The following is a 114,148-nucleotide window of genomic DNA, read 5'->3' on the forward strand; positions in this document are numbered from 1 at the left end:
AACACAGATGTATAATTATTGCTTTATGCAATTGTCTTTTAAATCAAATAGGAGAAAAGAGAATTATAAACAAAAAAATACATGTATACTGTCTTTTATAATTACTTATATAGTTATCTTTTATAAGTCCTTTATTCCTTCATGTAGATTTGAGATGTCTAGTCTCTTCATTTCAGTGGGAAGGACTCTCTTTAGTTTTTCTTCTATGGCCAGTTTCCTAGAGACAAATTCTCTTTATTTTTGTTAATACACATATTTTTGGGAACATATTAAATTCTCCTTCATTTTTGAAGGACACTTTTCCAAATACAGAATTCTTGGTTGACGGTTTCTTCCAGCATTTTGAGTATGTCATCCTGCTGTTTTCTGCTTCCATAGCTTTGGTTGTGAATCTTATTGAGGATTATGTAATGAGTGGCTTCTCTCTTGACACTTTCAAGATTCTCCCCTTGACTTTGGATTTCAAAAGGTTGATTATAATGTGTCCAGGTGTGAACTCCTTTGATTTTACTGCATTTGGAGTTTGTTAAGCTTCTTGGATGTGTAGATTAATGTTTCTCATCAAATTTGAGGATTTTATTACCATTATTTCTTCAAATATTATTTCTTCTCTTTTTTACTTCTTTTCTCTTTCTAGGATTCCCATTACATATAGTATGCTTGATTGTGCTGACAGTCCTCTGAGGCTCTGTTCATATATCTTTAGCCTCTTTTCTATTTGTTACCCAGACTGGATAAACTCAACTGACCTATATTCAAATTTGTTCTTTCTTTCTTCCACTAACTCAAATCTTTTGTTGAGTCCCTCTAATGAATTTTTCACCTCAGTTATTATACTTTTCAACTCCAGAATTTTTTTTAAACAATTTCTTATTAATATTATCTATTTGGTGAAACATTCTTCTCATACTTTCCTCTAGTTCTTTAGACATGATTCCTTTCAGCTCTGTGAACATATTTAAAATATCTTAAAATCTTTACATAGGAAGCCTAACATATAGGCTTCCTCAGAAATAGTTTCTATTGATTGTTTTGTTTTGTTTTCTGTGTGTGAGCCATACGTTCTTATTTCTCACATGTATCATCCTTTTTAAATTTTTTATTTTGAAAACTGGACATCTTGAATCAGTTAATGTGGCCACTCCAGAAATCAAGATTCTACCATCCCCCCCCCCTAGAGTTTTTGCTGTTTTTGTGTAGTAGTTGTTGGTTTAGTGACTTTTCTGAATTTATTCTTTAAAGTCTGTATTCTTTGTTGTGAATGACCACTGGTGTCTTTGCTCAGCTTAGCGGTCATCTGATGACTGGTATAGCTTTGACAATCAGTCAGGGAATTTACAACTTTATCTTTACACTTCTTTCTTGTGTAGCGCCTCAAGGTTAGCCAGGGGTGAGAGCTTAGAGTCTTCTCAGGTCTTTCCTGAGCATCCACACAGCCCTAGGCATTCACACAATCCTAAACATGCAGCTACCTTTCAGATTCCTAGAAATATGTCAGAGTTTTTTAAGTCCCTATGGACATCTCATATCCCAGTTAAATACTTTAGTATGGCTAGAGCAAGTGTGCTACAAACAAACTTGAGGGATTTTTTACCTTTGTAATGGATATTAGGGAAAGCCATGTGTGAAATTTTAAGTAAAGAAGAGGCATGACTGTATTTGTACAGCAGAAAAAAGCCCTTTACCAATGAAGTGGAGAATGGATTAAGGGCGACAGACTGGAGGTAGGGAGATCAAGGAGGTAATTGCAGTATTCTAGGAAAAGAGCAAGGAAGGCTTGAATTAAGGTTGGTGTAGAGTGAGTGGAGAAAGGGGAGTGCAAAAGCTATTTTACAGATTAGACCTTTCATGATCTCCAGGGTGTTTAACTGGGAGGCCAGTGGGAACAGGTGAATCAGAGGGAAGGGTCTACTTTCAGGTCTGATTAGAGAAACTAGTTGGAGGAGGATGCGAATATCTACAAAAAAAGAGGCACAAGTCTGAGGGGAAACAAAGACATGGATCCAAATACAATTAATATTACCTATTATTAAAATAACATATATATATGTATGTATGTATGTATTTAGAGTGGTATCTTTCAATAGGAAATTCTATGTAATTGTGTCACTCAAATAGCTTTGGATTCAGATACTGCAATCCGTCCTTTCCCTCCATCCAGTAAATTCCTCACCATTCTTGATTTAGGAATGCTTTAAAGATGCTAGTTATTTGAAACATACTGACAAAGTGAGATGAACTCAGTAAACGTGCTGCCCTAAACAGAGCCTTATGAAGATGTGATATAAACTTGACAACAGTAAGTTATTTCTTGGGCGATTTTGCTCCCTTGAAAACCTAGCACAAAGCAGATAATGGGTAAAATGTTATTTTTGATGGCAATTACGTGGGGAAACGTGAGTAAATGATTTCTTAAGCCATGTAAATTAAACTGGACATAAAATAGACGGTTTTACCGTTTGGCAAACGTTGTTTTCCTTGAAATCCAGACTTTGCAAAGCGGTAAAGACGAGAAGGTGGGTAGACTGCACTGTGGAAAAGAGCATCCGACAGATTTCCCCTCTTTTCACATCCCTCCCTTTTCTCTTCTGCTTCTCAGATGATGAAGTTAAGTTTAGTTCAACTGAACTTTTTAGTTTTTAAGTAGGGCCGCGGTGAATACCAAAACGAAAAGGGGTTCCAGTCTTCTCACTCCTGGCATTCCACTGAACAGTCAGGCCCCTCCCGGGCTGCGCAGGCCGGCGCCCCAGACCTCCGCGCCCAGAAGAGGGAGGAAAAGGCGGGGGCAGAAAGGGAGGACGTCGGAAGGGCGGGAGCGGTCCTGGCGCTAATTTCCGCCCCACCCTCCAAGCCGAGACTGGAGGAGTCGGCGGCCCGCGACGTCCGCCCGGGGCGCTCCTCCTGGGACGCCCGCCTGTCTCCCAGGTCGTCTCCAATTGGCCGTCAGGGGAACGGAAGCCGAAGCAGAGCAGTGAACCCGGAAGTGCTTCCCGGCGGAGGCCTGGGCGACTCTTTTGAATGGAATCGGGCTGATTCATCGCCGGTTCGCGGAGCCAGAGCCTGGCCGAGTCTGAGCTGCTGCTGCCGCTGTCACCGCCGCCGCTGCCGCTGCCGCTGCCTCTGCGTCACCGCTGCCGGCGGACAAGAGTCCAGACCGCAGCCTCCCGCCCCTCCTGCCTTCAGGTAAGACGGGGAAGGCAGGCCCCGGAGGTCCGCGGAGGCTGCCGCGCTAGGCCGCTGCCAGCCCCGTGCTTTCCTGAGTCACGTTGCCCAGCCGAGTTGCCACTCGGGGCCCGAGCGGCGAGGGTGGAGTCCAGGTTCCTTCGTCTTCCTCGCCGGCTACCCGGGTCTCTAAGTTAGGTCGGTATTTGGTCACTTGGCTTCCAGGCGTTTCTGCTCTGCTGAATTCAGAACATCTTGAGAACCTCTCCTCCCCATACTGGGAGAACCCTTGTTTTTGCCTCTGTTTGTCTGTGCTCTGTTGATAGTTGCCCCGTGTGTTGAAAAACTTCCCACCAGACAGTAAACAAGCACTAGAGAATACAATCAACTTTCCCGTTGAGTGCATGTTTGCTTTATCCCTTGTCCTAACCATAGGCCTTGACCCCTTTTCTCTTAGTGTTAGCTTTTCATCTCCCTTCGAAAACAAACAAAAACCTCAGAGATGCGGTGGTTTTTAACCTTGAAACTCTTCAAAACAAAGTGTAGTTCATTCCTGCTATGTCTTTTAACTTTCAGGTTGTTCCAATTGAATAGTTGTTGCTGAATTGATTACATTTTCTGTTTTTAATAAAGTAGAAATCTGCTGCTGTGTGTTACTTCTCGGAACTTAATTTTCCTGGTAGCGTTACTTTGTGTCAGGTAAAAGAAGAAAGATGTAAACTTCTCGAAAAATTTTGTATATAAATCCAGTGACCAAAGAAAGATTCCTGAAATTAAAATGATAATCAAAAGTTGGTAAAAGATTTAATGGGAAAGGCAGGGAAAAGGCTTTAAAAATTAGCACAGAAATGTAGTTCTTGAGTGAAAAAATTTTTTTCACTGCTCACAAAAGTGTGTTTTTAGTGCTACTGACTTAATGTTTATGAGTAAGCAAGAAGACAGCTGCTGTTAATGTTGAAATAACAAAAACTGAGTACAGTTTTAGTGGCAATGATTAGCATAATAGTGGCCTTGTCTTGTCGTATAAAGATAGCAACTGGCTCATTTAAAGTTTAAATTATGTATGTTATAAACATATAAACTTAGTGGGTTATTGTGCATTTGAAGAGATTAAGATATGTAGCGGCTCAGAATTAACTACAAGATGCATTTAGTGAAGTTGTATTTAGTGAAAAGCCTGAACAGTGTCTTGAATTTGTCCCAGAACAAAATTACATCTGGCCAGCAGAAGAAAATTTGAAGTCGTGATCATTCAATGAAGCCGCACCTTTTGAGTTTGGGAGATTTTTTTCCCCTAGAGCCTGTTAAGCAATATTGCTGTACTAAGTGAAAAGCTGGATTTTAACCTGTCCGATATGGATTTATTCTATTTTTATACTTGTCTGTAAACCTTGTGTTTAGTATCTAGTTTCAGAACCCCTGTTTGAAAATCAGTAACAAGAAATAATTGTGCTTTTATTTAATTGCTTTCAATTTGATAGCAATGTTTGTTTCATCGGTCAGTGTCTATCTGTGAAAGCCTTACCTAAATACTCATGATTTGTTACTCATGAACTTGTCATGTACCCTGTTTGTTGCACTCATTTGACATTCATGTTCTGTTTTATGGTATTTTAGTAGCCCCATCTGTAAAATGAGCACTGGGTTAAAAATCTCTTCTGGCTCTAAGATAATAATGGTAATAACAACAATGACAACATTGTTGAGTACCTGTGAATGTTTCAGGCACTGTATTAGGTGCTTTGTATTTTTTCTTACAACAGATTTACAAGGAAGATATTACCCTCATTTTATAGATAAGGTCTAAAGTCCAGAAGAGGGTAACTTGTTCCACATCATAGAGAGGGGAGGTGATGAAGCCAGGATTCAAATCTAGGTCTGATTGCCTCCAGAGCCTTTTTAGTTCCACACTGCTATCCCTTCACTTTATGTATTTTCCATGGGTTTATACCATGCCTCCCTAGGTAGATTGTAAGTTCTTTTCAGTGAAAGCCACAGAATTTCTTAGTGGCTCTATTTCTGTATCATCTTATATACAAGATAATATTTAATAAATGTTTTACTTGAATACTGTAATTAGGAGATGGCACAAGAAGATATTTATGACAATTCTATCCTCACTGTTCTAAAGGGTTGGGGGGAGATGATGCTTCAAAATCCTACTTATATGATTAAGTTTAATGTTGACTCTATTTCTTCCATTGAAAAAAGCCCTTAAGAAAGTGAGAGAAAGAAATTTCTAATTACTTTCCATAAATCAGAGAGTAGAGGAATTAAAAACACAGTGAGATCTCAAATATGGAGTAGTTAAAAAAGGAGTTAGCATCAATCTGAGAAGTAATAGAATTTAACTGCAGCATGGTTTGAGGAGTAAAAAATGAAAAATGAACTAGGTAACAGAATGATAAACCCAAACAGCTAAGGGCTTCATGATTTTGTTTGAATTTTGTGAATTATCGGACACCAGCATTCCTTGTGAAAAGGTTGAGAAGTTTAAGAAAAATTGTCACATTCCAAATCCAGATTAAGATAATTTTGAAGGATCTGTTTTTTAGGGTTATTCATGATTCCATATATTTTCTGTAAATATTTGAGAATTGATTTATTGTAATTCCAGCATGAACACCATGTCAGGTTCTGACTAGCTATTAACTCATTTGGGAGATGAAGAAGTTGAAAATCATTATCCTTTTGAAAGTACTGATACTTATTTTATACTGTTTTTACCAATTAGGATTCTAAACATGTATGACATAGTAGGCATAGTTATCTAATAATGTTTTAGTTAATCATACCATAAATGAGCTTTTGAGTCTTGTGCTTTTTGATAGGTGTAAAAATGGTTTAGATCCACAGACCTTTTGTATTGCTTTTATTTCTAAACATTGGAAGTATTCTCTTTTATGTTATATGAACCCCTTTGCTAAATTCTGCAAAGTGCAAGTCCCTCCTCTCCAGTGTGATTCATGTACTACTGTGAAATATGCCCAGTGATTTGAAATTCACTAAGTGGCAAACTATATGGGAAGAAGGATCTGTGTTGGATGATCCATAGCTATGTTCATAGGATGGTAGTGTTGATAAGAGCAGCTAGCAGTCATTGTTTACTCACTATATGCCAAGTAGTGTGTTAAATGTTGTTTGTGTTCATTGTCTTTAATTTTCTAAACAACTCTATGATGTGGACACTATCATTATCCCCATTTTGCAGATGAGGAAACTGAGGCTGAGAGAGGTAACTGACCCAGTGACACAGAGCTAATAATAAGTGTTAGACTCAGGATTTGAATCCTGGCACTTAGACTGCAGACTCATAGGTTTTAACCTCATGTATGAAGGAAAAAAGTCATCAGCATTTACCATCTGGATCCAGTAGACCTTTTAAAATTTTTACACCTTTAAGTCATTTTATGAGTAATTTACAGAAATAAAATTAAAGGCATAGTAAAGAAAAAAAAAACTATATCAGAAATGTTAATAAAGTTTAAACATAGTGCATACCCATTTTTATTCCATATATTCCTGGTTTTAAAGGTATATATACCTGAAATGGACAACATTGTTTGAATGTAATTAAGTGCTCATCATTCATTATGCATGAACCTGGAACATACTCATCATGTAAAGATCAGTTTCACTTTTTAAATACATCTCTAATAGACCCTAGCTTATTTTTTCCTATGGTTCTGCTTGCACTGGCAATATTTTGTATGTGTGTATGTGTGTTACAGTATGCATATCATAAATTATACCATTTTAACTACTTTTAGGCATATGGTTCAGTGGCATTAAGTACCTTCACTTTGTTGTGCAGTCATCACCACCATCCATCGCCAGAACTTTTTCATCTTCTCTGATGCAGTCCTTTTGAAAACATAGCTTATAATTTTGTTGAAGAGGGGATGGCCATCATCTTTGTTCACAGAACAGTTTTATTTTTTGATTTATAAACACCAATTTATATAGTTATTCCAATGATTTTTAAAATTTCTACATTATTTCCTTTTATTCACCTTTGTGTACACTTCAGCATTTATCCACATATGAACGTATTATAAAAGAGAAAAGAATATGTTGCACACCTTTTTAGCAAAACGGGTTCTTATAAAATAGTGTGAGATAGAGTCCTTTTGAATACTAACTGGATGAGAATGTCATAGTTCCTTTTTGATCTTGGAACTATATTGTTCAGCTCATCAGTCTCTTAAAAAATAATTTATTGAGGCAAAGTTCACATAACATAAAATTAACCATTTTAAAGTGAACAGTTCAGTGTCATTTAGTATATTCACACTGTTATGCAACTATCACCTTTGTCTAGTTCCAAAACATTTCCATTTTTCTAAAGTAAAAGCCCTGACCCATTAAGCAATTTTTACATTTTATTCCACTCTCCCCAGCCTCTGGCAGTCACCAGTCTGCACTTTGTCTCTATAGATTTATATATTTTGGGTATTTCATATAAATGGAATCATACAATATGTGACCTTTTGTGCATGGCTTCTTTCACATAGCGTAATGTTTTGAGGTTCATCCACGTTGTAAATTGTATTAATATTTCATTTCTTTTTATGCCTGAATGATATTCCATATGTTCCATCGTATATATACATAGAATTTATTTACCTTTTCATCCTTTAATGGACATTTGGGCTGTTTCCACCTTTGGCTGTTCGCTGTTGTGAATAGTGATGCTATAAATATGCCTGTACATGTACTTGTTTTGAATACCTGTTTTTAGTTCTTTTGGATATATACCTAGGAATAGAATTTCTGGATAACATTGAACTTTTTGAAGAGTTCTCAAGCTGTTTCCAACACTCATTGGTTTTTAAGTTTGAGGAAATTGATCTACGATATTGTCAGTGGTCTGAGATTTTGTTTATATGAGTGGATTTAAACTGGGATGATTTTGCCCTCCCAGGGGACAATTGGCTGTCTGCAGACTTTTTTTAATTGAAATATTTGATTTAGTTGATTTATAATATTGTGTTAGTTTCAGGTGTACAGCATAGTGATTCAGATATATATGTATTCCAGATTAGTTTCCATTATAGTTTATTATAATATAATTGAATTATGGGTTCCTGTGTTGTACAGCAAATCCTTATTGCTTATCTATTTTATGTACAGTCGTTCGTATCTGTTAACCCCATACTCCTAATTTATCCCCCCGCCCTGGTAACCATAAGTTTATTTTCAATGTTTGTGTCTGTTTTTGTTTTGTGTATAGATTCATTTGTATTTTTTAGATTCTACATATAAGTGATACCGTGTAATATTTGTCTTTGTCTGTCTGACTTACTTCACTTAGTATGACATACTCTAGGTCCATCTACGCTCCTGCAAATGGCAATACTTCATTCTTTTTATGGCTGAATATATTCCATTGTGTGTGTATAAACCATACCTTCTTTTCTGGAGGGAGGAGGTAATTAGGTTTATTTAATTAATTTGTTTATTTTAACAGAGGTGTTGGGGATTGAACCCAGGACTTGTGCATGCTAAGCATGCATTCTACCACTGACCTAAACCTGCCCCCCTATATATACCACAACTTCTTAAACTAGTCATCTGTTGACGGGCATTTGGTTTATATCAATGTCTTGGCTATTGTAAGTAGTGCTGCTGTGACCATTGGGGTGCATGTATCTTTTTGAATTAGAGTTCTTATCTTTTTGGATATGTATATTTGGTTCTGAATATCAGCTGGGGGGAAGAAACCTTGGCTTATATCATTTGTGTTGTTATCATTAGAAACTAGAGTTCTGTTAACTTATTTCTTTATATTCACTTTGTGATTCCCTAATAATTGTGAAACGTTTTTTCTCCTTTTTTCTCTGTCATTTCTCTCTTTTCCATTATGGAAGGAATATGAAAAATCTGAATTCTCAACTGTGTTCAATGAAAGCTAAAAAAAGACTGCAAAGATGATGTCTCTCGTCTTTTATATCTTTAAAAGATGAAGCAGTGCTTGGGGCAGCACAATAAAAACTGAAGGATGATGCAATAGCTATAATGTATTTCACTACTGCATCATTTGGGATTATCCTTGTTGTTTTTCCATTTTCTTATTTTAGTCTTTTTTGGCATAGTTGGGAATAATTGATTAAGACATGACAAAGTGATTCCTAGGGTAATGAAATAACAAACTTTCAAGATACAGGAAAAGTAACCACTAAGATTCGATAATGTATTTTAGATTTGTAATAATGTGCAATTGAATGAATTTTGTTCTATTTGAAAAAATATTTTGTTCTATTTAAAAATAAATGAATTTTCTTTGTTCTTTGAAACACCTTTGAAAGACTAGAAGTCATGAAATGTCAGTCCTTACATAGAATTAGAACTGCTCAAAAAAGAAACTTCAGAAATAAAATTTGGGTACAGGGTTAATCACTATGCTCCATAAAGTCCCAGGGATGGTATTTCACTCCATGCTTGGTATTTCATTCCACAGTGGTGATTAAAAGTCAATTTTGATTTCTATTTTGTTTTTAAGAATTTTACTTCTTTTAAAGCTCTTGGCATATTACCCTGCTTAGTTCTCAGAGTAATTATATCTTATTAATTTTTTTTAGGAGAGAGAAAACAAACTTGGGAAAAGTTATACCTGCCAGTATTAGCAAGAGCTTGAGTTAAGAAGAAATTTGTCAAACTCAAGAAATTGAAGCTTAACACCACAAGAGTTGTAGTTCCTGACCAGGTGAGAATTAAGAATGTATTTTACTTTTACCTGTTCTTTCAGGATATGTTATAAAGATGCTATGAAAATGTTTTTTTTTTTTAACACACATCAGATTATAAATATGTGGTAGATAACCAGATTTAAGGGCCCAATAAAGTCAGATAACTAGCATTTTTGTTCTTGTTTGCTTTCTATAATTTTTTTAAGTAGTGTGATTTAGAACATTTATCAGTGTTTCATTTTCAAATGTTAGCATTTTTATTAAACCTGATTATCTTACCTTAAATGTTTTAGTTTGTTAAATATTTTTTCCTGTTTGCTGAGACATCTAATTTTGCTAAAAACACAGATTTGACCTGCCAGATTTTCTTTCCCTCTGCTCCCCACATTGCTCATGTATATTCACAGCATCTGGAGTCTGTGTAAAGTCATCAGAAACAACACAGGGGGAACAGATAAACTGAACACAGCTGGGAATTGACTTTGGCCTGGAATATATAATGTCTAAAGTTTTTTTTTCCATGGTTCTTTATGTTTATAAGCTTGAACCTGGTCCAGAAGAATTTGGGGGGAGAGGTAATATATTGTAGAGAAATAAATGTCTTATATTTTAAAATACACAGGGTTTTATGTTTGTTTTCTTCAGTCTATAGCCTTTAAAAAAGTGCTATGTATTGAATGCCATGTTTGAATTGAGGGATTTTAATGAGCATTTGATGGAGATTTTATTTGCAAATGTTGCTATTGGGAGGATGAGTTGAGGTTGTAGAGTGGAAATTTTGTCTGGACTATCAAGTTTTCTTATGTGCCTTTTTATTTTTTAAAATGAGTTTATCCATTGTCAGTCTCACAAACTTGCGAAGTGAAACAAACCAAACAAAAAGTATATTATTTATGTAAAATCCAAAAACAGTAGAAGTAATCTATGCCGTTAGAAGTTGTAATTCTACTTTTGCAGGGTGGTGGGAACCAGGTGTGAGAGGTTCTTAGGTGCTGGTAAGTTTTTCTCTCTTCACCTAGGTGGTTATGGTGGTGTGTTCACCTTGTGCAGATTCTATGACTGTATCATTTGTGTACTTTTCTAAATGTGGACTTGAATAAAGTTTACAACATTAACAGTGTTACATAGTCCCAAGATTAAATTGTTAGCAGGATTCACCGAACATGATTAGTCAGTAATGTAATGATGTAATGTATTGAGTTTATTGAGTTTTGGTTTGCATAGCAGTGCTAACTAGTAAAACATCATGGACAAATGACTAAACTAATCTGTTAGCACTTAAGTTAGAATATGATTTGTAGTAATACCATTTTCCAAAGTATTCACTTAGGAAGAAGAGGAATTTTAAGGCATAGTAGCAATTTTCAAGTAGAAAAAAATGCATCGTTTTCATGTTTAAAGTATTTAGTTGTACTGGAATTAATTTTTATAATCTGATTAATCTTTCTGTGTATTTGAGGCCATATTAGTACCTTTGCTACTTCTTTCCTTTGATTTCTTCTGTAAATTTTTCAAGCTTATGAGAATGTCTTTTGTAGTTCCTGTCATAAAAAACAAATCAGATTGATATTTCAAAGTTAATCTGCTTTGTGTTGATTAATTCTAAAATTATGATTGAGAACAGCAGCTGAACTTCCTTAGTGAAAAAGGTGTATATCTTCACAGTATCTGAAATAATACAAAATATCTGTGTGGGTTCTAGAGCCCTATCTTAATGCATTTAATGTTTATAATATTTCTTTTAGTATAATGAGTTCATTTTTTAAGTCTTTGATGCTAATTCAGAGATCCATAATCTGCTCACAATGTCTTTCACATGTAGTTTTGATGATAACTGACAAGCTGTAAGTTAATTAGCACAGAACTTACTAATGAGGATGTTAAAATTTAATTTAAAAGTGAGGATTTTTATTTGTACACTCTGGACAAATTGAAGGAAATTCAATCATATGTATGATAAGCATTTCAGGCACTTTTTCTTCATTCAGGTACTTTATTAGATAACAATAAGAAAATATAATTAACTTAATGATAGCAAAGTTTTGAAAGTATGCTAAGATTGCTTGTCTTTAAAACTGGGGATAACCCAAAACCAAAGCAGTAAAATAAGGTCTGTTAATTAGCATGGAAGACAGCTTCTTGAATTAATATGTGGTGTTAATTAACAGGAAGTCTGATGTTGTGTTGTAATTACCACCAATATTTTTGACATACTGAGTGACTGAAGGTGAATTATATAGATAGCAATTGAGTAAACACTTTTGTGCTTAGGAACGTTTTCCTTTGTTTCTGTCTTCTAGAAATATGGACAGACTTCTTCGACTTGGAGGAGGTATGCCTGGACTGGGCCAGGTTAGTATATAGAATCTAAGTAGTTCTTTGTGTGTAAACTACAAGCCTTTTACTAGTTATCCAAAGAGAAGGAAATCAGTCCCAAGAAAATCACCTCACAGATAACCTTATGGTAAGAAGGTTCCCTTGCTGCTTGTTGCTGTGTTGCAACACTAAATAACATGTGGAGAATATTTTCTACTATCTTAATTTAATTTTCTCCTAGGAATAAGAATTTTCTCTGTTTGCTTTGATTTAAACGTTTGGGATTATCAAACTTGCCTTTTGGTTTAAAGAAGACTCAAAATATCTTATTTCTGGGTTTACAATGTAGACTTTAAAAGTAACACATGAAAAAGTAAAAATGGCAAGATCCAGAAAACCGACCTGTAGAATGTTTGTATGAACAGTCTTAATGCTGATAAATTCCTTCGAGTAACTATATACATAGATAAATTAAAAACTAGTACGTCTTTTTTCTTTGAATTTGGTGAATATGGTTTCTTTTACATTCTTATTAAAATAAAATGAATTTTCAGTTGTTTTAATGTTACCATTTATCTTATTCCATGCTGTTGGGCAAAGGGCCTCCAGATAGATTTCTGTCTCAGGAGATTCTGCCTGCTTTCAGGTAAAGAAGAAATTTCTGCCTCTTTTGAGTTCTACACTGATTATCTTTCTAGTCCTCCATTCACAGAACAGATGACTATGTGTTGTTCCTTTCCTGAGACTTTTATGTAATATATTGTTTTATGTGCAAATTTTGGTATAGTATTTTTATAACCACCTTTAGGACCCTTTTAGTTGCCAGGTTCCTTCTATTTCCATGATACTATCAATGACTTTGCTTTCCTTTATTCAAAGTAGTTCAATATTTTGTGTAAGAAATAGTTTTGTTTGATATTTCATGAAAATTTCAATGTTTTGTAGGCACTTTTACAAGAATTCTTTGATTAGGTCTATCTGGTTTGTGACTAATAAACCTTTTCCTATTAGAAAGTCGAACTGATTTTGTGATTCTGTATCACATCCTTGCATAGACTTCAGTTATTTTTCATTTACTCTTGTTAGTTTTGGATATTTCTCGCATTCCTTTACTGTAACCATGTTTCTTCATGATTTTTCATTTTGTAAGATCGGTATAATACATTCTCTTAAGAGGCCTAAGCCATTCTGGCCTTGACCTAGTAACGCTGCTTCCATACTTTTGTAAGTATTCTGAATAGCTTCTAGAATTTCTCTAATTCATTCTGAAATTAGCAATAACAATGTTAAGACATATAAGAATATGAGAAGTGAACTGAGGTGGTATATAGATGCTGCACATTGAATTGCAAATTATAGGTACAGGTGTTGTCTTAGTGGAATTCTAAGGGAAGTTGCATCAAAATTAAATTCCAAAGTAACTTTTAAGTATTAGATGCAATAAATTATATATCCATGCTGGGAAATTGCTAGACATGAAGTAATGGTTTTACTGACCACAGACTGAGTTACATCAAATCTAAATGACCACTACAAACCTTTGCATTAAGTGGAAAACTAAGTGTTGGTTCAGTAAGCTGTCCTTGTTTTCTGATAATTTAATCAACCGTGTGTGCTCAGTTTGTGTTCTTACTTGAACTTAAAAAATGTTGCTTGAGAATCTGTTATTTCATGTATGTGTTTCATCTTCCCAATTAAATGACAAATGCTCAACAGAATATTTTATGGGATTCTTATTTCTGTGATACCTCCTTTATCAAATACTAGGAGTTCAATGAGTAAATTTTTTTCTTAAAATTTTATTTTACTCTTGTTCTAAACCAATTTGATGAACAGATAAAGATGTTACTTCTACAACATGAAATGTAAAGTTTTTCTAATAAACAGGCAGGAAATATTAAGTGTACTGTTTATTTTTAATAAGTCTAAGATGTTTGGATTGATAATAGCTTCTCTTTCCATTTCATAATGCATAGGAGCCAATAAAAATAGGAGAGGAGATATAGTTGTTTTACCCCTCCAAAAATCAGTGGAAAATACTATGTTACCTTATAATGGAAAAGACAGAATTTCCTCATAAATAGGGGCAGGTTACTTGCTGTTAAGTTTGCATATGGCCCTTTTAAAACATGGGAATGGTAGTAAAACAGGGTTTTCCATCCATTCTAATGACTCTTAACTTTCTTTGAATAGCAATGACCTTTCTCTTTTCTGTGGTTAATCCTTCCACTTATTCTCTTGAAACCGTGCTCATCTCTACTGACCCCTCTCTCTGCCTACAAAGATGTTTAAGTGTCCTGTATCCAAAAACCAATAAAACTTCACTGTATGCTGCTATTAAATCTTTTCTTCCATTTATGTCCAGAACTTCTGAAATAATAGCATATACTCACATGTTCTACCTCCTTAATATCCATTGACCCTCATGAGATTGTATTCTGACTCCTCCTCCATTACTGTACTGGAATTGCTCAAAATTGCCAAGTTTATTGGCCTACTTTTTGTTCTCTTTTCACTAGACTTTAATATATACATTGTTTATAATGTCTTTCTTAAAACTTTCTCTTCTGTTAGCTTTATCATGGTACTTTTTCCTAGTTCTTCATTATGATGTGCATGCCTATACAACAACTTGAAGTATTATTTTTTTTAATACTGCATTTTAAAATGTTAATACTTGAACAGTGGCAAGCCAAAATCATTGAGTCTGTCCACAAGCCCCTACTTTAACTTATCAGTAGTTTGAAGCAGAAGCAGATGTTATAATAGAACAATTAAGATTGTATGCTTAGCATGCACGAGGTCCTGGGTTCAATCCCCAGTGCCTTCATTAAAATAAATAAATAAACAAACAGACAAACAAACAAACAAACCTAATGACCTGGGGGGTAGGGTATAGCTCGGTGGTAGAGCACATGCTTAGCACACACAAGGTCCTGGGTTCAATCCCAGTGCCTCCATTAAAATAAATAAATAAATGAAGGAAGGGAGAAAGACAGATAGATTTGTGAACTAATAGCTTTATATTTCATTGTGTTTTTTAATTTACTTTGCTAAAGTGCTTACAAACTTGAAATTACTGAAAGATGTGAGATGATTGTATTAAAAGCATTTACTGCTGTAGGTTGACTGCTTGATTGTCTTTGTAACTATCTCACCTTAGGTCTTGGCAACTAAACTATTTCCAAAAACAGTCAAGACTAAACCCAAGAGATGGGCATAGCCAAAGCATAGTCTCTAGTCTCTTTTAAAAATTTAAGTCTCTGGGTCTATTTTAGCTTGAGAAAGAGTCAAGGTAAGCTTAAAAGTAAATGAACCTTAAATAAAATGTCAGTGTCATTTATTATCTTGTCTTGTATTTGAATTCTGTAGGCGAATATTTTGAGTTTTGTGTGTTGGGTGTTAGGCTGTAGGGAATACCAGGGTAAACAAGAACATTGCTACTTAATCTTATATTCTAGTAGACACACTGCAGTTATGTTTTAAGTGCCTGGCACGTATTGACTACTTTGAGGGAATACTAGTGCTCATTATAAATAATGTGAATTATAAGTATAGTGGATGTGGAGTTTAATTTTTTCCACAAAAAGGGAAAGTGAGACTGAATTGAGGAAATGAAGCTTGAGCTAAATTTTGGAGTATGGCCAAGATGTATTCAGAAAGGAGAGAGAATAGGCAGGAATAGGCGATGTGAGGGGGAATAACGGGAAAAGAAGCTGGTAAAGGAGTTTGGAGTAGACTATAAACGGTGTTGAATGTCATTGTTAGTGATTTTTACTTTTTTTTTCCCATAGATGTTATACTTTCATGATGTTTTTTAAGCAGTGTTGTGAGATAAATCTGTCTGTGTTTTTGAAAAATAATTCTAGTGGTAGTTTGGAGATAGGTAGAATGAAAGAGTTTGAAGGCAGGGTCTTCAGTTATTTCAAATATTTCTGACTTCTAACCTTCTAGGAACATAATAGGATTATACTCTTTTCATCATTCTTGAAATTAGCCTGCTCATGATTTTGTTTTGGCCAATGGAATGTGAGTTGGAAATTAACCAGTCACTTTTGTGTAGAAACTTTAAGAATCAGTGTGTGCTTTGCCGACCCTGATAATTAAGGAAACATGGAAATGGACTCTCTCTTAACTGCGTCCCTGCAAGAGAGTGACATACAATCTGCAAGTCAGAAATCCTATGATTTTTGTGTGAAGTTCCCTATTTTTCTAGTGTCTGGTTTTTAAGAAACATGGTATAGGCCAAACTAAGCACAAACTGAAAACACATGTGTTCTCCGTAAGTTATCAGTTTGTATCTTTCTAACACAGACCCAGTAATTTCCAGATGGAAAAATAAGGGAAAATACTGTAGGTTAGTGTTCAGAGAAGACTTTCTGAAAGTGGTGAGATGTAAGCTACATTTTGAAGGATTATTTCAGGTGGCTAGCCTTAAGAAAATAACTTTATTAATTGGATATGCTCTATTTTATTTGTTGTAACTCTCAAGTCCACACAGTATATGGATTTTGTATATATAATATAACCAGCAACTATTTTTCTGAATTCTGTTACGAGTCTTGGAGTAGAAGTGTTTTTTTCCAATTATTTGTCCTTTAAGTTTTGGTCTAATGTTTTATAGAAAGGGTTAATTTTATATAGTAATGTGGGAAAATGATTGGGATAAATGAAGAAACAGTACCATTTTCATGGATGATGAGTCTCAATACCACGTGCCAATTCTCTCCAATTAATCATAAATTTAATGCAGTTCTAATAGAAATACCAACCAGAATTTTCAGGAATTAGAAAGCTGATTCTTAAATTCACATAGGAGAAAACAATCTAAGAATAGCAAAGAAAGTCTTAGGAAGGAAAAAGAAACTGCCAAATATCAAAATATATTTTCATGTTTTGTTGACTCAAGTAATGCTATACTGGTATACAGGTAGTCAGGTAGATCAGTATAGTCAAATAGAAAGCCCAGAAATAAACTCATGCATATATGAGAACTTGATTATGGTATTAAAAGTTAGTGGGAAAGGGGAGGCCTGTTCATTAAATGATACTGAAGCAATTGGCTTTCTTTATGGGGGGGGAATGAGTATTAGATTCCTACCTTATTCTGTATTCAAAAAATGTATACCATACAGACTGAAGACCTGACTGTGAAAATTAATCTTTGTAGTATTGGAAGACACACACATTAGGATGGCTGTTATCCAAAAAAAAAGTAGGAAATAACAACTGTTGGTGAGGATGTAGAGAAACCCTTGTGCATTGCTAGTAGGAATGTAAAATTGTGTGGCCTCTGTGGAAAATGGTATGGTGGTTCTTCAAAAAATTAAACAAAATTACCGTATGAGCCACCAATTCCATGTCTGGGTACATACCCCAAAGAACTGAAAGTAGGGAACTGAGACAGGTATTTGTACATCAATGTTCATAGCAACATTATTTGCAAAAGCCAAAAAGTAAAAACAATCTGTATTTATTGATGACTGAATGGATAAGCAAAATGTGGTGTATTAATACTATGGGTTATTTATTATTCAGTCTTAAAAAGTAAGGAAATTCTGGCATATGCTACAGCATCAGTGAACCTTGAAGACATGCTAGTGAAAGAAGCCAATCTCAAAGGGACAAATATTTTATGATTCCACTTAAGTGAGGTACTAGATTAGTCAGATTCTTAGAGACAAAAAGTAGAATGGTGGTTGTCAAGAATTGGGGGATGTAGTAGAATGAGAAGTTAGTGTTCAGTGGTACAGAGTTTCAGTTTGGGAAAATGAAACCTCTAGACATAGATGGTGGTGATGGTTGCATGACATTGTGAATGTCCTTAATGCCACAGAACTGTCCAGTTAAATATGGATAAAATGGTCAATTTTATGTTATATATATTTTACCACAATAAAACTTCAATTACCATATCTTTAAAATGAGAGTAATAATACTTTATTCGGATGATTCTTAAAAGGATTAAATAAACTAACATGTGGCCATATCAGATACACAGTAGATAGCCCCCAAAAATATTTTTTGGAAGAAAATTTAATCTTTATGACCTCAAAATAGGATAGCATAACTCAAAAGAAAAGATTGGTAATTGGATTACCTCAATACATTACTAATTCTTGTCCCAAGAAAGACAATAGAAACAAACTTAAAAGACAAGTGATGGAGAGGAGATATTTGCAGTAGGTTCATCCATGACACATTTAAATCAAGACACACACAGCACATATAAATCAGAAAGACAAAAAAGGTCTCAGAAAAAAAAGATCATGAAATGATAATCAGTAGAACAGGAATTGCCAACAAGCATATGAAAAGATACTCAATCTCACTGTTATATCAGAGAAATGAAAATTAAAACAGGTATTAGATTTTTTTAAACAAATTCTCTCGTTTTAAGTGTTAATGAAGATTTGAGGAAGCCAAAATTCTCATGTAAGCTTTTTTCCCTTAGGGTGGGTGTGAGTGTGGCACTTTGGTTTTTTGAAAAATTGCAAAGTATTTAAATGTCTATCTGTGCCAAAATGCCTTATAATGGAATATTATGCAGCAGTTAAAATGATCTCAATTCTGTATCTCAATATGCATAATAGACTTTACAAACATATTAAGATAAAAATTTAGGTTGTAGATATATGCATATAATATGAAATCATGCTGATTTTAAAAACATAAAATATCATTTTTAAGGGCATGTAACCCTTGAGTAAAAGTATTAACACGTTCTGTAGCAGCACTTTTTAGTAGAACTTTCTGTAAGGAAAGAAATGTTCCATATCTGTTCTGTCTAATACAGTAGCTACTATCCACATGTGGCTGTTAAGCCCTTGAAATGTGACTGGAGCAACTGAAGAACTGAATTTTAAATTTTATTTAATTTTAATTTTAATTGATTTAAGTGTTACAGCCACATATAACTGTTCCACGAGATGTGCCTAGTGTGATGGAAGAACTGAATTTTTAATTATATTTAAATTTAAGTAGTCACATGTAATTAATGGCTCCCATATTGTAAATCACAAGCCTGGATAACCCACACCAAATTCATTAGAAGGGAGGGAGGCAAAAATAACTTCCACTTCATGTATGATGTTCTCTCTTTTTAAAAAACAAAAAGACTGAAGCAAACAAAACAAAGCAAAACAGGTCAATGCATAACATTAAATAACGTTTTCCTTTAGTAAAACTTTTTTTAAAAGCTGCCAAGTAAAACAAAGCCAGAAATTCATTTAAATTTATTTTTCGGAACTTTTTTTCTTGCCTTACTTAGGCATTCCATATTCTCCCCTAGTCTTAGAGTTGAAGAGAATGATAGTATATAGGTTGCCAGAGACTATCCTGCAGGGCCTTGTAGAAAATTCTCTTCTGAGTGAGTTGAGAAGTTGTTAGAAATTTTTGAGCAAAGGAGTGATGCTCATCAGACTTCCATTTTTAAAGAACCTCGATATTCTGGAAATGAGACTTAAGGCAAGAATGGAAGTGGAGATAAGAAACTATTACCATACTGTTTTAAAATAAATTACAGATTATGATGTTTTATTTTTATTGTGTATTTATCTGCTAGAGAGATTCTGATGTGGCTTCAGCCAACATAGATTAATGTGTACAATTAATCTTTACACCTGTCACATTTGAAATAAAACCTTTATTTACTGCTGGTGCAGTAGCATGAAAACGGGCAAAGCGTTTAGTTTTACAAAAGGATTTTTATGAGTTCTCTTTGTATTCCTTGAGCTCTTTAACTTGTCTGTGTCACAGTTTTTACATACTGATGGATGCTTCTGTTTACCTTTTTCCCTATTTGATTCTTTAAGTATTTATCCTGAGGTGATCCTCTGAGCATTTACAAAGAGCCATTCTTAACATTGGTAGAATGATTTGGCCATTTTTCTTCCTCTTAAGAAGTAGGGAAGGGTCAAGAAATTTTAATTGTTTTATTTCTTTGCTTAACTACAAATGAACAGTGATTTTGCTTTAGAAACAAAGCAGAAATACAAAATGCTCTTTTTTTTTATTTGCTGTTGTCATGTAATTTATTATTTTAAAAAGTATACTTCCTAATTATTGATGTACTTGAGCTGATGTTTCTACTATAGAAAATTTAAGAAAGAGGTCAGGTCAAAAGCAGGCTAATTAGAGCTTATTCTTTCTAGGTGTCATTGTAGTATAATTCTTCTGAAGAGATATTAAACCCTATGAAATATGTGGTGCTCCTGAGAAGTCTCAGATCTATTCTTGAGAGTTCTCAAGTGAAAGGGAAACAGATTTCTGGTGGGTGCATTGCAGTTAATCGGTGTTACTTTGAACATTCTAGTTGTGACTGGTCTTTCAAGGGGAAGGGTCTTTGACACTTTGGAATGTAAAATTTCTGTTTTGATATGAAATTACTATACATGACTTTGCTTGCATTCTTTAGAACATAAGGGGAGCAGTGATGTGTTTTCAGTTACAGCGAAATTGTCTTCCAAAATTAATCGCATTCTGATGAAATAGAAAATCGAAATTATGAGAAAAAATGAAATGTTAAGATTTTAAATTGAAGTCAAGGATGGATCTATGACATCTGGTACTGCTTTTGGTAGAAAGGGTATATGGGATGAGAAATAAGTTAGAAGATAACCTTTGTCTAATATAGGAAGCTAAGGTATTGCAGTATAACCTCAATATTCCAAATGTATGGGATATTATAATCATGAAAATCCAAACTATGTCTTTTCCTTCCCTACCCTCAACATTGTTTTACATGTTTGTTTTACTGGTAACATTGCTCATTTGGCACACTGATGTTTGGGTTTCCTATCTTAAACTTGTGTAACATAATTTCTAATTTTTTCAGTTCATATTATCATTTGGACACTTCTTTAAATATGATACTCATTCAAAGTCTGGGCAAACATGGCAAACATCTCTCCCACAACACACATTCAGGGTGGTTCTTTGTGGGTTGTTATTTGAGTTGAGTGCCCTGGAAGCATGCCGCCAGAGCAGGGCAGTGGTCTCTACCGGGCAGCCTCCCGTGCTGCTTTTCAGACTCTTGCCAGCGATTTCACAGGCTCTCCCCTCTAGGAGACTGTATGCCTGTGTTGGGCACAATGGGAGGACTTGGGGACAATTAAGAGTAATGACTATGATAGTTATACTTTTCTTTATTTCTTTTATTTTTAAATGTATGTGCATTTCCTCTCTTTACTTGATTACATTCTTTTCTGCCTGTATCTATCTGTTCATTATTAGTTCTTTATTCCTTTGTGTTGTAAACACCAGAGCCTGAGTAATTGGAAGAAAATGCTTATCAGAAGTGGTTAGTAGAATAATAAAATCTAGTTTTGGAAAAGCACCCCTTTCTGTTTTATAGAAAAGATACTCGTACTTCATGGGAAACTATTTTATTACCTAGTAAAATACACTTTTGTTACTGTCATATGGCTATATATCATTGTAGGGCGATAATTTTGATTTCACTTTACACCTAGCTCCACAGTTTCTTGCTACTGTTTCCTTCCCACTTGCAGGCTCTTGTTACTATGTACATTTCCTTATTTCTATCTTATAGACTACTTGAGGTCTTCAGATATTTTATAGCTCAGTCTTTCTACAAGGCTCTTCCCTGGGGACTTTTCTGGGGGCTTTGAAAATTGTGGCAATATAGGAAGATAGCCAGGTACTCTGAATAGGGAATGTAAGTTTTAGTGGGATCTGGAGCAAATGTATGCATCTGTAAAGAGAACTTACGTATTTTGACAGTTGTATCAGATTCCTCTCTAGAATTTATAGAAGTGGGATGAGGAAAGGGATGAGAGGCAAATGGACGAATGCTGAGGGCTCCCATGTTTTAATGTGAGATGTTCTGTGTATTTAATCTCCTCATTTAATCCTCACAACAATCCTATATGGGTAGGGATAATTATTTCCATGTTATAGGGTCAAGTCACGGAACTAACAAGAAGTGGAGCTAGAGTTGGAACACAAGTCTTTCTGATGCCAAAGCCTATTCTACATCAACAACATGTTCTCAGGTAGATAATATCTATAATGTTGTCACTGGCTACTTGCTTCATAAACTGAAAAATCTTAAACAGTCTGGAAATTTTTATTGCAAAATATAGGTGAAGAGTAAGACATTTGCTTTAAAAATTTTTAGGAAACCGAAGTATTTGAGGGTTTTTTCCCCCTTTATTCTGACATGTAGTACTTGATCTATGTTTTGAAAATATTTAAGGAATGAATAAAAATTTCATTCATTTCATTCCCTATGATAATGCATATCTTGATGTATTTATGAAACAGAGGAAACAAAAGTACAACTTTTTAAAGAAGGTTTATATATCTTACTCTTTTTAGTTTATAAAACATTTTCCTTACTATTCAGAAACTGATTAGTGCTCTAAATTAATTGTCAAAATATGTAATTTCATTAAAAAAATTATTTCGGGAGAGAAGCTTCTATTATTAAACTAATTTGAATGACCAGTCTTGTACCTTGACTTGTAGTAATGAAAGAAGAGGTACAGAGAGCTGTTTTATTTGAATAATAGACTTGCCAATTAGCCATCAAGTGCTTCCATCTGTGAAATTGTTGATCAGATGGGTTAGCTGGGATGTTTCCAGACTAGGGCATCATAAATGGCACTTGAAAACTGTCACTTTGATGATGAGGTTTCAAGTATTACACTGCTTGATGCTGTGGAACCTTTTTTTCCTTTTGCAGTACCATGTTTTTTTAGAACATACTGATCCCACTTACGAATTCTGTGGCATCAAGAGAACTTGGGAGACCTGCCACTGATGCAAAGTTCTGCTTAATCTGCTGCTCTGGCCTGTGCTGAGATTAAACCAGGGTTTTAACAGCTTCTTTCATGGCCTTCAACAGTAATGTTGGTTGGTGATCTGACTGGCAGACAGGTGATGCTCATTGCCCATGGGTCATGGAGCTGGCACACATTGGCAAGTTTCTTTGTACTTTCCCATTAATATAAACTTATCTTCAAATGTCTCACTCCCTTAAATAAACATATAGTAGTCTAAGGCTGCTTGAGTATTGAGATTTTATACATGTATCTGTTGTATGAAATGAATTTAACATCCGTCTTATAAATTTTTAAGGATTTAAATTACATATTGATAATTATTACACTTAAAATTTTGTTTAATAATAACTTGGAAATACAGATTTCTAGAAATAATTGTCATACGTCCTTTCTCACTATGCCATATCTTCCTTGCTTGGTCTTATATTTTGTAGGATGTTTTCTTCAGTAAGTTGACTTCCTTGAATGTTTGTGGATATGATTAGCCATTAGAGTCCCTGAATGACATTCCTATCTGATAGGACTGTTATACTTTTCTTTTCCCATAAACCCAGATTCCTGAAATTTGGGCAGGCTTCCTGGCTGCCAGTCTGTGTGGGGACAAATTCATGTCCTTGACACTTTGTGGACACCAGCTTGGCCTTCTGTCTGCCCTGGCACAGATCTTTGTCCTGCCTAAACTCGCTGTGAAAGATAGTATGTTTTGAGCAACAATGAAAGGCCATGCTCCAGAGCTAGACTAGATCTAAACAATGACAGAGCTCCATGGAAGAGGAAGAGAGTGAGAATCCCAAGTCGGTGTGCGGAAAAGTGGGTGGTTTGGGAACTTGTTCCTATGCATTTTTCTTACAGGGCAGATTTTCATCTATTAGAATCATCCCTAGGCCCTTCAAGCCTCCTCAGCCTGACCATCTCCCAATGAGAGAAAAGAATCAGTTCAGATTCTTTTGTTGTTGTTGTTACATTGGAGTATCTGACTACTGTGCCTCTTTTCTCAAAGGTTTGGCTGTTTCCTGTCTTAGGCAGAAATGTCCAGTAGTTAGTGAAACATTGGTTAAACAACAGGTTGTTGTTTTACAGGTGAGGAAATTGAGGCATATAGCAATTAACTTGTTCAGTGTATTTTGTCATTTAAAGAACTAATGACATTTTGGGGGAAAAAATGCCACTTCAAAGCAGAACTGAAAGACTGTCACTTTCAAGTGCTCCTCTGTAGAGAATTAAATGGAAGTATAAGAAAAGGAGAATAGATGTGACAGTGTGACCTGTGCCTTCCTTCCCAAAAGAATATAACTTACCCCTCTGCCTTTTGACCAGTTATGCTTTCATACTTTGTAAGCATTTTTCTTGTAATGTTTTTTTCTGTCTCTCCTTAATTCCATAGAAATGGCAATTGTGTAATCTTTTGCTTGTTATCCCAGATAGTATTGTGAATAGGTGAATGTTTACTGAAGTTAGGGTAGTAGTCAGCCGTATTTCTAGGGAGCCTTGAGAGGTGATTTTTGTCCCTTCACCTCTATCTGTTATGCTTCAGAACTTCTGAGCCCTTTATGCTTCTAAGTAGCGTAAATCAAGAAGTTGGTTTGTTTTTTTTTTTTTTGAGAACTACACAAGATACTTTAAAATAGGTAAACAGTTACTTAAAAATAGGTAGTATGTGACATGTTACAGAGTTCAGAAGTTAACTGTGCATATACTGAATAAGTACCCTAGCTATTTCTGCCCCCTTCCCTAGAAACAACCACTGTTACCAGTTTCTGTTCTTCCAAAGATACTCTGTATCAGTGCTGTCCAATAGAACATTCTGTGAGGGTAGAAACTGTATTATACCTAGCTGCTTAATATGGTAGCCACTAGCCATGTGGCTGTCAAACCCTTGAAATGTGGGTAATATGACTGAAAAACTAGAAGTTTAAATTTCATTTTAAATAATTTAAGTTTAAATAGCTGCATGTGGCCAGTGGCTACTATATTAGACAGTGCAGTATGTAGGTACTTAATACTATGTTCTAGAGATTGTCCCATTGCATATCTATACATATAAAGCTGCCTCACTTTCTTTAGATGATTATTTTCTGCTCCATTTTATGGATGAACCATGATTTATATGACCAGTCCTCTGTCAATATGCACTCAGGTTGTTTCCTTAATGTTTTCAAAAGGATATCTACTACAACATTGGCAGCTTTGAATTTAGGTTTCACCACTTACCTTTGTCACCTTGGACACATTGGTTAACTTTGAGCCTCAGTTTCCTCATTTATACAGTAGGTGCAGTAGTTTCCATTTTGCAGGCTTATGTGATTTTTAGAAGTAATTTATATAATGGACTCAAGAATGGTGTTCGGAGCTCAAATTACAAGTCGTATTTAATAGTCTTATTATTACTTATTATTTTAATAATGAGACCATAACTACCCCAGAGGCCAATGTTTAATGTTGAATTGTGACACAACATTCAGAAGGCTTTGCTTATTAGCCCATTTTAGGTTTGTAAGTATAGGCATTCTCTACCTCTTATTCAGTTGACTTCTCTGAATTGTACATAGCCTCTGTGGATTACTTTTCATATGCTAATTTAGAATTTTTGTATATCAGCTGGCAAAATTGTACATTTCAGGTTGTTAACATGGTACCTTGCCTTTCAGCCAATGGTTAAATTTAAGCAAGATCACTGTACTGATACAGCATTGCTTGTGTTTGAATATTCTATGGTATATTGGAATATTGGTGGAAAACAGGGAAATAAAAATAGCAATAACTGTTTAGAAGCAGCCATAGGTCCTTAAATTATATGGATTATAGAAACATATTAGAGTTAGGATACAATTTTTTCTTTAGTGTTTTCCGTGGTATTGCTTGTTTAAAATAAAGCCCTTAGAATTATTTTGAAAAAGTACACTTTTTTGCAACTTGATTCCTTGACCACAGGCAATTTTTACATTCTTAATACACTGGCAACTATTAATAAGCTCATTTTTAGGTTTCCTTGACTTTACTTTTTATAAACATTAAGATCTGTTATCAACACTTTGTACTGTCAGATGAGTAGTTTTCTTATTCAAAGTTATTTAAATAAAAATTTATTTTTTAAAACCAGTAGCCAAAATTTTCATAAGTATACAGATTAAGAACCAATTTCAGGTATGTTCTATGTCTGTATTATACTATGAAGGAAATGTGCTGGGGGGGCGGTTTGTTGTTTTTAATCTTAGTACTGAAAAGGGATGTTTGTGAGTGAAACTCAGTCAAGGAAAAACAAAATATTAATCTTTTTATATCTAAATTTAGCATTTATTTCTAAAGTGTATATTATATTAAAATTAGAATTGCTGGTTTTTTGATAGACATCAGTAATTTAAGTATCAAAAGTTTATCATTTGAAGTAGTAGGTGGTGTAGTAGCAGCTATGTGCCAGGCACTATAAAATGGAGTGCATATGTTCATACCATTTAATCCTCATAGTAACCAGTACCATGGGTATGATTAGCTCCATTTCATAAGGGAAAGTGAGCCTTAGATTTATGCAGTGAAATGATTCAGCCTTATATTTAGTTCTTCTGATTCTAAAATACCTATGCCCCTTACCAATATTTTAGTTTGGGAGGGAGTTTTATCAGATTGTTCATAGGCATTGTCATCTTCCTCGTATACTGACTTTACAGGAATTACCCAGTGCAGATGATTAGTCTTTGTTTATGGTGGTGGTCTCAGGGCTGCCTCTGCAGATGACTTTGAGCAATAATATTTTTCAGTGTTAAAACAGTAAGGTACATATGTGATAATTGAAATGATGCACTGTAGCAGAAAAGGGATTGGACTGTGGGTCAGGAGATTTGATTCTGAATGTACCTCTTGACCTGTAGATTGCACAATTATTTAAATTACCTATGTTTATTTTCCTGTCTATTTCTATCTGTATGCTCAATAAAAGTGTGATTAAACCTCTCTGACTACTTTATTGCTGTAAGGATCAATAAAAAATGATGAGAGGATCTAAAAATGTTTTGTAGTATCATACAGCACTCAACAAGTACTTTAATCTAAAATATTGGTTGTCTCCAAGCAGATAATATTGTGATGAGTTGTCGAGCCTTGATGAAGCACCCCTAAACTAGATTTGTTTCCCTAGGCCACAATTTCTCTTAAAGAACTTTTGGAACTATCTTTGGAACTACAAATTATGAGATACGAAGTTTGGAAACTGTAGATTGTGTGTGTGTGTTTGTGTTTAAACACAGGTGCTGTAATCCAATCACATTGTAGATAGAGTCAGGAGATTTTATTTTTGAAAGATGGGAAAACTGCTCTTAAAATTTTTAATTGGTCATGTCTGAATGAACGCTGCTTTATTTATTTATTTTTTTACCATGATTTCTGAATTTGCTGAGCTGGTTTAACGAATCATATTATTTACCCTATTTGTAAACCTTTTTTCAAGTTTAGCTTACAAAAGAGTTTTATTTTGTAGTCATTATATTTGAAAATTATCAGAAGAGGAGGCACTAAAAAAGGCATTAAATAACTTTACAGTATTCTTTCAATTAGAATAAGTCATTTTGGAATATTTGTAAACCTTTTATTTTTGTTTTGTTTTTTAATAGCTTTATTGAGATAAAAATTATATACTTAAAGTATATAATCTGATGAGTTTTGACCAGTGTACATAAACTTGCGAAGCCATCACTATAATCATGATGGTGAACATCCATCACTCCCCACATTTACTTATGCCACTTCGTAATCCCTTTCCTTTCAAACTTCCCCATTCCCCAGGCAACCACTGACCTGCTATTATACATTAGTTTTCATTTTCTAGAATGTTAAATAAGTGGAATCATACAATAGATAATCTTTTTTTGTCTGACTTTCATCATCATAAGTGTTTTGAGATTCTTTTAAGTGTTTGTCAACAGCACATTCTCTTTTATTACTGAGTAGTATTTCATTGCATGAATATACCATACTTTGTTTATCCATTCACCTATTCATGAATATTTTAGTGTTTTCTGGTTTGGGGCTATTACAAATAAAGCTGCTGTGAACATTGTTTCATTTCTCTTGGATAAATAGCTGAGTGGAATGGCTGGGTCATATGGCAGATGTGTGTTTAACTTATTGAAAAACTGCTAAACTTCTCCAAAGTGGTTTGCCATTTTACATTCCCACCAGCAGTGTGAGAGTTCTAGTTCCTTCACATCGTTACTAACACTTGGTACTTGATATAGTTAATCTTTTTAATTTTAGCCATTCTAATAGGTAGTAGTGTCTGATGGTGGTTTTAGTTTGCGTTTTCTTAATGACTGGTGATGTTGAGCATCTTTTCATGTGCTAATTTGTTACTTAATATATCTTTTCTAGTGAGGTCTTTATTCAGGTCTGTTGTCCAGTTTTTACTGGGCTGTTTTATTAATGAGTTTTGTGAATTCTTTATATAGACTAGGTATAAATCCTTTAAAAAATATGTGATTTGCAGATATCTTCTACTAGTCTTTGGTTTATATATTTTTTACTCTGTTAGTGTTTTTTAAAGAGCAGAGTTCTTAATTTTGAAGTCTAATTTACAAAAATTTTCTCTTATGAAATAAACTTTGGTGTAATATCTAGGAAACTTGTGCTAACCAAAGGTCACAAAGATGCTCTCTTATGTTTTCTTCTAGAAGTTTTATAGCTTACAGTTTTACATTTAGCTCTGTGATCCATTTTGAATTATATATATATGGTCAAGATATGGCTCATGTTCATTTTTAAAACAGTTTTTACATGTGAATATCCAATTGGATTATTCTTCTCTACCTTTGCATTTATACCTTTGTTGGAAATTAGTTGTTCCTATATGTAAGGCTCTTTTTCTGGAATCTCTTTTCTGTTCCATTATCTGTTTTTCTTTTTAAGCCAGTACTGCACTGCCTTGAATACTATAGCTGTATAACGTGTTGAAATCAGGTTGTGTCAGTCCTCCAGTTTTTTTTTTTTTTAAACAGCATTTTGGCTGTACTAGGTCCTTTGCATCTTCATATATAGCTAAAATTAAATATGTCAATTTCTATAAATAAAAATTACTGAGGTTTTGATTTGCCGTTCCGTCACTAGCTTATTTCACTTAGCATAATGTCTTCAGGGTTCATCCATGTTGTAGCATGTGTCAGAACTTACTTCCTTTTTAAAGGCTGAATAATACTCCATTGTATTGATATACTACATTTGTTTATTCATCTGATGATGGACATTAGGGTTGTTTCTACCTTTTGGCTATTATGAATAATGCTTCTGTGACCACTGATGTGCAAATATCCATTCTGATCACTGTGTTCAATTTTGGGGGGTATAATTCCAGAAGTGGAATTGTTGGATCATGTATTAATCCTATTTTTAAGTTTTGGGGAACTGCTATGCTATTTTTTATAGCAATGTATTATCTTCTAAAGAGATTTAAATAATAAGAAAAATCATAAGTCTACCTATGCAGTTATCATTTCCTGTGTTCTTTCTTTTGTAGATCTATATTTTTATCTGGTATTATTTGCTTTCTGCCTGATGGGCATAACATTTTTGTAATGCAGGTCAGCTACCCATTAAAAAAATGGGGCTATTTTTCATTTTAATATTGAGTTGTAAAAGTTCCTTATACATTGTGGGCACAAGCTCCTTTTTATGATTTGCAAATATTTTCTTCCAGTCTGTGGACTCTCTCTTCACTTTCTTGATGGAGACCTTGGAAGCACAAATGTTTTTACTTTTAAGTCCAGTGTGTCATTCTCCTCTTTTATGACTTGTGCTTTTGATATTATACTATGAAATTATTGTTTAACAAAAGTTCATGAAGATTTACTGTTTTCTTCTAAGAGTTTAGTGATTTTTATCTCTTACATTTAGTTCTGTGGTCCACTTCATGCATAGTGTGAGATGGGGATCATATCATGGTTTTGCATGTAGATATCCAGTTGTTCCAGCACCACTTGTTGAGAAGACTCTTCTTTCCCCATTGAATTGTCTTGGCCCCTTTGTCAAAGATCTATTGATCATAAGTGTTAAGACTGAATTTTCAATTCTGTTCCGTTGATCTCTGTATTTATCCTTATTGTAACACTTTAAAGATTTTTTTCTCTTTATCACTGGTTTTTAGTTATAATGTGCATCAATGTAGTTTTCTTCATATTTCTTGTGTTTATGGTTTGTTGAGCTTCCCTATCTGTAGGTTTATTATTTTCATCAAGTTTCAACAAATTTTGACATTTTTTCTGTTCTCCTACCACCTTTCCCACCATTTCAAGGATCCCATTAAACGTGTATTTTTCTTATTGTAGTTGTCCCATAATTAACTGATGGCTCTGTTATTTGTTTATTCATTCATTCATTCATTCATTCATTCTTTCTTTCCCCAGTGTTTTTGGTCTCTGTGTTTCATTTCCTATTATTTTGTCTTCAAGTTCACTTTTTTTTTTTCTTATGCAGTTTCAGTCTTCTATTAATCCTATCCAATGTATTTTTCATCTTACAGCATTTTTTTCACCTTTTGGCCACCCATGGACACCCTAAAGATGAACTCTACCAAGCCTCTAAGTCCATCCCCGACTTCATCCTGTTGCCACTGATATATTGTGGTTTTCATCACAAAAAGTTTGATTTGGGTTGTTTTTATGTTTTTCATGTCTCTACTTAACTTTTTGACAGTACAAGAGTTTGATATTCTTGTCTACTAATTTTAACATCTGTGTTGTTTCTGGTTTCAGTTAATTGATTTATGTCCTGATTGTGGGGGCCCATATTTTCTTTTCTTTTCTTTTCTTTTTTTCATATTTTTTTATTTGCATTTTCTCAATGCCTGACATTGTGAATTTTACCTTGTATACTGGCTGTGTTTTATTCTTATAAAGTATTCCTGATATTTGTTATGGAATGTAGTTAAATTACTTGGAACCTGTTTGATTCTTTCTATCTTTGCTTTTAAAATTTGTTAGGTGAGACTGGAGCAGTGTCTAGGACTTAGTCTAGGGGTCTTTATTTTTCACTATTTAGGCAATACTCTCCTGTCTAATCAATGCCTTGTGCATTTTGAAGTTTTTCAGCTTGGCTGATGGGAATAAGCAGTATTTCCAGTGCTATGTAGGTATTCTTTCCTCTGATCCTTTTGGGTGGTTCTTTCCCCAGCCTCCGTTTCCTCATACACATTCACTGATTAGTACTCAGCTGAATATTCAAGGAGGACCCTCAGAAGATCTCAAGGGTTTTCTCTCTTTGTAGCTATTTTCTCTCTGGTACTCTGTGCTGGTAACTGTAGCTGCTTTGGTCTCCCAGTAATTTCAGCTCCATCACCTTAACTCAGGGAGTCCGGGAGGCTCAGCCTGGTTTCCTTCTCATTGCACTCAGCCTGGAATCTGTCTCAAGGCAATAAGCTAGTGTAGTAGTAGGGCTCACTTCCTTTGTTTCCCAGTTCTCAGAAATCACTGTCTTTTGTTGCTTTATCAACAGTGCCTTACAATCTATTGTTTTATATAGCTTTATCTGTTTTTTATTTATTTCAGGTGGAAATGTAAATTTAGTCTCTGTTACTCTGTCTTGAACCTAAGAAGATGTCTCTTTTATTTAATTTTTAATAGGAAAAAATTTGTGTTAGTCTGGATATTCTAGATGGGGTTTCCTTTTCTATCAGCACTTTATAGAGAGATCAGGATTGAAATTATACTTAGATTTTAAGAAAATATGCTGAAATTGAATAGTTAATTGAAACCAAAATAACAGAAAGTACTGTTCTTTCTTAGCATTCAGAGGTAGTAAATAAACAAGATAGGCTGAGACCTATATTGTTTTATGGACACATAAATTGAGTATGTAGGACAGGATTTCTTAAACAAGATAGATAGCACAGGTACTAAAGGGACAGATTGATAAATTTACATTGAAATTTAAAATTTGTTTTCCTTTAAAAACACCATTATAAAATAAATAGTTAACATTTGTGAAACACATGTATCAGGCACTGTTCTAAGTACTTTAAATATATTAATGCGTGTAACCTTTTCAACAACTATATGAAGTTCAGTTATTCAGACAAAACTGAGGCATGAAGAAATGTAAAAAGCAAAACGGTAAGCCGCAGATTGGGAGAGATATCTAACATATAATGGACAAAGTTTTAGTCATCAATATATATATATTTAGCTTCTACAAATCAGTAAGAAAAAGACATCCATTATTAAATGGGCAAAAGATAATGAACATTAGAAGAAGAAACACAGTTTGTAAACATGTATGAACTAATGGTAGTGTACAGCCACCTGGTATATTTTGGTAAAAATCTGATAACAGTAAAGATTTGCTACCCTGCATTGTAGGCGATCTCTTCCTAATTATGTTCCCTAGGGAAAGTCTCCTACATGGATACAAGGACATTCATAACAGCATTGTTTATATCGGGTCTGTACTCCTTTCTTAAAGGGCCAGATAGTAAATATTTTAGACTTGGACCAAATGGTCTCTGTTGCAACCACTCATTTTCATTCTGCCATTGAAGTGTTAGAGCAGCCATACATAATATAAAATGAATGGGCCTGGCTGTGTTCCAATAAAACTTCATTTTTAAAAACAATCAGCTGGTTCTTCCAGAGACCCTAGTTTGCTGATTTCCAGTTTATAATATCAAAAAATTGAAAACAACCTAATTGTCCATCGGTAGGAGAATGAATACATTACTTGGCTGTTAACAGTGGACTTTTGTAAAGTAGGTGATCTTCACATATTAGCACGATTAATCTGTATTAACATACTGGAGGGAAAAAAGCAAGTGGAGGAATAATAATACATTCCATGTGAAGTTTTTATATACAATTAAAAATATGCAAATGCTATAATGCTATGTGTTACCTATATATTACTTATGTGGTGAAAGTATAAGGAAGTGCATGATAGTCACCAAAATTAGAAGAGTGGCTACAACTGGGTTATGGAGAGGATGCAGTCAATCAGGCAGGATGGTACAGGAGCTTCAGCCCAACTGTGTAGTGAGTGATGCTTTATTTCATAAGCTGTTTAGTGATTGTAGTGTATTATTTATTAGGTCTTTTAAAAAAATCTCTGAAGTATTTTATAATAAATTTTAAAATAAACAAAATTTAAAAGAAAGAAACTAACAGTGGTTAGTTAGAAAAAAACATCAGTTGTTCACTCTGGATAGTTATCACTTTGCTCTTGTTTCCTCTCAGCTGCTCACGTACCTGCATCATTGGATTCTCTCACACCCAGGAAGGCAGCTTTGTACTCTTAGGCCTAAGACAAATCAGATTCCTAAGTAATAACTGTTGTGTCCAGTCTGCTGCCTAATTGGTTGATTATCTTAGTCTCTTGATCTCTTTATAAGTATGCTTCAAGCATATTAGTTTCCTTTTCTCTAGCCTCTTATTCTGCCTTTTGGATACACTTAACCCTCTGGGAGAGAAGATGTAAGTTCTTAACGGAGACCACACAAGCATAGGATTGCCGTTGGCATTTTCATGTATTCTTGGCTCAAAGAGGCCTCAGAATGCCTTCCTTGGCATGTTTGTGGGTGAGACAGTGATCAAAAAATAAAAGTTGAAACTGTATTTATTTATAAAGTGTTTGAAGAGTTATTTATTGAGCATCTTTTTTGTGTGTGTTGGATAATCTTTCTCTAGTGTGGAATTCTTTCAGATATGTTAGTAGCCTTTTCTATTAAGATATTCTACCAGGAAGCAGTAGTAGTATGCAGAACACTGACCCAGGCGCCATGTGAAGTTACAAACAAGTGATTGCCAAGTCCTTACATAGTGTTTTGCTTAATGAGGACTTAACGTCATGAAGAGAACGGTGAGAAGCAGAGAAAATCTAGTGCATCTGAAGAGCGCTGCTCAGGGTATGCGAGGAGAGTAAGTCCATTGTCAGCTAGACTAGCAGCAGAGACAACAGGGCCATATGCACAGTGTGCTCTGAACTGTGAATGTCTTCTTGTCTACAGTAAAAGATACATTTGGCAGTTAATGAATGATTATTTTAGCATTTGAAGAGAGAAAATATTTCAAAGTAGATGCTGATTTCCAACAAGAATAAAAATGGGATTTATATATCATTGTGATATAAATTTCATTTGTGCTCTTTTTATTAGAGGGAACTGAGTGACCATTTGGCAAGGACACTTTAGTCTTAAAAGTATTACTTTATTAAAGACAAAGAAGTAGCAGTAGGTTTTGAAAAGCTGTTGGTATGTGTAGTAATATAAAGTTGCCTCTGGCCAATGCTAGGCAGAACAAATGAAATGGGAAAGAGACTTAGAATATAGACTTAGAATGGAAAATACTTGTTACTTGGGAATAGAGTTGCCATATTTAGCAAATAAAAATACTGGATGCCCAGTTAAAGTGATTTCAGATAAACAATGAACATCTTTAAAATATATAAATATGTCCCAAGTATTGCCTGGGATGTACATATTAAAAATATTCATTTATCTGAAATTCAGATTTAACTGAGTATCATTTATTTTTATCTGGCAACCCTCCTTGGGGATGAAGAACTTCTGTGGTTCAGACCAAGAAGAAAGAAAACTAATCCCACTAAGACTAGATGTTAGTGTGTTTAATTTTGAGTGACTAACTGATTGCTGTAATTGTTTTTGGTAGTCTTAAATTGTTCTTTTTGAGCAGGGTGTAACTTGCTATTTAGATAGGCTAGGTGTAATGTTATAGCTGCGTTGGCTTACATTTGAACTTTGTAATGTCAGGTCGTGGTTAAACATGGTAATAGGAAGGAAAGGAGATCATTTCTATTAAGCATAAAAATAAAATAAGTTAAAATGAGATATAAATGGATTTCATGTCCATGTAATGTTTACAGTTATCACCAGAATGCTATAATGTATAATGCAGGTGGTAAGAAGCAGTCAGATTCTGGAGATTTGGGATATGGCCTGAAGATATTTCCTATCTTGATTGATGGTATTGGAATTTATCCAGCTGCCCCAGGCAAAACATGCAACCACTGTGTACTCCATTTCCTCCACATAATTAGCCCCCAAGTATTGTACTATGGAGTCTGTTTCTAAAAATCTCTTCAATGTGTTTCTTCTCTTCTGTTATTGCCTCTGCTTGATTCCAGCCTTTACATAATCTTTATCCATACCTTCCTAGTCACTAGTTTGCCTTGGTAAATCTTCCTATGGCTAGAAATGCCAGAGTCCTTTTTAAAATGTAGAACTGATTATTTTATTCATTTGTGTAAAAATCCTTCATAAGGCTCAGTCATCTTCACTGTAGGATAAAAATTACAGTCCTCAGGCCAAAGGGTAGTGGATTCTTGAGGAGATAGTGAAGAGAATGCCATCTCTTCTAAAACTACACGATCAGAATCAACTGAGAGCTTTCTAAAATGATATGTGTAGTAGTATACCATTGTTACTGGTGAGAGTGGGTCTTATTACTTAGGTACAGTAGGACAGAAAGAAGATTGAGGACTAGTATGTGAACCACTTTGTGGAATGGCCCCTTTGACCCTTTGATGAGTTGATCTCCTGTCTAGATTTGGTCCTTCATGATACGTCTCTTTCCAGCTTCATCTCGTGATCCAACTTTCTCATATCCTAAACTAGCCATATTATACTATTTTGTAATTCCTCAGGTATCCCATGTCATTCTGCTCATTCATTCATGACTCTAAAGGAATGCCTTTTGCCTCCATTGTTTGCTTAATTAATTACTACTTACTTTCCTTCCAGACTGCTTAAGTAATCCCCTTCTTCCCGAAGTCTTCTGTGTATGTCATTGCTCTGATTTCTGTGTCCCTTATACATGCTTTTGCGTTACATGTATGGGTTTTCTTGCCTGTCTTCTAGTTTCTAAACCTTTTAAGGGTGAGGAGGGCCTGTTCACGTTTATAAGCCAGTACATGGCAAGTAGGCTCTCCAGTCTGTGGTTGTTGAAAGAATAAATGAAAACATGCATTCTATGTGTATGTGTGTAATATTCCATGTATGGCTTTGCATACTATAATTTAGAAGATGAGCTAATTAATGAATTATGAATGCTTCCCCAAATAACCAGTTCATTTGTGGGTGACTATATTTTACATGTTTTATAATTTAAATACATAAGTAAAATAGCACTGCTGTTGAACAGTATAAAAGGAGAAAGGGCCACTGGGCCCCTTTAAAGTCAATTTTAGTTGTAAGGTCTATCGTGGAATAGTTCTGATACTTTAATGTACTGTTGTAGGACATATGAGGTTCTTCATGATTCTGGGACCCTATTTCCAATTATGAAGGACAGCATGTTTTAGCCACTCCTAAACATTTGTAGTTAAGGTTTTGGAAGTTTGACTAATCAGTCCTCTGTGAATGATGCTTCTCCATAACAGAAGTAGTCAGATGCTGTGCTTGCTCCCTCCTCATTGCTATGGGCCATAGTGAAAGTCACCCAGAATGGAAGATGGTCCCTATTCTGGTAAGGCAGATTTCATAAATGTCTAAAGTGGTTGCTGCTTATGGCATATTTCACACACACATATGCACACATTTTTAAGTAGGTGAATATTGTTTTAAGGGTGGTCTTAAAGAAATGTCACGGTTGCTCATTGTTCACTAGATCACCAGCCCCCGTGTTACTTTGATCAGATGTCTTTATAACCAAGTAATGGTGTCATCTCCCCTTCTCCCCCACTATTACCTTGCCTCACCCCACTGCCTGTTGCCCACTGAAATTTTTATATTTTCAAAGTATTGGCTCTAGGCTGGCCATTTGGTTTGCTGTATTGGAGGACCTCAGGAGGCTTAGGGAAAAAAGTCAGTTTTCGGAGAGACGGGAACTGAGTTTGTCAGATAATTGAAAGACTTGAAAGAAGGAGATGAGTGAAAGGAGGGGGGAGGAATATTGAATAGGGGATAAGAATAAAGTATGTATAGCTCCCATTTTTTTTGACATCCTCAAACCATTATTTTTTTCATTTATTATCTAAGCCCTTGCTGATCAAGTTCTGATGAGTGTATTGTTGGTTGTAATTACTTGAGAGCCCAGCTATATTATAACAGTGGATGAAATTATGTCTCCATTGTCATGCTGGGAATTTTTTATTGATTTATCACATGGCATAGTTTTAGGCATTATAGGTTTTCTAATGTTTACTTCTTACTCTGATAATATTTTTATTAAAGAAAATACTTCCAAGGTTACTCAAAGATAAAAGATGCAGCATATGTGTATTAATTTTCTTTATTGTAATATTTAGAATATTTATATAATTGAGTTCTATTTTAAATGCCTATAATGCTTAAATATATGGGAATATTAGTATTTGCAAGTATGGCACTTCAAAAGCAATGCACCATTATTTTGACATTTCTATTCTTATTTTTCTTTCCTTCTTTTTGTCTTTTTTTTTTTTTTTTTTTTTTAAAGAATTAATGTGCCATCTGGAAACCTCTGAGATCATGCCATAAAAGGAATTTTGGCTTTTTGGCAACCAGTCATCAGGATTTGCTGTGACTGTGCACCTTATCAGAATAATGAAACTTAATTAGAAAGGTGTTTAACTCATATGTGTTTCAAAACATTTTTATATTGGGGATTCTTTACTCTCTCCCAAGGTTAAGGTGATTAAGTTACTATCAAGAGATAGTCCTTGGATGCTTAAACAGAAATATAAATCAGAACCCTATGTGACTAAATGGTTCTGAGCTATTTTTAAACACTATGTTCTATATCTTTTTTTCAGTGTTAAAATAAGCAAATACAATTAGTTTATATATTTTACAGAGGGGAGAGTTGCAATATTACAATGCAATTAACTTAACTCTGCTCTTCTCTTCTGAATAATGTAGTCATTGGAACTGTCACCCAAAGGACCTTTTTTTTTTCTTTTGGAACTTTTTTTTAACTCTAAAAAGTAACAAGTTTTTAAAATTAATTGAGAGAAAACAGCTGATAGCACGCATTGAAAGAGTTAAGTCGACATGAAAGAATTCATTTCCACTTTAATGACCTAGCCTTGCTGGGTTTGGACGATGGGGAACATGCTTCTGACTTGTACTCCTATTGCCAATTAACACCTCCTATAACAGGTTGCCTCAGCTAGTCATTGAAGCTCAGGCAGTAGAAATAGTTTACATGCAGCTTGTTTTTCACACTAGTTGTTTAATACTCACAAAATTAAAGTATTAAAAGATTGTTTCTTACCTTGCTGGGTAAGAGATAAACAATACAGTGGTAGTTATTTGTATATGTTTGAATTTGCTTATTTTCTGTTCCTTTTTTGAGGGGGAGGTTATTAATTGAGGAAACTGAAGGTCATGGTTTCATCAAATTTTTAAATTTTTTGATAGAATTTGTCAAGGATTATATTGCATACCATAAATTAAGAACTATCTTCTGTCAGTTATTCAGTGTATTTTATGTTCAGGTTTATTTTGTTTTTGAAAATATAATCACTTTCATTTGTTAATTCAGTTCTTCTCTTTGTTGAAAAATATTTTAGCAGACTTACGAAAGTCATTCTATAATGCAGGACCAAACATACACCTGAAAACAGCCATTATAAAAATAAAGAAGCCCATGTAATATTTTAATCCTAGAACAACTTTTAAATAAATTTTGACATGTTTTATGTCATTTCCCAAGGTAACTTTACATTTTTAGATTTTTTTGGAGTGTGCAGCTCAGTGATACTACGTATTTTACGTCTCTTTTAAGTGACACTTTGTTTCATGTTTAATCAGCAGGTATTTTAATAACATAATAAAATTGGCTAAATAATTGATACCAGTTCACACTAAGAGAAAGGTGGAGTAATATAACTAATAGTGTTAACAAATTTGTTAAAAGGCCTGAATAGGTAACACTTTGAGGCGTTAGTTTTTATCCTGTTATAATGGCAAATGCCTTTTTTTTTTTTAACACTTAGTCAACAAGGGCTGCCCAAGTAAAAGTCACAGCTTTTTATGTTGGATCAGATTTTAACCTTCCAAATGGGGAGAAAAAAAGCAAAAACAAAAACAAAAAACCCCATGTCTCATTTAATTTAACCATAGTTAACATTTGTGCACCTGGATGATAATTTCTCTTTTGCTAAATGTGGCAGATCACAACTCTTTGTGCAGAGGTAAGTTTGATGCCCTTGTGGAGTCCGTGATAGGCATTATGTCGTTGCCAGATTGTCTTGTCTTATAAAGGTTAATCACACTGCTTGTGCCTATGGCTTACCTCTTTTCCCCTGCAGTTCTGTTACATAGCTGACTTACATATACTCTTAGTTTAAAGGTATAGATTCCTCCCTACTCCATTTTAAACAAAGTTATTTCAAAGTTGCATGTAGAATTTGAGTATTGAGGATTTATATAGCAAAAGTATTTCAATTTCTTGTTTGTATGAGGGGTATGTGCATTTTAGTTACATTTTTTTTAACAGCAATATATAACTAAATCATATTCCAGTTTTCAAATTGTAACCTTCACCTAAGTTTTACAGTGGACTATAAAGTTGTCGAACACTCAAATATTTATTTTACTTATCTGTTGTCAGTGATGTGTGTACACGGAACACTTCTTTAGTTTTTTGGGGTTTTTTTTTGCTTTTGCTTAATTACCACGTTAGTTATATCACTGCCTTCAGTTATTCTAATAGTTATTTTTAAAGGACATGGGAGTTGAGGTTGCATCATGTTCAATTTTTTTAAAAAATGACTTTCTGTACTTGTTCATTGTGATGGTAAGATAGTTGTTATGAGGTCAACAGATTTAACCTGAATAGTTCACACACCATATAAGTTGATAATTTTAGAGCTTTGCTGTTGGTTAAGCACAAGAAAGAAACTTTGGTTTATTTTTTATAATAGTAATAACCTAGGCCAATTTTTAAAATTCAAAAAAAATTTGTGCCCAGGTTTTCAATTTATATCATTGTGTAGTTTTAGTTTTGTCTACCCAGCATTTAACTTAGTTTCTTAAACATTAATAAATTCTCAATACATGAAAGATAATTGAAGTAGTCCAAATTCTGTACATTTATTCAAATTTTTTCATCCTATGAATGGAAAATACATAATTTGTCATTATATGTGATCACCATATGTCCATTTTAGTTGAGTGTAAACATAGTTTAGCAATAGATGACTTGAATCTGACATAAAATTTTGTATCAGTTTCTACTTGTGAAATCTTCTGTTTCTTGCTAAAGTCATGGGATTGTAAATATGAGACATGAGGGCAGGAGCAGTTAAAAGGGCCTTGGGAACTTCCTGTGGGTGAGGAGTAAAAACCATCCTGTGTCTCTTTTGCTGGGTGACACCTCCCAATTCTGAGAGTTTGTCTCTGTGCCCATTACCACATTATTACCCTGACTGCTCCTGATTACTCTGTCCATTTCTCCTCCTTGAATCCCTGGTTCATATGTTTTTTTTTTTTTCCTTAAGTTATTTAACATTGAAATAGAGTTATGCCTTGGTATCTTCATTTGCCTAAGGTATAGCCATCTGGCACCTGAACTATCTTGAAAATTTTTACTTGATACTTCTGCTTCTGTAGTGAATGTGTCCTATTTTTGTTGTTCTGTATATTATTTACTCAGTTCTTTAAAATACAGTAAACTAATGCTCAGGTAATTTTGTATGCTTACATACATACAAACATGATTTAATTGTTTGAATAAGGTGGTATGTTTGAGAACTGTACTTGCCTTTTTATTTTTCTATCATTTGTATGCTGAGATTTTTTGGGGGAAAAAAGCACCAAATGTTTTATGTGACTTAAATTTCCTATAATATATTTTAATTAAAAGGCATATTTTTGTTTTCATAGTAGTGTACATATTGTGTTAGTAAATCCAGCAGTGCAGTTTGCTCTGCAAAGCCCCCTATGCCCATCTGGATTTCAGAAAATAAAGGGAGGCCCGGAAGTGTTCCGTTTCTCAGTGGGCATACTGACTGCTTTTGGGTAGGAAGAAGATCTCAGGTCTTATTTCTATTTTCTTTAATAGGAAATGGCTCCAGGTGGCAGAGGATTCTAAAATTGTAAACAATGTAAAGGAACTAAGCTTTTAGGGTAAAAGTACATTTGGACATCTGAAAATGGTATGGTGTTCTATAGTGGAAAGAGCACGTTGCTAGAAGTCAGAAATTGCGTTTTAGTCCTGATAATCTATGCCAGTGTGCGTTTTGTCTGCCTTTCTAACTACATTATAAGCTTCTTGAAGCCTTCATTTAATCAGACAGCTGAAGTGCTAAGCACATGGTAAATACTTCGGCATTATTTGGAGCCTGGGATTGATCTCTGCCTCACATTTGAAAGAACGATACCTTTTTTTTGGAGCCTGGATTTGGAACTCCAGATTTTCTCTGAGAGGACCATGTAGACCATGGAATGATTCAGGTCAAGCAAAGATAAACAAATTTTTTCCACTCCAGGATTTTTCTTAGAGCCTTTAATATTCTAGCATACAGCATAAATTTGGAGAGTAGGGTAGGTATGCAGCATATTCCAAACTTATTTAACTAGGAGTAAACTCTATGAATGGTATTTTTCTTGAAATGAATATTTGAAAAATCTCTGTCATACTGCAGAATAACAAAGAATTGATAAAACTTGGTGATGCATTGAATATAAGGCCTGAAGGAGAGTCAAAAAAATTTTTGCCTAGGTTTCTAGTTTGAGACTCACAGTAATTAATTGGAATTATAAATTGGGAAGGTTTGTAGAGAAACATACTAAGTTGGATTTTTGAGGATGTTTAGTTTGAGATGTCTTTCTTGGGAAACAATATGATGATTGGTAGCATAAATTAGGAGGGAACGGCAAAAAAAAAAAAATAAACACCATGTGATTTAATCAGCCACCACATACTGGAAACCCATTCTATAACACTCGCACCAATTTGAACAACTTACATTTGAATAACTCTTAATTACAGGGAACTCATTAACTTCAGCTCTTCTTTAGATAGCTTGGACCAGTACAAGATTTTTCTTACACTGAACCCAAATTCAGTCTCCCCATAGCTTCATTCCATTAGCCCATAGGTCTACAAACTATATAGTCTAAATCAGTAGTTCTCAAATTTAACGAGCATCAGAATCACCCAGAGGGCTTTTTAAAAATGCAGATTTCTGTGCTCTGCCCCCATAACTTCTGATTCAGTATGAATGTGCATTTATAACAAATTGCCAGGTGATGCTGATGTGTCTGGTTTGGAGACTGTACTTTGAAAGCTATTATTAGTCTGAACTTTGTCTGACAACTTCTCATATATTTGAAAATAGCTATTTTGTACTGTAAGTCTTTTCCAAGCTTCATCAAGTTCTTTTGAACATTTCCTATATATATTTTAAGTCACTTTCCCATACTGGTAACTCAGATTCTGAAAGTGAAGAAACTTTCTGAAGTGGAATCCCTAACATGTGTCAAGAGCCAGCCAAAAAAGACCTCATCTTTCAGTGCTCTAAAATATTTTGCCCTGGTAAACAGTGAGGCTTATGTGGTTGTCTTACAGCTCGGTTCCTAATTTACCTCTGTTTGTTATCATGGACTCCAGGAAGGGAACAAAATCTGTGAACGTACTTAATAGCCATTCTCCTTTCCCGTAGCTTTCTTTTTAAATTAGAGGAGGGTTCCTTCAATATTGTAAATTAAAAATATTCAATATAGCAGCAGGCTGGGGTACTTTTAATTTAAGGTAATATTGCTGATGAAGATGGCTAAAGCTATCAAGATCTCAGAGAAAGGGGCTTTCAACATTATTTTTAAATTATTAGTTATTTTGTTCCTAGGTTTATCTGCATAATTAAAACTATCACGAACATTCTGGTTCATGCAAATATCTCTGTTTATTTACTTAATTTCTAGAGTGTAAAAGCAGGATAAGAAGTTTGTGCAGTTGTAAGGCTTCTGATATACACTGCTCAGTTGCTTTTTTGATAGATTATACACTCCCACCAACAGTGCTGAGAGTGTCTATTTTATTACACTCTTTCCAAAATTTGGCATTGTAAACCTTGTTTGATAGGAAAACAACAACAATAACAATGTCTTAATGTGTTAATTGGCATTTCTTAATTAAAGGAGGTCAACTAGTAAGGTTGAACATTTTTCATATTTACTTCATTATTTCTTATGAATTTAGTTGCTTTGTATTATTTACCCATGTTTCCATTAAGATTTCAGTGTTTTGTTAACTTATGTATTGGCTTTTTGTCATAATTGAGGCAACTATTTTTTCAGGGTTTTTTTGTCTTTTTAATTTTTTTTAGTACAGGCATACCTCGTTTTATTGTGCTTCACTTTGCTGTGCTTTGCAGATAATTGTGTTTTTTTACAAATTGGGAGTGTGGCCAGCCAATGTTGAGCAAGTCTATTAGTGCCATTTTTCCAATAGCATTTGCTCAACTTGTGTCTCTATGTCGTGTTTTGCTAATTCTAACAATATTTCAAACCCTCCACCAGCAAAAAGATAACAAGTCACTGGAGACTTAGATGATGGTTAGCATTTTTTTTAGCAATAAAGAATTTTTCAGTTAAGGTATGTACATAATCTTTTTTAGACATAATGCCATTGCACATTTAGCAGACTACAGTATAATATAAACATAACTTTTATATGCGTTGGGAAACAAAAAAATTCATGTGACTTGCTTTAGTGCAGTATTCACTTTACTGTAGTGGTCTGGAATTGAACTCATAATATCTCCAAGGTATGCCTGTAGTCAGAAATTTTAGATTATATTGCCAGTTTTATATTGTTTTATTTGTTCAGTTGGGTTCGTACCTAGAATATGTTTCCTCACCTGGATCATTTGTTGTTTTCTGGGTTTTTTGTTTTTTTGGTTTTTTATAGTAGCCATCCTGATGGGTCTAAGATGGTATCTTATTATAGTTTCTTATGTGGTATCTTATTTGTGTTTCTCTAATGATTAGTGGCAATGAGCATCTTTTCATGTGCTTATTGGCCAATTATATATCTTCTTTGGAGAAATATCTATTCACATCCTTTGCCCATTTTTGGATCAAGTTTTTTGTTGTTGAGTTTTAGAAGTTCTCTATATATTATGAATATAAATCCCTTGTCAGATAAGTAATTTGCAAATATTTTCTACCATTCTGTGGGTTGCCTTTTTATTCTGTTGGTAGTGTCTTTTAATCAACAAAAATTTTAAGTTTGTGAAGTTAAGTGTCTATTTTTTCTTATGTGACCTCTGCCTTTGGTGTAATATTCAAGAAATCATTGCCAAATCATTATGTAGCTTTTGTCCTTTGTTTCTTCTCTTGTTTTAGGCCTTACATTGAGGTCATTGATCCATTTTGAGTTAATTTTTGTGTAGTGTTAGGTAGGTTCCAGCTTCATTCTTTTTGCACGTGGATATCGTTTTCCCAGCACCATTTGTTGAAAAAACTGTCCTTTCCCCATTGAATTGTTTTGGCACCCTTGTTAAAAATCATTTGGCCATATATGCAGTGGTTTATTTCTGAGCTCTATTTCGTTCCATTGGTCTATGTGTCTGTCTTTGTGCCAGTACCACACTGTTTTGATTACTGTAGATTTGTAGTAATTTTGAAATCAGGACATATGAGATCTCCAATTTTGTTCATCTTTTCAAGGATTGTTTTGGCTATTCAGGGTCCCTGAGATTCCATATGAATTTTAGGATGGGTTTCTATTTCTGCAAAAATCATCATTGGAAAAAGAATGTGACAATGAATTTATGTATGATCGTATATAACTGAAAAATTGTGCTCTACGCTGGAAATTGACACAACATTGTAAACTGACTATAACTCAAAAAAAAAAATCATCATTGAGATTTGACAGAGATTTCATTGAATCTGTAGATCACTTTGGATAGTCTTGACATTTTAATGATATTAAGTCTTCCAGACCATGAACATGAGATGTGCTTCTAGTTATTTATGTCTTCTTTAATTTCTTGCAACAGTATTTTGTAGTTTTTATTGTACAATTCTTTCATATCCTTGGTTAAGTTAATTCCCAAGCATTTTATCTTTTTTGATGCTATTGTAAATAAAATTATTTTTGTAATTTCTTTTTCAGATTGCTCATTATTTGTATATAGAAATGCAGTTTTGTTTTGAATGTTGACTTTGTATCTGCTACTTTACTGAATTCACTTACTAGATCTAACATCTTTTTTTGTGGAATCTTTACGGTTTTCTATGTATAAGACCATCTCATCTACAAACAGATAATTTCACTTTTTCCTTTGTAATTCGGGTGCCTTTTATTTCTTTTTCTTGCCTAATTGCTCTGGCTAGAACTTCTAGTACTATGTTGAATAGAAATGGTGAAAGCAGGCATCCTTGCCTTGTTCCTCATCTTAGAGAACATGCTTTCAGTCTTTCACCAACATGGGACATTATGTTCACTGTGGGGTTTTCATATATAGCTTTTATTATATTGAGGTAGTTTCCTTCTGTTATAGTTTGTTGAGTGTTTTTATCATAAAAGGGTGTTGAATTTTGTCAAATGCCTTTTCTGCAACAATTGAGATGATCGTGTGTTGTTGTTTTCCTTTATTCTATTAATGTGGTGTATTACATGGGTCAGTTTTTGTATATTGAACCATCTTTGCACTGCAGATTTTAATCTCACTTGACCATGTGTGTAGGCAGTCTTTTGAATATGCTGATGAGTTCTGTTTGCTAGTATTTTGTTGAGGTTTTTTGCATCGATGTTTGTAAGAGATACTGGTCTGTGGTTTTCTTTTCTTGTAGTGTTTTTGTCTGATTTTGGTATTAGGGTAATGCTGGCCTCATATAATGAATTAGGAAGTATTCCCTTAACCAATATTTTTATCATGGTTTTCGTTATGATTTGATTTTTTGAAAATGTAAATCATTAATCTTTCTAGGTAGTGATATGTGATCTGGAGAAACAAATTTAGTGTTAAATGAATCTCTATCAAAATGAAAACTCTAAAGTAAGCTAAAGTGCTATCATGCCAGAACATTTGTTGAGGTCATCATATAAAACATGACAATTTTGTTGATATAATTTTATTTATCTAGGAAAGTTAAGAAAGTTTAAGAAAACAGGAGACTAGTAGTAAGTTAGTTGTGATGAGAGGTTTTGAGAGAAGTAATACTTTAAGGTTAGGATTATACAAAGTCAACCTAAGTTGCATTTTTTTTTCCTTCAAGTTATTTAATTTTCCTGTTTGTATGGTTTTGGAAATTTTGCTTTATCCATGTAGTTAAGATTTGCCTAATATTTTACAAGGTGTAATAACTCTTCTCTTCGTGTATGTAAATTGTCCATAGATCCACATTTTTCTTAACCTGGGTCATCTTTGATCTACAGCTGTATAGGCTTTTACATCTCTTTTAGCTCAGTTTCCAGGGTCTTTACTGGGGTTTTCTTTATCTTCATTGCCTGGTTGTGTGCTTTCTGAACAGTGAGCATGTAGAAAAATGATAGCTTCAGATACTCACTGATACCAGAGGTCCTTAACATTTGTCCCATAGACAGTGTTTTTACATGGGCTACTCTTTTTTTTTCTTCTTTTCAGAATGCAGTTCACTGCTCCAGATCCTTCTCTACTTCTTGCCATGCTGTTTTATTGGAAATTTAATCTGACTAGATCAAGAAATAGATTAGTAATGGAGTGAGGGGGGCAATAGGAAATACCACTGGCTACTGTCTCAAAAAACAACACTTACACAATAGAGAAACCTTTGCATGGTTTTCTGTTAGTATGTTTCTAAACCAGAAGACCATATAGCTACTTGCTTATGGCTTGTTTGCTCTCACAGGGTAGCTGGTGGGTCTTTTTTCCTTTCTATTCCATTGGCTTTTGAAGTACCTCAACTTATTCATTCTTTTTTTTCAATCAGTACTTATTCCATTCTTACTATGTGCCAGGCACTTTGCTAGATACTGGTTGTATATGATGAGCAAAACAGTGTTTCTTCTTTCACTGATGGCAGAAATAGTTTCTGGACTTCGTCAGTAATATATTCTGGTGAGGGTGTGATGTTTTATTTCCCTATTTTTTTCCATAGTAAATATTTTCTGGCAAGTTGAGAAAGGTTGTGTTAATAACTATAGCCTAGATACCAGTTTTAAATTCTTTTGTCATATGCATTTTTTAAGTTGCTCTAAGTTAGGAAATAATTTTTATGAATACAATGTTCATTATCCTGACCTTGAAGTATTACTTCTCCCAAAACCTCTCATCACAATTAACTTACTAGTGTCTTCTCCTTTTTCCTTAAATTTTCTTAACTTTCTTAGTTAGATGAATAAAATTATCATATCAACAAAATTACCATTTTTATATGATGACTTCAAATATTTTGGAATGATAGCACTTTAGCTTACCTTAGAGTTTTCATTTTGAAAGAGATTCGTATCTATTTGAAAGGCAAGCAGTAAAGCTGCATTAATAGATGAAAATAGATGAAAATTTTGGTTTGTTTGTTTGTTTAATTTGGGGGGAAGTAATTAGATTTATTTATTTTTAGAGGAGGTACTGGGGATTGAACCCAGGACCTCATGCATGCTAAGCATGTGCTCTACCACTTGAGCTATACCCTCCCTGCCTAGTTCTTTTTAAAACTTATTATCTGGCATCTATTATTAAAAATAAAAGTTATGGGATTTTGTTTTTCTCACCACTTTGTATATAAGGAAATAGAGGTAATTTTTGTATGTGATTCTTGTATTTGGAGAAAGCTTATTCTAGAACCTCTTATGCTTAATGCTTCCAGTAAATATTATGAGCATTTAAACAAAACCAAAAAAAAAAAATCACGGAATTTAGCATATAAATAGATAAGAAACTCAAAGTGCACACAGACCTGTAAGTGTGAAATGTAATAAATAAAGCAATTGTTTAATTTTAGTATTAAGCAAACCCATCAAAGAGAGATAGAATATTGATTTACAGTTAGATAGCTAATATGTTCATTATGTAATTTGTAATAGTTACTGTTAAGGAAAGAGAACTTTAATCAAAACAGGGCTTGGCAATTATAAGTCATATCTTATTTTAATTTCCGGGCTGCCCAGTATTAAAAACAAGAAGCTTTCTGTGTGCAGTGGTTGGGGCAGAATTATATTTATAAGATTGTAGTCACCTTGAGGGTAAGGACTATATGTAAATTACGTTGGCAGCAAAATGTTATAGTCAAAAGAGATTTGATGCTTTTGATGAAGATAGAATCTTTATGGAGAAACAGTATTTTCTTATGGTGTAATAAGATTTATAGTAATACTTGTTTTAAAGGTAGTTGTTAGGATTTGGAAGTATTTTCATGTTAACTACACCAGTCTCAACCAGTTTGTTCACACCTGGAGCAGTTGTGTGAAATTTGGTGTTGTATGGGGAAGGGAAACAACTGCATCAGGTAAAGTGCAGAGTATGTTGTTCACAGCTCTTTCACCTAGGGATTAGTCTTCTCTTCACTCCACCGACCTCCCCTCCCCACCGCCAGCACCCCCCCGCAAATATACTTCCATATCTACAGAGATCCCATAGCCCTAATCTACATGCTGTCTTTAGCTGAGAGTCAGACTCAGAGAATTTACTGTTTGTGTTGATCCTTCAGTTAATCATACTAGTCCAACAGCAGTTTACATTCACATTGAGGTAAGAAACATGGCTAACTGGTGCATTATAGTTGTTTTGTAGCAGAGGTAGATTAGCATCACTGAAAGATTCCATATCATGTCTGTTGGACACCTGCCTGAGTACTGAGTTAGATCTCCTACAGGTTTGATATTTGCAAGGTTGTTTTGGTTATTTGTGTTATACTTGAATAAAAGAATACTTGACATGTTTTTCTAAAACTTTTGAAAACAATCATGTTTATATAACATACAACTTTAATTTTAAACTTGTAAACTTTGTGTGTTTATAATAATTTACATGCTTGTTTCCAGGGGCCACCTACAGATGCTCCTGCAGTGGACACAGCAGAACAAGTCTATATCTCTTCCCTGGCACTGTTAAAAGTAAGTGTTGAACTTGCTTTAGAGAGCTCTTGCTTTCACTGTATCTTTGACTGTGGAATATTTTTCACCTTAACCTCACACATAAGATACTGTTTTAGGTGCATCTGTAGAATAGTGTTTTACTTCCACTGAAGCACAATTAGGTTATTAATTTTAAAAAATAAAAGTGTCCAAAGATCTCAAAGCTTTGTGTCTATATATCTTCCTCTTTATAGATGTTAAAACATGGTCGTGCTGGAGTTCCAATGGAAGTTATGGGTCTGATGCTTGGAGAATTTGTTGATGATTACACCGTCAGAGTGATTGATGTGTTTGCTATGCCCCAGTCAGGAACAGTGAGTACTTTTATGGTTGCCTACTGCAAGTAGATGTGTTTCTTTTCTCTTTTCTTTTCCTATGCAAAATAACTCTCACCATATTACAACTTTATCTTCCTGATAGGAAAAATTCATTGTAAGATTAATGACAGAAATTTCTAGACTGTTTTGACTTAACTTGTTGATCTTCAAAATGCATCATGAACTCCCTATAGGTCCACTAACTGAGTGATGCATTTAATCCCTTTACCTGTACCTTCAGCTTTAATTAACGTAGCATACTGGATGTATAAGTTAGTTACCTTAAAACAGTAGGATATTAGTTTGATTAGTTTGAATATTTGGTTCAAAAGACTTCAGAGACTCTTAATTGGATTTTTAATTCGTGCGCATTATCTGCTCCTCATGTTTTATTCTCATTGTGTATATACAACATTGTTCTTATTGAGCCTTGTAAAATATCTGGGTTAAAGAAATTGTCATCATAAAGCTGTTTGCTATGTTTGCGGCTCTTTACTATAAGTATACTTTGATAAAGTGGTTACTAGAGAAAAACATTATCTTTTAAATAACACAATGTGTGTATATTCCTACACCTATGTATATATACATGTATATAATAAGCATTTTAACTAGGATCATTGCTACAGAATGCAGTGTATTTGTAAACAATGCAAAATATAGAAAAATACACAAATTTTTCTTCAAGTAGACCAGTTTGTTGAGATAAACTAATTTAGATCTGCTGATTTTGTCCACCTGAGTATTCATTATAATTATTTTGTAGACATGGAGAAATACACTACATATTAACTAAAGATTTAAGTTTAAATCTTAGACTGTTATTACTTGTATCTGTCTTTTCATGTCAGAATATATAAAACATATAATAAAAGTAACTTTTTTCTGTTACATTTGGTCATTATGTGGATATCCATTATAATAAAGGGTTTTTAAGCTTTAATATCATTTATTTCCTTGTAAGTGCTTGTTTGACAATATAAAATAGAAGATTTGATCCCCATGTTCACTCTGTGTAGTAGAATTGGAAAGTTTTCTTCTAACTCAAGAGTTAGCAAACTTTTCTGTAAAGACATATGTCTCTGTCTCATATTCCTGGTTTTTTTTTCCAAACCACCCTTTAAAATGTAAAAAAAAATTCTTAGCCTGTAGGCAGCAGATTGCATACCCCTGTTCTTGAGGATGCTCTCTCAATTAGAATTCAAAATACTGTTTGTTTTGGTGGGAAGAAGTGCTTATGTTAACTGGTTTGTTTAAGTAGATTAGACTTAAATTCCTGATGTCAGGGGAAAGCCTTGTGGGAGCTATAATGGCAGTGATCTATCACTGGAAAGATGATAAAAGTTTTTCTAATTCTTCCATGTTCTAAAATTTTCTTTTAGTTGAACTAACAAAATAATGCAGCATTTAAAGACTTGGGTACAGGTTGTCTCTAACAGAGAATTTTTTGTGAATGCTTTTATATTTGAAGTAATGTTTAATAGTATGTATTTCCCTCCAATTGCCTAATTTACCGAGTTGTCCTGACTAAAGCACTGAACTTCCTCCTCTTCCAACTCACCCACCCAAAAACCAAACAGAAACAACTCTGGGAAACGGATAAATTATTTTCTTTCTTCAAAGTGTTAACTGGGGGAAGGGGAAAAAAGACTTTAGGCTGTTTATTATAATAGCTGAATTGTTGGAGAACTTTGGATGAGATGGAAAAGACCTAGTACTTTTTAGTTATCAGATGATGACAGTAGGAAGCATGCTTGCCCAGGTAGGTCTACCCAAAAAATACTTGGTTCACTTATTTGGTATTTCTGGTATATGTATATATACAGTCATGACCATAAACTCTTAAAGGATCCTAAAAATTGTTTTAATTTATTAGGTGACAGCTGTTTGGTGCTTGACAATTTTAAAAGTTTTATTGATGTATTGTTTATAATTGAATGACATGAGTGTGTATCAAATATGGGCATCAAAAATTATAAAATTATTTTGGTATCTCAAAATGATACCCATCATTTTGGGGGTAGCTTTTTGTTCATTTACAGTGTAATATAATTTTCCCCCATAGTTATTAATATAAGCTAATCATTTGTCTTACTTTCCAAACCAGGGTGTCAGTGTGGAGGCAGTTGATCCAGTGTTCCAAGCCAAAATGTTGGATATGTTGAAGCAAACAGGAAGGTAAGTATTTCAGGTGATCATATAATGGTATAATGGGAAATATTTTTCAAAAATGTATGTCAAAATTTTAGATGTTTATGAACGCTGCTCCCAGAAAAAAAGCCACATAGTTAATGTTGAAGTATCACTATCAGTGTCTTATCTAGTATCTCTTCCATGTATTATCAAAGAAATTTGCCAGTAAGAAAACTGCCTCATGTTAAAATTCTCAACTGTTCCATAGTAACTTTGGACTGTAGCTTCCCTCTGTTTAGCATATGGAGTTACTTTCTAGTCACTTATAATTGAAAGAGCTTGTATGTTCCATGTATTTGAGAATTGCAGCTGAATAAGATTCTGAATATTCAATTACGTTTGTAGGCATATTGAGTTTTAAAGACGGAGAGAGTGGAATCCAAATATTCTTCAAGTTTTTTCCCCCAGATTAGATCTCTTGATAGTTGTCATTCTCTTGCTCAAATTCTTCTACTGTGGAAAAAACTTCAAAATTAATGTTAGCAAAAGGCTCAGCAGCTGAACAGAACAGTGCAAATTGGTTTTTGACTGAGTTCCTAGTTCTACTGCTGGTTTAATTGATATTTAATCCTTTCACAACAGTGGATCCTGGTGTCCATTGTTAAAAATGTACTCTGCCTGGAAAATCCAACTCCCAGAGCTAAGGAGTTAAAGAGTAGATATTTACTTGAATGCTGAAAGGGTAAAAACTGGCTCTGAGAAAGTGTGGTAACAAGGTGAAAAACTGAAAGCCTTATCTACCACTGCTAATGTGCATCTCTTAATGATAACACTCCTTTGTCACACTTACTCATTTCCATGTTTTCTGGATAATACGGTGTATGATTTCAATGTTTCTAATGGTGCTTTTTCACACCTGTGTGTTTTTCATCTCTTCTTAATTTATACCCTGTTAGTGTGTTGTTTCTTTTCCTATCATAAATGTATTACTTGCTCTGTTCTGAACAGCTGAATGCCCTCTTTGTTTCAGGCCTGAGATGGTTGTTGGTTGGTATCACAGTCACCCTGGCTTTGGTTGTTGGCTATCTGGTGTGGATATCAACACTCAGCAGAGCTTTGAAGCCTTGTCGGAGAGAGCTGTGGCAGTGGTTGTGGATCCTATTCAGAGTGTAAAAGGAAAGGTAGAGTAGATTCTATCTTTATTAGCATCTCCTACCACATTCTCTTTATAGATACGTTAAATAAAAATCTATTTTGTTTAAAGTAAGATTTCTTCATTACTAAAAAAAAAACCCTGTCTGTTTACTTAAAAAAACAACCAAACAAAAAACTCTACAAGTCAATAAATGTGTCTCGATATTATTAGCAATTTAAATATTTAGAGATTTGTTTCTACTTTAATCAGCAATTGTCTGATCATAAATGTTTATCTTAAAATTTTTTTTCTTTCATAGAATTAGGAATGTTAAAGCATACTAAAAACTTGCTGTGTACATTTCATTAATATTTTAGTAAACATTACTCCACCTTCCTTTATTCTAAAATGATGAATTTGAAATTGGCACATTATTTAAAAAACCTAGTTAAAGAGCTTTGTTTTATGGATGTTGTGCAGGATATATTCTAGAGTTATATGTTCCAAATATTTTAGACAATGAAAACTTGCCCCATACACTTGGTAACAACCGTTTGCATTTTTGGAGTGAGAACACAGATGAATGATTAGATATGCTAAATGATTCCAAAAAGGGATTAACTTGCAAAGCGTATTGGGTTATAGTTGTTCTTTGTTGAAATCTTTTGTTCTGGTTTAGTTCTTTTTTCTTTCTTTCTTTTCTTTCTTTCTTTCTTTCTTTTCTTTCTTTTTTTTTTTTTTTTTTTTGTTTGTTTGTCCATTCGTTCATTCGTTCGTTCGTTCGTTCTTTTTTTTCTTTCTTTCTAGCCCCATATGCCATTTTCCTATTTCCTGCCTCATGACAGCAGGGAGCAGCTCTATTATCACCTTCACAGAGCTGTCTGCAAATGTGAGAGGCAATTCGATTTTGCTCAACCACAGGGAGAGTGGATTAGAAAAACTACAGAACATACAGAAATTGGCTAGGTGGTTACTGCTTTAAAATACTGCTGAGGTGTCTTGTTTGAGCATGTACTTCCATTGTAGTGTAGAATAATTGTTAAAATAAAATCACAATACATTTATGGAATCCTTTTTATGCAGCTTTTATAAATAATTTTTAGAGCACTTAAAAATAAATATTAGCTTGCTATGTATCAGACCTGGAATTTGATAGTATTGCAGATTACTTTTACATCTGTTCACCAGCTCAAACAAACTAAATATGGCTGTTAAAACATGGAGTTTTTATCTGTCATGAATTTGAAGTTGGACACTTTTTGACATCATATTATGATGATGAATAAAAATTGAGGTCTTCTCCAAATCATGATCCGATTAGATGTGATTTAGCTTTTCAGAGGCAGAACTAGCTGCAAAAACAATAATAATAGAAAGTGATATACTAGGCAATTCAGAATGGATAACTTCTGAGGCTTGCTTTATACTGATGTTTCAATTTATTTACTTTCTTTTTTATTAAGTGTATGGTTATTTAACTGCTATAAAGGAGTTGAGAATCCTTGACTTTTGTTAGCTTTATGAATTAAAGTACAGTATAATATTTCTTAAGTTTAATTCTTTGATAATTGATACTTTTTAAAAAGTAATCCATAAGTAACTCATTTAAGTAATAATTATTATTTTAGAAATATAACAGAATTATCTGATTTAGTTCCTCCACCACAGTATTTACAAATAATAATTGGAGCTTAATTTTAAGTATAATTAGAATTCTATCTTGTTTGACTTTTAATGATACTTCACTCATGTGATGGTGGCCACTTTGAAAAGGAAAATATAAATGTAAATACAATGAAAGAAAGCATTTTCAAAACAGAATGTAAATGAATGACTGTGTATTTTGGTTTTGGTTATCTTGTTTATATAGTCTTTGAAATGGCAGTTTTAGTTTCTAGACCTAGTTCAGGTATTATATAACATTGGTGTTTGCATTTGTTTATTTCTAATTAACTATAATTCATATTAAAAGAATGCATTTCATTAAAAAATACACTTATATCACATGACTCTTGTCATATGGTAAAATATATCAAAATATATCAAAAATTACTTTATGAAATCACATGTATCACCATCTAGTTTTATATGTCATGAAAAAATTTAGTATAAATATCCATCATTGATGATTGACATCACTTATTGTGCCTAATATTTAGGTTCATACAATTATATTACCTGAAATAAGGATTCAGTTCTTTATCAATAAAGCAGCTTCATCTATAAGGTATCTGAGTTTGGTTATAATTTACAGTCCTCTCAGTGTCTCAAAACCTTGAATTAAATTAAATGCTAGTAAATCCATGGCCAGAGTGTTCTAGTTAAATTGTTAAACTTAAGAATATAAACTTACAAAACATGAAAAATAGCATGAGACTCTCCCTCCCCCTTCCCTGCACATGATTATCAAAACTATCAAAATATTTAATAAGGCAGTGATTAACTCAAGAGTTTAAAAAATGTTGATCTATATGTAAATGATTTAAGTTGGGTTTCTCTTCTCTTTCCTGTATGTTTTTATATCTTTATTTTAATGAGTCCCAATATTATCTGTTTTTGAGTTATTAGATAAGCATGGATTCTTTCTTCATAATCTCAATTAATTAATAGTGTTTGATTTCCTTTTATAGTGACTTGACTGTATCTTGTATGGAATTATTGCTATATGCCAGGTATTGTGGTGATAGCCGTTTCAACTTGTCTCATTTTTCTCAGTAATTCTGGAAATAGGTTCTATTATCATTCCATTTTATGAATGAAAGGGTGAAAAAACTAGGGTCAAAGAGATTACTTTGCACAAAATCACGCCGTTTATGTATTAAGCAGCAGAACAAGGATACGAATCTCAGTCTATAAAATTTGAGAGCTCAAGCTATTTACTGGCTCTTTTAATATTAGACAGTTGTAAACAATATGATTAGAATAACTCAAGAATGGAAAATGAGTATCAAAGGTCATTGCAGGGCCTTTTCTTAACTTGTATGGATAGGCATCATTCCCCTCAGTGTAAGTTTTCTGAGTTCTCTATCTCTCTATTTTTAGTAGGCATTATATATTAATTGATTTTTCTCATATGGTATTTGTTCTATTAATTTTAAAAAACAGTTTAGACAAATTCTTCCCTGTCAGCTTTTGTAACAGCCCTAAGACCGAACATTGAAACCAACATAAATAATAAAATATACTATATGATAAAGAATCCATATCACTCTATTATGTAATTATGTAAATGTTAGAAATGATAGGTGAAAAATCAATAATACTGTTTGTAATTTAAATAGAGTGTAAGCTCATAGATATCACCAGTGAGCTCTAATCTAAACTTACCATTGAAAATAGTTTTTAAGACTCTGTTTTAGTTTATTTGTAAAAAAACATGTTTTAAAATATTTTAAACTTTGTTCTCAAGTGGCAGCCTCTTGCTTAATGTTTTGCTATCTTGTATATTCAGCCTATGACTGGAATTGATCCAGCAACAAATTTAGAAGTTAATTCAACTTGTAATATGGCTATACTTCTTCCTTAGGGCAAAAAGAACAATTACTTTGTATAGAGTCATAAAACTAGCTAGCATACAATTATTACTGCTTTTGAGAACTAATTTTCTTGTTGGGATTCCTGTCAGTAAAATGCTCAGATGTTACCTACTAACTCCAAACAATCTTTGTGTCTGTTCTCTATTTTGAAAACATTTAAAAAATAACTAAAAACCCTTTAGTCCAAATAAATCTTCACACTGGCTAGATTTTCTTGAAGATTTTTTATTTACTCTGATCAGAAATACTCAATGGACTTCTACAAATGTGATGTTTATCTAGTTTCAGATCACCTCATCAGCAGGTGTTTAAATACATCTCATGTACCTGTATGCTAATGATTTGGGAATACAAAATAAATTTAAAATGGTCTTAGTCTCTTTGAGAAAATAAGTCATATACATTTAGTGTCACTAGTGAGCCAGATACCATTCTGCCAATTGTATGCTGATAATCTTACATTGCATAATGATATAATACAGCTTATACTGATACTGCTTTGTTTCTGTAACTAAGTATTAATTAGATTGCTAGCCACAAAGAATTCAACAAATATGTATTTAGAACCTTTTATGTGTCAATATGCAATAAAGTAGTACTTGTATAGCAAACATAGTTAAGTGCAAATTAAATTAGAAGGAGGTAGAAATCGGTGTAGGCTGCACAAAGTAGATGAAGCTTGCGCTAAACTTTAAGCGGTGGGCAGGACATCACTCAGAAAAGAGGAATTTGTACCCTTGGAGAAAAATGTAGAGACAGTACAATTTCAGGTGGTATTTACCTCTTTGTTCATTCTTCTTTCACACCTATTTTAGAATGTAAAGTGAGTAGTTTTGTTCGTTGTTGTTGTTTGTTTTTTAATCAGTGTTTTACCAAAAAGATGGGGCTCTGAAGAGTAAATACAAATACAGGAGGAAAGAATTAAGGGATAAATGTTATAAGAGCTTACCTTTTATTTTCGAATATCTAGAGGGTTATGTCTTTTTCAAGATAAGAGAGAAAATATTTTACTTATCCAAGAAATTTTATATTAGAAAGTTTTAAGATGGTGGAAATTTTGAACTACGCCAATAATAGTTTTATTTTAGCATTTACTTATTATTATTAAAAATGTTATAAAGGCAGGGCATAGAGTAATGAAGAGCACAGGCTTTGGGATCAGGCCTGCTTTAGAATCCAATTTTTATCTTTTCTTTACAGCATGACCTTAAGCAAGTTACCTAATCTTCTTGAGCTTCAGTTTTCTCATCTATAAAACAGATTTTAGTAACCATCTCATAGTATTTATAAATACTATGAAGTGATATATATAATCATTACAGTGCACATGCCATATAGGAGTTGTGTAATAAATGTCACTTCATTATTCTGAAGATTAAAATAATCAATACCAGTAAAATAACTAGCATTTTAGAAAGCAATGAATATTTCTGAAAATTTTGTTAAGAACAAGTCTATGAATTAATTACTAATGTGCTCACTTTGGGGAGGTGAAAGTAATAACTACAGAAGAAATGAAAAGTTTAAAAAAATATTTTAGACATCCTGACTAATCTAAGATACTCTTCTAATTCAGCTGATTTTTTTTTTTTTATTGAGCACTTACTGTTTTTCCAACTATTTCTCTAGTGCATGCTGATAAAAAGGAAAATAAATATATTATGTTAAAATTCTGGCCTTTGACATGGTTAATGTGTTTCACTTAAAACCATTTTGTGTTTTATTCATCTATGTGTTGTCTCCCCCACAAGACTGGAACTTCTTTTATAGGAAATATGTTTTCATATCTTGAAACTGATGTAGTGTTTGCAAAAAGTAGTTTTTTTCATAATTGTTTATAAAATAAAATCAAGGAATTCATGTGTCAGTGGTTAACTATTACCAGTTTTGACTTTTAGCATATAAGAAAACTGCAGTTAATTTTGTGTAGTTAAGTAATTTGTATATGTTAGCAGTCATAGAATAATTTATTGAATGAGTAAAATGTCAAATTGACATGGTCAGTGAGCCAGTTTGTTCATAGACATTAGCTTTGATTAATCTGAACCTTGTGTAATCAGAAGTAAAGTTTAACATGTCATTTGTCTTCTAATGGTAGTGGAAGATATTTAGAATATCTGTTATTCATAAGATTTTCTTTTGATCAGTATCCCATGAGGGTCAGTTAGGGCTGAATAGTCCTAATCTCAAATTGTATACACACACAATCTTTTCTTTGCCTAGTTTTCCAGACTGAAAGAGAAAAATAGAAAATAGGACACATAAAAGTTCTATTTCCATTCCTAGTATAGCTCTATGAGCATACTTATCCACCTCTTAGAACAAGTTTAGTTACTATATTATCTTTTGTTTGCTTCCTGGTTTTCATTCTTATTATCAGTTTGAAGTTTTATAACACACTTAGATTTAATCTGTGAGGATGTCAAAGAAAATATTATAGGTGCTAATGTACCTATACTATTCCTGATAGACAGACTTAATAGTTTATAATATTAATTTAGCTGATATAATCAGAGATTGTCAGCTTGGAGTGTTAAAACAAGTTATGTTTAAAAGCCTAAGAAACATAAATCATATACAGAACTAACAATTGTTAATGTAGTTCTTTTTATTTAGAACTTCTATATTATAATTTCTGAGCTAATTTATTATTGTTTGGTACTTGCTATGCATTTGAATGGCATAAATCTACTTCAAATTAGTTTGAATCCAGCTGTTTCTATAAAGATACAGGGAAACCTTTGAAACAATGTCCCATTATCTATAAAAATGTTATTTATGGGCTCTTTTGCTTCTTGAATGCTTTTTCTTTCCCCAGTTTAATGATCCCTGGTCATTCATTCAACAGATATTTATTGATCACTACTGTGTGCCAAGCATACACTAGATACACAAGGGAAAGAAGATACTCTGTCCTTAATGCCAGTTTTATACTGGAAAATGGAAACTATGACTTTCTGTAAGAGGCTTATCATAGCCCATATATATTAATTGTTTAAGATCATATTGAAATAATTTGACATTAGCCCTTCTTAATTGTGAGGATGTTTCTGTCCCTGGGACTTAGTTTTGGCAGGCTGATGTGTCGTTACCACTGTAATCTTCTGAAGAGGGTAGAATTGATTATGGTGGTAAATTTTCTTCTAAGTTATAGTTGATTATTATTCTAATAATCAGTGATTATTCTTAGAATACTAGTAAGCTTTTTAGTAGATGCCCACTGCCACTTTTTACATTCAGAATAGCTTTACTATATGCAGTTTTTATTCCTGATTAAACATAAGTCAGTGCTTTGTGACGTTTGAGTTTTTCAGTTCAACATTCCTAGAAGAGTGTTTCATGAATTCAGAACTGAGCAGTGATAGGGAAATGGGAAGTATATACTTTGTAAAGCTAGTGATTAGATTTTTATAGATAATGATTGTTTTTGTTTTAAGGAAAAATAAACACAAATAGTAAAACTTTATGTTGAACAGTAACCAAAAATGCTTTCTTGGACCTTTTATTTCAGTAGATGTTTATTCTGCATTGTATTAGGCATCCTAGTTACTCTGCTAGGGAATGGATATTCATTGGTGAGTAAGGCACAAGCCTTGCTGTGAAGTAACTGAATCTAATAGTAGTCTTTTCTTGCTTTTGTGTTAGGATAACTGTTATATCAAGTAGCTTGGTGATGAAGAGTGCTGGCTTTGGCATGCTGTGCATGTACAAATGTAGTGGTATCACTTACTGGTTGTCATCTCATTTAATTTATTCAAGTCCTCTGAGCCATAGTTTCTTTATCCATAAATTGAGAATATTAATACCTGCTTCTTGATTGTTGACAACATAATTTCTATATAATAATTAATAAGCCCAATAAAAAGATGTAAAAGTGATATATAGCAAAGTAATTGACCTTTACATATTTTTCCTACAATAATGACCTTGCCTTTTGAGGGATAGCAGTTTGAAGGGTATATTTTGTGTTTTACTTTGAGGGTGATGTTAAAGCATGAGAAATATATGTAAGTCCCTTATTCCCCTTATCCACCGGCACTACTGCCCTTCTAACATAGGTAAGCCCTGCCCTTTGGTCTCTAGAACCTGTTATCCCTTTACTTTATGTGGACCTGTTATTAAGCATACCAATTGTGTTGCTTTCACTTGTCTGCTAGAAAGGAATCTGAATTCATTTGTTCATTGTATGTAGGCTGGCAGAGTAGCCACCAGATAGAGCTGGTATCAGATCAGTGACCCAGAGATGGTAGTCTCTTCTAGGTCATCAGTAGTCCCTGAGGAGTTCACTTTTTAAGTTTGCTGTTTATTCGTCACCTGTAAGTCTAGAAATACCTATCATGCAGGAGTATCAAGATTCTAGGCATATTGTCATTTTTAAAAAGAGATAATAATATTCAGTATAACTGTTAAATTTTTTTCTTTATTTTAATTAGGAATTTTCCTAAGGAAGTATGTCTTTAAAGATCTCTCCCTAATTTCCTATTGATGTTTTCATATACCAAATGTCTGTGATACCAGATTTATAATTCTGATTTGGTTTTTGGGGTAGCTTTTTCTAACTTTAACGCGGTATTGCCGTAGCAGCACTCTGGTTAGTTTACTGTGTCAGTTTGGGAGGTCCAAGAAGCAGATGCCAAAATGGGATTAGACATGCAAGAGATTTATTTGGAGAAACACCTGTGAAAGATAAAGGGGAGACTTCACACAGCAGTACAGATTTGACCTTGTGGAAGGAGAAAGAGAAGGTAGGATTGGGTAGATAGAGTGTCAGACTGCAGCATATTTCTGAGAAAGTTTCAGCCAGGCTGTTGGGGAGTCCTTGAGACGGTTGTCCTTTAGAAGAAGCCCTTATTTGTCAGGAATGGCTATGTTATAGTATCTCTGCTGTACTCAGTTAATGGCTGGGAGTAAGTAGCCCAAGGGAAGTGTGACATGGGGTGAACCCCTAGAGGATCCAAAGGTGTAGCATCTGGAGTTTGTGAGTCAGCTATGCTCTCTACAGTAGGTTCTGTTGAAAGATCTGAGCTGGGCAGCTCCATGACCACCACAGTTAATAATACTAACATCTATAGTGGCAGGTACATTGATATTATTTTATTTAATCTTATCACCAGCTCTGTGAGGTGTCATTCATGAGCAAATGGAGACATCATCAAGAGGTTAAATAACACTTAACCTTACTTAGGTCACTGAACTAGCAAGTGATAGGACCAGAATTTCAACTTAGGTGAATTCTGACTCCAGAGTGTCTTACGCATTTAAACCACCTATACCATACTGACTACATGCATCACTGTAAAAATTCTGCTAAACTTTATCACCTGACCGTATTCCTTTTTTGAAGTTTCATGGATCTAAAAATGTTTACCTTTTGCCATACTAGTTTCTAGAGATGGATTTTGTTTTTGTTAAAGCATATATGTTCAGAACTTCTGGCTTTACTGTTTGAATTTTGATGCATGTCTTCACTTGTCAAAAAAAAGTACATTATGCTAGTTACACTCCTTCCCCCTTTTCTCCCAATATATTGAAGTTGTACTACAGCTCTCTAGCTACAATAAGCAATTCTCCAAGGATGAAGAAATAAAATGTACATACACATAGGAATTTCTTTTCCAGAGCTAAAATTGACATTTTATAAATAATTTCCATGTTGCAAACTTGAGACTAGGAAATCACAGCAATTCAGTGATATGCATTTGGCATGAGTCAGTTTTAGTTCTTAGTGCTTTTCATTGGAAATGGCATAAAAAGTAAGATTTCTTTGAATTTTTTATGTTGTGGGCTTACTAGAGACATAAGATGTTTTTCTCTTATAGATGTCTGGCAGTGCATGGCAGCAGAAGTAACGAAATGGTCACAAACCCCAGCAGTACTTCCCAGGTCACATGCACCCTTAATTTTTAAAGCATCTAGAAACAACCTAAGCAGTTGATAACAGGTCATTTCTAGGTGATAAAGGGTGTTTGATATGGGGTGTTGCTTTTCGTTCCACACCTACCATTTTTATACTCATTTAGAGACTGACTTTATATGATGGTGTGTTTCTGTGTTTTTAAATATGTAACCTGACTGGTAACTGAATTGTAACGCTTTTCTCTTTTCTTGGTATTTGACATAGATTTTGAGGTCTTAATTTTTTTTTTCCAAGCTTTTTTCCCCCTAGCTCATTTAATATATAAACACTTATACCATAGTCATTGATTTCAATACAAGGGCAGTTGGGAATGCCAAAGGCAGCTACTATAAAATAAAATTTAAAAAAAGAGACAGAGAGAAATTATGAATTATAGTATCTACTGCCAGAAGTGTTTGTGCATTTTTCTTTCAAATGCTTTTGTATTAAATTACTTTTACGAGCTTCACTTAAAAAATAACCTCCTTTGAATGTAAAAATTGGGAACTATAGGTTGGTGCTTTAGAAATTTAGTCTTTCAGTAACCAAGCAGTTGATATGAAAACATGAATTTTAAAATAAATAGCATTTGGATAAACTGTACTATATTCATGAAAGAAGCCAAAAAATTATGGATTAAACTGAATTTGAAAATAATTGCAATTTTGGGTCCTAAACCAGATTCATTATTAAAGTGAAATGGTAGGTCTTTGACCCTTGGGTATACTTGAAATAAATATGGAATACAGTATTGTTTTTAAAACTATTTTGCTTTTATAAGCTAAGACAGATGTACAAAAAAGATGCAGTTTTTATTTTGTATTGGCAGCTTCCAAATATTTAGTATCTATTTCCAAGAGTTGCAATTAGTAAAGCAACCATGGTACTGAAATCTGCACATCCCACAAGCTAATTATATTTGCAAGGTCAGAGTGAATACATATTTTCAGAAAAATAAAGGGTTATATAAATATGTGTCTTCTACTTGGCTGTTATATCACAGTTTGTTGATCTGGAGTATAATGTGTACAATTCACAAATTTGTCTGATAACAGAAAGTGGTGTGTGATTGTGTTTATTTTACTAACCAGTATATTCACAGCAATCACTTCCAAATATCTCTCCAGTAAAGATGTGTTAATTACAAAACAGACAAGGTCTTCTATTATATTAAAGCTACTAACAAGAAGACAGCAGGAATCACACATGTAAATAGCATCATCAACCCCTATTTTAGTCCTCTGTTTTGATCTGTGAGTTGCGCATAGACCAAAGGTGCTATTAAAGACTGAGTGTATGAAATAGGCAGCATTATATGAACAAAATTTATTCAACAAGAAAACAGACCTTTAACATGAATTTAACAAGCCTGAGAAATTATAAACTATCATATGCTGCAGATTCATGCAGTGATAATAAACAAAAAAGGAAAGTAAGAGGTTTCCCTCAGCTAGCCAAACTGCTAATGGTTTTGTTATAAGCTGTCTACTGTTGCAGTGACCTCTGAAAAGTCTCAAGGCACTTGTACCAGAAAAAATTAAGTGGTCAGGCCGGTGAATAGAGATTCAATGTGGTGTGTAGGACTGCAGCATGGAAACGAATTATAAAAGTCTAGCTTCATATTCCTGAAAACATTCTTCATACTTTAGCTTGGAAGTTTCTGTTATTGCACATTAGGGAGGTAGTTTTTGTGCAGTTTTTTGGCTAAATTACTTTTTGGATTTATAAGACTTAAGCTGAACTGCTTTAATGTATATATACTTTAAAACAAGCTGTAGAAAATTTGTATAGCTCAAAAAAAAAAAAAAGGATTTTCCCCCACCCCCTCCCATACCTTAATTAATCCTTGGGGGTTCTTTGTTCAGTATATTGTATCTGAGATTTCCTTTCTTATCCACTGAGTGACCATTTTGCTGTCATTCTATTGCATCATGCTGTAAATACATAAACATGGAGAAACGCCTTCAGCTTATACACACCTCCAAGTGCTCACTGGGGCTTTTCCTTGAATCTTACTGTGGCATAATTAACACCTTCTTCACCCATTGCTCATTAGTGCACTGGACATTAATGAGTCTATTTTGATAGGTTCTCCAAAGGAGAAACCCACTTATTCTCACAGAGCAAAAAGCAATTATAAAATTGTACAGAAATTAAAATGTAGCCTATATTGCCATATTTATGTTTTTATTGCGTACTAAGTCTAATTTTGGTCTGCAGGTTGTGGAACATGTTAGTTTCCTTAAGACAGTTGCTATAGTGATGGCAGCAAATTCCTTTAATCTTAATGTAAAGTATTCATTTTCTATTGGCTATCATATTGCTACTCAGAAATTGTCAATCTAAGCATGTCATTTCACATGGGCCATCATTTATTAGTTGAACAGTATATTAAATTCTTGAATCTTTGTCTTAATTTTTAATAGAATTCAAAGGTTTTTTATTTCATACTGTTTTTAACTGATTGTGAGATCTGTTTAGCTGGTATTTTCATTTTTTTATGAAGTTTCATAAAAAATAGTCCAGAGAAGTACTACAGAGATTTTTGTGTAAAATAGTTTTGTTTTTCTAGTTTGAAAGCATTCAGTATAAAAAGGCATCTTGTTGTGATATATAATGGAATTTTCATAGATTTGTAGAAGTGGTTTTTTTCTACAAATGATACTGAAATCTTTAAATGGAATCAAAGTATTCTAAAAACAGACCAAAATGATACTTTGCTCTTAAATATTTACTGCTATTGGTTAGGGAGGCACTTCTTAATTTCGTATTTATTTAAGCTGTACATGTATCAAAATGGTCTCTTTTCCCGTCTTTATCCTACATTTTAATTTTATTTTATGTGCTTTTTAGTAGAAAATGTTAGAAAATTTTACTTCATGTTTTTAAAAGTTATTGAAAATATGATAATATCTAATTAAAGCATGTTTGATATTAGTATTTTATTGTTTTGCAGAAAAAATGTGATTAGAAAAAAATTTAAGTATAAGCAAGAAGTGTAAACCTAGGCCATATTTATCTACACATAAATGTGAGAGTGAAGTCTGGATTACAGTTATTGTATAAAAAGAAAAAAGTTTTCATGAACTATTAAATCATGCATGTTCTGGGGATACTTGGTTTTATTTTAAGGCAAGAGGAGTCTTTGGGGAAATTCAGACTGTTAGAAATAAAAGCAAAATTCAAAGTTGATTTTTTTTTTTGGCCTAGTGGAGTAGGCAGAGACCTTAGATTGATTCACTTGTCATAATGCTTTGGCCCAAGTTTGTATTCTTTGGTACTGTTGACCCTTCGTGGTAGCTTTTTAGAAAGGGTAAAGTTTTTTTTTCTTTCTTTAAATCTTGCTCTTTAGCATATAGCATGTAGTAATACTTACTACAGATTTTTCAGACTTGATGACGTTCCAGTTGGCTTAATTTGAAAGTAAATTTTTTTTTAAACTCTTAGTATCTTCAAACAATAATTATACATATGAGAAACAGTCTAGTTGACAATAGTGTTTAAAACAGTGATAAATCTCAGTTGTTTAACACTTTCAAAGGCAAATCTAGAAATAACTATATTATCCTGCTTTAAGATATTTTAATGTGAAGAATGTATTGGGTTTATTCTCTAGGAAATTGATTTAAATTCCCTAAAAGAGGCATCTGTCTTAAGGTCCCCAGTTCTTTACATAAAACATAGCAACATTTAAAAGCTTTAATGAGTCCTTTCAAATCCATAATAATGAACAGAAGAAAGCATTAACATAGTATGTGATTCTTGTTAAAACTCTTAATATGTAAGAGATAGTAGATGATTTATATCATGTAAGAATTTGAAGTTTTTCTGTACTGAAATATTGAATACACATAGCAAAAAGAGGATACTTATTTCTTTACTATCAACTTAGGGCTGTGTTATTCTGTCCCATATTCCTGGCTTAAAAGCATAGATGACCTTGGTTTTCTTGCATTGTGTCTCCTATTCTTGACAGTGGCTTGGATATTTAAGGCCATCAGACAAGGTATAAAGTCTTTTATAGTCACAAGAAGTAAAAGGTATCTGACTAGAAGAGAATACGTGGAGCAAGTGCCTTGCTGGTTGTAATTTTGTTGTCATTTCAAGTACTGAGGTAGTATAATTGATGTGACAGGGCTGGGCTTCAGATGTGGTCCCTTAGCTTGTGCTCACTTTCAGTTTTAGTTTCTCTTTGTCATTCATTTTGATTAGGTAAAATTTAGGTGACAGACATATGCACACCAATGGAGACTGGTGTAAGTTTAGTAATGACGTATTTCAATAATAAAGATGCAAAGTTAGTATTTCCCTTTACTGCTTCATGAAAATTGCAATAATTGGTGTCACCTTACATTACAAGATAGAGGGTGGTGTGCTGATGGCACAGTCAGCAGGAGGTTCTTTTTTTATTAATATTATAATTAAATGATTTTCTGGAAATAGGCCAGAAACAGATGCAAGTTGATCATGCCTTGTCCACTGTTGCTTGGCATCATCACTTGCTTTTAAAAAAGAATTGACCTGACACCTTGTTTTTACAGGTTGTTATTGATGCCTTCAGATTGATCAATGCTAATATGATGGTCTTAGGACATGAACCAAGACAAACAACCTCAAATCTGGGTCACCTAAACAAGCCATCTATCCAGGTAATGCCTATATTTGATACTGTGTTAAAACTGTTTTACATTTTAAAAGCCTGTTATCAATGGACATTTTAAGATCCAATACTTAGCATTTTAATTTGTTTTGCAATTAATTTTTTTTGTGCTTTAAAAGGAGATTATGGGAAGTGTTGCAGAAGTTAGATTTGCTTATATATGAGTCAGCTTTTAGTGAAATTTTTAAACTGTCCTAACATAATTTGAGGACACCTCTTTTGGAATTATAGTGGAGCCTTAATCTTGACAGTACCTTACAGCTTTGTATAGTTAACACTGTGGTAAAGGACTGACAGGAGTTTCAGGAGGAGTGTGTTAGGTATCATCATTGATTGGTTAGTAGACCTTTCTCATAGCAGTAAATAGTGGTAAATTGTTGTATACTTTAAGAGGTCCCCAGAAGGAGTCCTTAAATGGTGTTTAAATTTTTCTACCATTTTTTTTGCTTACTCCCTACTTTTAAAACAAATGATATAAAACATGGTTATATATTGCTTTTTATTAGAATCTATATCTTGTTCTTTCTAATGATGGCAACCACTGTTATTGCAGTTATTCAGACACTTAATATCCTCCTGAGTGATTGTTTCCTTTGTGTCATTCACATGCCTCATTGTTTTTACACAAATCTTTATTATCTGCAAAAATTATTTTAAATGTGTTTTTAAATGCACCACAACCTGTGTTTGTATAGTTAATTGCTTCTCTGAAGATTAATTAAAAGGACAGAGATACCATGTTTGGTTAAATAGAACACATAGGACAGAGACATTATAGTAGCTGTTGCTGCTCTCCTTCTGAAACCTTGCTCTGTCATATGATTGTCTTTGGGGAGTTGTGGCTTTGACAGTTAACCATGGTTAAGCTAGGTTACACTTTGATGACTTTATACTTTTAGATGCTTACATTTTCAGCAGACACTCATCTGAAATCATCAAAGTGAAATTTTGTTTTTTAAAGGATTGAGGTGTGTTGCTTTTGAAAAATTTTTTTACAAGTCAGAGAAGACTGCAAAGTATAATGAGTAAGAAGTAAGCTATCAGTGTTTTTGACTGGGTACAGACAAGTCCATGCTTGCTGTTCCAAGAGAATATATTATTGGACCTGTTTAGCCTGTGATAATGACCTTTCTTTAAAACCCCCATAGCATCATACTGCTTCATTATTTGTTTTGCAAAAGGTTAAGTAGCATCTCATAGTCTAAGATCATTTTGATTACTGCATGGTATGTTTTTGCCAGAAGTTTTTACTAATTGCATGTCAGCAGCCACCTGTTGCAGATTTCGTCTTTTAAATTTAAACACTGCTTTTTAACCTTAAAAATTGAGTATAATAAAATAATTAAAATGTTTCTTTCTGTATCAGTCCAGTTTGTATTTTTTACCTTATAATCTTGTAATTTAAAATAGACCTTAAGAAGGAGGTTCCAAACCCAAGTTAAAAGGACCTGTGTATATAACAGCTATAGCATCGTTGTTTATTTCATTTTAGTTTGTTTTGCCTTCTAGTTAAAAATCTGTAAATATATTTATTTCACAGTTTGTCTAGCGCCTATCAGTAAGACATCTATCTGGGTGCTTTACAGTTTTAAGACAATTCCAATACTAAAACACTCAAATGGGATCAAGCCAAAAAGTGACAGAACAAAGCTACACCTTAAAACAGTTTTTTAGTTTTTTAAGATAAGCTAGAAGGAATGCAACCCAGAAGAACCTGAAGTGTTAAGATGTGTTAAGAAATTGAATTTTAAGATGTGTTAGCAGGATCTTTACCTCAGGGATTAGAAAGACCATGCCTTTTATTTTAAAGGAAAATCAGTTCATGTTAAGAGAGGTCTTCTTTCTAAACCAAATTATAAGTAGTAGGGATAGAAACCTGACAGGTACCATGAGCACTCATGCTTGGGGTAACTAATGCTTTTCAACACTGATTTTTTTTTTTTTCACTCTTATACTTAAAATACGTTGTGGAAAAATACTAGGATTATATTATAGACTACTATTTAATATATTGAGAAAAGTTCAAAATATGTTAAGAAAAAGATCATAACATAGGATACACAAGTTCTCCTCTTTGAAAACATATCTTCTATAAACTGTGCCTATTATTTACACCAACATGTTAGTATTGATTACCTTTAGGTAGTAGGATTATGGATTTTTTTTTTCTTGTTTTTCGTTCTTCCTATTTCTTAAACTTTCTACAGTGAAATATATTCTACTTTTAGAAAATGTTATGTTTAAAGTACTGATAACAGTGTTGAAGTATTTGCTACAAGACAAAGCTAGTAGACAAGGTTTATATGAACTTTCATCTTTTAAATAAGAGAAGCCATTAATAATCCTCGTAGAGAGGGAAAAGTATAATGCTTATACTACAGACTTTTATTTTAATATATGAGGCTTTTATTACTTTGTACCTGAAACATTTAACCATTATTGTCAAGTGTATAGGATTGAGAGTTAGCAAGCATTTATCTTAGTAGCTACAGATGTTAAACTATTCCACTAAAAATTGTTCAATGACATTTCAGATCCTTAAGGGCCACAGTATATATGAAGACTGGTTGTCAATTGCATGGACATTTAGTGAATGTTAATGCATATATACTAGGGTTGTGAGCCCCTAAGTGTAGCCCTGTGTACAGTTGCATTGTCTAACAGAGTTAAACTATTTGAAAAGCATTGTTTTCAGTAGTTATTAAATAGTTATGAAACAGTTGCACTGGAGGGAACCATTGTGGTCATTTTGTAGGTAAGAAGACATACCCAGAAAGTTTATTATTTGCCTAGGTTATCCAGTGAGTTGATACAGGACCTAATACATAACCAGAGCTATTCTTTTATTCTATACTTGGAATTTTAATTAATTAATTTCAGCATAGATATATGTATACAATTCAAAATTCAGAAGATATGAAAAGGTATTTAGCAAAAACTCTTTTCTTTTGTTATCTGCAACCCAGTTCTCCACTCTAGAGGGAACAAAGCACATGTTTTGTTTCTTTTCAGGGTTATTATATTTATAAATAAAAAGAAAGCTTCATGTTAAAGTATAATTTAATGGATGATACCTAGCACCACATTTGTTTTATCAATTGTAAAACAATTCCAGACAGACAGGTTTATCTTTACATCTAAATAAATACGGCTTTTTAAGAGCATGAAACTTTTTTAACCTATCAAGAATCTATAAATAGGTTATTACATACTTCATAAGCTCTGTGTTTTAAAATATGCCTGCTTTTCCACAGCAGTGAGTGAACAGAAGTATAACTTCTGACCTTTTCTCAGTAGTCTGGGCAGTGCCAATGAAGTATGATTAGGATTGGTTTTAGTTACTTCTAAGTATGTTTTAAGTATTTATTTAGTCGTTTAAGTGGTTAAGAAGCTACTTAAGTTAAAGTATCTTATTTTAGGAACTATTGTCAGCAATCCCTCTACAGAAAATGTGGCTCTACACAGTTTCATCCAACCTGGTAACTGACTGCCTCTCATGAACTGCCTATATTTTTATTCCATAGTTTCTACTATCTTTGCTTATACATCGCTGCAGTTCTAAGTTTATTACTTTTCTTTCTCACTCTTACTTATACTTTAGTGGTTTAGCCAATCTTGAACATTCATTAGGATTAGGTACCTATTTTCCCAAAGATATTTCTAATACTTAAGTTTAATAATTCATATGAGTGAATGAATACAGAATATATCAATAATTCAAATGGTGGTTGATTTTGAAGTTTATTTCACAGTAATGATTATTTGCATACTTTTTAAGAAATTTGTCATACCAACAAAATTATAGAGCTCTACTCTAAGGATTAATTTAAAGAAACATAGAGATAACATCAGTGGATTGTCATAACTCTGCTTTGTCTAGTTCCTCCTTCAAACCATTCTTTATCTAGAATAAATAGCATTTTAGACCGATACAGAGTACCAACCTAGGTAGAACTCCTTGTTTTAAAGGGCGGCAGCCTGCGAACAAAGAAAACAGGGTCAGGATATCCAAGAAGCAAATAAGCTAAGTCCTGTTAGTAAATTCAGAATGTGTTTTCGTAGAAATAGTGCTGGAAAGGGGCTAGCTTCCCAGGTCAGCCACTGAAAGCTTATTTATCCCACAATATATAATGCTGTAGAACAGGGAACCATGCTTTGCAGATTTCAAACAGTCCGTGAATGAGCTTCAGGACAATATCCTGTTTAATGAAGAATTGCCTAAATTTTCCTAAGTTCGTCATATGTTTTTTAAGTATAAATTTACAACTTAAGTATTGATATTTTAAGAAATTTCCTGGTTATATAACTTCTTTATCTGCCTGATATACTATGGCATTTGCTAGTATGTTATGTTTAATTTGCAGTTTGACCCTTTCAGAAAGCTAGTCTCCCCCTTGTAAAGCTAATCTTATATTTGGTCTATGCTGCCACAACTTGTAATTCAATGTCAGCTAGACTGGTTAGTTCAAAAGAATTTATTTTTCACTAAGCTAAATAAAAGATGCTGTGCTTTTTGGGCTCATGGGAAGAGGTCTCTACATGGCCAGTTTATGTGTGATTTGGGATGAATGCGCTGGGGGTACACAGCAGATAAGTAAGTGAATTTGGAAGATGGCTTAAGGATATCATTTGATTTAAATTTTATTTATTTTGTTATTGTCCCTGCTAATCTTTCATGCTGCTCGTGTTAGTTTTACTACTTTTAACTGAATAATGTAATTGAAAATCAAATAGGTAGTGCCTTCAAATTGCAAACGGTGTATTTCAGCAGTACAGTCAGTCTCTGAAATGTGGACTTGTCTGTGGGCTCATCTGGCTGGCCATACCTGTTATTAGCTTTATGTCCACTATGTAGAATTATATAGTTGGAGCACTGCACAAAGGCACTTGGATTAGAGGACAGTTAGCACCTGAAATCTAACCTGAGTTCCACTCTCCAACCGGGCTGTGTCTGCTTAGAGGATTGGGTACCTTTTTCTAATTCTTCTACCCAGAGGATGTAAGATTAAGGGAGGCACTGATTAGTTCTACTTTTTTATCTGCACAGTAGTATAGCATTTCTGTGCACTGAAATTTAATTAATTGCTCTTGATTATTATTGTAATGAATGAGGACTTAATAGATATTGTTAGTACTTTAATGTTGTGTATCAGCTGTTTTATTATAGCGAATGTTAAGAATATAAGAAGGGATTGTTTCAGTACATATCTAAAATGGTTTATTATTTGGTGGAGTGATTTTTGCTAGCAAAGTTTAAAAATAAAGACTATGCTTTGTTTTTGTCCTGGTCCTTAAAGTACAAAGATTTAATCCAAGAATTCCCTAAAATACATTATAGCATAGTATGGTCAAAACAAAACAAAAAAACATGGGCTTTGGAGCCAGAAAGACTTGGGTTCAAATCCCAGCTTTGCCTTTTACTAGGTATAAACTAGTAAAAAATTGAGACTTGTGTCTTATTTCCTCATCTGTCAAAATACAGATGGAACCACCCTACCTTACTGGATTGTTGTGAAGATTAGAAGACTTACTATGTAAAGCACATGCCAGGTGCTCTTTAAATGTTTCCTTCCACTCCTTTTTCTATTTCAACACCTTAAGACTACACTATAAAAATCTCAATTATTAGACAGTGTGGTGGTTGTTTTGTTTATCATTTTAAGATTCCTGAGCTTTTTTGTTTTTATACTTGAAAATATGTCCGATGTGTATTTCTGTACTGGAATGTCTTAGGCTGATACAGCAGTCCGCAGAAACTGTTCTGAACCTCATTTGAATCTCTTGCTAGAGTTAGATATTTGAGCAGTTGTGAATGGATTACAGCACATGAAGAGAAATTGTTTCTTAACAGAGGTATGCCATTAGCTTAAATTTTTATTATGATTTTCCTGTTTATCTTGGCGATCAATTGCAGTGGAAAAAGTTCTGCTTGCTGAGATTGCCTGTCACTGGGTAAGAGCATGAGCTAAATAGACCCAGTAAGAATAAACTCCATTTTGTTAATTTGGAGACATGTGCAGACACAATCATTTTAATATATTAGAGCTGAATTAAGAAAAGGGAAATTTCATATTAATGTTATGTGTGAAGGAACTAAGTATATTATTATGACTTTTTAGGCTTTTCTTTTGAAATAACGAAGGCAAATCATAAAATCAGACTTAATAAATTATGTGTTATTTATAAATTATGGATAATTAATTTATGAGTTTGATCATGATAAGGTCTAACTGTCTCTCTGACTCTGCGCAAGGCTACTAAAACTGCTAAATTTGTGCTGCTCTGTATCATGCTTTAAAGAATGTGTGCCCCATATCTCTAAACCTCACTTCTAAACTTGTAGCTGAGAAAAAAATAATTTAATCTTTATTTAGGATTAAAAAGCCACTTTTAGACAATGGTAAAGGTATTGTCTGCAGGATATGTGAACAGTTTTAAACAGTAGTATTTATTTTACTAGATGAAAAATATTAATCAGTCCTTTTTCTAATCATTTATCTATATAGGCATTAATTCATGGACTAAACAGACATTATTATTCCATTACTATTAACTATCGGAAAAATGAACTGGAACAGAAGGTAAGCTTAAATCTTTATCTTAGAGGAAAAGAATTTTTTTTCCAAATAATTTAAACTATTCCTTGGTATATTTGAATTTGAGTTATTGACCTCTTTCATTAATGTGTTCAAGTATTTTTTCATTCATGATGAATTGCAACATAAAATAAAGGAATATTGAATATTTTATTGTACATATTGAAAGACATTTTACCTTATTAATAAGTGCTAAAGCAGAAGAGGAAGTAGGAAACAAATATTCCAGTTTGGTTTTATGATAAATTATAAAAATCTTTCTTCTAATTCTGTGATTTTTCTCATTATTTTATCTTATCCAATAAAATGGCTGTTTGTTACTAAGTTACTAAGTAGCTTCCCAAGTTTTAAAGGAATAAATTAGACTGTAATTGTATAGTGCTTTAAAAAGCCATGGTTACCTTAGATAAACTAAAGGTGAATCAAGAGGGAAATGCATTTTGAGAGATTTCAGATATTTAGATCTAAATTCTTCTACCTTTTTATACCAGGCAATTTTCTAATTTGATTACTTTAAAACTACCTGGCATCTTGGTGGATTAGTATTCTTTTGTTTCTACTATTTTAGGATTATCTCAAGTACAGTTTTTCTCTCAACTAATTCAAAATATTTAAGTCTGCATATTGCTTTTTGAAATTACAATCTGAACTGCTTTTTTTCCTTTACTATTACAAGTAGTCATTCTCCAAATGAGCTTCTTGTATTTCTCTCTGAGAAAGACTTAAAAAAAATTTTGTACTATTTGACAGCCAGTAAGTTTTGATTTCTACATCTACTCTGAAGCTCAAACATGATAAGCAATCGGTAGTAAACAAGACCTTTCTTACTAGTTGAAACTGTTCCACACAAAGTTAACCTTAGAAGGAGATTCTAGTGCATAGGGTGTGTGGGAGGTGGAATAAGTTGGGCTCTCCATACTACTCCCACTTTCAACCTGATCACCTCCATTTTCAATCTTATTTACATATTGTGGGGGAGGATGTGCTGTATAAGATTTTCTAAAGTTTGATAAACCATTGTTTCAAAAGTTCAAAGCCACCAGTAAGGTTCTAGGTACTTGAGCACAGTTTTGAGTGAGGAGCTACAGGGGACCAGTTCTTCCTTGGACTGAGGGGATACAGAGCCACACAGCTCTCTTCCAGCTGCTTGCTTTTGTCCCAAAGTTTATGTCTGCTGTGGTGGATTTAGCTGACAGCTTGATACATTTTCAATACTTATTTTAATTTTATGCAGAATAGGTACAGGCCATGAAAAAGGGCACCAGTCATACACAAACTGAAAAATTCATTCAGATATATAAATATTTTTATCAGTCTGATAACTGACCCAGCTATTTGGAAATATCCATCTAATTACATCAACTTTTTCTCTTTTTCCTTTTTTCTCTTATGGTACCCCATGAACTTAGCTACCATTCTTGGTGTAAAAAAACCATACACATAAATACTTACATAATTTAATGTTATATTTATGTTCTCAGTATAGCTTAGTTCAGGTGCTTTCTTGATACCAAAAGCCCTGCCTTTACTCTTATCTCACCAACCTGTATACTTAACCCAAGTCTTACCTGAGGGTCCCAGTGGAATCCTTGTTCGGGCATGGTAGGATTATCCTGCTGCTCTGTGGGAACTTCCTTTGTTTGCTTTTGAAGTGCAGAAAAATTCAGTTGTCAACATTTAATTATAGGTAGCTTTATAGCATAGATAGTTGTAGCTGCACCAAAATTTCCTGACGATGTATTTTCTAAAACACTATCAGTGTCGAGAAGATGGGAAACAATCAAAGAAATTGGAGTTACTTGTGTATTGGAATGTCTTGTGTAGCATTTTCCCAGTTTTTTTTCCCCCTCAAACTACTCTTGCCTCTCTGGGCCCTAGGAGGGGAATGGGGAATTTGGAACTTTGTGTCTTGAAAACTCTCATAGGTGATTTTGCCATGCAGCTTATTCCCCAGCATAAGAAAAACTTTGTACTGCTTTTATGTGCAAATCTCTAAACAAGTGATTTTTCTTCTCTTTCTCTTTTTTAATTGAAACATAGTTAGTTTACAATGTTAATTTCTGATGTACAGCATAGTAGTTCAGTCATACATGTACATACATATATTCATAAGTAATTTTTCTAAACTAAATTCATACATGTCCTTTTGTGTCTTCAGATCCTCAAGGCTTATGGGTCTCATTTAAAGTATACTGGTTCTGATAGCAAAAGAACAACTGTACTTCTGTAGCCTCCATTTTTTATCAATCATTTAGAAAACTCTTCTTTTTCAACGATAGTCCTCAACTGAAGAACATTATGAGTAGGACTTTAAGAAAAACTGTCTTAAGACTCCAAACATGAAAAGTTACAAACTTCTAAGAATATGTACTCAAAACTAGGAGTCCAGATGGAGAAACAGTGAGCTAAGGTGTCACAAACAGGATCTGACCCCAATTTGCTGATGTGATTGCAAACTGGATGAATCTGTGATTTCCTTTCCAGTTTTGTGACTTTTCATTCTGATATAAAGAAGTTTTAATTTTTAAAATTATAGGTATAATATTAGAATTTGAAGGAGACTTAGAGATTATCTGATACAAGCCTTCAATTCACAGATATGTAAACAGGGACTCAGAAAGATTGATACACAGTCATTCAGTAAATGGGCCATTTACTTCCTTGGCATTTGAAAGCTGGGCTATATAAACTATTAGAAATACTGTGTGTAACGTAGTAGTTTTACTCAATAGATATTTATTATCAAATATGATTAGATTGTGATCTAGATTCTAGAATCTAGACCTTGGTGATCTTAAAATAAACAGACCAAAGTCCTTGCCTGTTGATTTCTCTTTAGTGAGAGAGAAATGCACTAAACAGGAGACAGAAATTTCAGGTGTTGATAGTGTTATAAAAATAATAAAGCAGGTTAAGGAAGGAACGATGGTTAGATACTGTGAGGTGGCTTTTTTATATAGCATGGTGAGGAGTGGCATTTATCTCTTAAGTGAGAAAAGTAAGCTATATAAAGATAAGGAAAATAGCCTTTTAGGCAGAGGGACAGCAAATGCAAAGGCCACGGGCTTGGAGTATTCCTTAGACTTTATTAATGTAAATTTAGGAGAATTCTTATTAGAGTTTATTTAAATTAATAAGATTAAATTTAAATTCATTAATTCCAAAAGTTTTTTGTTGTGTCTCGAGACAAGTGAAGGAAATTTTCTCAACATGGAGAAATAATTACATTGCTTTATATTTTTTAGATGTTGCTAAATTTGCATAAGAAGAGTTGGATGGAAGGTTTGACACTTCAGGACTACAGTGAACACTGTAAACACAATGAATCAGTTGTAAAAGAGATGTTGGAATTAGCCAAGAATTACAATAAGGTAAAAACTTACTTTCAACATTTATTTCTTATAATCTTTGGAATATATGTGATTAGATGTCAGACATTGTATAAATACAGTATAGTTTGAAATAGAGTGGCCTATTTTATAGATCAGATAATAAATATTTTAAGCTTTACAGGCTATCTGGTCTGTCGCAACTACTCAACTCTGCCATTATAGTGTAAGAAATAGCCACAGACAGTACGTAAAGGGATGAGTGAGGCTGTGTAGTAAAACATGATTTCCTAAAACAGGCAGCTGGCTAGATTTGGCCCATGACCTATAGTTTGCCAACCCCTGTTGCAGACCACGTGAAATAGTTCCACATTTGAAATTGCTTCGTTAATCAGAGAACTTTTTCTTACAAGGGAAGGGGAACATGGAGATGTGAACAACAGCATTTAATACTTGATACATATAACTTATTTTATGGACTTGTCTGTTTTTCATTTAATACATGTTTATTGAAAACTTGCTGTGTGCCAGGCACTGGGAATATGGTAAGAAACAAGACCTGTCCTCACAGAATTTATTTTTCTGGTAGGGGAAACAAAGTAAGCAGATAAACATAACATAATACGTAAAATACATAACATAGTAATAGTGTTGTGAAGAAAATAAACAGGATGATGTAAAGACGAGTACTAAGGGAGAGTACTTTATATGAGGTTGTTAAAAAAGTTGTGTTTTTCAGAATCTCCTGAAAATCTTTATTGTATGCTTAAGTATATGTGGCCATTATAATGTTTTGTTCATAGATTTATGTTCTTTTACAATTCTGAAATTAAGAGAATACTTGAGCTGTGACTAAAATGTATCTTCTATATTGTATCAGTTTCGTAGGGCTGCCACCACAAACTACCATAAAATGGGTGTCTTAAAACAATAAATTTACTCCAAAGAAGTCCAAAATCAAGGTATTGGCAGGGCAGTGCTCCCTATGAAGCCTTTAGAGGAGGAGCCTTGTTTTTCTTTTCCAGCTTCTGTTAGTCCCAGGCATTCCTTGGTTTGTGGCAGCATAACTCTAATCTCTAACGAGGGTTAGGATTTCAGTGTCTTTTGAGGGGGGACGTGGTTTCAACTTTTTGGACCAAAACCCACATAAAGAATAGATTTTATGTTTTGACCTAGGACATGCAAATGTTTATGAATGTGAGTATATATAATTGCAACAAAAGTTTCACAAAACAATATTTACCCTTATAACAAGTGATTTTTTTTTCTCATTTGAACTCAGTTTCACTCTGTTTCAGTTATATACACATATAGTATATACATAGACATATAGCTTACAGCCTATTAATGGGTTGAAAAACCTGCAATTTGTGAAGCATATATACATATTATACAATGTCATGATTACAAATATTGAATATCTCCTGTATAACTTGCAGTGGAAAACAGGGATCTTGCCTTTATTTATAGGAAAATAGGGGCAGTAAGAGTAGTTCATAACCAGAGTACTAGGCCAAAATTGATGTGTTCCATAACACCTTAGTATTCAACTTGTCCACAGACCAGCTGCATTAGTATCACCTGGGATCTTGTTAGAAACGTGGGCTCTCAGACCAACTAGATAAAAATCTACATTTTAACAAGACATATGTTAGAAGTTGGAGAACACTGCCATAGAGAAGTCCATGTGAGGTCCTGTAGAAGTTCAGAGACTTTTGCTTTCAACTGGGAGAGACCCAGGATGCAGTCTTAGGGAGTAATAACATTTGAATTAGACCTTAAAGCAAGAATAAGATTTGGACATACAGAGGAATGTTACCCTAGGCCAGCTAAACATCATGAGCAAAGACTAGGAGACAGAAAATGTAAGGGCATCTTTAGGAAACTGTTTGACTAGAGTACATAAGAAGGGTGTACATAAAAGGGTGAGTAGTGGGGAGTAAAGTTTTTTAAGTCAAGTAACAGGGTTCGGAAAATCAAGATAGAATTATTTTTTATCAAGGGCATGATATACCTAGGACTTGACTTTAGAAACATAATTTGACAATGGTATGGAAGAAAGTGTTGTAAGGGAGATTTGAAGTGGAGATTCTGTTTAGGAGGAGCTTGCTCCCAAATAAAAGATACTAGGTGTCTGTCTGGATTACTGCAGTGGCAGTGGGAAGGGAGACTTCAGTAGGCAAATAAAATAAAGCATGGTGCCAGGTGGATAGATGAAGTGAAGGAAGAAGGAGGAATTAAAAGATGAATTAAATGTTTCCTGCCTCGGTGACTGGAAGTATCTTGGTACCATTAACATTTCCAATTTAAGTAGAAGTGCAAAGATGGAGAAAGGAGATAAAGAGTTCTGTATTCAACAAGCAGTTTTCTATGTGGGACTAAACATTAATGGCAGGGGCTAGAGCTTTTGGAGGCAGTTAAAAATAATATTGCTTGTCACACCAAAGAAGTATCATTTCTCTTTTTAAATTATACACATTTTACAAAATAAATATTAGCCAAGAGACAGTGTATAAAATTTTCCAAGTGTAACAACAAGTCGTTCAAGAGAATTGGGCTTTGAAAAAATGTTGATGGGCCCATATAAACTAAATTACAGCAGAATTAGGTTTGACTTTGAAGACCATGCTGATTTACAAGTAGTGTTCCAACTGGAAATCCCCACTGGTTCTAGATTGTAGGTATATATATAGAGAGAGAAAGAGAGATTTATCTTTCTAGTATATGTTTTCTAGTATATGTTTTCATGCTGTGGAGACTAAAGAGAAAGCATTAATTTATTGTATTTAAAACAGTAAACCTTTTATAAATTAAAAAGTTATGACTTAAGTTATTCAGCAGACTGTAGGAATGGTTTTCATTTTTCTGTAGCATTACAAGTTTAAGTAAATTCTTATTGGTACCACTGCCAGGAAATAACCTATTTATGGTTACTGCTGCCCATCCACAGAAGTTTTTCCTATTTTACAGTTTTAAAAAATTCTCTGTAGTACTCAAAAACTTGTAAGGTTTGGTTATAAAATGAAAACAATGTGTAAGCTGTGATATGAAGGAGTCCAAATTTGGGACTGTAATTCCCTCTGTGATTGAAAGAGAATGCGGTGGAGTTTTTAGTAACACTTAAAATATAAAAAGAAAGGCCCATACTACTAGTTTTTCATAGTATTCTTTTTAATTGGTTGGTGTTTTAAACTAAGGTAATTACTGTTAGGTGCCAGTTAGCTCCTAAAGTGAAAGAAGGTTAGAAAAAAAGTTAAATTCTTTTATCCCATTTTCTAATTTCAGATCTGAAGTCCATGCAGAGATTCTGCATGATTATTAGTCATTGATTTCTCTAATTACTGAACTTCAGCACCCACAACTCTTTTGTTCCAAATCTCCTAATTTTTTCATGCCAAGATGCATCAGTTTTTTAATATTGATAATATTTGGATATTTGTGAATGAATATGCCAGTGAAAAAATGAATTGTAAGACTATTTTAAGAATAGCATAGAAACATAAAATTTTGCCTTGTTTTCAAATAGGTAGCCCTATAAATTCAGAGATCTGACAGTTTACTTTTTAAGTAGAAATACTGTCTACTTAGTAACCTGAAAAATGTTTGGATACATCTTTCACGTAATTTCATATAAAATATGTAATATATAACTACAGTTGGTTTACCACAGTAATTAAATGTCTTGTTTTGTGCTAGTGCAGTAAGATAAGAGAAACAAAATGCGATATAAATATTGGGAAAACCAGGCCAGATTATCATTATTTAAGTATGATAGAATATATTTGCAATCAAACATAGAAATGCATGAGACTAAACTAGAAAACTAAGAACTGCGATTATTGAGAATTGTGTAGGTTACAGTAACCATGCAGTTATATAGGCTGAAACCAATTGAAAAATATAAAAGGCAAATCAGTTCACAGTAGCATCCAAAATTACAAAATACTTAGGAATAGCTACTATTAAAAATATAAATATATGAATATGTATATGACTTGAATAATAATAAAAACCTTTGTGAATAAATTCCCTTGTTTCCAAAAAGAAAGACTCAATATTTGTAAAGCTGCAGTTGAGCTTCCCAAAGGTTTAGTGCTGGTAAGAATATCAGTGAGTTTTGAAATTTTTGAAAACTTAACAGTAAAGTTTATCTGCAATAAAAATAACATTTATTGAGTGCTTATTAAGAGTCAGATTGGGAGGAAATATTTGTACCTATAACACAGAAATGGCTAGTATCCAAAATGCATAATAGACAAAGAATTCCTATAAAATAATTTAAAAAAACAATAATAAATTGGACAACAGAGTTGAAAAATTCACTGAAGACAAATGGCATATAAACATGAAAGAAGTTTAGTCTTATTAAGTAATCAAAGAAAATAATTAAAAGTATAAGTAGATTTTTTTCCTTTTCAAATTAAAAAATGGTTTGGAAAAATGCACCACTAGTGTGGAAATAAAGTGATATATGACATTTCTGAAGGCCATCTCCCAGTTTTATTTTTCAGTTTTAAAAGTGCATATAACTCTTTAGGCCAACATGTTCTCTTTTAAGGATTTATTATGAAGAATGAAATTCTACAAGTGCCAACTTAGAGAAATATTTACAACTTGCTGTTAGGTGTGAAAAACTAAATTGTGTAACAATATGAAAAGTGCCTACTATGTTATCTTCCCTCCATTTTCAATGATACCTCTCTGTCTCACATATATCTCAACCTATTCTGTTGTTAACAGTGTCACCTCCAAGGTGGAAGGTAGGGGAATATTATACTTTATGTAAATCCTGGATTATTTGCAGTTTTTTCACTAAGCAATTGTTATTTATATCTAAGATTGTGTTAGCTTAAGTAACAATGGCTTAAGCAAGGTAGAAATGTACATCTCTTGCAATTTGAGGCCAGTATGAAGCTTTGAAATTATTGCAGATCCAGATATCTCCCATCTTTTGATCACTTTCCTTGTATTGGCTTCCATCCTTTAGAGCTCATGATTCAAGGTGATTGCTAAAGCTTTAGCCATCCCCATCTGAGTTCCAAGCAACAGGGAAAAATGATGGGCAGAGGAGGGATACCTACCAGCTACACCAGTTTCTTTTCAGGATCCTTTCCATAAGTCCCCATAGCACTTCTGATTATATCTCATTGGCAGAACTTGGTCAAATGGACATACTTTGCTTTGGGAAAGGCTATATAATGTAGTCTTTTACCTGGGAGCATTGCTGCTTTTAATAAAATCAGGATTATATTACAGAAGAAGAAGAAGGAGATGTATATTGGGTAGGCAACTAGTAGTAGACTCTGCCATAGAAAATTTTTTTAACTAGCTGAACTACAATTTCTGTTATACATACACATGCTTGTATGGGAACACACACACACACACGATCTTTATCTTTTATCTCTATTTTATATAATTACATTTAAAATTTGATTCTTTATAATGTTTTTAAAAAGAATTTTTGCTGTTCAGAGGACACTTAATAAATTACAGATTTGGCTTTATTCAGGATGTGTCATTAAAAAGTAATGATTTCTCAAATTGCCGTGAATGTTGCTTCGAGGTCTTTGGAGACAGGTAGGACTATGTTTAAGTCACAGTTTCATTGCTTATTGGCTGTGTGGCTATGTGTGTCCCCATCATTCCTCTGCACACTCCTTTTTTGTATATTTCATTCTGCGTTGTAAGTTGGGATTTAGAGGCAGGTAAAGTAAAGCGCAAATGTGAGCTTCTTGAAGAGCCGGAGCTGTCTTACTCTTTGTGAGCACTTAATAGTTACTTACTGAGTATGTAAAATGATGAAAATTCTACTGTTGAGAACATGCATAGAGTGTACTGGAGTGTTATAAGCTATTCCAAAAGAGAAGTTAGAAAAAAAAATTATAGTAGAAGTATTGCTGGAATTAACATATAGGAGATAGTGCCTAATTTCTTTATGTAAAATGTAGATTAACTACTTAAGGATTCAGTAAATTAATATGTATGTTAATGTTTAATAATGATGGTTATAGGAAATCCAGTTTTATTGTTCTCCATATTCATACCTTTAATACTTTCTCAGATAGTTTTCTAATTGTTTTATGTTTGTTTTTGCTTTCCTAAGTATATTTTATAAAAGCCATTTTTTAAACTTACTCTCTATCCCTATACTTAACCCATAATGTGATTTTCAGTTATAGTCAATACATTGACTTTTTATAAAAATCAAGAAAGAAGTAAAATGCCTTATCTTACATTCATTAGCAGTCATACAGAGATTGTTTAATTGTGGCAAAAATTACTGTATAGGTGATTTTAGAAAGCATGTGCTTAAATGGGAGCATGGCGTGTTACAGAGTGAACACAGTTAACATGTCAAAGGGAAAAAAAGAAGCCTGAGGAATGGAATAAATATGAAGAAGTACAAAGTGGAATAAGAGACATGGTGTCTATAAAAGCAGAGGTTTAAAGATTAGAAAAGGGATATCGGAAAAGGTGTTCAGAAAGTTCAAGTAAACTGAGTTCATTTGAATTTACCTGGTGGAGATCCTTAAAAGAGTATTAATGAAGTGCTAAGGATCTAACCCATGTTTGTTAAAGGGTAGATAAAATGGTAGAATTTGAAAGACAGGTTTTTCATTTGAGAAATTTGACCATTACCAGAAAAAAGAATGAGGTTAATGGGTTTGGTAAAGCCTCTTTAAGATAGGGGGCACATCTGAGGGGATTTTGGTAACATAACAGACCAAATTCTGGGAATTTCTTAGAACTGTGCAGACCGTGCGTGATGGGATAGCCATATGGGGGTCTTTGTTGATAAACTGTTAAAACGTTTCTAGTGCGAATAGCCACAAACATTTTCAGTGCTTTTTTGTTGGTTGAGTAAACCGAAGAGCACGGATGCAAAAGCAAAATTTGATGCCAAATCACAGAAGTTGCCATAAACACAGAAGTTTCCCTAGTGAGGACACTGCCTGTGCCTGAATTTCATTTGTTTCTGCTGATACCATTTCTTAATTTTTCCTGGTGACTAGCCAGATTAGACCTATGAATGAAGACAAACTGGTCTTTCCCAGATGGTAAATGAGATAAAGGTAACTTAGGTAGATGGAGAACATATTTAGGGATTTGATGATCTGATCTGATCTGGTGTATCTCAGAATGTAAGAGATGTGCTTACTCTTTTGTCATGGGGGTTTGCAACCTTAGTATATGCCTAAATCTACAGCTGCTCCTCATTTTCCAGATGGCATCTATGGCTGGGAGTACTTTTTACCATCTGTACTTCTCAAAGAGTTTGTGAACTCTCTCTTTTAATTATTGGAAGAACTAATTGGTGAAGTGGTTAGATGATATAAAAGATTTTTTAAATTGAGTTAGAGCTTTTATAATTCTATTTAACCTTTTATGTAAGATCAGTGTTCTAAATGGTTTTTTACTTTCATCGCTGCATATCTGCCATCTTTGACATTTGAAATGCTAAAATACTCCATAATAACTATTTTGTACATGGATTGGTATTTTGAGCCAAATTCCAACACTTACCTCCTTCCAGTAAAGTACAATTTGTTGGCATGTGCATAGAACAACTAACACTGAATGGATATAGAGTACAAACTTATGTGAATTGTTCCATTCATCTAATATGTTTTCAAGTCAGTAAGGTATAGGGTCATGATTTGTAAAAGTAATTTAGAAAAACTTTTTATGTGTTACCAATGTTTCCATATAGGTGAAACACTGAGATAGTGGGAGAAGCAATGTCCCAATTAGGAGATACTTGTTTAACTAGCTGAGAATAAGAGAAGTGACATCTGACTCTGAACATACTCTCTGTCTAGGGAATTCTAGATTTGGAGTGTTATTAACTTATTTTTCCTTCTCTCACTTTTTGAGTCATCAATGTATTTCCTATTGATGTGTTGTAAATAAATATCCTGTAATAAGCAGTAGATACAATACTTATTCACCATCTTTTCTCTTTAGGCAGGATCTACTGGGGAAAATTCTCTAGATAGTTTGTCCATTTATAAAATTAGATACTTGCCATCTTTGCTCATTTTCAAGTTCTCTGTTTACAAAACTATTAAGAAGGTGTGAAATGCAGCCAAACTTCCCAGTTTATGGGAAATGTCTGATGATTGCATTTCCTACATGTTCATTGTTCACACATGAAGAAATTTGGCAGCTGGGAGATTATTAAGTTTAGAGTATCCAAATCTAACCCACACTGGGATTTTGGTTTCCTGCTTTCTGCCCCTATTATCTCACCCTCTTTTGTAACCATATTGTGGTAAGTGTTGTGGTATTATTTCTTAAGATTGGTGATCCTTACGTTTTCTTCATTTTCCATTTATCAAATGCTGTGAATAAATCATAGACCAGGAATCCACCTGATACAGAATGCTTCAGGCAATAGCATATCCAAAACTATTAGAAGGAGGTTCCTTAAACTCAGAGTTTTCAATAAAGAGGTTTTGTGGTGCCATTATTGGGAAAGAGAGCAATGGTGGTAGCTAATCTAAATGCCTTAATTATTTCAGAATTATTCTGCTAGAAAGGTAGTTTATATATATGGTTTTGGTTGATTTTATTTCATTTGGCTTTTAATTCAAGTAATTTTTTGATGTTGAAAATTTCCAATTACTCTATTTCTTCATGGTTATTAAAGATCATTCATATGGAGAAGTGAGTTTTTTCAGACACATGTATTACTTTTAGAGATCTTAAATACGTGAAGGTATTAAGGGAGAAAACTATATGATTTGGTAAGTGGATCAAAAGTCAGCAGGTCCTTTGATCCTGAGTGTTACTGATAGTTAGATCCTGGGTACGTATACGTTTGGTTGACAAGGAACACAGGAGACAAGGATACAGGAAGTTGGGGGAGAACCATAGTGAAAGGAGGAAAAGAAAAAAAGACAGAGTAGGACTAGCTAGCACTACAGTGCCATAAGCTGCTGCCTTAGATTCTTCTGTCCTCTAGTTTAGCCATCCCCTAGAGAGTTCCGTAACAGTTTGCAAATGGTTAATACTTCCATTTGGTGGTCCAATTTGATATTTTCAATGTCTTTTACAAATTTCTTAAGTCTGTTTTCAAAATGATGGTGGTAATAGTTTTAATTACCCTGAGGCTGTTCTGAAGATCAGCAAAATTTTGCTTTTTTATTCAATAAATTATTTGAATAAAAGGTTCTGAGAATGAAAATCATGGTCATCATTATCTTTGGTGATTACTCTGTGTGGCAAAAGTAAATTTAGAATTTGAAACTCTGTCCTTTGTGTTTCATTCACAGGCTGTAGAAGAAGAAGATAAGATGACACCTGAACAGCTGGCAATAAAGAATGTTGGCAAGCAGGTGAGGTGTACTGCAATAGGTTATGCAGTCGCATAGTAACATGCTCTTGTAGAGTAAAAACTATTTTGGAGCCTGTATGATATTTTTTCCCTGTCTGTTCACTCTACATTTTTCTTCTGTCATGTAAATGTGATGCTAATTTTAAAGGTTACTGAATTATTTGATGTCACATTCTCTTTGCCATCTACAGAGAAGTAAATCACAAATATACCTGTGAGACACTATCTTTAGTGAAAATAAGGAAATTGGGAAACTTGTGTCCTGAGTTAATTTTTCAAGAAGTATGTTTACTATTTTTGAAATAATGTTATCCATGATGATAATAGAATGGTAGGTTTATTTCATATGTAACAGTTTTTTAAATATGATTTTTCAATATGTAGGTAAAGGTCTTGAGAAAGCTTAGAGCCCTGTTAGTTTATATTGAGTGAAGGGAGGGTTTTAACTATTTGCTCCTCCACTTTTCCAAGATGAAATATATATTTTAGTTCCTATTTTCTGAGGGATGAGGGGAACACACCAACCAATTAAAAGAATCTACAGATTAATTAGACTGTTTTTTAAAGAATGTTGATTACATTTTTTCATTTCATGGAACATGGTTATCATATTGCTGATGTTGGCAGAATCTTGATATTTCAGATGCAAGACACTAAGCTGTCTTTGCTTTCAGCCATCCTACCATATGCTCTGATCCCATCACATCTCACAAGCTATGGAGGTTTGGGCCAGGACCATACTTGGATGGGAAATCTCTAAGAATCACCCAGCTGCCACAAGAAGTAATGTAGATAACTGAGGGAGTGTATTACCAATTTACTGCAAAGCCAGCTACTCCAGTAGAGCAGTAGGGGCAAAGGTCTGACTTAAATATCATAATTGGTAAGATCAAATCTCACTCTTTTCTGAGTATTATAATTAAAAAACAACAGGAACCCTCCCAAACCAAAATGAAATACAGTTCATCTTATTCTCCTGTCCTATGCGATAGTCACCCTGCTTGTCTTTTCCCACTACTTATCTTAGTCTAATATGTAATATTAGATCACCAGCTTGGAGCCTAGCACTTTATAGCATTCTGTAACAATTTTTTGAATAAATGATTCTGACGCTATAGTTTCTTGGTGTAGATTTTACTTAATAGTTAGCAGCAAATAAAAGAAGTAAATTAAAATAAAAGTGAAACTGAGAAGTATATAATTGGCAAAGTTTATTATCATCAGAATTATTTTTTAAAATGTGGGACTTTCACTAGTTTGACCTACTGCATGGCAAAAGCAAAACTGTCTATGATGGAATCAGATCAGTATCTTTTTCTCCTGCCAGTCTTTCTTATAGTCTCTTTCACCTAAAATGCCCTAAGGCTTATTTCTGAGATAAAGAAAATTTAATATTAGTGGCTAATTATTTAAATTATTTGTAGCATGTTGTATCTCTGGGTTTTTTTGTTTTTGTTTTTGTTTTTGTTTTTTTAAAGAAGTCATGCACATTGAAATTGTAGTTTAGGAAAAAGAATAGCCAAGAAAGAATTTCAGTGGTGAACATTTGTTTAAAGTTAAAAATGTTGGTATTTTAGCCATACATATAAGAAAATAATGCTTTAATTGAAAGGTTTTTATTGTGTGCAATATATATCCTTTATTTCAAAGCTTTGTAATTTAGCCAAAATATTTCTATCAGTGCGGCCTTAAACTTAAATATATAATAAGCATTTAAATCTAGCTTTCTTTGTTTTAATGCAATTTTAAGCCTTGTTTTTAACTCAGATATTTCAAATAGAGATTTGATCATTTTTAAGTTAAAGGATTGTACCTATATACTTTTTTATGATATATTTTTTCAAAATAGCTACATGAAATATTTCTTCTTAACATTTTAGAATTGATCCAAATTGTATTAAATTTTTAAACTACTAGCAGTGACTTTTGGTCCAAGAATATTTCTTGAATCATTTAAAGCACTATTCCTGAAATATTAAAATTAGATAGGAATTAACTTAAAATTACAGAGGAAGTAATGAGAATTTACATTGAACTCTTACCTCTTGGTATGTCTTTGAGTAAAGTATCCCCTTAGACATTCAATATATGTGCATGGCAGAAAATATACACACATAATCAGGCTTATGCACACATATAAAATGCTTATGCTTTTTTAAAAAATCAAATGATTTTTAACTATATAGAATACTTTGTTACTCTATAATTTCTGCTGTGGAGTTACAACATTGTGTGCACCAGTCTTTCATTGTGTAATCTATTATTTTATCAGCTACTTAACATTTTAGCAGATTTAGAAATCCTGAAAAATGTAACAATATATTAGGAAAGTTAAATTGTAAAATATATATAAATTTAGGTTTGGCCTTTTTTTAAAATCAGTTTCATCAGCTACTGAAAAAAATCTAAATAATTCGCCTACCGGTAATATGGTTCTTTTTTCTTTTTCTTTCTTTATTCTTTCTTTTTTTTTTAGGACCCCAAACGTCATTTGGAGGAACATGTGGATGTACTTATGACTTCAAATATTGTCCAGTGTTTAGCAGCTATGTTGGATACTGTTGTATTTAAATAAAGCAATGCAAAAAGCTATTAGTGATACTTTCAGTATATATTTCTCTATTGTTCATAATTCTCAAAATCAAGGGACCTCTGAAGGTGTATTTGGTTAAATGTAAGACATCTGGCATCATTTGCAGCACTGTAACACCTTCAGTCTCCGTTGTGCAATTACTTCTGTTTCTTTAGTCAGGGTCCTTGCAGATTCCAAAGTTGTATAAGAATACATCAAAGTGGACAAATTTTGTTAAGATCCCATTTAATATTTGAAGAAATCAGTAACACAAATATATTTTGATTGTTGCTTACAAAATAAAATAAATTTACAATCTATGTCTCCTGAGGTCTTTTTGGCACGGGGTGGAATTGACAGAATAACATTTGACAGTGCTCTAGAAATCTCACACAAGGATATGTTTCCCTTTGCAGTTTAAAATACCACAAAAAACATCAGCGTGATAACAAAACTTCACAAATGTAAAATGACTGCCATTAATGAGTGGCTACCTCATTAGTGAGTAATCCAGAAAAAATGTTGACATATTTTATTAAAACTATTTGTCACAATTTAATATTGTAAACTCAATATCTTGTTAACATATTATACTTTCAGTATTTCAGAGGAGTATATTTAAGAAGAAAAGGGAGGGAATTTAAATTTAGACTTTCATCATTTTTTTAAAGGGTACATTCCCCCAACAGTGCTGAGATTGTCTGGGAATTGCCTCCTGCAAACTTCACTAAACTTTTAGCTAAGACAGCCCATACAAGCTTTATAATGTCTTCAAAGCAAAACAAGAAAAGTAGCCATAATGTGAGTTTAATATGAGAACATAAGTAATAATTTTGTCATTGTTTTCTCTCATATTTTTAAAATTAACTTAGAAGTATCCAGGTTTCTGATAAAGACAAAAATTTGACTAACAGCAGTTTTCATAGATGACCTCCTCCCTCAACCTGTTTCTAACCTGATGTACGTAAGTAACTGCCCTCGTTAATATTCACTCATGGTACGGCACCATACTGGGTACAACAAGGAACGTGCTAAATGTATGGAGACAAATGAAGATTTAATTCTTGTCTCTACCTTTTGTGAAAATATAGTAAGAATGTCTGTACAGCTTCATTAAAGGAGGAATTTACTTGGGGGCTTAGCCTCTGCTCGAGGTGGTATGAATAATGTGGTAAACCAAATTACTATCCTGTTTGAACAATTCTAGGCTCTTCTTGGTTGCCTAATGGAAAGTTACTAGAAACTAAAAGTGGAAATGGCTTAAATTCCCACTGTGTTTCACAGTCTTTTCTTTTTTTTTTTTTTTTGGTGGAATAAGAGGTATTCTGAGCATTCTTACTTGCCCTGTGGTTTCTTCTTATAAATACACATATAGTGATGGTATATTTTATGTAGGACATATAATATGTATTAATATAATTTTTAGGATTACAGCAGCTAACCACTTAAAATATAAGCGTTGAAGTTAGTAGTAGTTTTCCTTTTGCCTGATTTAAACTTGTGTAAAAGCTGGGTTTTTTTTAATACATGATTTTTCCCTTTACATAAATAAGGTTCTGTGACTTCATTCACGGATACTGTTCATTAGAGCTAGTCAAGATTTTTTTGTACAATATGCCCACCGAAGGCCTCAGTAATCCAAGGACTATTTTCAGCATTCCATTTGAAACTATTTTTTCTTTTTTTCTCCTTCACGTTAGTCTCCTGAAAAATATCCCGAGTGAATCCAGTGACCATGAAGGCTTACACCATGCCTGCCTTTTGCTCCTCTTTGATCACCTCATCTTCCTGCACTTCCTAGAGTCACATACCACATTCTTCCACTTGCCACTTGGTTCATGTTGGAGACATTCCCAATTTCAAAACCTTACCAAAATCCCTCCTAGCAAAAACCTACATTTTTGTAGATTTGGAGTCCAGTCAAAATTAGGAAGCCCCAAGAAGAGACTCAATGAACACACTTGTCTTGGAATGTACAGCTATTTTAGCAGCAGCCTGGTAGCCTAGGCCCGCTTAAGCTTTGAAACATTTAATCACAAGCTCAAAAGCCATTTCAGGTTTCTCTGTGTGTGTGTGTGTGCCCGCGCACGGGCGTGTGCTTATTTAAGCATCTTTACCCATCTATGCAACGCTAAAGCTGCACTAGAACAAAAACTCTTGCTTGCCTCTAATACAGAGATGTCCCGGTGTCCTCTTAAGACTAGTATGGGGGCATTGAAATCTCCAGCCTTACTATTTAGTGTGATCTGCCTGGACCAAGAGCACCAGGGTCTTCTGGGAGCTCATTATGTATATAGACCTACTGCATCAGAATCAAGAATACTTGTGTGGTTCATATGCACTTTAAAGTTTGAGAAGCCCTGCTCTACATAAGTATGGTTCAAGAAAAAATGTGCTGATCCTGTGATCCTGACAAAAACCTTAGTTTCCCTTCCTAAGCATATATGAATTAAAGGTGTAGCCTATATATGAGGAATCACTGAATTCAGTGCTGATGATCTTAGTGAGAGTGCACATTTATCTCCTAATCCAATTCATTAAAAACTCTAAGATGCACTCTATTCCTTTTTCTATAGTTTAATATGTCATTTTAGCATTCTTCATTTAAAAAAAAAAAGCCAGTTCAGGTTACCAGGAATGGCAAAACTTGATAAAGAGGCCAGGTAGCGTGTCTCCTTTTTGCTACACACTTAAGGCTCTGTGTCCCACTGATGTCAGAGTGAGGAGATAATCTTGGAAGCTGTGGAGAGAAAAGCATTCAGGGACAAAGAAGTTAATGATCAAAGAAAGGGGAAAGCAAGAGTACCAAAGTACGGCAAAAGGCTCTTGGGAGAAATGGCGGTGGAAGATAAAGGGCAAAAAAGCCAAGTATCAAGTAGTGTCACAGCTACTGTCCCCTCCCCCACACCCCCAAAGCCTCAGCAGCTAAGACCCTGCTTGTTTGTGAAGCTTCCTGGCCAGGAGCTGAAATTTGCTTTCGAAAGGAAAGGAAAATGGGGCTCTGGCTGTATTTTTCTCCCAGAAAACAATCTCGGCTTGAGTCTGGGACAATATTGCCATAAACCCTTCCAGACCTGGGCCGCCCGCGCCGGGCCTTGCTCGCGGCGCCCTGCTGGAGCCCACAGCTGGTGCCCTCTGCAGCCAAGGCGCCCTGCCCACCTCGGGGGCACAGTCTCGCCCTCGACCACTCGGCTACCGAGGAGCGCTCTCAAAATGCGGTCGCCTAGGCGTAGGTCGAGTCTGGTCAACTCCTCTCTGTACAGCCCAGGACCCACCCAATGTTCCCAGTGCCGCTCTCCCTCAGGGAGCGGCCGGGGCCGGTAGAAGGCAGATGCGCTCTCTCGGAGGAAGGCACGAGTTCCCCCGGGCAGAGGCATCCAGGCCGAACCTCCGGCACGGAAAGAGTGCCCTGGGGTCTGCGCCAGACGCAGCTCGCCCCGCGTTCGGCCAGTCTCCGGGCGGCTGCTACATCTCGGGATCGCCAGGGTACTGGGGAGCCTACTCTCAGGCTGCTTGGAGACCTAAGACAATGGAAGCTGAGCGGGGCGGCTGGTCTGGGGGTTGGGCGCGAGGGTGGCCTCTCCCGTCACCGGCTCCCCGCAGTGTCCCGCGTAGAGCGGCCAGCCAGCTCCCGGGGCCGAGCTGAGCTCCGGAGCTGCGCTCCTCCTCCTGGTTCCCGCGCGCTCGGCGTCCCGGAGAAAGCCACTGGAGGGCGGGTTGGCGGGTGCTGGCCACTGGAAGCAGCTTCGGGCGGTAAAGCCTCTGCTGCTCTTGGCCCTCTGGTTCAGACGGAGGGTTGGGCTTCTCTGTACAGTCAGTACCGGGAGATTTCTTTCTGCACCTCGGGCTCGCTCTGTGCCTCGTGCTATTTATTTGTGCCAACATCCTTTTAAATTCTTTTCTCTATTTCTCTTTAGCTTCTTTCTCATTTTAAAATTACTGGCATAAATTTTTTCTCCCCTCCAGATTACATAAACATTACACACACACACACACACACACACACACACACACACACACACACACACACACACACACACACACGACTCTTCTATAACGATCACTGCGTTGACACCACTTCCACTCTGTCTCCCCAGATCAGCGCTTCTAGCGAACCCATTTGCGCGAGGATTCGGCCCTCTTTTTCTGGCCAGGCTTTTGAACCTGTCGCCAACGCTGTACCTCAGAGAGGAGGAAGTGCAGTGGGACGCGAGGGATGCATGGCGCCTGCCCCCAGTTACATGCTCTTCAGATAATCTGCAACCAAGCTCGATGATAAAATATTTAGTAAAGACCTCGTAAACATCACTGCAAATACATTAAAGCACTTCAGCCCGACAGCTTATGATTATTTCAAAACTTAAAAAGGAGATCATTCATTGTCACTGTTTCTGTACTCAACCAAGAAACCGAACCTTCCCGAGGTGGGTGGATGGGTGGGTGAGTTGCTGCTTTTCGCCTCCACTACTCCCCCTTCCCGCTCACTTTCATGGCTGTGACTCTCAGCAGCAGTGATTTATTTATTTATGTATGTAGTTAAAAAGGTGTGCATTCGTGGGGGTGTTCGTGGAGTACACGCAGGACCTGCTCACAAAGGACTGGCTCAGGTGTCTTGTGCTTCTGTATTAACTGGAAAAGACAGACTCTGGAACTTTTACAGGGCGAGAAGAGGCCACCGGCTCGCGCTTTGTATACTTTGCACTTGAAATCGTTACATTCAACTGAATATTTGGCTCATTCAGATCCGAAAAGTCTCCTAGCATCGTTGAATTCCCTCCTCCGCCCCTCAGCTCCAAAGGAGGGAGGTGGGGGGAAGGTAGGAAAATGTTTAGTAAATTGCACATCTTTGAATCTTCCTAAAGCAGTGGTCACAAAGCTTAAAGGTGACACAACAGTGCTCACGTAAAACCAACACACATTCCCCACCCCACCCCCCAAGCCAACAATAAAATCATCCCCTTCAATTTGCCATGATCGTCGCGACCAGGAGCCAGGTGATTATCCTAATTAATGTCTATCTAATTAAATTACTGTCAGCAGTTAACCAATGGCAGGAGCCGTTTCATCCGCTGCACAAGCAGCAAGATCAAAAGTGAGCCTTTTCTGATTGCTGCATAGTGTCAATTGGCCAATCTCTTCTCCCAGGGAAAAAAAAAGTAAATCAAACCTTTGAGAAGCATTTGCTGGTTGAAGTGCTTTCTGTCTAGTGAGGGGGTCTGTGGATTTCTAGTTTATGATAAATAGGACTTTAAAAATCAGGGACAGGAGGGCGAGTGTTCAGGTTCTGGAGCTATGCAGCTGGAGCACTGCCTTTCTCCTTCTATCATGCTCTCCAAGAAATTTCTCAATGTGAGCAGCAGCTACCCACATTCAGGCGGATCTGAGCTTGTCTTGCACGATCATCCCATTATCTCGACCACTGACAACCTGGAGAGAAGTTCACCTTTGAAAAAAATTACCAGGGGGATGACGAATCAGTCAGATACAGACAATTTTCCTGACTCCAAGGACTCACCAGGGGACGTCCAGAGAAGTAAACTCTCTCCTGTCTTGGACGGGGTCTCTGAGCTTCGTCACAGTTTCGATGGCTCTGCTGCAGATCGCTACCTCCTCTCTCAGTCCAGCCAGCCACAGTCTGCGGCCACTGCTCCCAGTGCCATGTTCCCGTACCCCGGCCAGCACGGACCGGCGCACCCCGCCTTCTCCATCGGCAGCCCCAGCCGCTACATGGCCCACCACCCGGTCATCACCAACGGAGCCTACAACAGCCTCCTGTCCAACTCCTCACCGCAGGGCTACCCAACCGCCGGCTACCCCTACCCACAGCAGTACGGCCACTCCTACCAAGGAGCCCCGTTCTACCAGTTCTCTTCCACACAGCCTGGGCTGGTGCCCGGCAAAGCGCAGGTGTACTTGTGCAACAGGCCCCTTTGGCTGAAATTTCACCGGCACCAAACGGAGATGATCATCACCAAACAGGGAAGGTAATGCTACATTCTTGGCTGCCTCTGCTCCAGGCGCGACCCGGGGGCAAGTGCACCCAGGTTGTGACCGCCGCGGCAGCGACGATTTGGGGTCGGGAGCGGAGCGGAAGGCGCTCCGGTGACTCCTAGAGTTGGCTGGTGTTGGGAAAACGGAAGGTGGAAGGTATAACTACCGTGGTGATGTTGGGGAGGGGGTGCCGCTCTAAAAGGTGGTCGGGGAGCCAGTCAGTGGTCGGAGAACGGAGAGAGAGAGAGAGCGCCCTGGTCGGCGGGCGGGAGATGGGAGGGACGCATCAAAGCCCGATGCACCGACAGGTGGAGGTTCGGGTCGCCAACCTCGCTTTCCACCTGGGAAGTAATACCTGCCGACTCCCCACTTCAGCTCACCTGCGGACCTCCCCGACTTCAGCCCCACTTCTTTTCCTCCCCCACCACATCTTTTCCAACCTAGCAAACATTCGCCCATCGACGCTGAGAGAACAAGTTTTGCTTTGCTATCTGGCGCCGCGCTTCTTGCATTTAATCTTTAACATTTATGTTTTTCCCCCTTGTTTTCTCTCCCCCTCCCTTAATTTAAATAGGCGCATGTTTCCTTTTTTAAGTTTTAACATTTCTGGTCTCGATCCCACGGCTCATTACAATATTTTTGTGGATGTGATTTTGGCGGATCCCAATCACTGGAGGTTTCAAGGAGGCAAATGGGTTCCTTGCGGCAAAGCGGACACCAATGTGCAAGGCAAGTCCTTCCAATTAACACGTTTTCCTGACACTTATTTAGGTGAGAATGATTAATTAAAGCCTTTGTGGACTGGCTCGAGCGACTTTTAAAACGATCGGCCAATGACTTCTAAAAGGAAACGAGGGGGAAAGGGGGACAGACTGAGCTTCGAGAAGGGGGAGGATTATGCAAAAGCTATTTTAATCACCCCCAGTTAATAGGAAGAAAGTGCAGTCTAAAAAAGCCCCAGCTAATGGGCCTCACAGTGGAATAAGGGGTGTGTGTGTATGTGTGTATGTGTGTCCAGCGTGGTGAGGAGTTGGGACTGGGCAGTGCCCGGGGCATATGTAAACAACTTATTTCTTTCTCTAGGAAATCGGGTTTATATGCATCCGGATTCCCCCAACACGGGGGCTCACTGGATGCGTCAAGAAATATCTTTCGGAAAATTAAAACTTACAAACAACAAGGGAGCTTCAAACAACAATGGGCAGGTCAGTGGCTCAAGCGCTCATTTCTCTGTCTCTCTCTCTGTCTCTCAAACATACACATACACACACATTCACTCATAACACTCTTCCCTAAGATGCAGTTCCTCACTTTAAATCAGCATGAGAAACTGAGCACACGTTTGTTTGCTTCATTAAAAAGACTTCTAAAAAATCCTATTTCCATCCTCCAAAATTACATTAAATAATCTATAAAGTTGTTCTCGCGCCCCCGCCCCCAACCACCGCCCAATTCCCAAGTTCCAGACCTTCTCAAGTACAAATACTTGGTTGATTTCGAGAAGGAAAAGCAGAGGATCTGCAGGTTGTGAAAAATCTTTGTTTCTCCTTAGAGGAGGACGGGGAGAAGGGCCCTGAGGATTGGGCGGTCGGGTTCGCTTTTCAGCCGGTGCTCGGGCGAGCCATGCTCCCGAGGAGCGAGGGCTGGTCTGCCTCAGCCAGCCAGTCACCAGCCGGGCGAGTTCCGCGGTCAGTTAGCCGGAGCAGCGGGCTCCAGGCAGCCTCCGCGCGGTCCGCGGCGCACAGCCTCGCGCTCGCCGATCGCGTTAACGCGCCGCCCCGTGCTCCCCTTTCTCTCCGCCGGACAGATGGTGGTTTTACAGTCCTTGCACAAGTACCAGCCCCGCCTGCATGTGGTGGAAGTGAACGAGGATGGCACGGAGGACACCAGCCAGCCCGGCCGCGTACAGACATTCACTTTCCCCGAGACTCAGTTCATCGCCGTCACCGCCTATCAAAACACCGATGTAAGGAGGCCTGGGGGCTGGGCTCGCGGCCTGCGGCACCCGCTTCTCCGGGCACGCGCTGGTACCCCTCGGCCATCCCTGGCTCGGGCACTAACATCAGCAACAGCTGGCTCTGCTGCACCTTTTGGGCAAAGGGCTGTAAGGGGCCTGTTGGGCACCTTCCCTGAATACCTAGCCGTTGGGAAAATGCTCCCTATTCGTCTCCTTTGCGGGTCACTCGGGCCACCTTGGAGAGGACCAGGATTTCTAGGGCCTCGTCTCTTGGGAATTTTAATTTAGTTTTCAAACTAGAACAGATTTAAATCTTCCTCTTTTTTTTTTTTAAGTCCTTCTTCCCTTTAGAAAACAAGCAGATTTTCCCCAGCATTTTATTCTTGGCAAGATTTGGCGTTATCTTTAATTTTTTTTTTAAGTCTCAGAACTGATGGCTGAAATAAACAAACATCACTTTTTGGATGATCAAAAGAAACACACATTCATGTATGTAAAAACAACAAAAAATCAAATTACTGGGGGATATGGAATGAGTTTTCTACTCCTCGATCTCTTCAGCATTTTCAAGTTTGCAAAAACTTACTTTACTACTGTTGATTTGACTACTGGAAGTGTTTTAAAAAAAAAAACAAGTGAAAATATCAGAAATGAAAAATATGCATTTATTTTAAATTAAAACTGATTTTAAGATGCAACTTGTGGGTTCTCCAAGTTGTGTATCAGAATCAAACAACTTCAAAAAAATGTGATGAAATATTTAAAATAGGCAACATTTGGTGACGAATTTAAGTGCCCCTTAAAGATTTTTGTCTGAGTAAGTGCACTGTGTAACAAGCATTTTAAAAATGTGCATTTGAACCAATTTAGAACACATGGGAGAGCTAATTGAAAGCAGTCCTTTAGTTTTAGGCAGTATTAATTTAAACATGTTCCTCATAACTTTTATCATACTTTCTCTTTTTCTCCTTTACATCCATTCCCTCAAAATTTTCAACTAATGAAACCTTGCTAGTTAGTGAAATTGTAGGCCTTAGGCCTCTGTAAAAAGTGGCAGATGACATATTTTCAAACACCCAGTCCTCTGTATGAAAGTAAAATCATAATCTTTTTTTTCTCTTTTCCAGATTACACAACTGAAAATAGATCACAACCCCTTTGCAAAAGGATTTCGGGATAATTATGATACGTAAGTAGTTTTGCACCTTTCTTCTCAAATTTGTGGATTTGGGCTTTAGGTCAAAGGTGGATTGTTTTGTATGTTTTTGGAAGCTAGAAAATGTGAAGACGGGGTTGTTTTTGAGGTTTTCCCTTTCCTTTTTGTCAGCTCCCCTTCTCTCTGGTGACCTTCTGGCTTGGTACTTCTGTGGTTTTGGTCAAAGGTTTCCTCCACCTATTTTTAGCTTTCTTATGAATTACAAAGTTGTTGGCGGGCCTCTGGGGTTGGCTGGCTGGCTGGCGAAGCTGCCCTGGTTCCCTGGTGCGGGAGTTGTGTGTGGCGCTGCAGATGCTCAGCTCAGATTGTCTGTGTCTGAAACCGCCCGATTCTGCCTGAAAGTGCATGTGGCTCTGGCAGTTGTTACAGTCTCCTTGGCATATGTGACTTTTATTTACCCATTTCCAAGTTTTGTGTAATAGCTTTTCCTGTTCAAGTTTACTATGGACTGAATAAAAAATGTGCACCCACTACAGGCAAGTTCATGGGCATAGCCGATGTCACAGTCTTTTCAGGCTTTGAGAAGGACCCAGGTGCTATTGCTGTGTATTATTTATGCTTCAAAAGAAAAATATTCCTCTTAGCTTTTGTATCTAGGTGTGTTTTAATTAAATGTGTTGGTTCTCTTTTCTCCAGGCCTCCCTTACTGTCTCCATTTCTTTTCTACCAAAAATGCTGTCCTCTGGGGGCAACACTAGGTGTAAACTAAATGCTTTCTAAGTTTGTTCTAGCATTCTTGCTCAGAGTACAAGTACAGTGCCTAGGAGTTCATACAGAGTTATATAGCAAAACCTAAATCTGGATGGTGGAGATCCCTTTACTTTTTTTCTGATCATAAAAGGGAACGGTAGATAAACTTTGATTTCATGGCTTGTACTAAGTGCTTGGGACAGAGCTACGAAGTTGAAGCTGTCTTTGACTAGAAGTAGATGAAACTTGTGGGAAAAGGTACAAGTGGACACCTCCAGGTAGATATCAGCCTTCCCTCCTGATATTTTTATAGCAAATTGAAAAGAGAGTCGTTGATAGTACTACTTAGAACTGTCATGTGCATCCCTCAAAAGTAGGCTAAAGGAAGAAAGCCTTATCAGTATGATTCCCCAGAAAAAAACACTTGGTTATTCTAGTCTTTCCTCACAATCAAAAAAGGTGGGCTCGACACAGTGGAAAGTGTGTGGCCCAGGAGACCAGAGATATTGGTCTCTGTACTAGGGGGTCTTGTATATTTTGAGCTTTTGATTCTGTTGTGAACATCTGTTACAAAGCATTTTATTTTGCACAAATCAATTTGGTAATCCCAAGTGGATTGGGACCTGGATGGGCATATAAACTGTATCCTTTGCAGACTGTATTTTTTTTTCTTTTTAAAATATTGTGGTGGTAAACAGAGAAGATATTTGCACCTTGCTGGTTATGTTCCCTTCCTGCCTCCCTCTACTTTTTCTTATCTGGGACTGGAATTAAATTTCAGGAGGGAAATTTTGTGCAGTAAGCAAGCTGGACCTGAGCAGTCACAGCATAACCCTCACCTGCTCCTCTTCTGGCTGATTTCTGTTGGAAAAGCCACTTCCATGTGATTCTTAAATCGCTACATATGTATCATAAAAGTCTTCTTTACCAATACAAATGGATACCTTGGAGTTCTAGGGGTTAAAGAAGAGTAGAATGGTTTATGACACTCTCTCCCTTTCCATTGTTATATTGGTTATTTGGGCATGGCTCAATTTTGATGAAGCAAGGAAAGCAATAAAAAGTTCAGGGAACCAAGGGGTTTGCTTGGTCACTCACCAGAGAATCTCCTCCCCAAAGAATAGAGGTCTGAAAAAACTAAGGCTCTCTTTCAAAACAGTCTGTTGATTAAAGATTAAAACATTTATGTGTGAGCTAAATAAAAAGGAGGCATGTGTGTATGTGTATGAGAAAACACCTTTACCAATCTTGAACCAATCTCTGGTTCCTTCTCAATTCTAATGGGATTTTCTAGGCCCAAGGCCTAGAGTTAATCTTTATTTTATTGAAGGGAATTCCCAGTAACACATTACTGTCTGTGATCGGGCAAGTTATTTAACTTCCCTTTGCCTCAGTTTCTTCATCTGTAAAGTGGGATAATAATGGTACCTAACTTGGAAAATTGTGATGGTTAAATAAATTACTATTTAATTCAGTAATTTTTCTTGTCCTAGACAAGAGTGCCTGGTACACAATCGAACTGTATAAGGATTAGCTATTATTAGTGGGAGATTGGAGGAGGTTGATAACTGAGAGTTTGCTCCCCAAGTTGGTTTTGTTTTTGTTTTGTTTTGTCTTTTAACCAGTAACAGATCGAAAGCTGGGGAGAGAAGGTCAGAGTAAAGAACACTTTTTCTTTATAAAAGAATTTTATTGATTGATAACTTTGTTTCCAAGTAGTAATACTTGTTTGTATTTGTGGCTGTGGGGTTAATAGATCACACAAGGGAAAACAGTAGACAGTAAGTACTATGGAGACTTCCAGCAATAATCCTCTGGTCGCAGAAGACTGGTGAAGGCCAGTCTGATGTTTACTACCTGGATAGCCTGCGTGTGTGTCAAATGTTAGAAAGCGGTGTTAAAGGGTGGAGTGGGCAACTTGTTTAGAAACTCACCGCAGAAGAGAGGCCCACTGGGCAAATAGCACCTTAGTCCCTAGGTAAATCTGCTTCTGTGTGTATACATACATTGGAGAAGTGGGGTGAGAATCCCCTGCTGTGCTCCTCTCTCGGCTCTCTGTACACTTGGCAAGAGAAGGAAGCCTTCCTCTGGGTCTGTATCATTTTAGGTCCTTGAATAGACAAACTGGTTCCTTTATAATTTCATGATTTACTCGGGAGGATGCCGGTCCGTGACCTTTTGTCTGTCTCTAACCTAGACGGCAAGTTACACGTGGAGAGTGTAGGGGTGGGCGAAAATGGGTGGCCTTCTTTTTTGACCCCCTCAAGGGACCTCTGCGCCACCCTTCGGTTTTCTCTCTCTCCCTCCCTCTCAGGATCTACACTGGCTGCGACATGGACCGCCTGACCCCCTCGCCCAACGACTCCCCGCGCTCGCAGATCGTGCCCGGGGCCCGCTACGCCATGGCCGGCTCTTTCCTGCAGGACCAGTTCGTGAGCAACTACGCCAAGGCCCGCTTCCACCCGGGCGCGGGCGCGGGCCCCGGGCCGGGCACGGACCGCAGCGTGCCGCACACCAACGGGCTGCTGTCGCCGCAGCAGGCCGAGGACCCGGGCGCGCCGTCGCCGCAGCGCTGGTTTGTGACGCCGGCCAACAACCGGCTGGACTTCGCCGCCTCGGCCTACGACACTGCCACGGACTTCGCGGGCAACGCGGCCACGCTGCTCTCCTACGCGGCGGCGGGCGTGAAGGCGCTGCCCCTGCAGGCGGCCGGCTGTACGGGCCGCCCGCTCGGCTACTACGCCGACCCGTCGGGCTGGGGCGCGCGCAGCCCCCCGCAGTACTGCGGCGCCAAGTCGGGCTCGGTGCTGCCCTGCTGGCCCAACAGCGCCGCGGCCGCCGCGCGCATGGCCGGCGCCAACCCCTACCTGGGCGAGGAGGCCGAGGGCCTGGCCGCCGAGCGCTCGCCGCTGCCGCCCGGCGCCGCCGAGGACGCCAAGCCCAAGGACCTGTCCGACTCCAGCTGGATCGAGACGCCCTCCTCCATCAAGTCCATCGACTCGAGCGACTCGGGGATTTACGAGCAGGCCAAACGGAGGCGGATCTCGCCCGCCGACACGCCCGTGTCCGAGAGCTCGTCTCCGCTCAAGAGCGAGGTGCTGGCCCAGCGGGACTGCGAGAAGAACTGCGCCAAGGACATAGGCGGCTACTACGGCTTCTACTCGCACAGCTAGGCCGCCCCGGCCCCGCTCCCCGCCGCGGAACGGCCCCGACCCCGGCCAGCCCCTTGCGCCTCTCCCCCTGCTCCTTCTCCCCACATCCCACCTCGCGCACCCCCTCGGTTTATTTGACCTTCGAACACCGTCTGCAGTGAATAAGTCCAGGTCTCCGACTGTGATGTTAACTTTTTTTTGCACAGCAGTTTCTGCAGTTAGCACACCGATCTTCAACTTGGCTGTAAACCTTTTGGTTTTCCTACTTTTCTTCTGTGAAGTTATCCTCCTAGCAGTCCTCCCCCACTCCCTCGTCTTTTTCTCACCCTCTCCTTCTCTTTCTCGTAATGAAACTCTTCACCTTTAGGAGACCTGGGCAGTCCTGTAGGCAGCAGCGATTCCGACCCGCCAAGTCTCGGCCTCCCCATTAACCATAGGATGTTGACTCTAGAACCTGGACCCACGCAGCGCGTCCTTTCTTATCCCCGAGTGGATGGATGGATGGATGGTAGGGATGTTAATAATTTTAGTGGAACAAAGCCTGTGAAATGATTGTATATAGTGTTAATTTACTGTAACGAATGGCTAGTTTTTATTCTCATTGTCAAGGCACATAACCAGTTCATGCTTAACCTTCTCATTCACTTCTTTTCCTTTCTTTGCCTTTTCCTTCACCCCTCCTCCCCTTTAAATTTCTTTCTTGTGAGACAATTAACAATATTCTAAGAGGCTCTGGAAACTTGAAATATTTGATAGATAATGATGGGTTTCTCACTTCTCCTCAACCCGTTGCATGAAATAATTACTCTGTGCCCTACTGCACACAAATAGCTAAGAAGAATCCGACCAAACACCTGTAAAGGATAGGTGTCTGTTCATAGGCAAGTCGATTAAATGGCATGATGCCTGCAAAGTAAAGTTAACTGGAGTTACATGTTTTCCCCCGCTTCCTTCTAAATAGAATAGCTCGACATCAGCAATATTATTTTGCCTTATTTGTTTTTCCCCAAAGTGCCAAATCCATTACTGGTCTGTGCAGGTGCCAAATATGCTGACAAACTGTTCCTGAATATCTTTTCAGTTCCCCCCTCCACCTTTATATGCTGTAAATCTTTGTAATGAATATTCTACTAATGATATAGATGACTGAATTGTTGGTAACTATAGTGTAGTCTAGTGAAGATGAATTGTGTGAGTTGTATATTTTACTGCATTTTAGTTTTGAAAATGATTTTCCTGCCACCTAGAAACAGCTGAAATTTGACTTCCTTGGGAAAACACTAGCATTAATGCAAGTAAGACTTTTTTTTTTTCCGCCCTCTAAGTCTTGTTATATTTGATAAGGAGCACTAATCCCCTTAAAGATAGATTAGTAGGATTTCTAATGTTGTGTAGCAAACCTATACTTTTTTTTTGTATTTTAAAATTAATGTGAAATATGCATCATACACAATATTCAATCTAGATTCCAGTCCACTGGGGGGATTTTTTTTCCTAATAGGAATTCAGGGTCTAAACGTGTGTATATTTTGGCTCTTCTGTAAATCTAATGTTGTGATTTTTATATTTGTTTCGTTTTGTCTGTGAACTGAATAATTTATACAAGTACACACTCCATTGAGAAACGTTTTGTTTTTTGCTCGTTTGTATCGTCTGTGTATAACAAGTAAAATAAATCTGGTAAAACGCTATGGTGTTTGAAAGCAGTTTACAGTTTGAAAATAATTTAATTGTTATAGATGATTATTTTTAAGGGTTAAGGAAAAATAGCCTGTCCCTACTCCAACATGGGGCAGTCTGTATAGTGGAAACTACCTCTCATTTTTCCTCTTAAATTTGTTTTATAGCACTACTAGTAATTACTTCCCCCCTCTTATTTACAACTACTTAGTTCCCTGTAAGTCAAGTTTCACTTTGTTGCACTCCTTTTTTTTTTTTTCAGGAAAATGTATGCAATTCTTCATCATATCTGATTTTCTCTGAAGTAAGAGATACTATGAGCAGAAAGACGAGGGTCTTTAATAAGGAATTAAGAATTTCGTTAACTTTCACAAAGTCAGGCAGGAGGCTTTGGGCAAGAGTAGGGTGTAATTTAAATGCTTGTCAAAATAGGCTGTTGACTGCACCTTTAGGTAGATGTCAAAAATTCTGGTCTTTAAATACGAGGCCTTGGAAGTAAGAGTCGAATCCGTAAATGAAAGCACAGAATGGCCTACATTTCTTGAGTGGACTGTTTTGGGCGGGGGTTGGGAGGGGTTGGGGTTGGGGCTGGGGTTGGGGTTGGGGGAACCCTCGTGAAAGGTCGATATTTAACCATAAGCTTAAAACTTGCTTTGGGAGGTATCTGGGGGGCACCACTCCATCTCTTCTACAGAGGGATTCTTCTGCCAGTCCTGCCCAAGCCAGATTCCCATCCCTTAAGAACAAACGCAGAAATGTGGATATTCCAGCTTGGGGCGGGGGTGGGATGGCTGCGCATTAGACAAGGAGTCCGCAGAACTCTGCCTTTACCTCGTGGAGAAGCGATTTTTGTACTTTTGTCTCCAGAGGAAGGCGATCCAGGAATGAGGTGGAAAATAGTTCAATGTTCTTGCTTAGCCTGGGCCAGTTTCAGGTTATGGGACTAAAGTTACGCCTACCTGGAAATTGTCCTATATCCCCACTGCAATTTGACAGATGCAAGGAGGCTTTAAAATTCTAATTGAAATGAAAATTGGAGGGGGTAACAAAACCAATTTGCCATCCCTGGACAATTTCGCCACTAGACGGCGTTTCACGGAGTTTTGTTTGCCACACAGAAAACTGATGACTGATTTTCCTTTGTTTCTTTCTCCTTCCCACACCTAAGAACTAAAGAGGACAAAAAGTACAAAATACGGTGCCTGTGTGGCGAGTGAAGTGGAGCAGTGTGTTCTGGGCCTGCGCTCCTGTGACCTCGTCGCCGCCGGGGGCGGCCGAGCACGAGACGCACGTGCGGCCGGGAGGGCGTGGGGGCGCCCAGGCCGAGGCCGAGGGGCCGCGGGGGCCGCGCTGGGTTCCCGGGCAGGAGGCCGGGCCAGGCCCGCCGCCCTCGGGCCGGAGTCACCGCGAGCAAAGAAGTCGGTGTCATGTGCGGAGACGAGCTCTTAGAAGCCGAGGATAGATTTCACAGGAACGTAGTGCCTTGTACTGAAAGACGCACTTAGCTGCTATTAAGAAGTACTTGAAAAAATTGGGGAGGTCGTTTCCCTTGCAGCTCTGCACCATCTGCTGTGTGGACTGAGTCAGCGTGAGGTAAATTTGCAGCTACGCGCTCCTCTCGGAGGCAGTGTGCTTTCCTGTCCCTTTAAAGCATGATCATTTCTCCTCGCTTCCAAGGAGTCTTGGGTGTCTAGTGAAGTGATACTGTCAGTGTGTCTGAGAAGCTGCTGCTGTTCCAAGGAAATCCGAGTCTGGACTTGGGAGGGCCTGCGGGAACCAGAGTTCCAGTCCCTCGTTAGATTGCGAGTTGCCTTTTATCTCGGTGAGGGTAGGGGTCAGGGTAGGGACGGAGAGGGATGACGAATCCTCCCCGTGAAGTTGAGTTCCTCAGTTTTCAAAAGTGTCTTTGCAGAAAGAGAAAGGAAGGAAAAAGAAGGTGAGCGTGGGGCTAGCACTTTGTTCTGGCTCAAGCCGTCTTGCCACTCGCAGCCCGCGCCATCTTAACTCCTTTCCCACCGGCCGCTTGGGGCCGAGCGCAGCGTCAGGCAGGCGCCGCTCGACCGAGAGATGCTGTGTCCTCGGTTCTTCACCTTCGAGGCTGGTGCCGCCGGTCAGGGCAGCCGATGGGCCGGCACAGAGCGCGCTGCAATCGAGGGCTGCGACCACGGGCGGCAGGGCCGTCCTGCTCGGGCCGGCGAGGCTGAAGCTTGGCTCGGGCCTAGCGCCGTCCGGGCGCCCGCGAGCCCAGGCCGGCGGGGACTGGCGTCCGTCCGAGCTCGGCCGGCGGTGGGGCGGTCCCGGAGGCCTGGCCCCCGCCGCTGAGCCTGGACCCAGGCTCTCTGGCTTCGCCGGTGGGCGGGTGGACGGGCGGCTGCGTCCTGGCTGTTTCGGCCAGGGGGCCAGGCAAGGAATCTAGGCAGGGATCTGGGCCGCAGATCTAGACAGGGAGCCCAGGCGTCGGTCCAGGCCCGGAGTCCAGGCGGTTCTCCTGTCCCCTCCGAGTCCGGTCGAGCGTGGCCTTGGCTTTGGTCTTGGGTGTGGCCTTCCCGCGTGTAGCCCCTGCTGAGCCTCGCCGGCACCCGACCAGGGTTTGGATGTGAAAGCCTCGTCAGGCCTAGCAGAAACTTACCCAACAGTTTGTTTCAAAAATCAAGTTGTTTCTGTCTCTTGGGGCTGACTGACATCCCCGAGCTCTTAAAATGTAGTAGAGTCTACAGAGAAATTTATAAAACTTCTTTATGAAACTTTATGAAACCTCCTGCTATGAAATTTTCTTATAAATGTGCCTCCTAAAACTCAATGTGACCCACCGACCCACTTTTTTCTTCCTTCCTTCCTTTCTTTCTTTTCTTTCTTTCTTTTTCTTTCTTTCTTTTCATGTTAAGTATTTATCTCTTTAGCACTGAAGCTTTCAAGGGTGTTGTGGTTTCAGTTTACGGTGCAGGCTAGGAACAAAAGCCTTGTTGAATAGAGGCCATTTACATTTCCCAGAGAATTTAAAATGCACTGTAGCAGTATTTGGGCAACGTGTATGCGTACTTAACGTGATTTTATAAAATGTTTTGCTTGTCCTTAGGTGCAACGCCTTTTCTGTGTGTACATGAGTTATTTTATCGTGTATGCATTTTAGCCATGGAGATAGGAAGAAATCATAGAACTTATGATCCTGTATGAAAACAAACCAGTCTAGATCCCCAAAGGAAACAGCAACATTTATTCTTATTTTTAGACAGACTTACTTTGAAGAAGTACATGATTTTAAAGACCAGTGATAGGCATTCGGTTTTTAAAAATATTTAATATACTCTGGTATGTGGGCAATTGCTTGGCTAACTTTGTTATTTGAAAGAGTAAAATTTCAGCCTAATATCAGTAGAGTCAGTTTTTAAAATGTAGCTGAGAATTTTTAAGCAAGTTGATTTATTGAAATTACAATTTGAGTGCAAGATTTACTTTTGGCCAGTCAGATTTTCTTTTGCTAGAACAAGATAAAAGTCTCTCAAGGAAGACTAGACAAACTAGGCAGGATTTTAGGCACTGCATTTACTTGATTAAATTCAGTTGCTTTGAGATTTGTATGTCTTCCTGGTTCTGGTCTTCAGCTTGTAAGTTAGGTTACAACATATATTCACTTGAAAGAACCCCACTGATTTCACAATAAAGTAAACTTGATGGTGTACAAGTCACTGGTCTCATCTGAGCTGATTACATCTGCCTTGCATGCATTTCACACCCACAGTATGGTTTGCAGTGGTGTTCAAGGCATAGCGTGAAAAATTTGATTTGAATAGTTCCATTAAAGCAATGAATAAAACCCATGGCTTAATAGACTTTCTAGTGATAGCTCCCCCTCTTAGTATGCTAACTCTGAAATAAACATGTGATCTAGTATTAGGAACATGGCATTTGGAAGACTCTTGCTGGTAATATTTAATTTAATAAACATACTGTGACATTATTAATGCAATGAAGCTTGTACCACAAGCTGATTCTTTCAGGTTGTTTGACCTGTTACTTATCACTAGATTCCTTATAAACATATCCTGTGACTTACAGTTTGAATTTTATATTAAAATTATTTTGGATTTCAACTCTTTAAAAATATCTGCATGACAAGAAACTCATTTTATATACAAAGCATTTATACTTGAGTATCTTGGCAAGCCTTTTATGAGGAGGATGAGGGAATTTAGGAAGGGAGAGCATCTCTAGGGCTACGCTTCTAGTCCTTTTAGCTAATATAGTTTTGTTCCAATGCTAGTAGGAAAACAAAGAATATAAGGTTAACTTTAAGTTTTGGGGCAAGAGTTACACTTACTTAGAATATATATGTATATGTGTGTGTACATATATAATTATACATATAATATATAATTTATACTGTTTCAAGAAATGGCAAATTAATTGGATTTTCTGGTTGAAAAATGTAACAAAACAAATCTTGCTAATATTAGGTTTAGTACTCATATTGGGGTTTATTTAGGTATTGATTTAGCGCATATCTTCATGTTAGCAAAAGGGTACTGTATGGGAAAAAGCCTTTTCAGTACAATCTTATTTCAGGTTCCTACAAAAAGAAAAACAGTTAACAATGTTGTTTTCAAACCACAGGATCTTCCTTGCTCACATTTCAACTTTTAAGATTTATTTGTCTTTTATTTTGTCATTCTTAGTATGAAGGGGAAGGCATTTTTCAATCTTAGGATAATTCAGAAGCAATTTTTTGGTTCTCAGTTAATTCAGTCTCATCTTAAAAGTTCAAATTTAGCAAAGCACATGTTCCCTTGTTCATGCCAAGTGTGATAAAAACTAGTCGAAAAATAAAACTATTGCAAACAAGTAGAGCACTGCACTTCACTGCATACTATACAGGCCACATCATTTCTAGGTCTGATGTCACTGCCTGCTAGGCTGCCATTTGTGGGCACAAGTAAGACTGACCTTGAAAGTTGATAGACGGCACTACTGTTTCGGATATGTGTGTTTGAATTGTATGTGTGTGTTTTAAATATACTTTTTGAATAGTGATGTGCGCATCCGTGAGCATTCAAACATTTGCCATCTTCTATCAACAAAAGGTTATTCTTTTTAGGCTCCAGGATGTGTTTTTCTCCCTCTGCATTGGAAGCTCTTCTTTGTTTTCTAAACCATGAATTAGCAAAATCATCTCTCCCTCTTTGTAATATAGTCAAGTTATAGGCTACTTTGCGTAATTACAACTTTCTTAATAGTTTAATCTTTCTATTTACACTATTAAACTATCACTATATGTTTTAAGTTTAACGCCCTTGAACTTCAATGAATAAAATACACATATATGCTATATAGAATCAGTTTAGGCCACCTGTAACCAACAGTGACATTTTAGGAGAACTCAGTATTGTATAGATTGCTGTTATTTTGAATGGCTCACTCAGTTGGGAATTTACAAAAGGCCAAACCATTATTTGTAATTAAAAATGTTTCCAATATGGTTAGTACTTTCATAACTTGAGTTGTTTTTTACTTAAAAATTTATAATTTTAAATATAATTTTACCACATATACTCCTCAGTACTTTCCTTTGAGAAAACAGAAGCTATAATGAGGAATTATTCTTTCACAGTTTACCTACAATTGTATGCTCTGTAATTTGTTTAAATGAAATCTTTTTTTCCTACCTCTCTCTAATTTCCTATATTTTATTATTTATTTTTTTTTTTTTAATGACTGCATTCTAAATAATCCTTAGAGCTCACTCACCTTTGGGATGCACTCCCTTAATTTATGCTCACATTCTGCTTTGTTCCTGTGGAGAAAGTCAAAGAAACATACTGACTTCCTCCTCAACAAATTTGTTCTTTCCTCCTCCAACTCTGCTGTCTCCCTGACACTTATTTTGCCCTTGTTGACTATCTTGCCAACAACTTTTTTTTAACCTACTCTTCCTTCTCACACTACCACCCTGGACCTGAATCTTTATAAAATCTACGTCTCATTCTTCAGTTTGTTTATTTCAGATCAGAATTTTTACAGTTGTCTCCAAAAGCAATTGTAAGGTTATTCAGGACATATCAGATACAATATGTCTTTTTATTTAACTTCTCCCACGTTGATTTTTTTTTTATTTTATGCTTTTTTTTCTATATACTTCTATTATCACTTCTCTCGATATTCACTTTATCTGTTATTTGGATTTTTTTTGAATTTGTGTAAGGGCAATATTTTTGTCTTTTATTGGTATTTCTGTTCTCTTCTTTACCCCTAGCATTCTTAACTCTGTGAAGCACTCCATTTATCCCTGCCTTCTTTTGTATTAGGACCCATCTTTCAATGCTTTCTTTGATCCTTTTCAATTCAGCTTCCTTATTTGCACAAACATTAAAATCTTTTTTACTACATTTACCAGTATGCTCTTAACCAAATGTAGTGGCCTTGTTACAGACTAATCTTTATTCTTTTAGCTATTTAAAAATCATAATTAAAAAAATCATAATTAATCCTTTGGGTGATTCAGAATCACGGATTCTGCAACTCCTTCACTTTCCCTTCTTTCCTCCAGCTTTTCTTTCACGAGTCCCTTTGCTTGCTTGCTTATCTATTTATGCAGTTTATAGGTTTCTATAAGATTGCTTTTCACAGGACGTGTCCTTAAATACTTATAAGAAATCTAGCTAGACACGTGTTATGGAAGAATGGGGTGGGAAAGAGAAGATCTGGTACTAGTTTTCTTAATACATACCTTTTACCCATTGCTTAACAGCCTTCACCTACTAAATGGTGTCTTATTTCTTGTAGCCTGATACATTTTAATTGACATTCTGAATTTTTCTATTTTTCCTTCCCTTCTTTGAACCGTATATATATAATACCTACTCATGTTCTTCCTGCCCTTCAGTTTAACAAGATAAGGGTTACAATGAATTAAAAAATTTAATCTTTCTTAGTTAAATTTAGTTTAACCCCTTAAGGAGATTGGAGTGTGAAGTTTATACATATGCTAATACCTTAAGGAGGAAGGTTTTTGTTCTTTAAACGGCTACACAGTTGTGTGTACTATATCTTATTAATGACATCACTAGCAGCTGTTTCTCTACATAGCTAGAAAAAATAAAGTATTAAGCCTAAGCTATTCAGTCCTTATAGATCATGAGAAACAGTTCTACTTGTATCACCACTGTTTAGGAAACTCTTTGCTCCTGAGTTAAAAGTTACACAGATTTTAAATTTCATTTTCAATTCTTTCTACTTCACAGTGATCTTTCAAAATATGTGTGTTTGTTTGTGTGTATGTGTGTCTGTGTACAACACCAAAATGAGAACAAGAACATAAAATCAGGAATTGTGAGTGGGGAGTTTCTGACCCTCCGTGCATTCTGTACTCCTAGGTATTGTCATAATTGTGTGCTTTCTGAGGACCTCTTATTGGAGCTTGAAGACATACCCTTTCAGTACTCTCTTATCTATGAAAAGAATTCTGTGTATATCTCCAAGCACTAGAATCAAGAGCCTTTAAATTTATTACTTAACTTGCACACAATATAATTTCCATTTGAGTAAGAAATTGATGGAAATGCCACCACATCAAAGAAATGGTCACATAATACGACTGAAAATCTGTAGTTGGTGCCAAGGCAATTTAGTATGTAAGATACCTGCCTTAAATTTGTTTTGTAAACAGAGGTCTCAAAGGAGCCTGACTCCTAAGGTATAGGAGAAAACATTGGACACAAGACATTTTGTTTCTATGATTTTCAATATCCTCATTTGTAAAATGAAATGATAAACAAATCTTTTAAGTATCTTCCAGCTTTAAAGAACTTTGCTTTTTGTGGACCTCTGACTTTCTATGCAGTTTGAGTTCAGATGTTCTGAGCAGGGTAGAATAACCTCTGGAGAAGTGGCTTTCAAAGTTTTTAACTGAGACTCACAGTAATAAATAAATACATGCACAAAAGTTTCACAAAACATTTACCTTTACCACATTCAGTACACTCTGATGTTTTTTCTTTTATCTCTAATTTCATTGAAAAGGAAATTCTGATTATAACCTAGTAAATTTACTTCGTGATTCTCTGGTAAACAGTGACTTGAAGTTTGCAAAACATTGCCGTAGTGATACTTCAACTTTACAAGCCTAGAATGTCCTCAGTTTCCTCTTATATATCTCTACATTTTAATATTTCTCTTCTAGACTGGCAGAGTATACATATTAGCAAAACAGAGCAAGTCACTTCGTAATTAATAACCCACTTGAATGTATGGTATACAGGATGTTTTGATGTAAAGATTGAGAGACTGTCATTTACAATGAGATTTCCATTATGATTTGCAGTTTAAAAAATCTTTACATTCTTTCTCTTTGAGATTACTAGATTTTATTTTACTTAACCTTATCATTATTTTTTGGCATTTAACATTTCTGTCTCTTTCATGCACACACACACACACACACACACACACACACACACACACACACACACACACACACACACACACACACACACACACACACACACACACACACACACACACGCTTACTCCAAGCATATCAATTTGTTGAAATCGAGGTCACTTCTAGTCTTGGGAATAATCAGGCCCATACTTGCTGGTGTGTATCTTTATATGGACTGCTTCTCTCCCTTTCTTGACAAGGAGGCAGCTGGGTGGGGGAAAGAGACTATCAGTAATCTCTCCTGTCCTTTAGGTCAGGGGCTTCACCTCAGACTCAACCAAGGAAGCTTTTAAAAAGTCTGTTGTCTGAATTTGCACCCCATCCCAAATAAAGAAGAATATGCATGTTTGGAGGTGAGAGCCAAACATCAGTGTTTTTAAAAGATTGCTAGGTGATTCCAGTATGCAGCAGAATCTGGGAACCATGCCTCTAGGTTTTTTGTTTGTTTTATTTTTTTGTTTTTGATATGAAAGAAAAGGTAGAGGGTTTTTTTGGTTTGTTCATTTAGCAAGTATTAGCCATGGTGGCAAACTATCTGTCCATTGTAATTTCATGCCTGGGGATGGTGGTAATGGCAACTTTCTTAAAAATACAAATAAGTTCATGGATTTTAAAATAACTATTTTCAAATGACTTTCTTTTTCTTTCTTTTTTTTTTTTTTTTTAGAACATTGTGACAGTATGGTCATGTTTTAGAACAGGCAGTTTATCCCCTTGACTGTAAGAGAAAAGCAACCTGAAAAACATTGTCTTCTCACTTTCTATTTAGAAGAAGCATTTGTACTCCTCCTCCAGCTTATCATGATTAAAACGTGGTGATTAGTGCTGTCTCTGGAGACTGCAGCCATCCATAAGGTAGCCTTTATCTAGACACACCGAAGTTGGAAGGTGGTGTGGAAGCATCGCATGTTTGACATCTGATGTCATCTTCAAAATAATAAATGCCAGAGTCTCCAGAATAGTTCTAATCCATGGAACAAATACAGAATTCTAGGGTGGGAAGTCAGTATAGCGGTGCCAGGCACGTATCATATTTAAGTTCAGTTATAGAGGGATTACCTCCAAAATGTGTTAAATGCAAAAATTTCTTCCCCTTAATATAGGCCAGATACAAGCAGCTTACTTACTCAGAGAGCTTTCATGGTCCATGGCAACCTCCCAAGTCATTCATTTTTAAGTGGTTGCATCCATTTGAGTCATAATGTGAACATCACCCAGCAAACTGAGTCACAAATTAATTTCCATATTTGAGAAGTTGTATTCAGTATATTGCAATAGAAATATAGAAACCTTGCATTTTTGTTTCGTTCAGCTTCAGAATTCACTGAAGTATGGAAGGTTATTGTTTTCTATTATTATCTCTAGGAATAATAAGTTTAAATTGAGCTATTTGTGCTTTACATAATATTTCTACATTGAAGCACTATACCATAACTAGAGGATAGGATGAAATGACATCTGTTTATTTGCTGAGAAATATAATAGGATACACAAATTCATCAGCTCTAGGACTCAAAATGGTTAAAACTCAAAATGTTAAAAGGAAAACGCTTGGTTAAATACATTTTAGGATTTCCTAAGCTTAAAATATTAGAAGAGTTATAGAGTTTTTTTGTTATATACAAACTATTCAGTTTGTTCACGCTTTAGAAACTTGCAGGTTCTGAGGTTTAAAAATAAAAGAACCAACAAGGAGAAAAGTTAAAGTTTTTGATTCTGCTTGTTTTTTACACTGCCTACTACCCACCTCTCCAAATGTAATATTTCATCTGTGCTAGAATTAAGTATTTATTAATGTTCAAGGAACTAGGCAGTCATCTGACCATGGCTTATTATAGCTCACTCCTAAATTTAGAAGTGTATCCATATTGAGAAATGGTAAAGGGAATAGAGAACAAATGCACAGTTTTTAGTTTACTCCCTGTTTTGGATTTTATATATATTTTGAAACTAGATTTTATTATCCTAATCATACTGTCTTGAGCCTTTTAAGGGAGCAAAGTAAGATTGTGTTAGAATTTTTTGAGATGTGTAAGTTTTATTTCTATAAAGTGTACTTTTTTGTCCAATTATACTTTCTAGAAATGATATATTGTCACTTTTTAAAAATTCAGACATTTCCTATTTCTGAATTATCTGTGTACATTGCTTCTCACTTGCTTCCATCTGCCAATTTTTGATTACTTTTACTCCTTATTTTTAATAGATAACAAAAAAGGGAAGTTTGTGGTAAAAATGAAATCTGTTTATCAGTGAATGCAATTTGGCAAGAAGGAGGATACAAATATTTCTAAAATGAAAATTTTAGACTAATGGGTTTTATTTATCCTTGCTCTTTTTGCAGTCTTAAAATATAATTAAATTAAAGGTTTTAGTTTAATTATATTGCAAACTGAAAGCAACATTGTGATAGTTAATGTCATAGAAATCCTAGTGAATATGTACTTCCAAGGTGAACTCTCTAAGATAGGAATACTCTGCCATTATTTTGAAAGCCTCCCTGATAGATCTCCATACTGGTGGTCTGACCGCTCCTCTTTTTTTCTTATGGATTGCCAGTTAAAAG

General features: G+C 35.6%; 2 protein-coding genes across 3 annotated transcripts; both read left to right on the forward strand.

Moving 5' to 3' along the window:
• Nucleotides 1–2,854: 2,854 nt before the first annotated feature.
• On the forward strand, nt 2,855–88,782 carry PSMD14 (proteasome 26S subunit, non-ATPase 14). Of its 2 annotated transcripts, XM_074363778.1 has the most exons (14): nt 2,855–3,183; nt 9,744–9,868; nt 12,152–12,203; nt 22,089–22,183; nt 22,876–23,111; nt 48,856–48,927; nt 49,143–49,262; nt 51,373–51,443; nt 52,429–52,579; nt 66,507–66,614; nt 73,132–73,206; nt 76,467–76,592; nt 85,829–85,891; nt 88,367–88,782. In XM_074363778.1, exons 5-14 carry the CDS (start codon nt 23,040–23,042, stop codon nt 88,463–88,465), a joined length of 957 nt encoding a protein of 318 aa, XP_074219879.1. In that variant the 5' UTR covers nt 2,855–3,183; nt 9,744–9,868; nt 12,152–12,203; nt 22,089–22,183; nt 22,876–23,039; the 3' UTR covers nt 88,466–88,782. The 2 variants fall into 2 exon arrangements, with proteins under 2 accessions (XP_074219879.1, XP_010969677.1); XM_010971375.3 differs by lacking the exons at nt 22,089–22,183; nt 22,876–23,111 and having other exon boundaries at nt 2,860–3,183.
• Nucleotides 88,783–93,754: 4,972 nt separating this feature from the next.
• TBR1 (T-box brain transcription factor 1) lies at nt 93,755–101,550 on the forward strand. The gene is made up of 6 exons (XM_010971376.3): nt 93,755–94,446; nt 95,028–95,182; nt 95,537–95,658; nt 96,261–96,419; nt 97,538–97,599; nt 100,631–101,550. Exons 1-6 carry the CDS (start codon nt 93,755–93,757, stop codon nt 101,487–101,489), a joined length of 2,049 nt encoding a protein of 682 aa, XP_010969678.2. The 3' UTR covers nt 101,490–101,550.
• Nucleotides 101,551–114,148: the final 12,598 nt, after the last annotated feature.

Source organism: Camelus bactrianus, chromosome 5 (assembly GCF_048773025.1).
Source record: "Camelus bactrianus isolate YW-2024 breed Bactrian camel chromosome 5, ASM4877302v1, whole genome shotgun sequence".
Taxonomy (NCBI): Eukaryota; Metazoa; Chordata; class Mammalia; order Artiodactyla; family Camelidae; genus Camelus; species Camelus bactrianus.

Excerpts from the sequence above, each read along its gene's own strand:
- PSMD14 (XM_074363778.1), top strand. The coding sequence starts at position 23,040 with ATGTTGGTTGGTGATCTGACTGGCAGACAGGTGATGCTCATTGCCCAT. Across the intron at positions 23,112-48,855 it reads CATGGAGCTGGCACACATTG|GGGCCACCTACAGATGCTCC; the intron begins GCAAGTTTCTTT and ends GCTTGTTTCCAG. Across the intron at positions 52,580-66,506 it reads TTCAGAGTGTAAAAGGAAAG|GTTGTTATTGATGCCTTCAG; the intron begins GTAGAGTAGATT and ends TTGTTTTTACAG.
- TBR1 (XM_010971376.3), top strand. The coding sequence starts at position 93,755 with ATGCAGCTGGAGCACTGCCTTTCTCCTTCTATCATGCTCTCCAAGAAA. Across the intron at positions 95,183-95,536 it reads AGCGGACACCAATGTGCAAG|GAAATCGGGTTTATATGCAT; the intron begins GCAAGTCCTTCC and ends TTCTTTCTCTAG. Across the intron at positions 96,420-97,537 it reads CCGCCTATCAAAACACCGAT|ATTACACAACTGAAAATAGA; the intron begins GTAAGGAGGCCT and ends TCTCTTTTCCAG.